This window comes from Pezoporus occidentalis, unplaced genomic scaffold (assembly GCF_034315485.1).
Source record: "Pezoporus occidentalis ecotype Australia unplaced genomic scaffold, CSIRO_AGI_Poc_V1 ctg130, whole genome shotgun sequence".
Lineage (NCBI taxonomy): Eukaryota > Metazoa > Chordata > Aves > Psittaciformes > Psittacidae > Pezoporus > Pezoporus occidentalis.
In genome coordinates this window covers 2,154,939-2,289,122 of record NW_026913104.1, presented here as the reverse complement: position 1 = coordinate 2,289,122, position 134,184 = coordinate 2,154,939, and the positions used below count along the sequence as shown (strand labels likewise).

The window sequence follows — 134,184 nt, the reverse complement described above, 5'->3', positions numbered from 1 at the left end:
CTTGAGCAAGGTCTCTCTGTGAGGGTGGTGAGACACTGGAAAACCCAGAGAAGCTGTGGCTGCCCCATCCCTGGCTGTGTTCAAGTCCGGGTTGGACACCGGGGCTTGGAGCAAGCTGCTCTAGTGGAAGGTGTCCCAATCTCTGGCAGGGGTTGGAACCGGATGAGCTTTAAGGTCCCTTCCATCTCATGTCTTGTTGTCCTGAGGATGCAAGTGCATTGCCTCCGGAGCAGGGATGTTGCTCACGCCTGCATGGTCAACATGCCCTGAGGTTTTCATGGCAAGTCCCAACAGGCCATGTCAAAAGGAAAGCTGCAACCCGCAGACTTTCCCAATATGCCTCCTCTCTCTTTTTTCTCCAGTTATTTGTTGTTGGTTTTGCTTTATTGGTCTGAACAGATGTTCTAAACATCTGGCAATGGCATGTTTAGTTTTTAGGCTCTTCTGTGTTATGTTAGTGACATAGCAGCAAAGAAAGGAGCAGGAATGTCTCCATCACATCTTTTGCCAGGCAACACAGATGTTTTGGCATCTTTACAGCTGGTCTTCTAGCGCCCGGTGACACCATGTGGCTGGAGTGTGCCGTGACCCCATTTACACTGGGCAACCTCCAGTGTTTCCCAGTGCCAGGAAGCCTAGTTTTGAGGCGTGGTACAGTACAGAAGGAGATGAATATCCACCGGGGTTAGGTCCGAGGTTTGGCTTTGGTAGGGCTCTTCGTGACCTGGGGAAAGCGCCTCTCCAGCATGCTTTAAGTGCCACGTAGTAAGTCACACACAAAGCTCTGGCTGGAAGTTCTCCCTGAGGAAAGGTAATGATAAAGTGCTTTCTAAGTGAAAAGACTTCACAGACTTGCCTCAGCCGTAGAATGGAAATGTTATTTGGAAACAACAAATCTGTGCTTTTTAAAGTTATTCAAAGCAAAGAGATAATCTCTTCTTTAACAGAACTGAATTCAGGGGCATAAGGTAAACCATTTGTTTTTCCACTTTTGAGCAGGGAAGCCCATCTGAGACGTGTGTGGGGAAACAAGCCGTGCACACGTTCTGGCCGAGCTCCATTTATGAGCATCCTCTGTCTGTCGCAAGAGAGCTCCCACTGTCAGCTCTCCAGCTGTGGTTTTGAACCGCCGGCCCGTGGCGAGCAGGAAAGCAATTACAGCACCGTTTTCACAGCTCTCTCTCTCATGGAGACAGCGCTGTCTGGAAGCTGCGTCTGCCTCCCTAAACATTCCCTGATAAAGCCGCGGCTCCCTGCTCCAGAAGTGAAACAGGAAATTTATCCAACACCAGCGTGCCGGGAGACTGCAAAGCGTAAAAGCTATTTCAAGGTACAAGAAGTCCTTGGCCTGGGCTGAGGGTTGTGAAAGTTGAGGTTGCTCTGTTGACATCCGTACAGAGCTGCTGCAGCGAGGTGAGGCATTTGATGCTCATCTTCCCAAGCAAAATTGTCCTCGTTGCGGTCTTAATAATCAAGCTCCAAACCAGCTGCCTGCTCTGCCTTACCTCAAACCAAAGGAGGATTTGTGCTTGTACCAGATTACCCATCAACTTCAATTATTTTCTGCTTGGGAAAGGAGATCCATGTAACGAGTGAGAAGGAACAGAAATAATGTCTAGAGAACTAATGTGTCAATTGTCCCATCTCCCCCTCTCCAGGGGAGTGGTTGGAGAAGGAGGGCTGTGAATCAGCGCTTATTTTAGAGATGGTTTTTGAGGGATGCTAAGGGGATGCCTTGCAGCTTATCACCTGCTCTAGATGGTGCTTTTAAGGCGATACAGAAGTAACTGGTGAGGGCTGCAGCTGCCATTGCAGGTTGCTGTGTCCCATCTCTCAGGTGCTTCATCTCTGTGCAGAAGGGATGGACGATGTTAGTGCCTGTCTGGGGATGGGGATGTACTGAGGATTAGAGAAATTACCGAAGGCTTGCAGGGGACTGCTAGCAAGCTAACAGCAGGTCAGAAGGTTATCAGCGCAATAGGGAAGCTATATTTCTTGTACCTCTTTCCACAAGAGCTCAACTGAGCTGGAAAAGCCCCATCAAGTGCTCCTTCTCAGTGGCACCATCAGCTAAGATTTAAGGGACATTAAAGTAGCTCCGTGCGCCTCCTGAAGGAGGACTGCATCCACAGAGTAGTTCTACTGGCACTGGGACCCGACAGCAGGCACAAGGTGGAGTGTGGTCAGTTCAATGGGGCACAAACCGAACTGAATGAGAGCTGTGAGCTCCCCAGGGCTGGCCTGGGGAACGTGCCCTGGCAGTAGCGATGAGGGGTACAAGGAAATGGAAAACTGCCTCATCTGTTTCTGTCTCAGCCTGGGGAAGTGAGAGGGGAATCTCTCCTGCAGCATGCCTGCAGATGCTGGTGAAGACGACCAACATTTGCACAGCCCCGGAAAAGGATGATGTTTCCTTTGAGCATGGAAAGAGGCATCCCTCAGCCCAGCCAGAGAAGCACTGTGGTCCCCACGGACACAGAGTGCCCTTCCTTGCATCAATGAACACCAGGATGTGACTCGTAACAGGGCAGCGGTGGGTTCATCACCACAATGCAGCCCCAAAGCTGGGGAACCAGCTGTTGTCTGCAGGAGGTGGATGATTCCCAAGATGTTTTCATCCACCTCTCCCATCTTTTCCTGCTAAACGTAACCCATGGAGAAGGTAGAGGGGCTCCATTGCAGCCTGCGCAGGGCTGCTGGAGCAGAGGCAGGGGCTCAAGCCAGGCTGCAGGTCCTCCCTCAGCGGAGCCCCCTTCGAGCCCGGCTCCAGCACTGAAATGCTGTCACCTTGTGGCAGCTTGGGAAAACAGCATTTATACTGAGGCCAAACCTGCTCTTGGGAACCCCAGACCTTGGAAATCCCTTGCTATCCCAGATCCGGCTGGATCGGGAGGTCATTCTGGTCAGCAGGGACGGAAATTAGGCACATTGGTCTGGAAGGAAGGCATAAGGTTGCAAGAAGGGATGTGGAAGCCCTGTTCCCCCCTCTGTGCTATTTTGCAGCAGCCCAATCCTGACTGCATGAGCTCTTCCTTTATAGGATGTGATCTTTCAAACAACGAATTTCCCAGATGGATTTTGTTCCCCATTCTTTCTTCTTGCCATATTTTGCCCTTGCTTTGGTATCTGGGCTGTGAGTCTGTGCCAGACAGCTGAGGCACTGAGACCACATGAGACATTTCCCCTCATCCTGGCGATCTCTCTCATCTGATTTGGGAAGATCCAAGAGACCTGAGGTTTGCTGGGAGCTCTGTCCATACTGTAGGAGTGAAAAACAGCTGTGGGCTCAGCTCAGATCTTGTCCATCTCTTTTGGCTGGATGGACTATCAGTGAGCTCAGCTGCAGTGCTGGGAATCCCCCATCCAGCAAACAAAGGGTTATTTAAGCCATATGAACAAATGAGTTCCCACAGTCAGTTTAAGGGTGATTCAATGGTCCCCAAACAGTCATGTTCTAATTGCACTTCTTTCCACACAGAGTTCAAGATGACTGCTACTTATTTGTTTTCCAAATGGCATCATCTTGTTCTGTCAGAATCACTTGGTATTTCATCACTGTGCTGGGGGATAACCAGTGACCCCCTTTCTGTTCCAAGGCAGTCATTACCATGTGTGGTACATACACTGGTATTGTTCTGAGTCAGCACCCGAGTGCAAGATGTTTTCTTTCATGACAAAATAACTGAAAGTCTTAGGTTAGGTCAGGAAGTCCCGATGCTGGTGCAGTCATTAAACCCTGTTTTAAGTCCAGAGAGGCCTTTTGCTGTTCCAGGGCCCCCACAAACCGTACTTTTTGGGCTTCCTATAGCGGCTTTGCTATGGGACCGTAATTCGTTATCCAGTGACGACACCATGCGGCCATTCCCAGAAACGCTCTCCATTCACGAGCATACCTAGGATCGGGAATACCGCAGATTGCCTCTCCACGGTCTGCTCCCAGTTGTCGTCATCCCTTCGAAATCTCAAAGCCCCGATAGATCACAGTTTGGCTTGCTATCTGAGCCTTAGTTCTAGACCTTTGTACCCGGCTCGTCCAAGGGAGTTTAAAAGGTCTATTGTTAGCTCAAAACAGGTCAGTCTGTCTCCAGTTGCAGTTGAGATGTCATCCATGTGTTGTAGAAGCAGATGCCCAGGTTTAGGTGCTGTATCACTTTGCTTTCCACCATTCCAGCTCTTTTGCCAACTGGTTACTGAAGATCATTGGACTACTTTTGAATCCTTGTGGCACCTACGCATGGAGTTTTCCATAATGGGTGGCACCAACATGGCAATCCACCCTCACTTTGCCACCTAAAACTCCATCTGCTTAATACCCTTCCATGGAGGGCTCTCAGGTGTCCCTAATCATGATGCATAGAGTTCAAACATCCAGTCCCTACTCCCACATCCAAAGCACCAGGAGAGAAAGGTGGTGCTGGGCATCACCCACGCATGGAGAACTCTAGACTGATGCCACCAACACAGCAATCCACTCTTGTTTGTCACCTAAAACACAGTCTCATATTGCCCCTCTACTCAGAATACTTGGTTGTTCTGGAGCACAGCTTATAAATGCCCAGCCCCTACTCCCATAGCCAAGTTGCTGGGACAGAATGCTTGTTCTGGGTATCACCTACATAGGATGAGCTCCAGAACCACTCCACCACCATTGCCATCCAGCCTGACTTTGCCACCTAAAAACCCATCTGTTTGTGCCTTTGTGGCAGTGCTCTGGGGCCTCCCAGCAATCAGCTCCTAAATCACACACCTCCAGCCCCTCTCACCCTCCTTACCCAAACAATGTTAAAGTGCAAACTTGAAATAAAGAAGCTTCATCAAAAGATACTTACTGAGGCGGGTGCTGCATAAAAACCTCCTCTGGAGAAATCTCAGCTACTGAAGATGCAAAAATTGAAACCAAAAAGCTCAGAGAGCTCCAAGCCACCAAAAGAAGCAGGAGAGACTTGACCCCGGCAGCACCCAAGAACTTAATGAGCTTTCTAATTACTAACTGTGCCTAACCCCCACCACCCTCCTAAAATACCCAAGGAAAGGGGAGGGGAAAACCATCACCTGGTATAAAAGCAGCCAGGACACCCATTCCATCTTTTCTTGCCTGCAGGATGGTTGTGGCTGGTGAAGGGGGAAGCCATGTAAGCAGCTTGTCTTCAAAGGAGTAACATCCAGCTTATTTCTGTGTGTATGTATCTGTTAATGGAGAGTTCCAGAGCGGTGCTGCCAATGTGGTCCTCCACAAATGAACCTGCCCTGAGCACAGCATGGTCTATAGCCAGCTCCTTGGTATTCTAGACCCCTTGAAGGCATGGGGTGGGGGTGCAGCTTCGCAGTATACTGAGCTCTGCCATGTTCATGATGCCAGTTTGCAGCATTTAGGGTGCACCTTTGCAGTATTTTCAGCAGGAGGATGCAGCTTTGCAATAGTTTGGGCCTACCCTTAGAGTATTTTTAGTAGTAGGGTGCAGTTTTGCAGTGTTTAGGGTGCTGCTTTGTAGCATTTACTATATCAAGGTGTAATTATGTAGTATTGGGCATGCAAATTTTCATCCGGTTTGTAACCTCGGAGCCCAACTTTGCCGTATTTATTACATTTGGGATGCAACTTTGCATTATGTATATGCGATACAGGTGCAACTGCGCAGTGTTTATGCCATTAGAAAGCAGCTTTACGGCGCTGGGATGCAGCTTCGCAGGGTTCGTAACGTTTGGGGCGCTGGTTAGCATCCTGAGCGATGCATCTCGCAGCCTTTGCCATCAGGGGGTGCAGCTTTCCAGGGTTTATCCTCAGGATTACTGCAGCCTGGTGGGATTTCTGACCTTGCCCATGGGTTTGGGGCCCGTAGAGCCCGAGGCATCTTCTTCCTCTTCCTCCTGTGGGGGCACCCGACCGACTGCGCACTTCAGGCTTTAAAGGTTCCCTAGAGCCCTTGGGGAGACATGAAGCGATGCCACTTACTGCAAGGGAGGGAGGCTGCAATGGGTCAGTGGGTCCCATCCTGACACGGCCACTGGAGGGTGCTGTGAGGGACTGAGGAGGGGGGTGCTGCAAAGTGGGGAGCTTGGGGTGCTCCAGTAATTAGAAAAAGCATCGAATCAAGCAATAGGCAATTAGGGATTAATTCCACAGTGCTACCCCCCTGATTTTAACCCCCAAAAGGGGCAACATTTGGCCTCATTAACCCAGTTATTCCATATTAACTAATTATTCCATATTAACTCATCTTATTCCATATTTTAAGAGGTATTTTGGATGTAATACAGCATTCTTTAAACTCGGGGGGGGGGGGGGGGGCGGATTCTCAATAAGCATGGGGCTCATTTACTCTGGAACCTAGTGATGGAGCAGCATTGCTCAGCCCACTCTGTGAGCTCCGTTGAGCTGGGCAGACCCTAAACCAGCCCCTTTCATCCCTCAACAAGGTTTAGGGGCTGCCCCCCCACCTTCCTGCCCTGTCTGAGGGCAGCAGCTGCCCTCATTTCCCAACCTCTCTAATTGGTTTTGGGAAGGACTAACGAGCTAGGAGCTGCCAGGGGCTGTTAGCACTGGAGCGAGAGGAATGATGGGGATTAACTTCTTCCCCCACCCCAGGAAAAGGAGCATCCCCCCCCAAATCCCACCCTAGGGTGCAAACCCTGAGACATCCCCACGATTCCACCCCAAAGCTGCATCAGCGTTTCATTTTTGGGGTAGAAAACACTCTTTTTGACTTGTTTTTTCCCTTTCTGTTTTTGTTTTTGTTTTTTTTTTTAGTGGTTTTAATATCCTTTTCCCAGCTTTTGTTTTTGTTTTTTTTTTTTTTTCTCAGTGGGCTCCCCCCCTTGGGCTTCCAAGCAATTAGTGGTGATTTTTTAATTGCATATTTATATTGCAGCTGGGGAGCGGGACCCCGGCAGCGGGCAAGGGGGAAGCAGGAAGACGCCGCCTCCGACCTTGTTTGCTTTTCAACTGGGATTAAGCCCTTTTAATTATCCCAGGGATCCCAGATTGCGGCCGGGGGGGATGATTAGGCTGAATACAGGGTTTTCTGGTTCATTCCCCCAGGAATTTATATTTCTAAGGGGGGAAAAAGTAATGTAAAGTCTTTGGGAATGCCTTGGGAATGGAAGCTTTCGGAGGGGTGCGAGGCTGGACACAACTCGTTGCGGGAGTGGGACTCATTTCAAGGGGGAAAGCTCCCTTTTAACAGCAGATCACTTGATTTTCACCTATTTCCTGCTGCAGATAGGTTATTTTGGGGGGATCGCAGGGTATGCTTTCCCTTGGGATGCTTTGGAAAAGGCCACACGTTGCTCTCGTGCATTAACCAGGCTTGGTGATCCCTTGGGAATGATGAGGGTGATGGGTTTGGGGGGGGGGTTAGCTCCGGAGGGGGGATTATTTTCCACTTGTCAGGGCTGAAGGGGGAATTTTAGGGGGTAAAAGGTAATGGAATGGACCTGGGTAAAATGGGGCCTGGAAGCGCCTTTGTGCCTCAGGGAGGCACTGGAGCGTGCGAAATTCCCTAAACCAACAGCAGTGTAGTCGGGAACAGCTTCTCCCCTGGGCTCATCACAAATTCATGGTGTTCCAAAGGGTGCCGGGTATTTTCCTGTCCCGCAGCCTCCTCATGGCATCCTGGAGTGGGATTTGGGATGCGGAGTTGGGGAGGAGATGGGGGGATGCAGGGTGAAGGATTCAAGGTGTGGAGGTGGGATGGAGGATTTAGAATGTGGATGAAAGACATGGGATGGAGGATTCAGGATCTAGATGGGGATGTGGGATTTAGGATGTAGATGCAGGATTCAGGATCTAGATGGGGTTGTAGGATTTAGGATGTAGATGCAGGATGGAGAACTAAGGATGTAGGTGTGGGACACAGGATTTGGGATGCAGAGGTGGAATAGAGGATTTAGGATGTAGATGCAGGATGTGGGACAGATCTTAGGATGCAGATGTGGGATGGAGGATTTAGAATATAGGTGGAGGATGTGGGATGCAGGGTTCAGGATGTAGATGCAGGATATGGGACAGAGAACTTGGGATGCAGATGCAGGATAGAGGATTTAGGAGGTAGATTGAGGATGTGGGATGGAGGATTTGAGGTACAGATGGGGATGGAGGATTTAGGATGTAGGTACAGGCCACAGGATGAAGGATTCAGGAGGAAGATATGGGACATAGGATTTAGTATGTAGATGAAGGATTTCAGGAGTAGATGCAGGGCACAGGAGAGGGGCTGCAGAAGCAGGATTTTGAGTGTAAGTATGGGATTCAGGACATGGGGCACGGGATGAAAGGGATGACTTGGGATGCAGATACATGACATGGGATACAGAGGCAGAATTTAGGATGCAGCAGTGGGCTAAAAGACAGGTGATGTGGGAAATGGGTTTTAAGATGTAGATGGATGCTAGGTATAGGACACAGGATGCAGAAGTGGGATTTGGGATATAGGATGAAGGATTTAGGATACAGATGCATGTGGGATATAGGACGTGGGGTGGGAAATGCAGGACAAGGGATGCAGAAGCAGGATTTAGGGTGCAGATGAGAATGAGGGATGTTCAGCCCCAGGGCATTATGGCACAGGCCCAGCCATCTGCAGCGATCTTACTGCTCCCCCCAGAGATGGGAAGTGCATGCAATGAGTTGGGAAATGCAGATTTCCAAGGAAAAATTGCAGATTTCCAAGGAAAAATTACAGCTTTCCAATCCCATGCAACGATTTCTCCACTCATCCCCCATCTGTGAGGCAGAGCCCAGCCGCAGGGCCACATCTGCCTGCCAGATGTGTCGGGGCAGTGATCCAGTGAGGGGAACGGAGATGGGGAAACCTCCATGCTCCCCTCTGCACAGGTCAGTTTGGGAATGCCGCTCTCCCATGTCACACCTGCTCCAAAGACATGCCTGGATGGCATGGTGGGGATGAGGCACAGGCAGGATGCATCTAGAGGGTTCCTGGCCCAGCAAGGGCTCTGGGCTGAGCTTGTGGAGGGTCCCCAGTGAGGTGAGTTGGACCAACAGGGTCCTGGCAGCAGGATGGGGCTGTGGATGCAGATGCAGGAGGTGGAATAGGGCTGCAGGATGCAGATGAAGTTTGGAGTTCAGGATGTGGGATGAAGAGTGCAGGACATGGGACACGGATGCAGGATTTGGAATGCAAGAATTGGGATGCAGGATGCAAGAAGTGGGATGCATGGTACAAGATGGAGGTTTCAAAATGCAGGGCTCAGGGTGCAGATGGGGATTTGGGATGCAGGATGCAAGTTGTAGATGTGGGCTGTGGGATGCAGGTTCAGGATGCAGATGTGGGATGCAAAAGCAGGATGCAGCTCCGGGAGGAAAGGAGTGGGGTGCTGGAGCAAGGTGGAGATGCAGGGTGCAGATGTGGGATGCAGGGTGGGGCTCTGGGATGGTGATAAATTACCTTAAGCAGAGAAAAGTGGCAGAAACACTTCCCCATCTGTTTTTTAGGGGCAAATTTGGAATTTTCCCACTACCATCAGTCCTTTGGGAACTGGCAACCCAACAGGTTGGCTTCTTGCAGGAATATTTCTATCCTCTAAACCGCCTCCATCAGCTCAGCATCTCCAGGAGAGCAAATATTAAGGAAAGAAACCCAGAAGCCAGAGCTATTCCATCTGAAAACATCCAAATCCAGCATTTCCCTTTCTAAATCAGCATCTCCCTCCTTTCTCCTCAGTGTTTCTCATTGTGGAGGTGTGGGAGGGGCTGGGTTTTTAACTCGGGAGATGTTTTAGCTCTTGCAAAACCCATCGCAGCAGCCTCGGGAATGCAGCCACATTAATAACAGCAAAAATGCAGAGGAGTCTGTAAGGGAACTCCTGCAAAACACCCTTAAGAGAACATCACAGCTTTTAGTTTTGCCTGTATTTTCCCTCTTCTTTCACAGGGGACATGAGTTTTGCAGGTCACTGAGTGCCTAGAGGATGGTGCAAGATGGGGTTTAGCAGCAGGTTTAACCCCTGGATCCTCCTGTTCACAGCAGGGATGGGGCTTGCAGGGGGAACTGCAAGTTAAAACTGGGATTTCCAGCTTAAAGCCTCCAAATAGCCCCAAAATGGGGGTGGATACAGGCTGGGAGTGATGCTGGGGCTGGGCTGAGGGGCCCCATCGGTGCCTCTCGCCTGGCAGGCACGAGAGGGAGAAAAATGCTTTAAAAAGGTACAGAAAAGGCTCCAAAGCAGGGAGGCTGAGGTCATTTTTTTGGCGAGGAAGTCAGCTCCTTCCAAATGCCTCCGGGTCGGGTTTAATATCAGCAGAAACATTCTTGGGCAGGGTGGGGAGAAAACGCAGCTCCTGACAGTGAGAGCAGACCCCCAAAACCCTCCAAATGCCCTAAGAAAAGCCCCACAGCACCCCCCAGAAAATGAATACCTTCTGCTTTGCAACCCCCAGGCATGGAGCAAACTAAGAATCAGAGTGGGAGAGGAGTGAAATGAACCCATGAAGGGGAAAAAACACCCCCTGGGAGCAGGGAATGGAACCTTTAAGTTGGTTTTGAGCAGCTTTTGGCCACTGATGGGATTTGGGGGATGCAGAAAGGAGGAAAATGAGGGGTTACGGCAGGAAAATGTGATTATTCGCATCGTCCTGGAAGGTTTTATCATTCCCTCCTGATTTAGCATCGTCTCACCAGGCTCAGCATCCATCAACACAACACTCCCCCTTGGGCAAAGGGACTGGGGTGCAAGGACCATGGAAAATAGATCTAAAAGGAGGGGAAAGCTAAATGGATTTTGTCTGCCGTGCTCTGCTTGGAGGGATGAGCAGCTCAGGGGGGTTTTGGTGCCTGGGTGCAAGCCCTCAGCTTCCCAGTGAAGCTGTTCCAGCTTTTCCAGCCTTTTAGTGCACGCGGAGGGTTCTGGTTTGGCCATGTTTATTTTGCTTAAACCTCACAAACCCATAATAGAGCTTAGGGGGAGGAGAGATGCACTGAGAGGTTATTAGAAATGGAAAAGCAGGGAAAAGGAATAACAACACAGCAGCTGAAAAGGGAAAATGATTTTGGGACTGAAGTGGGGGCTGCAGCTGCAGAGCAGCTGTGGGCAGGGGTGGGATGGGTACCAGGGACACAGTGAGTACCAGGGCTGCAGTGGGAAGCAGGGATGCAGCAGGTACCAGGGCTGCTGTGGGTAGCAGAGATGCAGAAGGTAGCAGGGCCCAGGGATGCTATGTGTAGTAGGGATGCTGTGGGAAGCAGGAATGCTGCACCTTGTTGTGGATGTGCACCCCACTGAAATAAAGGTGGAACAAGATAGCACAGGAAAATTGGAGGTTATAAAGAAGCCTCTGGATGGGTTCTGATAGCCACTGTGAGGGAGGCAGTGAGAAGATGCTCTGCCTGGGGTAGGGGGTTTCTCCTCTGCACTTGCATATTCCTCCAATCAGCATATTTACGTTGACAGTATCAGAAGAAAATCCCAGGTGACCTGGGCTACTTCTCACCAGTTATTACCCTGGTACCATGGGCTTCATCCTTGTTTTTCCTCCCTGATCCCCTCATTTGGGTCCTATCCACACCCCACAGTTGGGCAAGTCCAGAGGAGGCCATGGAGATGCTGCGAGGGCTGGAGCAGCTCTGCTCTGGAGCCAGGCTGAGAGAGCTGGGCTGGGTCAGCCTGGAGAAGAGAAGGCTCCTGAAGGGGAGACCTTAGAGCAGCTCCAGTGCCTGAAGGGGCTGCAGGAAACCTGGAGAGGGGCCTGGGACAAGGGATGTAGGGACAGGCCAAGGGGAATGGCTTTAACCTGCCAGAGGGGAGACTGAGATGAGCTCTTAGGCAGAAGCTCTTCCCTGTGAGGGTGCTGAGGCACTGGCACAGGGTGCCCAGAGAAGCTGTGGCTGCCCCATCCCTGGCAGTGTTCAAGGCCAGGTTGGACACAGGGGCTTGGAGCAAGCTGCTCTAGTGGAAGGTGTCCCTGCCCGTGGCAGGGGTTGGAACTGGACAAGCTTTAAGGCCCCTTAAACACAAACCAATCTGTGATGATTCTATGAATCCTTCCCATGAACAAGTTCTGCTCAGGATCTCCCAGAGCGCTCTCTCAGGCTGGCTCCAGGGCAGAGCTGCTCCAGCCCTCACAGCATCTCTGTATCCTCCTCTGGACTCACTCCAGCAGCTCCACATCCCTGCAGAGCACGAGATCCCATCATTTGCTGGGGGAACCTGGCTGCGCCGCAGCAGCTTGGCCGGTGTCTGCGTTCAGTGCTTGGAGGGCAGCCAGGGGAGGCTGGGGCCGCTGCTCGCCAGATGTGATAAGGAAAAGGTTCGGCTGAGGCTGGAGAAAGAAAGGGAAAAGACAAGGGAGGGGGAAGAAAAGGCAAAGCAAAGCAAATTCCTTGGCAAACCAAAGTGAAATGTGCTTGGCCTTGGAGCCATCCATCTTGATAAGGGATCCGGGGAGGAGGAGAGATGATGCCCAGGACCTGCCAGTGATTGTGCTTCACTGCAGCAATTCCCATAGAGGGGACATGGAGCTGCCGTGCCTCAGTTTCCCCACCCTTTGCACACACCGAGGCAGGGAAAGGGGTTGAACTGCCCTGGAGGGCTTAAACGGGGCGATTTTCTGCCAGGTTTTATCCAAAACACATGTTTTCACCACTATTCCAGTTATCTGGAATATTTCCTGCGTGTTTGCTCCTATGGCAACCGGCCCAGCATGAAAGACCCATTTACTGGGCCCGGGGATAAGGAGCAACCATATGGTGTCAATTTTGAAGGCGTTCCATCCCCTCTGCCTGGCTCCGGTTCTCCCTCCACCTTGAGGTCTTGGCTTCTTGAGGAGCGTCCACTGTGCTCCAGGTACAGCCAGGGTTGGGATGGGCACTGTTGGCAAGGTGGTGTGGTGGGTTGGGGTTGGGGAGCTCAGAGAAGGTGATGATGGGCTGTAGCAGTGGACTGAAGTCCTCCAGAAGGATGGGGATGGAGAGAAGGTATCTGCAACATCAGTCTGAGATCCTTCAGAGAGGTAGAGTTGAAGAAATGGTATCCACAACATTGGTCTGAAGTCTATCGGGGATGTAAGGATGGAGAGAAGGTACCTGCAGCATCAGCCTGAGGTCCATTAGGGAGCTAGGGATGGAGACAAGGTGCCTTCAGCATTGGCCTGAAGTCCTTCAAGGGAGATAAAGATGGCGACATGGAACCTACAACGTGGGCTTGAGGTCTAGCCAAGACACTGGGCAGGAGATGGGGCTGGGAACAGGTCTGAGGTGCAACCAGGAGACAAGGCTAGAAGCAGGGTTGGAGACAACCTGAAACACAGGTTGAGGGTCAATCCGGAAGACAGGGCTATAGACAGGACTGGAGACGAGCAACATGTAGTGTTGATCTGAGGTCCACACAAGGAGATGGGGCTGGAAACAGCAGGCTGAAGCTACCTACGGTGGTCAATCTCATGTCCACCCTGGAGATAAGGCTTGGAATAGGAATAGATACAAGCATGTGCAACACCCATCAGAGATTCATTCAGATTAAGAGACTGGAGACATGACCCACAGGGACAAGCTATGTGCAGCATCACCCTGCAGTCCATCCATCCAGGAGACATGGCTGAAGACAAGCTACCTGCAACATCAGCCCAGGGTCCATCTAAGGAGACAGGGTTGGAGACAACCTACAGCGAGGCTCAGATGAGGGTCCAGGGGTATAAATGACCAAAACAGAGGAAAATCTGGCAAAAATGTAAAAAACTGAAGGAATAAGGAGTGTTTTCTACTGGTTCTGGTTTTGTTGTGGTCGTCGCTGGGTTTTTGCTGCAGGGAGGGGTGATAAAGCCGGGCAGGACCAGGCACGGAGCAGGACAGGGGATTTTGGGAATGATTCACTCCCAGAGCTGCCCTCAGAGGTATTCCAGATGTCAAAAAGCCAAAACAGCTTATTTGTAAAGGAAAACAGAGGTCTGCAGAAATGCCCCTTCCCCCAGCCCTGGGATTTGGCTTCTGAATGGGAAGAAAAAGGCTCTTGGCCAAATGAACCCTTTGCTCTGAAAACGAGTGTTTGGGTCAAAAAGCCACTTTTCACCAGGGGGAAATAAACTGACAAAAACCCATCCAAGGCCTGAAGTGGTGGCTTGGCAAAGCTCACCAGAGATGTGTCTTCTCTGGAGCCAGCTCTCCTTCTCCTCCTCCTTCTCCTCCTCTCCTCCCACTCCTCTCCTCCCCCTCTGCTTCTCCCTCTCCTTCTTCTCCTCCTCCTCTACTCCTTGTTCTTTTTCTTGTCCTCTTTCTCCTTCTCCTTGTCTTCCCCCTCCTTCTCTTCCTCTCCTCTTTTCCTCTCCTCCATTGTCTCATCTTTTCTCTCTTCATCTTCTCTCTTTTCATCATCTTCTTATCTTGTCTCCTTCCACCTCTTCATGTTCTCTTCACCTTCATCTTCTCAGGTGATGTCCAAGTCTCCAGCCTCTCACCCCTCCAGCCTCTGCACCCATACCATTTGCCACCTTCTCCCCATCTGTTCCTCCTCTGTGATGGGGATTGGGTTGGGATGATGGAGACAAGGACAATATACCTGCTGGGGATAGAGTGATGGGGATTGTGATGAAGAATCTTCTGGAGGTGGGATGAGAGGATCCAGGGCAACATAATTGCTGGACATGGGGAAGTGGAAACTGGGGCAAGGTACCTTCTTGGTACAGAGCAATGGGATGAGAACAGGGATCCCACCAGAGCCCAGCATGGGGTGACATAGTGATGGAGAACATCTCCCATCCTCAGCCACCCCACAGTGGAGGAGGACAGGGCCGGGGTCCCCACCTCGCTCATCCCCAAGGACAGTGCCGGACGGCTCCTGCGGTGTTGGGAATGCCGAGGGCCGGAGAGCCGGGAGCGGCTGGGGCCTCGCTCCCACGAGTGGATGAAAGGCTCCCTGTCCAAGCAGCATTAGACGCGCTGCGAAGGCTCATTCCCGATCGGTCACGCTCCGAGGCGCAGCTGCAAAACCCCCTCTGGGAGCCCGGGATGCTCCGGGGGCTTTGTTTGGAGCAGCCCCGCTTCCAGAGGAACCGTGACAGAACGATGGGATTACGGGGAAGGAGAAATGAATAAAATATATATAAATATAATAATAAATAATAATAAATATAATAAAATAATAAATAAATAAATAAAATAAATAATAATAATAAATATAAAAATAATAATAGTAATAAATATAATAAAAATAATAATAATTAAAAAAAAATATATATATAAAAATCACCCTCACTGCGGCCGGGTGGGAAAACAAAAGGGATGCTGGAATCCCGGTGTTCCCACACGGAGAATGATGGCTTTGTTTGCTGCGGAGAGTCACCAGCCTGGAGGTGTCTGGGGAGGTGTTTGGGAAGGAAGGAAGGAAGGAGGAAATAGAAATGATGCTTGCCCTCCTATTTCTGCTTCCAAATCCAGGAGGGAAATGTTGATGGAGGAAAAAGCTTGAAGGAGGAAAACTGTGAAGGAAGAAAACCTGGAAAGAAAAAATTCCTTGAAGGAGGAAAAACCTGGAAAGAGGCAAATCCTGGAAGGAGGAAAAACCTTGGAAGGAAGAAAACCTCACAAGGAGGAAATCCCACCATCACTGTGCCAAAATGCAGGAGATGGATGCGACAAGGCCTGTCATTGAGCACACTGAAGCGAGCAGCTTGAAATGAGCATGTTCCATGCCTGCCCTTTGGGAGCAGACAGGATTCCTCCCGGCAGGAAGCCCGGCGCTATCCCAAAAATCCCACGTGGTGGTTTTGCTTGGCGGAGGTTAATGGGGTTAGTGCACGGGTAAAGAGCATCCCTTGTCTGGGCGCCTGCTCCCTAATGAGCATCTCATTTGAATCTATGCAAAATAGCAGACATGCTAATTAAAGGGATTGCTGTTCTCTAATTAAGCAGCAATTCCCCTCCCCAAGAGGGGATTCTCATGCAAATAGGGCCTGAGGAAGGGAAAAAAACACCCGGAATGTTGTAGGCAGCATCACACAGGGAAGGATTCTGTTTGAACCCTGGTTTGGATTGTTTTGATCCCAAAATTCGAGGCCTGGCATCTCATTGAGGGCAATCCTCAGGTCCTCAGCTCTTCTGGTAGCTCCCACCAGTCCCATGATTGAAGTCATCTGTTTAGTTTTGGGGTGTTTTCTTTGGATTATGGGATTTTTAATCTTCTGAGGATTTTTCTACTCTTCCTTTCCTATTTGTGTTTTTTCCCCCTTTTTACTTGTGGAAATGATGACATCCTGCAGAAAACTCCTGAGGGATAAAATTAGGGCTGGTAAACACAGGGTTGGTCTCGCAGGTTTGCCCCAAAACCAAGAAACTTTGTTCCAAGTTATCTTTTTATATCAAAAAGCTGATTTCCCTTTAATTTTAAGCACAGAGGACATGCTTCTTGCTGTCTAAAGCCTTTCCATGCAAAACCTTCCTCAGGATAAATCCCTTTGCAGCTCAGCCCCCATCCACTGAGTGCAATGATACCAAAGTTTAGAGTATTCCCACCAAAAGAAGAGGCATTTTGGGTGTGTTTTGGAAAAGGCCATGGGATTGGGTGCAGGAGGAGGCCCGGTTCTCTGGGTGTAATCCCGAGGATCAGGTCTAATGCAAGCTGTTAATATTAAATTACGCTGCAAATGACAGGAGCTTCCCGGGCGCTTACCAGGATCTCACTGCGGTTGTGGCTGGATTCAAGCCAAGCCTCCATGAACCCAGGGTTTGGTGGTTCCCAGCCTGGTTTTGCTGGCGTTGAGGTGACACAGGGGAATGTTTCCAGTCACTCCCAACTGCACAACCAGCTGCAGGAGGGCCGGGAGCCCCTCGGTGGGAGCGAACAGGGTTTACAACAGGCGACCTTTGCACCTTTGCACGGGTGTGTGAGGAGTGCATGGAGCATGATGTGTGGTGCTCGGGAGTGTGTGCCCCACTGCATGCAGAGATACATGGGTACATGGTTGCATGCAACACAGTTGCAAGGGTGAACAGCTGCACACGTGCATGGGTGAAAGAGTGCACAGGTACATGGATGCATGGGTACACAGTCACAAGGGGTACACGGGTGCATGGCTGCAAGTGTGCATGGATGCATGGGTACATCGCTGTCAGTTACACGTGCACAGGGGTACACAGTTGCATGGCTGCACGGGTACATGGTTTCACGGTATGCATGGCTACATGAGTACAGGGTTGCACGCCTGCATGTGTGCATGGGTGAAAGAGTGCACAGTTGCACATGTGCATGAGTGCACGGGTACACATTACACGGGCACGTGTTGCACGGACGCACAGGTACACGTTTACATGGGTACACGGGTACACATTACACGGGTACTCATTACACGGGTACGTTGTCGGGCGGGTGCAAGCGCCGTCCCTTGCGGTGCTGAGCCCGCCCGTTCCCCTCCAGCCCCGCGGTGATGCCGAGCCTGGCCGCGCACCCTTTCCCCTGCCTCCGCCGCCGCTTCCACGGTGCCGTCCCCGGTGCTCCCCTCCGCCAGCCCTTGGTACGTTCCGCGGAGGCGGAGCTGCGAAGGGAGAGGCGTGGAGGAGGCGCGGCCGCTACCACCGCCCGCTGCGGCGCGGGGTGCCGGCGGGAGCGGGGCGGGGGGGGGTGGGTGGGTGGGATAGAGATAAGCGGCGCGGCCGGGCGGCGCTGGATGGAGGTTTCCGTCCGCCGGGTCGCCTGCTTCAGCCTGGAATGTCCTGGGGAGCCGCCGCCGAGCGGGACCGGCACCGAGACCCGCATCGGGGAGGGGGCGCGGCGGCCGCACGGAGGTAACGCGACTGCTTCCCGCCCGGCGGGCGCCGTAAGGGGGCTCGGTGGGAACGCTGCGGGGGGATCGGCGGCTCCTTTCAGCCCCGGAGCCGGCTGCCCCGGGCGGGATGGAGCGGTAGAACCGGCACCTGAGGGGGTCTCTACCCCGTGTGTCCCTTGCCCGGGGAGCCGAAGGGGTTTATCTGGCTGCGTTTGAAGCCGGGGCTCAGGCGCGGGGTTTATTCAAACCATCTGAGGTTATTATTCTTACTTTATTGTGTGTGTGCTCGGTCTGTGGGGTTGAGCGGAGGAAAGGCTCAAAGCGAGCTGATGTGTAGAGAGCGCTTTGGTGAGCTGGGTTAAAATCACCCTCAGAGCGCAATTTCGCCGCTCTGCCTCAGCCTGTTGCTGATTTACGGTCTTATTTCGCAGTGAAAGTTGCTGAGGGCTGTATTTGCCATTAAAACGCTGTTCTGAAGTGGTCGCAGCAGGGGATGGACGCGGGGCTGGTCTCGCTTCTTGCCCGTTTTAAAATCCATAATCCCAGATCTTGTTTTTAATCCGTAAAGTCACTTTTGCAGTGATTTGAGCAGTTGAAAGTCAGCCCCTAAAGCTGAGGTTGCGTGATGCCCGAGGACTGCGGCCGCACAGCGCGGTGACACCTTATCTCTATTATTACCACTTTATTCCTATTAATCACCTTCATCCTTAAAGCCATCCGATTCCCAGACTTGAAATGGCTTTTGCTTGCGTTGTCTCTCTGCCAGAAAACCAGCAATAATTACACAGTCACCGACTTTATAATGAAAGAACTTTCCAGTCGCCTGTTGCCTGTTTTCAGTGTTGGTGTTTTTAAGCCGAAAGGTGCCACACAGCTCAAGGGGTGATGTTTATTTTGCCCCTGCCTCGTAACTTTTTAAAGGACTGGTAAATGGGATGGCTTTATGTAGCTGCTTATGTTTAATTATTTAGTATGTTTTACTGCTTTTCCCCACATGATTTGCTGCCTCTCTGCACAGCGAGGTTTCGGGGCAGGAGTAGCCGCGCCAAGCCTGCGGCTGTAAAGCTGTCAGCTCTGAAGGGGTGTTTACTCAGTGAGTTGTATCTTTCACACATGCCCCAGAAATACAATTTACTAACCCAAACACCCGGGTTGTCACTCCACAGCCGCTGGGCACTGGGGTTACCGGCTGCACATAAACTCTTATTCTCTGGGGGGGTTTTGCCGCTCCTAGCCCGGTTTTCTTTGACCAAAGCAGGTAAATCCGCTTGTGCCAGTGCTTAAATCCAAGCTGCATGGAGCCCCTTGGCTTTTCTGCTCATCTCCCACCACCCTGGTGTTTTGACAGTTGCGATTTATGGGATGTACTGCCCGCCCGTACTTCTTGAAGAGGAAAAAGTGCTTTTGTACGAGCGGTTGCCGAGGGCAACGGCTGCTCCTTTGCGTCGCTCTATCCCAAAAATTCCCGGCTCGGGGAGCAGGGAACATGATTTCTCAGCGCTGTGCTGTTAAACTTGATGTTACAACCAGTGTGCTTTTGTTCCCTCAAACTGAACCAGGCGGTGAGCACGATTCAAACGCCTCAAAACCAAGCCCTACTTTTAAAGCAGTTACAAGCCCATCCTATGCGGAGGGCTTGATAATGGAGCACTGCTCTGGTAAAAGGGAATAAACATTTTTTCCCCCTGTAATCCCCTCTCCAAACCAAGAGGCAAGCCTCCGACTGGCTCTGCATCCCAGAAAATTCCATAGATTTGTGAAGCAGCCTTAGAAACCCATCTCTGTTGCTCAAAACTGTTTGGTTATTGAACGCTGGGCTCGCAGATAGAAATACCAAGATGGGATCCACTGGGTTACCTGCCAGCTCTCTACTAAAAGGTAGGGTTTTTACTCCTCTGAGTTAAGATGGGAGCAGCTCGAGTGGCGAGGGATTAGTAATTCACCCAAGGAGGAGCTCAGCAGTTTTGTCACTTGGATTAATGCGATTTACACCCTTAAGCTGCCCCAAGCACTTGTAAACAGCCGTGTCCCAGCAAGGTGAAGTGCACAGGAGCCCCGGTACCCCGTGGAAAACAGCTCGAGGGGCTTTTTTTGCCATCCCTTAAGGAATTTTGGTGATTTTTCCCTCCTTTTGCAAGCACTTGGTGGGACACCAGCTCTGCCTGGTGCTTTTGGTTCTCTGCCTGCCGGTCCTTTTTGGTGTTTGGGCCAGGTCCCCTGTGCACTCCCTCTGCTGGGCAGCCTGGCTGGGCTCCGCTGGTGCTAAACTTTGGGTTTCTTACCCCAAAAGCGAGGAGGAAGAAAAACCACACATAAGGAGAGGCCGGGTGGGGGGGCAGATCCCACCATCAATTTCATTATCTCAAGGTGTGCCGCAAGCCCATAAACCGACGCTTGTGCTTACTTTGGCTGGCTGGCGTGCCAGAGGAATAAGGCAGCTGTGCTCTGACTTCAGGTGATGTCACTGGAGGATTTTAACTGTCACGGCTTAAAAATACACTGGCTCGGTTTAAAGGCTGCTTCTGCAGATGTGGAAATTGTGAAGCAGCACCATTGACTCACTTGTGCGGCCGTGCTGGAGCTCAGCATCTCGTAAATCCTCCTCAGCCATCCCCCAGCAGTTCAGTTTTGCCGTGGTCAGACCAAGAACACACAGTTAATGTGGTGGTTGCTTCAGATAAGACCTAGTGCCAAAAAGATGGACAGGGAAGCATGGGCCGGTGAAATGATTTGGGGGATGAAGCTGTTTTCTAAAGTGGTGCTTGATGCAAATGTGGATTGCAGGGTGTAGCTGAGCATCACTTTCTGCTGCTCCTCCTCACGTGGAAAAAACTTCTACTTCACATCTTCCCTCCTGCACTGGGCTCTGGTGAGGCTGCACCTCAAATCCTGAGCTCAGTTCTGGGCCCCTAACTACAGGACAGACATTGAGGTGCTGGAAGTGGGGCCAGAGAGGGCAATGGAGCTGGTGCAGGCCCTGGAGCACAAGTGTGATGGGGAACGGTTGAGGGACCTGGGGGGTTCAGTCTGGAGAAGAGAGGGCTCAGGGGGGACCTGATCACTCCCTACAACTGCCTGAGAGGAGGATGGAGCCAGGAGGGGCTGGGCTCTGCTCCCAAGGAACAAGGGATGGTGTAAGAGGAAACGGGCTAAAACTATTAGTGAATGTAAAACCCCATGCAAAGGTAGTGAATCTGGTAGTGAACGTGGCACCAGTGAGGCTCGGAAACCTTTGGTTTGGTACCAGAAGCCCTGAGACCCACAGACCTGTTGAGATGTGGTATTCCAGGTAATGTCTTATATGGAATCGCTCTACCGGGCTGCTGGGAAACCTGCTGAACACCTTCTGTTAGGCAGTGCCTCATTTGTATGAATTAACTGATACTGTAAACTTGACCTCTGTGTGTAGAGTCAGGGTTTCTCTGCTGCCTTGCTTACGCTCTGTGGCTCCCTCAGCTGAGTCACGTTGCTTTCCACGTCTGCAGTGGCTTTTCCCTCTGTTTTCTGGTTTTCCTCAGTGTTTCAGTGGGCTGGGAAGCTTCTGAGCTGATTCCTGCCTGGAATGGGGGTGAGACTGATCCAAAACACTGGCTTATGGAGCTTAAAGTCTTGTTAAAGGCTTTAAATGTTGTATCAAATGGAATTGGTCAAACTTCCCCTGCAAACGAGGATTTCCAGCTTGTCTTGCAATCCGGATTCCTAAAGCTGGGACATGGAGACCAAATTGTGTTCTCTGTCCATGTTTTTTGCTGGCTTTACGCAGTTTGTTAGCAGATGAGCTGCTGCTAGGCCTGTTCCCCAAGCATATTCCCCTTCCTACCAGCTTCACCACTGTCCTGGTGGCGAGCCCTGGTGTTGTGTGTCCCTTTTCCCCACGTCATTAGCTCCGGGACAATGTTTGTCCTTGGCAAATACAGCATAAACCTCTTTGCTGTGTTCCTTTAGCTACTCCGTCCCAGGAATTCTGAGACTGGATCATCTCCTCTATGTGTATGTATATATCTTCTTTGCAGTTGAGTATTCACCCAGTCAGCGCCTTGGTAGATGGCTCAGCACAGCTTCCAGGGCTGAGTGCGTTGTAGTTTTCCACTTCTTGCTTCTCCCTCTCTGGTGTGGATGAGGATTCTCCAGTGACAGTTATCACTGTAGGGTAAACTGCTTGTTCAGCCCTACTCAGGACTGAGCCCTGTGCATCCAGACCACCTGCCTTTCCCATTAAGGCCCTGCTCAATGCGAGAAATGCTGTCTGTCTTTCAACAGGAGGGAAAATAATCACACAAGGTGGGTTGTTCTCCCATTTCCCATGCCTAGGAGATGTCTCGGAGCTCTTCCAGCCAGGTGGGACTCGAAGTTTCCCCTTCTTTCCCCCCTCCACAGCTCCTTGGGCACAGTTTCACGTTACATCTCCGCTGCAGGACTCGCTGCTGCAGGAGGTGGCAGGTACATTCCTGCCTCTTCCCCGCTGTGGGAATCCAGCGAGCCCCACACTTTGGGCTGGATCTTGCCCTGCAGTCCCAGAGCTGCTAAATCTTCCACCCTGATGAGTGGGGAGGCCTCGGGGGGCTGGAGGGGTGCGGGGGGGATGTGGGGCTGGCCCCTTTGGGCAGCAGCCAGCTCTTAAATTGGCTTTGCTGTCTCCTAAACCCGTGCTCTGGATGCTGCTGCTGAGCCAAGAGCCACTTGCCTTGGGGAGTTGGGGGGCTGGCTGGGCCCCCTTCATCCCCAAAATGCCCGATGCAACCAGTGCAGCTCACTCAAGCACTGCAGGGGGGGTGTGTGTAGAAATAATCCCCTGATGGATGGGCCGGCTGGGTTTGGAATACTTTTGGAGCTGGGGGAAGGAGCCCATCACTCCGTGGCTTTGCTGTAAGGTGAAACCGCGCCCTCGGCCTCACCTGTCTGCCTGATCCTGCCTTTGATTTATACCCTGCCTTTTGCTGTTTAGTTCTCCCCGCAGACTTTCAACCATTGTATCTGATAATGAACCGAGTGGTTGAGCCTTATTTGTTTAATTCAGAGCCGGGTTTACTATTTCCTACCTCGCAGTCATGCAGAGCCTGTATTAACTGCATGGTATTCCTTGTAGTGAACTGTAGAACACCAAAGGACACAAGCAAGTGGGGAAAGGGTTGTGCCATGAGCAGCCCCTTGTTGGGAAAGGGGCTGTGCACCACTGGTGTGCGTTTCGGGGGTGTTTTGCTGTGGGCTGTGTAGAGACCTTGTGTCTGCTCTAGCAAGGGAATGTACTGCGGGCTCCTTTCCTGGTCCTCCCTGAGTAAAACAAACCATTTATCTCGCTGTAAGGCCTCACTCTAAAGAAGCTTAAGAGAAATTCTGTTGTTTTTACATGGCGGAACCCCCAGTGTCTTTTCCTCTCCTGCCTGGAAGAGCAGAGGATGGGTAACGTGGCCCCCTCTGAAGCAAACCAAGGATGCTTCTTCCCGGCTGACATCCCCCGCTTGTTTCCAGGTTGATCCAGTCTCAGTGTTCCCAAGCCAAATCACTGCACTCAGGGGGTATTTTTCCAGTTTTTAATTTCCCTTTTTTTGCCCCTTGTTTGTGGATTGCTGATAGATCGGCCCAAATAAGGGTATGAGAGAGGCCGGCAATTTCCAGGAGGATCCACAGAGTCAGTGCACGACTTGCTGCCTTTATCTCTGAGATCAGGAGATTCCTTTGCAGTGATGGATTAATCCACTCTTGAGTGAATAATATAACCAAGAGCAAGTAGGAGCCGGGGCTCCAAGTGAATGATTTGTTTAATACGTGGATGCCTCTCCTGAAAGCGTCTGTCTTCACCATTTCATTCAGCCCGCATCCGCGCCAGCTCCCCGCACCACAGCAGGGATGGGGATGGGGATGGGGCTGTGCCAGAGGCTCTGCTCCCAGGATGAGCAGATGAACTGCAGCCCCCCCCCCCCAAGCCAGGGGGAGGTTTGGCTTGGAGAGAACGTGCTTATGGGCTCTGGACATGACATCGGCCACATGGCCGTGACATCACTGTCTGCACGTACGCCTTACCCTAGCTATAGAAGTGTTGGCACTGCCGAGGGGCTGAGATTGCACTGCTCTGGTCTTTAGTGGTGATGACTGTCCCCAGACACAAGGCAGCATGCTCTGTGTCCAGGGAAAACATCTGTGGAAGCTTGGAAATGGAAAATGTGGGAGTGAAGTTGTTTGGGACAAGGAGATGGCAGTGGGCAGCTCAGGAGTAGAAACAGGATGTTTAAGGAGATGTTTCACTTGTGCTGGAGCAGATCTGTCCATTTGCCTATCCAGTACCCATCCCTGGCAGTGCTCAAGGCCAGGTTGGACACAGGGGCTTGGAGTAAGCTGCTCTAGTGGAAGGGGTCCCTGCCTGTGGCAGGGTTTGGAGCTGGCTGAGCTTTAAGGTCCCTTCCAACCCAAACTGTTCTATGGATGGATCCACAACCTTTTGAGCTGGTTGGAGCTGTTCTGGAGCCACACAGCAAAGATCTTCCCCACCAACACATGTGTAGTCCTCGACAGTGCACATCCAACAGGATGCGAGGCTGGGGAGGGAGTTGCACAACTTTAGCAATGGAATTCATGGAGCTAAATCTGTTATCATCCCTATGGATATGCTGGAATAACTCTTTGGCAGCTCTTAAGCATTTCGCGTAGCTTTAGCATCTTGGAACCCATCGAGGGTAGGTCCTGTTGACAGGCTCAAGGAGGCTGTGAGCTGCGATGGCGTTGGCTGCCTGGGTGGCTCTTCCCTCTGCTTAGGACCCTGATCCTGTTGCAGCCTCACTGGGAAAAGCTGATAGCTCAAGGTCAAGTTGCTGAAGCCAATCAGCTTTGGCTTTCCTTGTTTTGTGAGAACTGGTGTCCTCACACTGATCCGATGCTCTTGGGATGGGATTTGGAAGTGTGAGGGACAGCTTTCAGCTGTGCTGGAGAATTCCCATGCAGTGTGGGGCAATGATAGGGCATTCCTAATGGCATTTCCCTCTTTAGGAATGGGTTTTACTGGTACTGCCTGTGTGTGACTTCTAGTAGCTGAAGAGTTTTGCTGCGTAATGTTCCAGCTCCATGTAGATGAAGTGTATTGTGGAGTCAAACTCAACAATAGCATGTGGTTTTCCTTTGTTCCCCCATTCCCCACGGTAAGAGTTCACAGCCGTTCCCAGATTACGGCTACACTCCAGCGTAGGTTTGGATTTTCATAAAGCTTGCTGAGGGCTGTGACTTCTGAGGAGCTGTTTCACGTCCACAATAGCTTCAGGAAGTATCTTTGTTTCTCAAGAGCCCTTTCAGAAGGTGCCTTTTGGTGTTGCCTAAATACTCCGCAGTGACAGTGTATCAGAGCTTGATGGGGAGCTGAGTCTCCTCTAATAAAGCACAAGCTAAGGAGGAAAACCCTGAGGGGGTTTGGAACAGGAGATGTTTTCTGTTCCTGCCACTAATCTTGGTTGCAGAATGAAATAGGAATGTACACTTTAAATCTTTGTCAGGGTGTAGAAGGAAGCTGGCAACGGATGTAATCAAAAAAGTTGTTATCAAAACTCCCTGAAATATGTTGAAATATCAAGTTTAATGAGAGCATTTTAATCCAGCTACCCAGACTGAGGCGTTTTCATGGGTGCAGGTTGCTGCGTGAGTCGGGATCAACCAGGGAGGAGTCTGAGCCGGGTCATGGATCCTCAAGTTAGTGCAGTTTGTGTGGCTTGAGTCTCTTAAGCGCTGTGAATCATTGTCAGAGCAGATCCCAGATGGGGTGTAGCATTAAATCGAGGGCTTAAAAATGGGTCTGGTTTTCAAGTCAGTGCATTTGCCATTGCTGATACGTATCCAGACGTGTTATGGACACATATATCCAAGCCAGCTCTTACCGGTTATGGTAAAACACACTGGCAACACCAGATCCAATGGGCTCTAGTGAAGATCCTAATCCACCCACCCAGTGTAATGGGAGCCTGAAAGTTTCCAGCTTTGTCCTTTAGGCTGGAATAAGGGAACTGCAAGTAACCTTCACCCTCCTGACCCCTCTTCCTCAAGTGGAGAGGCTGCAGGTTGAGGACTTCAGAGAAGCTGAGGTCCTTCTCCGAGCCAGAGGTGTGAAGCTGTTTATTTTCCCCTTGGAAGTGTGTATGTTGTGGGAGGCAGATGCTGGCCTGCTCAGCCCCAGCATTCCCGACTTATCTGGGGCCTGGCAAGCAGACAAGTGTTGTCCCTTCTGATCCCCTGATATTAAAAAGTCCAGGCACCTTTCTCTGGCTAAGTCTGGGATTGCTTTAAAAAACACAAAGAGAAGCCAGCAAAGAAAAGAAACATGTGCTTTCTTTGCCAAGTTTAAATGAAGACTAATGCTGTGGTGCTGCTTCATCTTGTTTTTCTTCCTATCTGATGGATGCTAACGTGGGATGGAATCAATCCCGGTTATCTCTGCAGGGCCCCTGCGTGTTGCTGAGCTCGGCATTAACGTCTTGCAGGGGAGCTGTTGTGCTGTAAGGAGTCTCGAAGCTTCTCTCTGCAGCCTGAAGCCACAGCAGTGGTGTCCCTGTTCCCTTTGGGAAGGGGTTTCCTGGGATCACCAGTCTGCTGTTGGCCATTGGAACAGCGATCCCATTCAGCAGAGCGGGATGTGTCTGTGCGAGTGAGAGCAGGTCGCGGGCAGGTTATCCTGGTGGAAAAGTCTCTCCGGTGCCCGTAATGAAACTTGACTGCTTTCCTATCAGTCACTCGTGTTTGAACTGGTTCTGCTGGTAGCAGCTGCCATTCCCCCCATTCCCAGCAGGAGATTTAGGGCTCTGACTCACAAACTCCTGCTGTTTGACATCGCCGGTCCTGGTACAGCCCATCCACTCTGGGCTGGGGTCCGTGCAGCAGGCAGAGCTGGAGATCCCAAACCTTGAGGTGACAGCTCCATCATCACTGCTGCCTCCTTCCCCTGGATCCGTGCTCTGCTCGCATGAGGAAGGAGGTGGGATGGGGCTTGGCTGTGCACCACCCCTGAGCAAACCCAGCCCAAGCTCCCCTCTCCTCGCATGGGAGCCTGGTTGGTTTGCTGGAGCAAACCTGGCCCGACCAACGCATTATTTGTTGATAAAAGCTGTGTTGAGGCAGCTTTATCTGGGCCTGAGGCTAAGGAGGAGGTTTTCCTGGAGGAATATTCCCCTCTGTGTCAGGATTCCTTTCCTTGAGGTCTGCCCTGGAGACCGGGTTCAGCAGCAGCGTGTGTTGGCATTGTGTGTTGCAGCTGACGGGCTGCTGTAAAGGGAATGGGAAGCAGCAATCCCAAGTGGAGGACAGCACTTCTATTTAGGAACCAGAGTCAAAATGGAGCTGCTGCTCGGTTTTGTGTGGGTTTCAGCCTTCCACAGGCACGGAGAATTCCAAAGGGTGACTAACAACTGTGCTGTAACACAGGCTCTGCTCTCTGGTTCCAGCGTGCCTCCCATATCCTGCAGCCATGAGTTCACAGGCTCCTAATTGCCCATGATGTAAGACAGCAGTAGATGAGGTTGCTATAAATTCTGGCTGCAGGTGTGGGTTTAATAGTTGTGCTTCCCTTTAAGGGATTGCAGTCAGCATGGATCCTGCAAGTTGCAACAGACTGAGTTGGACTCAGGGGGGGAGGCAGCTCAAAGAACCCATTTCCCTGCATTTTTTAGGGATGTTGCTTGCTGCAGGCTCCCAAGGGACAAGGTGTTAGTGTTCATCTGGAATCACCTTGGGAATGAGCTTGCTGTCCTCTCGCAGAGCCCAGCCATGCTTTCTGTTCTTGTCAGCAACTGTTTCTCACCTCAAAACCTAGCAGGCATGTTAGACTGGCTCCAGAGCAGGGCTGCTCCAGCCCTTGCAGCATCTCCGTGGCCTCCTCTGGACCCAGTCCCACAGCTCCACATCCTTCTTAATGGTCCTTTCTATACTCGTGCTCGATTCAGGCTGTAGCACCCATAGGAGGGTTGCAATCACAGGTTATAATCACGGGAGATCATCCTTGACGTGCAGAATGCAAACTTTTTGGAGGGGAAAAGACACCCCTGAGGCATTACTGAAGCTTGCCATGGCCTGTGCACCTGCAGCGTGGTTAGTGAGCACAGCGTGTCCCCCTCTCACTGGAGACTGGAGCACGTCTCACCTGCGGATGGGCTTTGCCTGGTTTTAACTCATTTCTGCCCTTGCTCTTGCAGTCCAGGGTTTATTCACAGCACTGGGGTGATGCTCCATAGGTTGACCTGATGCCTCGTGCTGTTAGGGTGCAATGTTCCTTTGCATGGGTGTCCATTCCTCACCCTTCTCTGAGGCTGCGCTGCTCCCTCATCCAGGTGAAAACTCAACCTCATTTTTCCTTGGCTGTGCTTCCAGTGGGATCTGCCAGCAGATCTGACTCACTCGGTGGCTGCAGGATCCTTGGTGCAGATAGGAGGATGCAAGCCAGGTCCTGAAGGAAGGTGTTGCTGCCCTCGTCGGCAGCAGCCTGTCTTTAAATTGCCTTAAACTGGTTGTGAAACCTCAGTTCTTGGTAGGAATCACTCGGTTGGAAAGCAGAACCCAACGGCCTCGCGCCGAGGATCAGCCAGCCCTGCAGGAAGGAGCTGAAAGGGGGTGTTTGGACCCTTGGAGACGCGGTTGAAGGTGAGCAGAGCTGTCACTGGTGTGCGTGTTGAGCTCAAGATGAGGACAAGAATGGGAATATTAAGGTAAAGTAGTGCCTTGCAGGAGGGGGTGAGGGCTGGAGGGGGCTGGAAGAGCCCAGGCTGGTGATTTCTGCTGTATTTGGTCTGTAGTTGCTGTGATGGAACTGATGGACTAATGATACCTTCAGCTCCCTTGGGGTCTAAAAGCCCTCATTTTGGTATTTAAGCATAATTGCAGCCCAGCAGAAGTGTGTCTTAGGCTAATGCTCTGTTCTTGTTCTTCCCCCGAGGCTAGAGGAGTCAGAAAGCAAACCCTCTTCATTAGCCTGGCAGCAGGGGGACTGTCTCAGCTTTTTTTTTTCCCCAAGTTAATAATAAAATTAACCTAATTGTGCTGCCTGTTTGTGGGTGAGAAAGTGGCTTCTGGGATGATTTATTTTCTCCCTGATGCCTGTCTCTGGTAGAGCAGGATGGAAAGCCCAGGTCTCTGGGACTTGGGAATGTTTTCAGCTGTGTGCTGCAGCGGCGCAGTGCACAAACTGTTAAATTCCCTTCCCTCAGCTCACAAATCCAGTTTTCCTTGCCAAAGCATACGCTCCTCTATCAAGACCATATGTACGCCAGGACCGAGGTTTTAAAGTCAAGGTATTTGTGAAATATTGGAGTGCAAATGAAGTATCTGAGTAATCTTAACTGTCTCCTGAAAAAAAGAGTTCCCTGTCAGCTTCACTTATAACTCAAAGGATTAATGGAAAGCTAAACTTTGATCAGAGGCCAACAGCTGATACCAGCCATGAGGCTTTCCAGGCCTGACAGCAAGAGAGAAAGATCCAGGGACCGGCTCAGCACCAGATCTGCTGCTCCATCCTGAGGCAGGCCAACTTCTGCTCATGTCTTTAGGCCAATATTCTCTTTTTCCCCTCGGTTCCTTAACGTTGTCTTGTGTCACCTTACTCCTGTGAGGCTGGCCCTTACCTGTGAGGGAGTTGGAGTAAATACTGATGTTATTTAGGATGCTTCATAGGTTTGGAAAAAGATGTGTGATATTTTCACAAAAGGCATCAGGACTTAAGGTCCCCCATCCTTGGAGGAGCTTGGTCACTGTCTCCTTTGGTTTTCCTGCCATCTGCCATCCCAACTGAATAGTCTGTATTTTGGCAGCAATACCGTGCCATTCCAAACCACTGTGCCGTCAATAAGGTGGTTTAGCCTCCCAAAATCACTCTTGGGATTCCTCACTTATTCATGGGATGGAGGAAGCATGAAGCTTCATGGATGCTCGTGCAAGGCTGCTTCTAAAAATGCATGCTACCTAAAAAGGGTAAAAATACCCATTGAATCAAGTGGGAATATCCATAGGAAACCCTTGGATGCTGGCTTGGCGCTGAGGGATTTGGGGGACAGGCGAGGGACTGGCAGGGGCTTGGAGGTGTTAATGAAATCCCAGTTGAGCAGCTGATTTCTGTCCTTCCAGTTGTTAGGATAAGGATCTAGAGAGTGTCCTTTCATTTGAAATGCAATAAATAAATAGGAACATAACATCAAAGGTGCCTTTTCTTGGAAACGCATTTAACAGCTACATTTGGGGTGTTTCTGTGGATGCCTTTGAGAAGGTTTCACTGCACCCTGACCTGTTTATGTCTTTCACACTTGGTTTATAGGGTCACTGTCAGCACACTGGGTTTTGTGGGGTTTTTCCCTTTTGGATTATTTTAGGATGGAGAAAATAAGTCTTGCAGGACTGCTAGGCCTGTTCTCTAAAAGCATCCACAAAATCCCTTTGAAGTACATAACTTTATTACTTGCACTCACACAACCCTGCCTTTTGTGATGCCATAACTCCAATCCAAGTGCCTCATGATGGTGTTTAATAGAAAGAAAAGGCAACAAGCCCAAAACTCCTTATCTCCATCGCTGGCTTCCTGTCATTTAGTAACACAGCGACTGCAGTCCCAGAGCTCGGGAAGAGTAAACCAGGAGCACTTGAATGCTTTTCCCCTTTCCTTTGCCCAAGCTGTGGTTGCAGCCGGGCTTTTCTCGTGCTCCAGCCCTCTCTTGGCAGCGTAATTAGGAACACATTGATTCTTATTGCAGCTGGCAGCTGCTCGCTATTGCCTTTTCCAGCTTCTGACCCCCATAGTCCCGCTGACCTTTCCTGGGGTTAGTCGTAGGCCCTTTTCATTGTGATGGGCTAGAAGTGGCTCATGTGGAGTTGATTATTTCCTTGCTTGTCTGGCCTTTTTGGTGCCATAACTCCAAGTCACTTCCATTTTCTTCCCCTGCTTTTGGCTGACCACAGTGAAAGGAAATGCTTTTGCTGGCGACAGGATCGGTTTGCACGCTTGACTGGCTCGATTGAGCCCCTGAAAAGAGGGGAGGGGGAGGGTAATGAACACTGTAGGTGCTGCATTTGCTTCTTAAAGCTTGATGTTAATGATTGAGTGGTCATTAGGCATTCATAAAAATGAGGCTTCGGCAGCCCCGTTGCCTTTTGCCATCTCAGACCTGCTGCTGGCACTCAAACTCCATCCTTGGTGTATTTCAGCACATCTTGAGGAGCGGTAGGTACAAGTTCGGTGTGGTTCTGTTTGGTTTTCATTGCTCAGGATGGCTTCAGGGCTTTCCCAGCTCCCAGAAAAGCCAGGAATAACCCTGGGAGGCTGTCAGCACAGCAAGCTAATGAAGTCTATATGCCAGCTGTTACACTCATTTTGCCAGACCCCAGGAGGACAGCATGAAGACAGTCAGTGATCAAAGGCTTCGGAGATCACTGAGGAGCCGAGCTGCAGGAATGTCTGATTGCTTTCTCTTGGAATGCCACAGGCTTCAATACCTTTTTTTTTCTGAAGGTGTCTCGGTGTGAGATTTAATGATCTAACTCTGCTTGCTCCCACTGAGGGGGTTAGTTAATTCGGGGGGGGGGGGGGGGGTTCTCTGGGTTTGAAAATCAGGGATTTTTGTTGTCCTGACAGAAACGCTCTTGGGGAGCAAGTTAAAATGAGATTTTCTTGGGGATTCTGTAGTAAACAACCCAACTTGTTGTGCTTTGGTGTTAAATCACATACAGGGTTATAAAGTGAGGTTGGATTCGTTGATTCCGAGTTGCTGCCCTTGGGGGAAACTGATACCTTCAGTGTCCAGAGTGGTTTTACTCCAAGTGAGAGCTGCAGCCGGTGAGCAGTGCTACCCATGAAGCCGCAGCACTCCCCCTCTTTCCTAGGGCTTCTTGGAGAAGGCTGTCAGCTCCTGGAGGTGGAGTGGGGAACCTGAATAACTCCCTCTGTTCCCAAGCAGGCCATTTCCTTCCTCTTCCTCCTCCACTTGCTCCAGCATTTATAGGACCTGGTGCATTTGAAACCTTTCCCTCCTTTAGCTGCAGCTTGCTGGAGGGCAGATGGGGTCTGGAGGGGGGCGATGGAGCAGGGGTTAGGTTGTGGTGGGGAGTGGTTGAATAGCTCTGGTGGTTGCTCTCACGTTGTCCTGCTGCTGGTCTGAGGTGGCAGGAGGATGATTCATGGAGCTAAAGCAGAGGGAACGGAAAGTACCAGGAAAAGGAGGAAAACCAACCAAAACCCAGGGTATGACATAATGTTCTTTTTAGTAGTGACTCTGCCCTCAAGGGTGGAGATGAGAAGTTCATGGTCTGGTAAATAAGCAGGGCAGGGACTAACTAAACCATACCCTTCCCCTCCATGTGGAGTTAGTGCTGTGGTTTATTTGGGATGGCATCCCAAAGGTTGCAGGGCTGAAATTGTGACCTGATGGCCATGTCCTCATGGCTGTTTGGGTCCCTTTTAAAAAGGGCCTGTGACAAATGAGGTGCAAAACCAGAATTGTGTGATCTTCAGAAGTACTCCATCTTCCCAATGATCTCCAGAAGTACCATGTACATGTTTCTGGAGTGCTTCCAAGGGGTGGACATCCATTGGAACGGTTGGGATGACTCCTTCTCTGGGCACAAGTCAGTTACCTTCCTCATTTCCCTTGATCCATGAGCAACAAGTGGCTTTAGAGCTGACAGTGAGGCCAAATGCTGGGTGAAATTAATGGAAGGTGACTTTAGATGAAGTTGTCCTGGTGGAAGTAGGAGAAATACAGCCTCTGCCATGCCTGTGGCACTGTGGTCTGGAGACTCTTTCCTCAGTCCCCAAAACCTGTGTCAATCTCTGTTCAACCTTGAATATTATTCATATGTATATGAGTAACTCCTGGTACTACTGGTTTATTTTAAAAGGCTCAGAAATAGCCCCTCTCCTCAGTGATGCTTCAAAACAGCTTTGCCTGTTTGACCCACCAGTGATAGAGATCAATCCTCTCAAGAGAGGAAGAGTGGGCAGAGCTCTGCCTGGGTGAGCTCATCTTGGAGGTTGAGACTTCATAGAGCCACAACGAATCAAAATGCTTCTCTTTCCATTCCTAGTAGGTCCCCAGTGACTAGGACTTGGTATCAAGATGGGAATTTCATAGAATCTCAGACTTGCTTGGGTTGGAAGGGACCTTAAAGCTCATCTAGTTCTAATCCCCTGCCATGGGGTTATTGAAATGATGGCCAAGGGGAAAGTCCTCATTTTCCATCCTTGAGGCCTTTTAACCCTTGGATGTGTGTTAACATACTATTAAAGAGGCAAAGTTTCTCCACTGGGTTTCTGAGGACCCCAAAACCATGAGCTCTTGTACCTACCAAGGGGTTTATAATGACACCATCTGCAGAAGAAGAAGAGAGCATCAAATGCTTTTGGCTTGTGTCGCGTGTTGGGTCTCATCTACCCCCTGTGTTCCTGTATCTACCAGTGATGATACAGTGATTCTGTGGTCCCTTCAGAAGGGGGTTGGAGGAACTTTCTTTGGCAGCCTGAGTGGTGTCACTGAACAATGTGACTCCAATCCAGGGGAATATCTTCCCTTCCTTTCCCTCCAGTCAAAGAACTTTGCTCTCTGTGGCTTGCTTTGTGTGCTCACTGCTCTCCAGCTGATCTTCCCGCCCCACAAGCCAGCAAAAGCCAAGCTGGTAGGTCAAAAGAGGAGTAGCTGTTGACACTGGCAGCCAGGAACATGTAAAGAGAAAGATAAACAGAGGGAAATCAGAGACTGGATAAAGGAGATCTCCAAAGATAAAGTTTAGTTAAAGATAATGAGCTGGCCTTGTTTAAAAGACAGCTGCAAAGGAACCCGGTAGCTCCATGTGCCGGGGTTAAAGTTGACCTCGAATATACGTTTCATTGCTTTTCATAAATAAATAGTGGAGGGAAGATTTGGCAAAAAGCAACATTGCCCCCACCCCTCTTGAGCAAAGTGTTTGATGTTAACAACTTCTCCTGGTGTTTACTCTGTCCCCCGCGCTCGCCGGTGGAGCGGCTCCGCTGGCCTTGAACCGAGCGAGAACTCAAATAAACCAAAGCCTGTTCTGCACAGCTGAGCCCTTCTGCCATCTGCCTCTGACCACAAGACAGCTCGGCAGTGGCTCTTGCAGCCTCCTTGAGCTGTCATTGTGAGCAGGGAGAAGCAGCAGTGAGCAAATAGCTCTCTGAAAGCTGGAGTGATGGGGATGAGCTCTTAGGTAGAAGCTCTTTCCTGTGAGGGTGCTGAGGCACTGGCACAGGGTGCCCAGAGAAGCTGTGGCTGCCCCATCCCTGTTCAAGGCCAGGTTGGACACAGGGGCTTGGAGCAAGCTGCTCTAGTGGAAGGTGTCCCTGCCTGTGGCAGGGGTTGGAACTGGATGAACTTTAAAGTCCCTTCCAACCCAAACCATTCCTTCATTCCTTGATTCTTACTGGAGTCTTTTCCCAATGCTTATATTGCATATTTTACAGTGATGTCCTGATGATAGAATACTGTGATTTTTAAATAAACCTTAGGAATAACTTTGCAGTTGGTATCCTCTGGATCCAGCTTCTTGGAAAACAAATGGCTCTGCCATTCCCATAAACCAGGAATTGTTTCTCTCAAGCATGTGTGTTGTTGCACTTGTTTCTGCACGCTGCCAGTGAGCTCCATAGGTCTTGTATGTGTGTTGGATCCGTGTTTATGTGCGTGTCTGATAGGTGAGATGTTTAAAATACATGTTGAGTGTTATCAGCAGTGGAATTGCGTGGTTGTAATGATAAATGAAGTAACTGTGCTAAATGGACCCAAATCTTATCCATCACTGCATTGCGCAAGGAAATAGAAAATCTCAGCGAACAACAGCCCCAGATTAATTGTTTTTCTTGGAGGAGAGAGCGTTTGATGGAGACTCTGAGTGTCAGAGACACGCTTTGAGACTCACCCTGCGCAAGTTAGGGGGCTGGTTTCAGGATTTACTTTGTATTTTCAGGACTCATAGAATCATTGACTCAAACTCATTGAATGGTTTGGGTTGGAAGGGACCATAAAGCTCATCCAGTCCCAACCCCCTGCCCATAGTCAGGGACACCTTCCACTAGAGCAGGTTGCTCCAAGCCCTGTTCAACCTGGCCAGGAATGGGGCAGCCACAGCTTCTTGGGTTTCATGATCTAGTTTGTCCTTTTTAATGATGAAAGTGAGATCTTATGTTCAGGGTGTGATATGACCAAGGGAAAGACTGTCCTCTTGTCTGGGCAGCCATGGAGATGCCCAGCATTACTGCTTGGGGGTGTAACTGTGGGTGGCAGGGGTTGGAACTGGATGATCCGGGCCTTTCCAACCCTAATCATTCTGTGATTCTATGACTGGTGATCTTTGTGGCTCTTGTTGGCCACGGTGTGACTGTCAGGCACCCTGGAAGCAGCAGGCAGGTGACCTGTCTCAGAAGGCAGGTTTAGAGCCATTAGGAGTCAATTCATAAGCCCTTGCTAACCAGACTGGTGATAGATGACCCTATGGGTATTGTTTGCAAACAATATTATCTGCAATAGATAAGCTGTTTACTTTGGGCTTCAGCTCCTCTGCATGGAAAGTAGTGTTAATTTATCAAGGCACTATGCTTGGAGTGGATGCCTCATACCCAGCTGTAGAGAAACCCCTTTATATTAAGAATAGCACTTGGAAACCTCATGAAGTTCAACTCCTGGCTCATTTTTACAGATGGTTTCTATATTGCAAAGAATATTGGCTGTTTCCTGGTTGGGCTTTTTTTTGAAACCCCAAACACTTTGTTGTAAGAAAGTTAAAAGACTCAACTCCTGCAACTTACAGTAGACATCTGTTTGTTTTGTAGCTGTTTCGGTGCCTCGTCTTAATCTGGAGCTTCCTGCTTTCAACTCCCGTAATCTGGCGCTATGCATCCGGATCCTGGGCTCTTCCTGGCACTGCTCTTCATCACTGCCATGGGCATCATCCCTGCAGCGAGCTCAGGTAAGGTCTCCTCACCCCAGCTTGGGGGTTTTGGAGGTTGAGCCTATACTTTTGAATAAGCAACAACTTGGAGTGTGATTCAACGTGGCCAGCTTCAATGTGCGTTATTGATAATCTGCTTTTAAGAAGCATAGAATGGGTTGGAAGGGACCTTAAAGCTCATGCAGGGACACCTTCCACTAGAGCGAGCAGGTTGCTCCAAGCCCCATCCAGCCTGGCCTTGAGCACTACCAAGGATGGGGCAGTCACAGTGTCTTTGGGCAACCAAAGAAGTTTAAGCACTTAAACACAGTCTTAGGCTCAATGTATGAGCTTGCTTTTGAAAACTTGGCTCCAAACAAGTGTGGGAGACTCCCAGTTGCGTAGGTTTGTTCTTTGGGATCTCTATGGACTTAGCTGAACACCGATTCTGCTGCGTACAGCACATCTCGTGGTCCCATGGGGCTGGGAGAGGCTGGAAACGTGCAGGGGGAAAGGGGGAATGAGATCTTTGAAACAGGAACGCTGATGCGTGGCTGCAGTTGGAACAGCTCGTGGGTTAAAAAAAGAAGAGGAATGGTTTTAATTGACACATCTGCTCTGTGTAGTCAGCTTGTCTTAACCTAACCACACAAAAAAGAAGCTTTTACTACTTTTAGCACTTCATAGCCAATCGTTAGGAGCAAATGGGATAAATTTGAGTTTTCCAGCAGTCGGGGCAGATAAATTCCAGCTGCAGGGTCACTGCTACCAGCTTTGACACCGACCACAAAGCCTTGCTGTCACAAGCAAGGACAAGGCCGGAGGTGAAGGTAACGCTGCAGTTTCATAGCAGTTGCACACTGCAAAGGTCACTGCCTTCCTCATCCCTGGAAATTCAAATTGAACTGAGAGGAAAACCAGTTTTCTAATTACAAGCTAAAAATGGACATCTGGAGCCCCGTGAATGGCTTGGATGCCATTTGCGTGGATTTCATCTTTTCTGTTAAGTGAAGCCACACTTCCATTTCCAGTTTTACTTCATGGCTTTGCAGATAGTTTATGGCTCTGTTAAAAATGCTGTTTCTCATCTGAAACTCATAACCAGAGCTGGGGTGGACTGACTTGAGAAGAAAAGCATGAGCTGAGGGCCCCACCTAGGAGAGGACTGTTTCTTCCTTGGATGTCAGTTAATATCCTCTTGACCTGCACTATCTGAAATTCCACAGCTCCTTTACAAACCAGGAATCCTTTTCCTCCTGTATTTCTACCCAACTAGAAGTTACTGGTGTTAATCCCCTTTGCTCCCTTTGTACAAAATCTGTAGCTGAGAATTCCATAGAAAACAAATGGAAATGATTCCCAGTGTTTCGTTGGCCAGGAGAGGGAAAAAATTTCCTCCAACAAGCAGGAATTTTCTTCTGGCAAATGAATGGATTCTTAGGACCAAGTTTTGTGGGGCCGAACCTTTTATTTATTAGTAGCTTTTTCCTGTTTCTCTTCGTCTTTACTCTGTAAAGATCATGCTGCCCAATTCATCATTGTCCTCCTGATGAAGTCCATGTATCTGGAATTAACAAGAGTCTTTGCTGCTCATCCAGGTTTTTTTTTTTTTTTGCATCCTGCTATTTTTAATTGGCTCTGCAGACTGGGAGACGGGGCTGCAGAAATACCTGGCAGGCTGCTGCCATTCCTGGGATCAGATGAGTCACATCCAGGCCTGCTCCACATGGGACCGATCAGCTCCAGCTGCATGTCCCTGCGCATCGCTTCAGGTGATAGGTGCTGTGTCACTCCATATAAATCCCATGGGATTGTAGGCTGTGCGCTAGCATTGCTGTAATACACATCATGGTCTTTCCTACCAGTCAATGCATCACTAATGTTATGTCCATGCAAAATGCTCTTCGCTAACTGGATTTTTCTATGTATATTTTGTTCCCATGTAGATTTAACTCCACGTTTCATTTCCGAGCCCTCATCCACTGTCCAGAAGTCCGGTGCTCAAGTCCAACTCCACTGCTCTGCCAAGCCCTCCTCGGCTCTCCTTTCTTGGCTCTTCAATGGGGAGCCTCTGGACAGGGAGGGGGGAGAAGTGGAAATCCAGTCAGGATCTTTGACAATCATCTCCCTCAGCCTGGCAACGTCTGGTCTTTATCAGTGCATTGCCAACAGCAGTGTGGGTGCTGTTGTGAGCCGGCCTGCCACGGTATCCATGGCCAGTAAGTTCATTTTCCTTTGCATTCCTCACTCCTTGCTGATTATACAGACCTCAGCTGGTTTGTATGGTTTGAGTTTCCAATGGAAGCTTCCAAATGAAGTACAAGGCTCCCAAAAGCACCTTGAAAGAGCAGCTGAGCTTCCATGCAGTGTGTGAGAGGTTGGGAGAGATGAGTGGGAATTGTTGCTTGGGAAACAAGTGGGAGCTGCAAGCTTTCCTGTTCCCTTGTAGCATTTTATTTGGTCAAAACTCTCTGGATGTCCCTAGGTGGGGACAGCCTTGTGTCCTGCTAGGGACAACTTCCCTCAGTTCCACCCCTTCTTCTAACCAGTCTTTGGTGCTTAATCTGTAAATTAGTTGATCTTAAAGGACTTCAGAAGAGGAAGGGCACAGTTCTCCACGTGGAAAAGAGGATGTGGTGCTGAGAATGGGAATGTAATGCTCCTCCCTGAGCATGATCTGTCTGCTTGGGATCACGGGGCTGCTGAATCGGGCCTTTGTCGAGCAGGATTTGAGTGATTCCTCTGTGGGGGTACCTCATCTATGGAGCATGTCCAGAATCCCCTGGGGAGGAAGATTTCTTATAAGTGAGAGAAGTGAGTGTTTTGGTAAAGTGCTGACCCATAGCAAGACCCTCTCGAGAGAGCTGTAAGGGTGGCTAACATAGAATAACTTCACAACCTGGAAGATGCTTTGAACCTGAAGGGAGTGGAAGAGCAGCTTTCATGCTGTTCTCCTCCTTTAGAGATGTGAGCAGCAAATGAGAAGGTGCTGTTAAGTGCTGAGGCTTCTTACTGGACTCAGGGTTGTGTTAATTATAATCACAGAAAGACACTTCCATGCTTCTTACATGCTTCCTCCTCTTAAACTGTGCTTTTGGAGCCCAGGAGTAGCACTGCAAGCTTTCCAATATCCCTGCTTGCTTTCCCTGGAGCAGTTGAGGGACCTCAGGAACTATCTTTTCCTCTCACTATTCCCATGCAAGAGCTGGCCCTGCCTGTAGTAAGGAAGCCTGTTTCCAGCCCCTGCTGCACTCATGGATTGGGTTTACCCAGGAGGATGACCTTCCACTTGTCCTTGTTGAATTCCATCATGTCCTTCTCAGCCTTCTCTTCCAGCTTATCCAGGTCTTCCGTCAGGGTGGCTCTCCCTTCCAAAGTGTCCACTGCCCCTCTCAGTGTGGGATCATTGGCTCCACCATTGATGACCAGCTTGAAAACAGCTGTATTTTACACACGAACCCCAGCTCGCTGCTCTTCCCCTTCCCAAGCCGTGGCTGCTCACAACCTTCTACCAATTCCCTCCTAGGTTTAGGTGACTTTGATGGGTCAGTGAAGCCCGTTGTGGTGGCAGAGGAAGGAGGCACAGCTTTCATCGGGTGCAAGCTCCCAGAAAGCCACCCTAAAGCCCAGGTTCGCTTTCAAGTGCGAGGGAAATGGCTGGAGAAATCCAGAGGTGAGATGCTTTGTGGGAAGAGAATCATGCCTTGATTTCTGTGTGATCCTGCATTTAGAATAGATTGATGTGTCTGACGAGTCATTTAAAAAATAAATAAAAGGGTTTTTAGACACTAATTTAAATGTGATCTTCTTTTCCCCCTCCCCACTTGTTTAGACAACTACCTTATCCTTCCATCTGGAAACCTGCAGATTCTGAACGTATCTTTAGAAGACAAAGGATCCTATAAATGTGCAGTGTACAACCCAGTGACTCATGAGCTCAGAACAGAACTCACTGGACGTAAACTCGTAGTCACCCGTGAGTATTCAGTTCAGCTTTCAGGATTGATACATCTCCAACTGGGTAAATCCCATCCCTGAGGTTTTTTATGGGGGTCTATCAGCCTAAATACCCACTGGTCTCAGCCACCATGTCATGTAAAACCTGTGCTGTGCTATTTCCATGTTCAATTCTTACTTCCCCCTACTGTGAGGTAGCAGCACGACTGCTTTTCCAATCCCAAGGAGCACTTAGCCATTGTAAAGGGATGTTGCTACTGCTTCAGTTACCAAATTGATTTTGGAGCAAGACTTTGGAAGAGAGCATTGTGGCATCATGCTGTGCCACAAGGATAAGCAGCCACATGGGCATACTGGAGAATGGGATGGAGAGTGGGTGCTAACCCTCATCTCCTTTGTTCCAGGCTCTTCCTCAGGTGCCTTCCATGTACTTCACCCCCTGGCACCCCAGCGCCTGGCAGTGCCCCAGCACAGCGCTCTGACTCTGGAATGTGTCGTCAGTGGATCCCCTCCAGCCTCCATCCGCTGGGTTAAAGAGGGCCAGGATGTGCTGGGTAAAGGCAGGTGGAAGCTGCTGCACTCACATCTGGTGACAGACAGGCTGGAGGCATCTGACTCTGGAAATTACTCCTGCGTGGTGGGAAATGAATTTGGAGCAGTGAAATACATGAACTACTCGCTTACTATACTTGGTAAGAACTAAAGTACAATCTGTGTCCAGGCAGTGGACGTTTTCTTTGTCTCCTTGCTGGCTTTGGCACCTGGTTGCAAACAGCCCAAAGTTCTTTGTCAACCTAAGCACATCAAAATAAAGAGTAAAGATAGGTTCACAATGACCAGATCTCACCATGTCTCCCAAGCTAAGATCCATAACTATTTATCTCTTGGAATCATTCACAGTCTGAAATACTTAACAGTGAGGGATAACAAACTCTGCTGCTCGATTTATTTTCCTGCAGAGTGCCAAGTGTAGATGGGATTCAGTGTCCATAACATGCCAGAGATCAGCTGTTTCTCTTTTGAGCTGGTGTGTAAGCAAGAAGCTGGCGAGATGGTAGGTTTGGATGAGGACAAAACCGAAAAGGAAAGAAATCCATTTGGCTGCAAGTCATTTGTGATCTCCCTTCTCCTTTGTAGCAAGTTTTCCTGCTGTTTGAGGGTTTGCATCCATGACTGTAAATACTCGTTTTTGAAGTGTATAAACTCAGCAAGCAGGTTGGTGACACGCAAAAAACCTTTTGTTAGGGGGATGTCATGAAAGAATTGCTTTGAAAATACAGGTGGTTTGTTTGCAGTATTAAGCCAAACATGGGACTGGTTGGGACAGAAGGGAGAGACCATTAAAGGAAGCAAGTATGTGGGGAAAACCAGCTTTAGGCTGGGTACGGCTAGAAGCACATGGGGCTTGCTTGGCCTTTGTATGTGCTTTGTACAAAGGCAGGACTCTTTTGTAAGGACTTAGGCTAAGATCAACATGTGGTGGTTTATTGCCCTTTCTAGAACCTGCTTCCATCTCCAAGGGACTGCAAGAGGAAACGGTGGCTGCTGGAGCCACTGTGCACTTCTGGTGTGATGTTGATGGAAGCCCTGCTCCAACCCTCACCTGGTTCCACAATGCAGCTCCCATCCATCCCTCTCCACGACATCTGCCCATGGGAAGCAGCCTGCGGATCCATGGTGTCACCCAGGAGGACTCTGGCTTGTACCAGTGTGTAGCAGACAATGGGGTTGGATTTGCACAGTCCACCGGCAGGCTCCATGTCCAGCCAGGTAGGAGCACTTGCAGCCTTTGAGAACTCGCACTAAGCATTTGTGCTTCAAGATTTATTCTCCTTTATTCCCCTTCCCCTGCCCGATCCTGTATTGAATTGTTCCTGACCACTGTTAACAGCAGATCTTACACAGAAAGTGCTTTCAGTTGGGTTTTAAGAGATGTGGGTATTTCTGGGGTAAAGCTCATGCAGCTCCAACCCCTTGCCATGGGCAGGGACACCTTCCACTAGAGCAGCTTGCTCCAAGCCCCTGTGTCCAACCTAGCCTTGAACACTGCCAGGGATGGGGCAGCCACAGCTTCTCAGACATTGAGAGGTTTAATGAAGAACTGGTGCCAGGAAACACTTCTGAAGCCCCTGAGTGACTTAAGCAGTGCAGTTTTTAGTGGTAGGATCAACTGGAGCAGCTCAGCCTCACAGCTCATTCGCTGCTGCAAGCACAGAGTCAGAGAGTTTCTTTGGCTGAAAAGATGTCTTTTTTTTCCCCCCTTTCCTGCTGGATCTATTCCACAACGTGATTCACTGCACACTCCTCAAAGCGGGCAGGGCAACTTCAGCTGCCATCATAGTGAGAAACCACCAAAATGCAAAATGATAGCCTAAGGATCCTCTACCCACAGCCCTTATTTTAAGTCTTTTTTAGACAGCTGGAGTGGCTGCATCCATGGCCATAGCTGCGTTCGGAGAAGCCAGGAAGCAGCTCCTGGGAATGTGATCTGTTTGCGCAATGTAGACGAAAGACAATGTGAACCTGGGACATGACAGTGGGTTAAAAGCTGCTGGTGTGTTTGCACCCAGGGTCGAGAAGTGTGTAGAAGAACAGGCAGAGAGGCTGTAGAATGTGGCAGATGGGGTTATAGGGCTGGGAGTAGTTTCTGTGGGAGGAGAGCTTGGAAAGGTGAGGGCTCAAAATGAGGGAAGGACATGATAGTGAGCTATGAAATACTGCATGTTACAGAGAAGACAAGAGTGACGTGAGGGTTTTAACCTGCCAGAGGGGAGATTGAGATGAGCTCTTAGGCAGAAGCTCTTCCCTGTGAGGGTGCTGAGGCGCTGGCACAGGGTGCCCAGAGAAGCTGTGGCTGCCCCATCCCTGGCAGTGTTCAAGGCCAGGTTGGACACACGGGCTTGGAGCAAGCTGCTCTAGTGGAAGGGGTCCCTGCCCATGGGTTGGAACTGGATGAGCTTTAAGGTCCCTTCAACCCAAACCAGTCTGGGGCATTGTGGAAAGCTATGAATACATTTTTTTAACACCTAAATTTGGGACGTTCAGTCCTCTGGTTCCTGCTGGAGGCAGGACTTTGGGTGCCTTTGGCCTGAGCCAGCATGGTGCCGCTCATGTTCCACTGCGGGGCCGAGAAGGAAGAGTCCCAGTGGCAAGGGGGAAAGGGACGGCACAAAAAGCCACTAAAGGCCAAAAAAAGTTGTGTAATGACAAAGCATCAAGAGGAGCCTCATGTGCTGGCTTCTGTGGGTAGCAGTTATGCCAGAACTCAGCATCCGCGTTGCTCCATGGCAATTGTTACCCAGGGCTTGTTTTCCAAAGCAAAGCGACAACCTCCTTCCCGGTTGCTGACGACTCCCCCCTGGCAGCAATAAACACAGCCTTGACTGCAGGTCTCCTGTCACCAGCTGAAACCACAACTCATTCTCCACGCTCAAGAGCCCGTTTCCCCCACGCTGGCGGGTGTCAAACCACACTGCGCCCACCCTCAAACCCTCCGGGTCCACCACAGCCCTTCTGCCTCCGCGACCGGCTCCGGCATTTGGTTCCAATATTAACACCCTTTCCCACTGCTTCACTGACAGTCGTGGATACCCTTTCCCTGGGAGCTGGTTCTGAGGGTGTCTGATGTCTTAAGCAAACTCCGTCTGGCTTTAGGGATGTCCTCCCTGCCGTTGTTCCCTCCTTCCTGGCTCTGCCTTTGGTGGCGTTGCTGGATAAATGGGAAGGAACAAACAAGGAATGCTCCCTGTGAGCGTGGCTTCAATTTGAAAAGAGAACTTTCCTCCCCAGCTTTCTTCAAAAGTGGCCAAAAATAGCAGCCACACTTGCTGCTGGTATTTTAATGGAGGTTGGGAGGAATCCGAGTCAGGCAGGCAAACGCTGCCGCCGAGGCTTTACATTACCAAGGAATCTGTTTGTTTTGTAAACCAAGTTCCCTTCATTCCCTTCCCCATCCAGACCCCGGCACGTAACATAAACCTACACAAATCTGAAAGGCCGGGAAGGGAGAAGAACATCTGGCAGGCCCAGAGCTGCACCGCTTCCCAGCCCCTTCTGCTTTAAACACTGACATCTACTCGTCCTGGATAATCTCAGATGTCCAACCTGCCACCCCTTTCCTGCCTGGAATGCTGACAACCCGTGTGTCGGCGCAACAGTGCTTTTGGACTCACAAACCCATCATATTATATATGTAATTAGTTTTTCATACCAGGGAAAGTAAATAGGATGGAGGAAGCAGGAGCAGGATTTCTAGGAATGCCATGGTATTAAATTCCAGGTTAGATCTGCCTGTAAACTGAGTTTAGTCCCAAACGAAGCAGGCGAGTCGTGCAGCTTTCAAAGCTGATGGAAATTACAGCTGAAACCTCAGAAACGGAGGCAGGAGAATGTCCTCTTGTGTGCACGCCAGCTCGGGCCATGAAGAGTTCCTTGTACAACTGCAGGCATTTAAAATTGCTCTGTTTGTGTCACGAGTTTAGGTGTATATTTATTATTTCTTGGCTCTTAACATGCATTGCCCCTCATTGCTCAGAGATGGGAGTCAAGCCGGGCCTGCAGACGTTGTGTTTCAGGATTTGTCTCTCTGCTCCTCTGAAAACCAAACCCAAACCAAAAAGTAAACTTTAAAACCACTGTTCTGCCCTGAAAACACAGCCTGGCGGGGTCAGGGCTGCACAGGCACCTCCTGGAGTGGCTCTTTACAGCAGTGCTTGTTTGGAAATGACACATGTGGAATCATAGAATCAACACTGGTTTGGGTGGAAGGGACATTAAAGCTCATCCAGTTCCAACCCCTGCCACGGGCAGGGACACCTTCCACTAGAGCAGCTTGCTCCAAGTCCCTGTGTCCAACCTGGCCTTGAACACTGCCAGGGATGGGGCAGCCACAGCTTCTCTGGGCACCCTGTGCCAGCGCCTCAGCACCCTCACAGGGAAGAGCTTCTGCCTAAGATCCAACCTAAATCCCCCCTGTTTAAGTGTGAAATGATTTAGTGTCCCCTCGCTGTGGGGTGAACATACAGCATCATGAAGATGTAACCGGGCTCCTCCCTTTGCAGCCCCTTCAGAAACTGCCATGGAAGCAGAAGGACCATCTCCTGTGGATATTGCTCAGCGCGATGGTGACCTTGGTGCAGCAGCAGCATTCCCGAGCTCGCCTCCAACCAAACTCCCTTTGGATGCAGCTGCCACGGATAAAGGCTGGAGTGGGGCTGCTGCCCCCGAGGCCCCCATCATCCTCAGCCCCCCGCAGACACCGAAGCCGGACACCTACACCCTGGTGTGGCGTGCGGGACGCGACGGGGGCCTGCCCATCAATGCCTACTTTGTCAAGTACCGCAAGGTAACACCTCCCTGCTGTGCTGTCCTCCTGGGTGTAGGGTGCTCGAGAGCCGGTTGTTGCTGCAGTGTTGGGGTTAACAGTGTCAGGGACACGGGGTATGGTTGAAGCACATAGGCGGCCACACAGGCAGCTCCTGTTGGGGTGACTGAAGTCACAGGGACACTGTTCTAACAGTTGTAAGTGAGGTTTGTACAGCAGAGCCCTGGGTTTCAGTCCCTTTTTGTGTAATTATGGTCTATGGGGAATGGGGCTGTGGGGCGAGATTCAAAATGCATTTGTGTGAGGGAGCAAGCTTGAATCTTTCAAGGAAGGCTGAGGTGGGAAGGGAAGCTGTTAGTCTGACATGTCACAGTTTGCAGTTCTACCTCCTGAACTCTGTTAGAACTTACCATACCTGAAAGTGAGCTAAAACTTCAGAAGCAGGTACCCCTCATGTCCTTGTATTGACAGTAACATCAGTAGCAAGCAATGCCTGTGCCCCTTCTCCCAGGCGAACAGCTCCCTGCATGGCAAAGCTGTTTGGTTTATTTTTCATAAGCTGTTTAATCCTCCACATCCTGATCTTGTCTTAGCCTGGAGGGAACGCTTAGGTTTTTGACCTGTTAGTTCCTGAAACCCCAGTGCCAAAGGGTGTTGCTACAATTTCTCATTCAGAGGTGCTTGGTGTGCGTGAGCACTGAAAGCTTAGAATGCTTCTTTGACCTTTTTGATGCTTACCATTCACTCATACCGATCCTTTCCACACTAAATGTGCTCACTCATGCGTTGCTCAGTAGGGAGTTTGCTGTGGGCTTTTTAGGGTGGTGTTTTCTTTGTGCCATCAAATTATTTTATGGATTTCCCTCTTTTACATATCAAAAATAAGGGAATAAAAGCCTTAAGAGTTGTTGCTTCAGAAGAAAATGCTTGAACAAAGCCCTCTGCCATAACCTTTGATAATCCCCAGCGTTCAGATCTGCCTTCGATGTTTTATTAAGGCCTTACATTGTTTAGGAGTTTATTTTTGGTAGAATCTTTGCTTTTTCCATTGGGATTTGGGGTAATGTTCTCTTGCAAAGGTCAAGCATTAAGATACTACCCTGAATCTCTCGTCTTTCTTCAGTGGAGCTTGTGGTTTTGCTGGTAAATGAAAAAGTGGGGTTTTACTGAAAAGAAAAGGGAAACATGCGTTAATAGAACCCAATTCTTGGTCTCCCTGGTGGCTTCCTCTTTTCCAGCCTCCAAAACTAACAGAGACACACTTTTCATTGGCCATTTTAGCCAGTAAATGCCTCAGAGCAGGAAAAGCTGGGATAGTTCAGGGAACATCTCCTTCTCATTAGAGTGCTGGGTCCAGCCCTTGGATGTCACACACACAGCTGAAGGCTCTTGGAGTCTTTAAACATCACTTGGTCTCTTGCTGGTTTTTAGCCATGAGTGAAAATGATCATTTTTTCCCTCAAAACAAGTGCGTGAGTATGTGTGGAGAGGGAAAATCAATGGAGTTCAGTGAAGGCGCATGAGGGAAGTGGTTGTGAAAGTGCAGATTCATGGCAAGAAACACTTGGAGACAAACTCAGTAGAGGAAAACCTGAGCAGTTTTGCCAAGGGGCTCTGGGTGTGTGAAAGCTTTGAGGGATCTGAGCGTTCCATTGGGATCCGCGCCCCTCCTGGCTGATACTGAGCTTTCTCTCCCTGCCCCATGCAGCTGGATGACAGCGCTGGCGTGGTGGGGAGCTGGCACACGGTGCGGGTCCCGGGCAGCGAGAACGAGCTGCGGCTCACGGAGCTGGAGCCCTCCAGCCTCTACGAGGTGCTGATGGTGGCGAGGAGCGCGGCGGGTGAGGGCCAGCCTGCCATGCTGACCTTCCGCACCAGCAAAGGTGGGTGCAGCACCGCCTCCCTGGGTCCTGGGCCTCCCAGGAGCCATTCATTCCAATTACATCAACTGTGTGTTGTCTGCTAAGCCATGGGCAGTGTTCTGCGATTTAATTGCTAAAAGACAGCTAATATAGCTGTATGGCAAACTTACAACATGACTAGTGCTGTTGGTAAGTAGAAGCTACTAAAAGCTTGATAATATTATTTTGTGGATGCTTATTCAGATTTCTCCACCTCTTGCTTCCAGGAGCTCAGTCAGGGAGCAGCCAGCCCTCGTTCTGCTTTAATCAGAGTTTTCACCGAGCAGCAAACCTCTTCTGGTTTGCTCTGCAGACACTGCAGTGAAATCTCTCTGCAGAGCAGAACCCAGCTAGTTTGATAGTTGCGTGAAGACAGCAAGAAGCTGAAGAGCCTTTCTAATCAAAGCAGCCTTTTTCCTTTCTAGCGTGGATGCTGGTGGCTGTGCTCTGAAGCATGCAAACTGTATTACTGGATACCAGTTTACAAGAACAGGATAACTTCACATTTTTATTAAGAATGTTATGTCTTAGGGAATTCATGATACTGCTGCAAGCCAAAAGTCCATCTGCCCAGTGTCCTCGGCAAAGCTGTGGCCAAACGCAGCTTCCATTATGTTTTATTGAGCCTCTTCCTCTAGATGTGGATTTCAGTTTGCAGTGTTGGAATCATGGAATGGTTTGTGTTGGAAGGGACCTTAAAGCTCCTGCAGTCCCAATCCCCTGCCATGGGCAGAGACACCTTCCACTAGAGCAGGTTACTCTAAACCCATCCTTCTATTCCCCAAGCTGAATAATCCCAACTCTCAGCCTGCCTGGTTTCACCACCTGCTGGTGGTGATGAGAGTGGGCTTTGAAGCCTGGGCAGGAGCTGCTGGCATCACCACAAAGTGGTGATGTGCTGTCAGATGAGTGCAGATGAGCAGTCACTTACCCAGAGCACAAGAGGCCCTGGGCTAACAGGGGAAGTCTCCTTTTGCTCCCTTGACTGTTTAGCTTGTGATTTGAATCCAGGGCTTTAGTCCTGTGAGTGATCTCATGGAATGAGCATATTGTGAGAGGCAGTGAGCAGCGTTTTTTGATCCAGTGCCTGAGCTGACACACTCTGTATCGAATCTTTCTTAGAAAGAACATCGTCCTCAAAAAACACGCAGGCTCCATCCCCTCCCGTGGGCATTCCCAAACACCCCATTGTTCATGAGGGCACAAACACTTTTGGTGTCATCCTGCCAGACCTCTCTCGACACAGTGGGGGTAAGTGAATGGATGGTTTGCAATCTATGTGCTAGAAGTTGTGTTTATTACAGCTCTAGGTGCTTGCATGTCCTCTTCTAGCTCCTGTTTATTCCATAAGGCTCCTGCCTGGCCTTCTAGGAGAGAGGTCACATGCCTGCTAGGTTTTGTGGTGGTCTGTGTGTCTCCAGAGTAAAATGGGACTAAGTAAAAGTTGCCTGATTCCAGGCAGCATTCTAAGTACTTGATACCTCAGGTTTCCACAGCACCATGAAGTCACCAAGAAGTGTCTGTGGTGGGGTATTTGAAGCTGTGAGTTCAGCAAATGCATGCCCTTATCTAGAAAGCATACAATATTTCCAAGGATGCTGTTACCCGTCTGTGTGGCTCTCAAAAACCAAGCGTTTCATGGATAACCCATGTTCTTGCTGCTCACTGACATTGCTTTTTGCTAAATACCCTGGTTTCCTCTTCCACTGTGAAAGAAAGAGGAGAAGGGGAAACAGAGAATGGTTGTGTCAGGCTTTTAAGTTCTCAAAGTGGATTATATCTGCTCTGAATGTTTTTCTGGAGCTTCCCAGGGATGGGCTTGTTTCTGATGGCAGGAAGATAGAACTGCTTGTGATCTTTAGCCTGGTTTCCAGTAAAAACAGCATGTTTATAGTCCTTTTTCTGACACCGCAGCCTTTGAACTCACTGAGCTGATTGAGGCAGATTTACTCGGGAGCTGAGATCTCCGAGGTGACTTGGTATCTAAAATTAAGGGTAAACCCAAAGGTGAATGGAGAGGTTCAAGGAGCTGAGCATCACATGCTCGGGACAGTGCTGAATAGCAGTGGAGCCACAGAAGAGGGCACCTTTCATGTGCCTGGCTGCCAATGCTCAGCCTGTTCCCAAAGCTCTGCTTGCTGTTCCTTGCTCCCTTCCTCCTCTCATCAGTGACCAGCTCCCTAGTGATGAATACAAGCTGTTTTAGTAAAGCCTTATGGCTCTCATTGGTCATCAGAGTGGTTGTAAACAGATGCACTAACACCACCTCTCTCCCTTCTCTCTGTTTCACTGCTGTCTGTAACTTCAAGTGAGTTCAGTAAGTATATGGCTCGTCGCATGCTTTCTTTGCTTTCCCTTCTCATTTCCCCTCCATACAGCTTGCCCTAGTGTGGGTGGGTTGAAGCCATATTGGGGGCTGGGGGAGTTCTGATAGAGATAACCATGGTTTTCCTCTTCACTTAGCCTTATGTTTCCACTTCATGTAGAGATGGGTTATGCAAGTGCAACACCATAGACTGGTTTGGGTTGGGAGGGACCTTAAAGATGTCTAGTTCTAACCATCTCATTTTTGATGATTATGTGGATAAGCTGGTGCATGTTTTCTGCTCTTTAGCAGTCTGTTCCAGAAAGAGCAAGGGAAGTAGTTGCTACAGGAGGATTTATATGTATTATATATTATTATTTGTTATACCTTAACCATTAGCAATGAGCTTAAATGGCAGCTGCAGAAAATGAAGGTGGAGGTGACTCCAATCCTCTGGTAACTGAGTTTCTCATTTCAGTTCCCGAAGCTCCTGACAGACCCACGATCTCCACAGCATCAGAGTCATCCGTCTATGTGACGTGGATCCCACGAGCAAACGGGGGCTCCCCCATCACTGCCTTCAAGGTGGAGTACAAGCGCCTGGGCCGGAGCAGCGACTGGCTCGTGGCAGCTGACAACATTTCTCCTTCCAAGCTCTCTGTGGAAGTTCGGAACTTGGAGCCAGGTCTTGCAAATGATCCTTCCTTCACCTCAGCTGATGTTGTTGTTGTGTTTGTTCGGGTGGCTGCAACTGTTTGGTTGTTTCCTTTTAACTTCTGCTTGGATTATCCTGTTTCTGGTAGTTAGCTGGGGTTTTTAATGTGGAATTAGGAGCTCATTGCAGGAATTCAAGTTGATTTCTGGCTTTTCAAGTGGAAAAACCCCACCAATATAATTTAATACTTGTTCATGTGGGGAAGAGGGTTGTGTATTTTTGCTATTTTTAACTTAATTGTCCGTCTAGTAAATACTCAGAACGCAGAGAGAAATGCACTAATGGAAAAACATCTGTCCTGACTTCTGGTGTCCAGCCCTGAAAGCCCAGGGAGAGGATGCAGGAATAGAGGGAATAGATGATGATGATGATGATGATGATGATGGGTATCCTTTGAAGCCTCTGCTTGATGCCCACCAGTTTTCAGTTTAAGACTTATGGATACATGATCATCTAAAAAGCCTTGGATTTTTCTTGAGTGCCTTTCCCTGATTGCTTTTAGAGGCTGTTTATCTTTCTGATGACCACATTAGTCTGTGGCAACAAGTCCAATGTTCTTTTCTAACTGGCCGTTGTACAGAAAGACTTCCTAATCTGTTTAGTCTCTCCTTGAAGACTCTTTCTAGTGCTTGTTTTGCTACTACATCATCTTTCTTCCACTTTTTCCCTTAAAAGGAGAGATGTACAGGTTCCGTGTGATTGCAGTGAACAACTATGGGGAGAGCCCACGCAGCGCAGCATCCCGCCCCTACCAAGTAGCTGGGTTTACCAGCCGCTTCTCCAACCGGCCCATCACAGGACCTCACATTGCTTACACCGAAGCCATCAGTGACACTCAGATCATGTTGAAGTGGACGGTAGGTATCACTGCCTCCTGTTCTCACAGTTGTAGGCCAGTTTTTACTGCTGTGGATCTTAAGATTCAAGGACTGGAGCAGATTGCAGAGCAGCAAGAGGTGGTTTTCCACCCTGAGACTCCTAGAAGGGCTAAGGCACTTCATCCTTGTGTGGGGGGATTGAGTTATAGAATCCAAGACTGGTTTGTGTTGGAAGGGACCTTAAAGCTCCTCCAGCTCCAGCCCCTGCCACAGGCAGGGACACCTTCCACTAGAGCAGCTTGCTCCAAGCCCTGTCCAACCTGGCCTTGAGCACTGCCAGGGATGGAGCAGCCACAGCTTCTCTGGGCACCCTGTGCCAGCGCCTCAGCACCCTCACAGGGAAGAGCTTCTGCCTAAGAGTTCATCTCAGCCTCCCCTGTGGCAGGCTAAAGCCGTTCTCCTTGGCCTGTCCCTACATCCCTTGTCCTAAGCCCCTCTCCAGGTTTCCTGCAGCCCCTTTAGGCACTGGAGCTGCTCTCAGGTCTCCCCTTCAGGAGCCTTCTCTTCTCCAGGCTGACCCAGCCCAGCTCTCTCAGCCTGGCGTCATAGGAAATAATCAAGTCCTGTTGAGCTGTCATCTCCGAGTATCTTATCACCTTGAAATATGTGGGGTTTTGAGTAGGGTTGTGCAGGGGGAGGTTTGTGCAGATGCTACAACAGGAAAGAGGAATATCCACAGCACAGATAAGCTGAGCCCAATGGCAGGCGGCTGCCGGAGGGTGCTCTGCCACCCAGCTCCTTGGATCAGCTGAAAACGGAGGGGATGAGAGGCTGAACTGGGGCTGACACTTTCCTCCCACACCCCTGTCCAAACCCTCCATTAGGGTTTGACCATGAAGGGCCTGCAAATCTGCGTGATTAATGGGAATGGAAAAGTTAAGACTGTTTTTACTTCAGCAAGAGTGAAGGTCACTCTCCAATTCAGCTTGAGAATATTTCACTTCGAGCTCTGCAGCCTCCTGAAGAACGAGAGGTTATTTGAAGTTTATTATCCTTAACATCTCTTCAGGCTGAGCGAGCAGAGCAAACTAACACTGGGAACTCGACACATTAAATCCTCCAAAGTATACTGGGGGTTAGATTTCAAAACAAGAGCAAAGGATTTCTGTGGGTTTCAATAAGGACTTTAAAGTACTTGTTTACAGAAGACGAGGTAAGAAGGGAAAGGCAAACGCTTCTCTCACATGAAACCTCTATAGGGTGCAGGCTTTCAGCTCAACTCCAGTTTCCACCACAGCCTGGATTGACAAAAGCAGCAGGAACAGCGGGAAACGAAGCCAACTTGTGCACAACTCTGGCATCAGCAGGGCTTTGGACAGAGTTAAGCCCACTGGTGCCTCTTGGTATGTCTGTGCCAAAGCAGGTGGACTGAGGCGGCTGGAGGCTCTCACTGGAGCTGCACTTGGGCTCACATCTGGTGTAACTGGAGGAGGTGCCTGCAGCATCCCTGGGGAGCTGGAAGGGGAAGGCGAGGGGGGAAGCTGGGAGACGGCACAAAGGGCAGTGATCAACCAACAGGCTGGCTCTAAAGGGTCATAAATGGGGGCAAGGAGCTGCAGAGGCATATTGCCCATTGAGTTATCCAGTTCATTGAGAGCAACCCTGAGGAGAGGGACCTGGGGGTGTTGGGTGAGAAGCAGCTCCCCGTGACCCGGCTTCAGTGTGCACCTGAGCCCAGAAAGCCCTGTGTGCTGGACTGCACTCCCAGAGCGTGAGCAGCAGCTCAGGGAGGGGATCCTGGCCCTCTGCTGTAGTGGGCTGGTTCAGCCTGGAGAAGAGAAGGCTCCTGAAGGGGAGACCAGGAAAGCTGGAGAGGGGTTTTGGACAAGGGCCTGTAGGGACAGGCAAAGGGGAATGGCTTTAACCTGCCAGAGGGGAGACTGAGATGAGCTCTGAGGCAGAAGCTCTTCCCTGTGAGGGTACTGAGGCGCTGGCACAGGGTGCCCAGAGAAGCTGTGGCTGCCCCATCCCTGGCAGTGTTCAAGGCCAGGTTGGACACAGGGGCTTGGAGCAAGCTGCTCTAGTGGAAGGTGTCCCTGCCCGTGGCAGGGAGTTGGAGCTGGATGATCTTTAAGGTCCCTTCCAAACTATTGTGTGCTTCTGTTTCTCTTCTCTAACCCAGTCTCTATAACTCTCTTTCAGTACATAACATCGAGCAACAACAACACACCCATCCAAGGGTTTTATATCTACTATCGCCCTACAGACAGCGACAACGACAGTGACTACAAGAGGGATGTTGTGGAAGGTACTGTGCAATGTACACATGCTGCAGAGCACTCCATGGGGAAGAACATCCTGTAGCCATGTTGGCTGTGTTTATATGAAATCTAAACTGCTTTTCCCAAATGAAGTCCAGTCCCAAATGAATTACAGTATATTTCACCCAAGTAGCTGTTTTGACTCCATCACATCAAGTTCTGCCCACACATGAGCTTGTTTCTTCCTTCTGAAGCCTCTTCTGCAGGGAAACTTGAGCACTAAATGCTGAGTTTTGGTTTATCTTGTTATGCTGCTGCAAATCCTCACTGCAGATCTATTTAAACTGGTTTAGCTTCAAGTAGTTGAGTAGAGGGAGAGTACATGAGATTTAACCCAGGGTAAGACTGTCCCAATAACTACCTGGCTCTTAAAATGATTTACTCCAGCACAGATTTCCTACACTGGGTAGTAGCATTGTGTGTAATTGCCCTCCCCTTACCTTGCTTAACTGCTTACCCTGCTACCAACCTGCAACCAAGGTGCTTTTCACCTCCAGTGCTGTGGTAGCTGCAAGCACAGGTATGTTTGTGCTTCGTATTGCCTTTTAATTGGGTTATTTTTTCCCCTTGTGCACATGAGATCATCATTTTCCTGGAAGAACTTATTAATGTCTCTGTTAGCCCAGAAATGGAAAACCCTGTTAAAAATACTTTACTTCACGTCCTTATTGCCCGGGCTGAGTAAACTCGGTGATCTCATTCCGTCCCTGTGACGTTCATTATTTCCCCCCCTCATTTATTTCAGTTACAAGAGGAATGAGCCTCAATTTTGACCATTTTCCCCTGCTAGACAATACCCCACATAGTCCTTTGATGCATGACATAACTTTTTGCACACTATAAAGCCATTCAAGAGCCGGGGTCTCAGCTTTAAAGCAGCTCCTGCAGTCTGCACCTTCATCTGCAAATGTATTTGAGCCCGTGCTCCACAGAGCTTGTGTGTTTATAAATGTGCTGCACTGAGCAGTGAGTTGTTTAAGTGGGCTCCACTGTGCTGTGAAATGAGCTTGTTTCTGCTGGCTTTTTTTCTTTCTCCAAGAGCATGTGCCTGTATTGAACTCTTTGTGGCAGTCTGAAACCATTAGCAGCTGCCAGAGCCTGCAACAGAAACTCAGCCGTGGAAATATCTCAACTCATTTCGTTACTCTGCTCCCCTAAATTAAGTGTTCAGGAGGGGAAAAAAAGGAGCTATTTCCAATTAAAGTGCGTTGGGAAGCATTTGATGTTGAAATATGTGGAGAAACACATGACTTCAGGTATTTTTGCCATAAATCACTTGTTCTTAATATTCCCCCCCCTTCATCCCCTGTTACCTTTGAATTAATCTGTCTGTTTTTTGACAGGGAATTTTATCTTGAAATGGCTGTGTGAGTTGTGGAAGAAGTGTTGTGATGCCTGTATGAGCTAAGTGCTTGCCTCAGGCTTTCCTCACTGTTTCCTGTTAAGTCTTGTCTTTCGAGACATTCAAGACTCCGCACAAACCCTTTCTTTCTCCCCCCTTATAAATGCTGCTACAGGCAAAAGCATCTTGCACTTAAAGAAAAACCCAAGCAAAAAGCTCGACTCGGATGCCTCTTTAAGCAGAATCAGCCTCATCCTGCACCGATGGCCTGAATTTGGAGGGTCCTGGATATTGAATTTTGAATGGAAATGCAGTCTGATGTCAGTTGTTTAAATGTTTTTCCTTGCTAATGGTGCACGGAGAGGACAGTTAAAGTGCCTGTCCTGATTCCAGCTCCGCTAATGGCTTCAAGCGGAAACCTAAAACCTGGTGCAGTAATTACCGAAAGGAATGCTTGGGGGTGGGGGCGACGGGAAAACCAAGAGGAACCTTGGGAAAACGGGGGATTTAGGGAAAGGCCGGTTCCAGCTTCAGCCAGGGCTTGTCCATCTGCACTTGGGGCGCTTGGCATGGAGCTTGGACCCTTCTCAAACCCCCAAACTGAGTTGGGGTCCTCCCGGGCACCCTTTTTGTCTGTGGCTCGGGTCCTAGAATCATGGAATGGTTTGGGCTGGAAGGATCGTCCAAGCTACTGATAGTTTTTAATGTTAAAGCTCTAAAGCCAGGTTCAGAGTTGGGCTTGTCAGGCTGGTGGGGCTCAGCCTGCAGAGGAGAAGGATCCAGGGAGACCTTGGAGCAGCTCCAGTGCCTAAAGGGGCTCCAGGAAACCTGGAGAGGGGCTTTGGACAAGGGCCTGTAGGGACAGGACAAGGGGGAATGGCTTTAACCTGCCAGAGGGGAGACTGAGATGAGCTCTTAGGCAGAAGCTCTTCCCTGTGAGGGTGCTGAGGCGCTGGCACAGGGTGCCCAGAGAAGCTGTGGCTGCCCCATCCCTGGCAGTGCTCAAGGCCAGGTTGGACACAGGGGCTTGGAGCAAGCTGCTCCAGTGGAAGGGGTTGGAGCTGAGAAGCTTTAATGTCCCTTCCAGCACAAATCATTCCATGGTTCTTACAGATAAGCCCATAAACTGCTAACAAAGACTTTTATGCCAGCAGGAAAAGCTGCAGTGCCCCATTTTCCAGAGAAGGACGCTGGGTTGTTCTGGCTCCTGCATGTGAACAAATGCAGTTGCTTTATTTTTCTCTCCCCCTCTAGGTACAAAGCAATGGCACTTGATAAATCACCTGCAGCCAGAAACATCCTACGACATCAAGATGCAGTGCTACAACGAGGGCGGCGAGAGCGAGTACAGCAACGTGATGATCTGCGAAACCAAAGGTGAGCACCCAGGTAGCAGCAGTGGCTGCTTGTGGCATGAGATAGCTGCTGTGCTCGAGGGGGGGTTATTGCAGTGCAGAAGTCAGCTGCGAGGGAGACTGGAATGCTTTGGAGGATTGTTTTGTCTTCCGAGGCTGGGATTGCTTGGAGCATATGGAAACTGATACGCTGTGCTCCCAGGAGAGGCTCTTAGCAGAGCTCTGCAGCTTTCCCTGGCCTCAGAGATAGTCTTGTTGTTCTGGGCCGTGGGTTTTTCCCTTCTGCTGTGCTGATAGCCTCTTCTTAGGAGACAACCATGCTCTTGAAGATGACAGAATTGATTTGTATGTCTGCTTTATGTCTTGGGGGCTCTGTGACACGTTGTATAAGTGCAGACCGCAGCAGTTGATGGCTCTGTTGGCTGCCTCCATTGCTAATCCTGCGTGCCTCTGGCACAGAGTGTGTACTGTTCTCTGGAAGTGTCAGATATGGCAGTCACATTTATTTTGCAAAGAATTCCTGTCTCCTTTAATCTCTAACCCCAAGTAAGGCTGTAAAGGGAAAATGCAGACAGTAAACTTCAAATGCAGGGCTATGAAAAAGTGTTTGAAAAAGGCACCAAAAAGCCCTCCAGGAGCGGAAGCATCAACACAGAGTGAGGTTTGCAGTGAAGCCCTTGAAAGGAGGGCTGGAGCTGCAGGGCTGAGGCTGCATGCACAGTCAGTCTTCCTTCTGCAAGGAGCAGCACTTTCTCTCTTCATTTTAAAACCAGGAAGGTGAAATGTGTTGAGTTTACTGAGTCTTCCTTAAAATGCATCTCCCACAGGCTTGTGGGGGTGATCCAGCTTGTCTGCATGGAGCTGTCTTTGACCAGCTTCACCCCCAAGCCAGGCACCTCTTTTTAGGAGTTCAGTGTCAGTTGCAATGAATCAGAGCTGTGGTGTGCCGAGAATGAACCTGCATTTAATTCCTGGGTTAAAGTCAGGTCTTGGGTTTGGTGCTTTTCTGCTCAGCTCGTGCTACCTTCCATAGGATGGGGTTGAGAAAGGGGCTGGCAGGGTTCAGCTCAGATAAAAGCAGGTCGCCTGGCAGCAGTTAGGTGATAGAAATGTGTGTTGTGGTTTTTCCTGACCTCAGAAGTGGAAAGATTTGCTCTCCTTCGAGCTGGAAGCAGCTCTAGCCCTGCGTAGGTCGAGGTGCTCATTAAGGTTCCAAGTGACCTCAATGTGAGCTGGATAACAACTGTATTCCAAAGCAAACAGTTATTACCCAATAGTAGTTGGCCTTCTCCTCACAGGTTTTAATATTGACTTGGAAGCTTGCTTTAGCAGCATTAGGATTCAAACTCTGCAGTAATGAATTTCATGATTAAAAACCTCATTCAGTGAACGTACCCATGTCTCTTACTTCACCCAGTGAAACGCACCCCGGGAGCATCCGAATATCCCATGAAAGACCTGAGCACGCCACCAAATCCCCCTGACAGGGTTGGAAGTGGAGCAGGACCTTCCAACGGCCCTGTTCGAAGCAGTGACATGCTCTACTTGATCGTGGGCTGTGTCCTGGGGGTGATGGTGCTTATCCTCATTGTTTTCATTGCCATGTGCCTGTGGAAGAACCGCCAGCAGAACGCCATGCAGAGTGAGTGCTTCTTGCTTTCCTTTCGTAAGGAACATATCAGTGTTAAATGGGTAACTTCCATGTTTTATGAATGGGAAGCGTTTTCCTCTTGGAAGCCAACTGGCATTTCTTTAGGGACTTGTACTCTCTAGGTGTGCCTTAGGTGAAGATGTGGGGTTTAAGAGCAGCAGTGTCTCTTTCTTTGCCCTGCAGCATTACTGTACAGTTGCGCTGCAGCTTCACCCAGAGAGTGGTGTGTGAAATGCTTGGGCAAAGTTTCTTCAGCTTGTCATAGAGCCCCAGCCTGTTTGGGTTGAAGGGACCTTAAATCTCATCCAGTTCCAACCCCTGCCACGGGCAGGGACACCTCCCACTGGAGCAGGTTGCTCCAAGCCCCTGTGTCCAACCTGGCCTTGAGCACTGCCAGGGATGGGGCAGCCACAGCTTCTCTGGGCACCCTGTGCCAACGCCTCAGCACCCTCCCAGGGAAGAGCTTCTGCCTAAGAGCTCATCTCGGTCTCCCCTCTGGCAGGTTAAAATCATTCCCCCTTGTCCTGTCCCTACAGGCCCTTGTCCAAAGCCCCTCTCCAGCTTTTCTGTAGCCCCTTTAGGCACTGGAGCTGCTCTAAGGCCTCCCCAGAGCCTTCTCTTCAATCAGCTTGTCCCCATAGCAGAGGTGCTCCAGTCCTTCAAGAGCCTGCATGGGTCCCTGCTGATTGCAGTGGCAGAACTTGTGTTTAATCATAAAACGTGGAGTCTAAAACTCCAGATCTTTCCTTCTCTCCTGTATATCTGGAAAGAAAAAGAACTTGCAGCGCTTGGAGGATGAGTCCCTTGTTACCTCTTAGTCCCTTGGCAGTAAAATGGAGCTCAATGTCCAGGTCTTTTGGAGAGGTGTTAATAAGGAAAACCTGTCTGTTGGCAAGTGGAAGCCTGGAGCAGATGTGCTGGAGCTTTGTGAGGTGCTCAGTACCCTCCGAGCCATCCTGTGCTAGCACAACCTCTTCACCAGTCTTCTCTGTAGCACATAACTCAGCCCCACTCTGTCCACAGCCTGTGGTTATTTTTACTCTCTGACCAAGAGAAGTGAAACAAAGCTGCTTGCGCCATAAGACAGTGTCTTCAGTGGGCCCAGGGGTATTTTCTGCAAGTCAAAAGGTACCAGAGACTCAGTTACACAGATCAGTCTTAGGATGCTCCTCATAGAGACTGACATCAGCCGAGTCCTTTCAGACCAGCATTCCTGGTCTGTTCTCCAGGATGTGGCTGTTTTCCATTTCCACGTTTGGATGCTAAGCACTTGGATATTAGAGCTAATCTGCAAAAGCTGTAGAAAGAGAAAATCAGTTTCTTTTGTTTTAGAAGCATTCGTCTAAGCTCTCATTTGGCAATCAACATGCTTTTGGTGATGATGTCTCCTGCAGAGTATGACCCTCCTGGCTACCTCTATCAAGGGACAGATATCAACGGGCAGATGATTGAGTACACAACTTTACCTGGGACAAGCAGAGTCAACGGCAGCATCCATGGAAACTTCATCAGCAATGGTGGCCTCAGCAATGGCTGCCCTCATGTCCACCATAAAGTTGCTAATGGAGTTAATGGGATCATGAATGGAGGAGCTGGACTGTACCCAGGGCACAGCAACTCCCTGTCCAGGACGCACATGGACTATGAGCATCCCCACCATCTTGTGAACGTAAGCTGTTACACCAGGTTTAAAGCTTGCCATTTACTCAGAGCTTGTAGGAGCAGGCTTAATTTAAGTTGGGGAAGTACTCATCCATTGATAACAGCCAGTTCCACTAAATGACTTATCCCAGAGGAAGCAACTGGGCTGATATTCCTGATACAAACATCATGGTTTTCATTTGAGAATATCAGATGACAGCAAGAATTCCACTTACTCTGGGAAATCTGCCTCTGCCCTCCTCCTAACAGCATGTAAGCTCTGAGAATGCCTCAGTCCTGGGCTGGGCTGAGATACTTTGCTTGTACATATGGTATTTCTCAAGCTTCAAGTTAAATAGATTTAATTAGAGCTGCTCATTCTGCAGCTTTATGGCTCACCCGTGCTTTTCCCCCACCTGTTTCAGATCTGTAACTCTCAGCCATGCTATTAATTATGGCAAAGCATGAATGGAGCAGGAGGCTTCAGCAAATCGAATGCCCCATCCATCTTGAAATGCCTTTAATTCCCCCCCCCTTCAGACCCTTATTTGTGCCTGGGACAGGCTCAGTTTTGGAGTTTGAAATTCAAACTAAAATTCAAACCTAATTTAAGCCTCTGATCCAGCCCTTTGTATGCTGTGGAAAAATACTTCATTTGCTGAAATGCGTCCCATTTCCAAGAGAGAATAATGATTTCATTATTGTCTATGGAAACAGATGGCTTGCATTCAGGCTTACTAAACTGACTCAAAACTGTGAACATTGCCCAGGAAAACTGAAAGAAAAAGTTCAAAAGTCTGAATAACCCATGCTGTTTCTGGAGGGGAAAAAAAAAGGGGCTATTGTTTGTGTTAGTAATTGAACACAAGCACTTCATTTTATTGAACAACAAATTAGCACTTGCACAGTAGTTGCCACTTCAGTTAACTCCAGCTTCCAGTCCAGACCAGTTGGTTCTTCACCTGATCCTGGCTTTGCTCTGCTGGTGCAGCAAAAAGTGCTGCTTTTGGGTTGCTTTCAACACCAAACTGGAGGTTTTCAGACCTGTCCAAAAGGACTCCAGAAGTCCCCAACGCCCCGAGCCCTCAGGAAGGGAGGAAAGCTCCTCCGTGAGAGCGCTCCGGGGCTTGCGCTGGTGTTTTGTCCCTCCTATTCTCCGGGTGTTTTGTGGAGGGGAAGGAAGGAAACAGGCATGTGGTAACACAGGTCTCGGTGCCACGAGATGGGACACGCAACGTCTCGTTGACGACCGGGTTGAGTTTTTCTTTCCCCTCCTCCCCGTTGTACAGAGTCGGAGTCACGCAATCTCTTCCCACGTAGAAGGACCCGGCCTGGCACACGGGGTGAGGCAGCGCAGGAACAGGATGTTCTCATCCTCATTAGGACTCGTTATTGTTCCATTGATTGGGCTAAATGAGGAAGAGAGAAACGGGCCAGGATGGCAATCAAGGCTGATTAGGCATTTCCTCAGTGCTCCCTATTGCCCTCAGCGGCCCCAAACCTGAAGGAATAGCCCTGGTTTTGCAGGAATAGGGATTGTTAGGAGTTACCTTCCACTTGAAGCCTCCAAAGCCAGGTGAGCTCTCCCAGCCCAGCTCCTCTCCCAAAACACAGCCAGTATCCCGGCTCCGCAACGTCCTTAACAATGAGGTATGTGTTAATTTGGGCATTTCGTCTCGCTTGTAATGGCCCCTTCAGCCAAAACCAACACCACAAAATCCCTCTCACCCCGAGTCATTGCTGGCGAAGGCATTACCCCATCTGTGCAAATATTCCATGTTTCAAGAAACTCCGTGTCGCGGAGGCAACTGATCTAATCGGAGTAATTGCAGGCAAGTGGGATGGGTTTGGGGTGTGACATCAGCCCTGCACATTTCATCCCCTGTCTCACCAAATGAGCCCGGCTTGATAATGAACAGCAAGTTGCTTTCATGTCTGTCAGTGGTAAAAATGAACGTATTTACAGTGGGTTGATTCAATCAAACCTGAGCGTATTAAGCTGAAAACAGACCAGGGAAATTACCACATACTTGTCCAAGCTGCAGTTATTTACTTTTCCCTGACACACACGCTGGCAAAACCCCTCCACTTGGCTTGGTACAATAGCTCAGTGTTGCTGTGCCACCTTACCAGCCCCACATCAGAAGATTGATAAGGTGATTAGGGTTTGGAACCCCAGGCTCGCTGGAGCTGAACTGTGTGTGCACGCAGAGATTGATTTCTGGTTCTTCTCCCTCGCTCCCTCCCTGCAGGGCGGTGGGATGTACACAGCAGTGCCGCAGGCCGACCCCTCCGAGTGCATCAGCTGCAGGAACTGTCGGAACAATAACAGGTAATGTAAAACTGCCCCAAAAGCAGGATCTGCACAGACAGAAGTCCTTGTGTTGAAGCCAGGGCAGAGAGCTCCGGGCCTGGCTAAGGGCATGGAGGAGCTCAGTGTCACCGTGTCACTTGGAGAGCAGCTGGTGACTGTGGGATGGACTAAAGCAAGTTATTAAACCCGCAGAGCTCATTTTGCTGGCTGGGATGCAAGGCAGGTTGGGCTTAGACCCTGTTTCCTGTGTTTTCTTCAGTTTTGAGATAACAAAATCATTCCATATGGAGTTTGTCAGACAGGATTTAATTGGGCTTTGGTATTTTACGTTTCCTGCTGTTCTCTTCAATGCCAACCAACAAAACAGAGTTGCAGCTTCGCTTTCACAAGGCTCATCTTGGTAAAACATGGGATCTGAGGTCCTTCCTGCCTCGAGGAGCAGTTTGCCCGGGTGGGATACGCTTCTTGTGTGAGGAAAAACAAATTCTTGTAGAGAGTAAAGGAAAATCCCATTGTACGTTGAGGCTGGAGCCTGGGTTTTTATTGGGTTTTTCAATCTTGAAAGTTTTACAGAATATCCTTCCAGGCTTCTGACTAAACCTCTGGTTCTTTTAATGGCTAAAAATAGGCCTGAGATCAGATGTGCTGGGCTGCTCCGGCTGGTAAAGCATGGCTTGTTTTTCAATCCTACTTGGAATTTTCTGTCTCACTCAAGTCATCAGCTGCCTCTAGGTGTCCACTGGGAGAAGCTGACTTGAAGCTGTTGCTGAAGGCAGAAACCACGGTTGCTTTATTTTTATGGGTCTCTTTTAAATGGAACTTACAATAGGCTTTAAATTCTTCCTCCTTCCGTAAGTATAGGGGTGATGGTGAGATGGAGACAGGCTGCTACTTGCAGGTAGAGCTGGGCAAAGCAAGCTGCTATTCCTTTACAAGCCAACTGTTTTCGAGGCAGGCTGTGGACCAGAAGTCAGCAAGATACATCATGGCCATCATTTGGAACATGCTATGTGTGTTAAGAGCTTACTTTCCGTTCTGAAACCTATTTAAACCTTTAATTGCCCTTTCTTTCCCTTCAGAAAGCAGGGATTGTGCTTTCCATCCCCTGCAAACCGCACTGCTCCTCCCAGGCGGGTCATCAGCAGGAGCTGCGCTTTGAATTTTCACATCCCTGTTCTATATTTGACTGCTGAGAGGGAAACAAGTTGTCCTTTACAGCTGTCTTGCCCCAGAGGGGACCATTAACCTCCCTTCGGCAGCCGGGACCGCTCCGTTCCCTTTGTGCTGGGGGAATGGAAGGAGGACATGGGAGAGGGGAATAGGGAGGACCAGAAACGTGCCTCAGCATTACACCAGGGAGCGGGATTCATGGCCAGGAGGAGGAGGAGGAGAAAGGCCTAGTGGGTTAGTGCAGTCAAGTCAGTCAGTGGGAATTTGGGGCTGGAATCTTTCCCCATCTTTGTTCAGGTAAGGGCTGTCCCCTCTATCCAGCTCCTGTACAGAGAGGACTTGTGCCCTGTCCCACATGGGAATTACTGCCCCTTTTTCCCTAAATCCAAGAAATTCCCTCTGCAGAACACCAGTGTGGTACCAGAGGAAGGCAGGTCCGAGTGAGAACAGCCCTGGGAGGGTGAAAGTCACCAGTTTGTGAGCATTTTGGGTTAGGCATTCCACCTTGGTGCTGCTCCTTCCTCAATGAGCCTGTTTCCACTGGAGTCGTGCCTGGTTTGGGTTGAATTTAGCAGGCGTTTGAATTGTGACCACGTGCAAATGAATCCTGAAGGCTTGGAGTATTTGATACCTGCCTGTTTCCAGCAGCAGCCATCTCCCAGCAGCAGGTTTTATTATTGCAGTGGTGAAATCCCTCGGTCTTTGCTTTGAATTAGCACTTTATGCTCTTGTAACTGCTTAGTGGAGGTTTGCCAGGGGTAGAAGTTGCTGAAACGTGGGTACCTGCTTTGATGTTGTGGACAGAGCTGGTGAGAAGGGGTGGGAGTGTGGTTTACACTTGTTGCATTCAGATTGAGAGCTGATTCTTTCATTTCTCTGGTGCTTTTGTGCTCACACTTCCTGGATACCTGGTGGCTGTAGCGGAGTTTGTGCTTTTGCAGGTGCCTCCATGCACATTTGCTGTATTTGAGCAGAGAGCTGAAATGCACATTGGAAATACAGCAGAATCAGCCTGGTTTAAACCCAAAGTATGCTGGGGTGGGGGGATTGAGCTCTACATTGGTGAGATTTCAGCGCTGAGAACTGATAGAAAGCGTGTTTTCTGCAGCAGGGGTTTTTATCACTGCTCATGTGTGCTCTGCTCTGCATATAGCGATGGCTGCTTTCCATCCAGATGTGGTTCTTGCAGCTTAAAAAGCCAAACTGCTGTCTCAAAACATCATTCCAGCCTGGGCAGTCATACAAAGAGCTGCCCCAACCTCTGTGTCTTTAAAAAGAAACCCCCATAAACACACAAACCCAAACACTTCAAATGTTTTTTTTTTTTCCTTTAAATAATAAGTGAGCGCAGTCGAAACCTCTGCGGAAAGAAATGCAAACTAATAAATGGATTTGTTTGAAGACCAGATGTGTTTCATGTGGATTCTGCAGTGGCTTCTGTGGTATTTTGGTACTTGGAATAATGATTTTGGAGGGGGATATGGGAGTGGAAGGACAAAATAGGAGAGTGAAGGTTGAAAATGAAGCTTTGGTGCTGCAGCATTTGGGAGGGAAGCAGCTCCCGGTGGCTCTCCCCCTTGTCCCGTGTTTTGGCTTTGCCTCTACCAGAGGGAAGTTGGTTTGTGGATGTTTTGTTGCTCTTTCAGCTCTGGCGATACTGGTCATGGTTTTCAGGTGAAAGGATAAACTGAGGCTTGTAGGACAGTCCCTTGAGCATGATGGTTTTATGGATTGACGTGGCTCTAATGGGATAAAAGTGGTTTCTGGAGCTGGGGCAGGACCTTACTGTGATTGCCAAGTTTGATATCCCCTGGTTTTAAATCCGTCTGAGCTCAGTGCTTGGCACTGAGTTGTATCCATAGCAGCATATCAAACACTTGAATCCCATTCGGCCTTTGCAGGAGCATGTTGGAGGAGCAGTGAGTTTGAGCACTCTCCCTCTGTGTTTATCCATGAATCCATCTCTGTTCTGCAGAGCATTCTGGGGGTGAATTCCCATAGCTCATGGTCAAATGAACCTTTTGCTTCTGTGATAATGATGGGTTAGTATAAAACCACACTGATGTGTGATTCTGGGGGTCTCTCTCATGGGGGAATTGCTGATACAAATGTTTGCTGAGGCCACATTGCTCACGAGGGGCCGAACACTGGAGGCAGAGGAAAACCCTGCTTGGTGCAGTGGAATGTGGTATCTCAAGGTCCACCTCCTTTTTGTTTAAAGGTTAAATAGTTTGTCTCTAACAATTGATTTAACAGTTCAACTCCATTTTCACAGCTTTATGCACCTATTGCAGGACCAAGATCTCAGTTACACATGGGGGGGGGGGAGGCTATATTTGTAATACCACACCTATTTTTCTAATGTGCATTCACTCTGATAACACTTGGTATTTATTTTCCAAGGTACTTCAGTTTGTTGGTTGGGTTTCAACCTGAGCTTTTTCTCTTGGCAGTGAAACCCTGTTTTATGGGGCTGCCTAAAGGGGCTCCAGGAAACCTGGAGAGGGGCTTTGGACAAGGGCCTGTAGGGACAGGTCAAGGGGAATGGCTTTAACCTGCCAAAGGGGAGACTGAGATGAGCTCTTAGGCAGAAGCTCTTCCCTGTGAGAGTGCTGAGGCGCTGGCACAGGGTGCCCAGAGAAGCTGTGACTGCCCCATCCCTGGCAGTGTTCAAGGCCAGGTTGGACACAGAGGCTTGGAGCAAGCTGCTCTAGTGGAAGGTGTCCCTGCCTGTGGCAGGGGTTGGAGCTGATGAGCTTTAAGGTCCCTTCCAACCCAAACCATTTTGATTCTATTCAAGCAGCAGCACCGATAACCCTGGTTTTCTTCTGCCCCACCTGCAGGTGCTTCACCAAAGCCAACGGCACTTTCAGCAGCAGCGCGCTCCCCGTCGTGCCCATCGTAGCACCTTACCAGCAGGATGGTTTGGAGATGAAACCTCTCAATCACCATGTCATGGTGGCCATGTGCTTGGCCTCCACCCTCCCCGAGTGCAGTGCCCGGCTGGAGGAGGACAGCAAGGAGAGAGCAGAACAGCCCTCCCCTCAGCATCCCTGCTGCAGAGACAGCAGCAGCCACCTCTCCGTGGATTGCACGGATGGTAAGGCATTCCCAGGGGGATAGTGCCAGGCTTTGAAGTGGGAATATGCTGTAGGAGAGCTATAGGGAGCCTAATTTAGTGCAGAGAAGCTGGTAATTAAGCTCTTTTGGAGAAAGATTAAGTGTTCCACCTTTCCCATCGTGGAAAATGGGAGCAGTGATGCTCAGGTGCCTGTGGCTGGGGTTGATGCATCTCAATGGAACTGACATGCTCTGAATAATGAGGCTGCGACTGATTGATGGGAGGATTGAGATGAGCTCTTAGGCAGAAGCTCTTCCCTGTGAGGGTGCTGAGGCACTGGCACAGGGTGCCCAGAGAAGCTGTGGCTGCCCCATCCCTGGCAGTGCTCAAGGCCAGGTTGGACACAGGGGCTTGGAGCAAGCTGCTCTAGTGGAAGATGTCCCTGCCCGTGGCAGGGGTTGGAGCTGGAGGAGCTTTAAGGTTCCTTCCAACCCAAACCATTCCATGATTTTATAATGGAGTTTTCCCCAGTGAGCAGACATCTGTGACAGCCCAGAGCCACCCCAACCCACCCTCTTCTTGCTTCACAGGTGACAACTGCGTGCACTCAGAAACATCGAACCACGTTCTGAGCTGGAGTCCCCTTATCCTGCAGCCTCTTTCCAAGGACTGTAAGGAGAAACCAGGATGGAGTTCATCTGGAGTCACCTTAAACAGTTCTGGGGACCTCCGGCAGCTCCAGCTGCAGGAAACCTGAGGAAGTGACCACCGCTGTCCCCATTAAGGCCAGGAACTGCAGAGCAGCATCGCTGAAAGGGAGTGATGGGGGATGTTAATGATAACAGAGAGAGTCACTATTTATTTTTTGTAGTAGTGCCATATGAATGTATCTTGGTTTTACAAAATGGGTGCCTTTTTACCTTATTTATGCCTTGAAATCCCTGTTTTCGGGGGGATTTTTGACACTAGCCTGGGTCTGTGTATAAAGAAAGGAGTTGTAATAATATAAAGAACAACGATGGGAAATCCAGATCGTGGCTTCCAGGGAGTGTTCCCAGCATGAGAAGTGATCCTAAGGAGGCTGACACGGGGATTTAGCCAAGTGGGTCTAAGGCTTCCTCCCTGTGCTCAAACCCTCCTTTCCATGAACTCCTCATGTGCTCCTTTGGGAAGAATCCAGTGGATCAGGAAGAAGATAAATAGGAAAAGTGACCCTTGGCTGCGTCCGTGGAGGCAGAGCTCACTCTGGTGACCGCTTGTGCCTTTTGGAGCTTGGTAACCCTGCTGTGTGCAGGAGTGCGGATGAAACCCAGCCCGTCTCACCTTCCCACTTGCAGAAGACAAAATCCAGCTCGGCTGCACCTTTAACTCCTTGGATTGAGGGAACAGCGACGGCTTGAACAGGCTCTGCCATGAACGGAGTCGTGTCGGAGCAGCTCCCACCGCGCTGCGAGAGCCCTGCCCGCCCCTCGGATCCAGCATGAGGTAGGTGTTGACACGTTAACTGCAGGACTTGGGCTGGGTTCTCTTTCCCTTCCCAAATTGAATGAGGGTAAATAAAGCAAAGCACAGAGCCCTGGGATGAGGGGCATAAATCATGGTTACAGCCGCCCCGAGGCAACACGTGCAGCCGCCTGTTCCCCACCAGTATTCCCAGCCCAGGCTGGGAAGGGAGGAAGTGATGCTGGGCTGGCTGGAGCTGCAGAGCCCTCGGGGAGCCGAGGTACAGGTGCAGAGAGTGGGGTTTGAGGAGCAATTCCTGCTCCAGGAGGACACTTCTCCAGTCTCTCTGGGGGATGTTGGGAGTGTTGAGCTGGGGGTTCTTTTCCTGTTGTTGTAGTATTGTTCTAATTAATGGGATAATATGGCACCGGAGCTGGTGCAGGGCCTGGAGCACAAGTGTGACGGGGAACGGCTGAGGGACCGCGGGGACTCAGTCTGGGCTCAGGGGGGACCTGATTGCTCCCTACAACTGCCTGAGAGGAGGATGGGCCAGGAGGGGCTGGGCTCTGCTCCCAAGGAACAAGGGATGGGATAAGAGGAAAAGGCCTCAAGCTTCACCAGGGCAGGTTTAGATGGAGCTGAGGAACAATTCCTTCCCCAAAGGGTGCTCAGGCATCGGAACAGGCTGCCCAGGGCAGGGCTGCAGCCACCGTTCCTGGAGGTGTTTAGAGGATGTGTAGATGTAGCATGGGGACATGCTTTAGTGGTGGCCTTGGCAGAGCTGGGTTAATGTTGGACTTGATCTTGAACATCGTTCCCAACCTAAACAGTTCCATGATTCTATTTATAAGTGTATTAATCTTCTTGCCTTTAGGGTTGTGCATCCATCCTGATTCCTGCAGGGATGTGGTCCTGTGCCAGCATCCTCAACCTCACACCACAAACCCACAGCCTTTGACTGCCACCTACGCCGGAGCCACCGCAAATCCCTGCTTCTCCCACCTCGTTCATCATCTCCTCTCCTCATCCCAGCCTTCTCCATGTGCTCCTCGCTGGATTTCTCCCTTCACAAGATCCCACTGCGAGGCTTTTCCCTGGCTCCCGACAGAGACTGGCGGGCGAATGGTTGGGATTTAACTTGGGCCACTTTGTTGTCCCCAAACAGTGAGATTTAACCACATTTAAACGACCTCTCTTCAGTCAGACCCTGCACGTGCTCCCCTTTATCACGGTTACATCGCATAAAGACACTATATTTTCCCAAGCAGCTGTAATTTGAACTGGAAATGGGATGTGTTTTGGAATGAGGTTGGTTTTGCAGGAGTTTGGGGTAGGATTTTAAGGGGTTTGGGGTGGTTTGATAAAGGAAGTGGTGCTGCTTTATGGCCAGAGTGGGGATTGATACCCCACAGGCACTGAAGTGAGGTTGGTTCCCATCACTTGATACTTCCCAGTGGGTTATTAACCAAATACAGGAGAAATGGCTGGAGATGCTCTGGTTCCTCACACACACCACAGGATGAGGGGCAAGGAAAGCTGGGGACCGCTCAACCCTTTCCTTGGACCTTGCACCAACATGAGGCACAACCATCATCACTTGCCATCACTCTGTGGTTTGGCCTGAAAAGGGGGAATTTGGGATGAAACAAGGACCCTTCCCCACCCCACCAAAGCTTTGTGGGTGTCTTTGCACCCCATGAATTCAGCCTGATCTCAAAGCAGCACTTACCAACACAAGCCCTTGGGGTGTTTCCCCTCCAGTGGGTAAGAAAGGATTTATTTTAGCTCTAGAAAGATGGAGGCTGAGTGGAGGGGCTTGTGCCCAGTTCTCCTGCTTCCAATCCCACTGCATCCAGGGAACCATCATCCATGTCCCCAAGCACCTTTTAAATGCTCTAAAGCAGCAAAGCCCCTTTGCCAAGACCCCCAAATGTTCTGTGCAGGGGTATTTTTCCAGCTGTGCTGGGGTTTGACTTCAGCAGTGTCACAGGAGCTGAGGCTTGGGAAACATATCCACTCTTCCCGGGATGGAACAGGGCAGGGAATGCTCATGGACTTGCTGTGACGGTGACGTTAACCGGGGGATCATCGCTGCCATCCGCTGGTGTTGAGACTGGCTCTGGAGGTGCTGGGAGAGCCCCCAGTGCCACCAGGTGGGTGCTGGGTCACCAAAGTAGGTGGCTCAGCCTTTGGCTTACCCCATGGGTGCTGTTACCTGCTGCTGCACCCAGGGCTGATGGGTCTGCTGGTGCTGCTCCATCCTCCGTGGCTGTTTCAGCATCCTCCGGTGTGCCTGCGGGCTCCTGGTCACCGGGCCCGGCCCTGGAGTGAGGGACAAGCAAGGGTCTCACAGCGCTGGGTGCAGGAGCAATGGGGCAGCCCCATGGGGTTTGGGCACTCACATGCGGAAGAGCAGGTTGTGCAGCCCTGGGGACAGACAGACAGACAGACATGAGGTGTGTGCGCCACGGTCCCCGTGATCCCCCCCAGCACCCAGCACTCACATGGGAGCGTGTCCCGGTGGCGGGCAATGCAGTGCACGGCCAGGAGCGATGCTGCAGTGGCCACCAGCATCCCCACCACCGCCGCCCCTGTCACTGCCGGGTAGGCCTCAAAGGGAGGCTCAGCTGGAAGAGAGCAGAGGGAGAGAGGGGAGTGTGGCAGGAGCAGCCCGGAAAGGCCGAGGGATGCAGTCACCTGAGCCTGTTCACTCTGAAACCTACTGACAGCCGCTTGCTCTTTGCTCCTCAGCTCCACCAGGCTGCAACCATCGCCCATCTCCAACCCTGCTCTGCCCCATGGAGCAGCACCCCAGCCCCCTTCACCTGGCGTCTGCACCTCGGAGGGGTGCCCGGCCGTGCGGTGGTTGACGGCCAGGATGCGGAAGGCATAGACCACAGCCGGGTCCAGCCCCCCGAGGCGCCGGTCGCGCGAGTGGGGCTCGATGTCACCGGCGGCCGTTTCCCAGGGCCCGGCCGCCCGCCGGGGGGGTCTCTTGGTTTGACGCCGCTGCACCACGAAGCCGGTGAGGTTCCCGGAGCCCTGTGTCCGCCACTCCAGCCGCACCTCGGTGCGCGCCCGCGTGTACCGCAGCCTGCTGATGGTGACGTTGGGGGGGGCCGGGTACCCTGCGGGGACACAGCACCCCTTAGAACGGGGTTGACCCCCCCCCCAAAACCCACCCATTGTGTCCCAGGGCTCACGTTCCACATGGAGGTGCACGGGGAGGCTGGCGGTGCCCACGGCGTTGGCTGCGGTGCAGCGGTAGATCCCGCTGTCCCCCGGCCACTCCACATCGTGGATGGTGAGGTTGAGCCACGCTTCTCCGTGCTCCAAGTGGTACTTGGCCAACCCCGCTGTCACCTCCTGCTCCTTCGGGTCATACCAAGCCATGCTGGCACCCAGGTTGGTGCCAGTGCTGCGTTGCCGGCATGCCAACCGTGCCGCACCGCCCTCCAGCACCACCACCTCGCTCCTTGCCACCTCCAGCTCGGGGACCTCTGCTCGGTGGTAAGATGGGATGGCACCAGCAGGGATGTGGCACCCAGCTGCTGACAGGGGCACCCAGGGATGGCTCTTGGCTTACCAAGGCGCAGGCGGCACTCGGTGCCAGTGGCCTGTAGCGGGTGTGTGGCCACGCAGATGTAATCCTGCCCCCCCAGCCTGCTGCTGGTGCTCAGCACCACAACGGTGGTGGTGGGTGTGGGGTCACCTAGCGCCTGTCCCGCGCCATCCCACCAGCACAGGGTGACAGGGGGTGTCCCCCCCTCCCACTGGCACCGCAGCATCACAAACTCATCCCCCTTGGTGGCTGCTGCCGTGCAGGAGGGGCCGCCAGCCGGGATCCCTGCAAAAGGAAGAGGTGTTGGGATGGGGACTGTGATCTGTGCCCCCCAAAAGAGACCCCCTCCAAAGCTTGGGGGGCTCTGGGCTGTGGGACCTCTATTGTGGAGCAGGAGGTGCCAGCATGGCCTTGGTGTGCCACGTCCCACTATCGCAGGGCTCACCATGGCTTTGTGATGCCGGGGAGGGGGGGGGACAGGAAGGATCTGTGGGGGCACTCACACAGGGTGGTCCCGCAGGCAGCCCCCTGCGGCAGGGCAGGGTGCGAGGCCAGGCAGGAGAAGGAGCTGCCATTCCTGGTGGCCGACCCCGGCTGGATGCTGGTGGCCATGGAAAAGCTGCTCCCCATCACCCCCTGCTCTTCTTCCTCCTCCTCCTCGGGGCCCACCCAGCGCAGCCGTGCCGGGGGGAACCCCCCCAGCCAACGGCACCGCAGTGCCACGTCCTGCACGTCCCCGGTGGCCAGTGCAGAGCAGCTTGGGCTCCCGGCTGGTGGATCTGCGGGAGACCACCGGTGCTGGGGGGAGCCACATCATGTCCCTCCAGCCCCAAATCACCCCTTGCACCCACATCCTCACCAGGGAAGCCGCGTTGGTCCGTCTCTCCCCTCTGGGGGTTACTTACAGTAAACAGTGAGGACGATGGTGGCCTGGGTGCGGGTTTGGAGATGGGTGTTCTCAGCCAGGCAGGTGTAGGTGCCGGCCTGGGTGCGGGTGATGGCAGCAAGGACGTAGGTCTGGCCAACGTGGACCTGGGAGCCGTTGTGGAGCCAGACGTAGCGGCTGGGCGGGTTAGATGGAGCCAGGCAGCTCAGCACCACGTCCTCGCGCTCGCCTGCGGAGAAGCCGCCCTGCTCCGGGCTGAAGGGCTCCACGCTGATGGCCGGCTCGTCGGGGCCGTCTGTGGGGACACGGGTGCTTGAGCAGGGTCACAGCCCACCCCAGGACACCAATGGGACATCCTGAGAGATGGTGAGCACACTGGTGTGTGTGGTGGCCATGGGGCACTATGTGGGCATAGGACACTGTGCTGGCGTGGTGGCCATGGAGGTACCATGGTAGCAAGGTGCATGGTGGCCATAGGCACATCTCGGTGGCGGGGTGGCCATGGATGTGTCATGGTGGCAGCATGCTTGTTGGCCATGGCCATATCGCAGTGGCCACGGAGGCATCCCAGTGGCAGGGTGCTTATGGCCGTGGACATGCCATGGGTGCACCATGGTCATGCCCGTGCCACGCCGCACCACTCACAGACGATGTCCAGGTAGACAGGCTCGCTGGTGCGGTTGTTGACCTCGTTGCGCGCGGTGCAGATGTACCACCCGGCATGGCTGCGGTTGGTGGGTGCCAGGCTCAGCTCTGCCCCAGAGCCCCCCAGCCCCACAGGGGACACAGGAGGCCCCCCCCGTGGCTGCCGGTGCTGCCAGGAGAAGCTGAGCGGCTCCGTCCCCTCCCGCACAGCACACATCAGGGTCACCGGAGTCCCCTCTGCTGCCGCTGCCGCCGTCGGCCGTACAAAGGGCTTGGACACGGGCACTGTGGACACCGAGCAGTGAGTGGCCCCCCTGCACTCCCACATCTCCCCTGTCCCACCCAGAGGTGAGCCTTCCGGGTGGTGAATTGGCTGGTGAGGTGCAGTAGTGGCTACTGGGGAGGCTGGAGATAGCATCCATGGGCTATTGAGATGTGCTGGGAATAGGCATGGCTGGGTGTCCATTTGTGTTCTAATGAGGGCAGTTACAGGTTGGACCAATGATGGGTTGGCCAGGGCAAGGAGGTGGGGATGGCTAGTGGGGGGCTACATTGGCTAGTTGGGTACTTGGCTAGTGGGGTGCTGTGCTGGCTAGTGGGAATCTATATTGGCACGTGGGGCTCTATGCTGGCAGTGGCAGACCCCACTATCCCGTGTGCTCCATCACCCCAAGCACCGTGCTTGTGCTCCATCACCCCAGCCATGCCCCGCGGCACCCGCAGCCCCGTGCCTTACCCAGGACACGCAGCAGGACGGCGCCGTACCCCACACGGAGCCGGCCGTGCTCCGGGAACAGCCCCTGGCACAGGAAGCGGCCACGGGCGCCCGCTCGCAGCTCCCGCAGCTCCAGGGTCCCATTGCGCAGCGACACCCGGCCCAGCGCACCCGTGCCAGGGGCCAGCACCACGTCCTGGCCTGAGCCCACGGCCACGGCCCGCGGCGGCCCCGTGCCCCCCGCCACGAAGCTCCAGAAGACCACGGCTGGCGGTGCCCGTGCTGGGGGCCCACAGCTCAGCTCCACCGCCCGGCCCCGCACCCCCGTCACCATCTGCTCCTCGTAGGCCGCCTCGCCCGCAGACAGCGGCTGCCCTGGGATGCACTCATCAGAGTCAGCCTGGCTCTGCCCCACATGGATATGGGGGGGGATTGGGGAGGGGGGGGGGGGGGGGTTGGCTACTCACCCCCCACCAACGCCGGCAGCAAGCACAGGATCCAGGGACCCATCCATGGTGCATGGTGGCGCTCCATGGCGCCATGTCCGATGCCGAAGCAGGGCTGCGCTCTCCACCCCGACCTCCTCTCCTGTTACTCGGGGGTAATTAGGCCCAGCCCTGATTAACTGTTAATTATTGATACCCAGCCTGGGCACGGGCAGGGGGGGACCCACCGCTGCAATCTCAGGCTGAGGACGGGAGCGCTCGCTGCAGGAATGGCAGCAAAGCCCCTTTCCCCTGCAGGGAAAACTTATCCCTACCCCATCTCCCTAATGTGTTATTGGATAAAGGAGAAGGAAACCCGCTTTTTGCTCCTTCTTGATCAAAACCACGGGGTTTGGAGCTGGGGAAGCCGGCGCCAGGCAGTGAGCAGGGTTTGATATTACATCTCCTGCTGTCCAGCGCGCCCCAGCCCATCAAACATTCATCACTGTAATGCAATGCTGGAGGGCTGGAGCATCCCACGGGAGGATTTTGGGAGACACAGGAACCCGCTACGCCCCATCCCTAACGTTGGTATTCATATATACATTCTGGTGCTGGTGTGGGATGAGGCCTGGGAATTAGATTTAATGGGGATGGCGGCGGCAGATTCCTGCTGCCATCTAGGGGCAAGTGTTGGGCTTGAAGGAATTTCTTCTGGGCTGGTTCACAGAACCATTAAATCGTTCAGGTTGGAACCGACCCCAGCTGAGCCCTGGAGAACACCACGAGTGACTGGCCACCAACCGAAATTAACTCCGTTCACCACCACGCTTTGGGCCCGACCATCCAGCAAAGAGAATCATGGACGGTTTGTGTTGGAAGGGACCTTAAAGCTTGTCCATTTCCAAGCCCCTGTGTCCAACCTGGCCTTGAACACTGCCAGGGATGGGGCAGCCACAGCTTCTCTGGGCACCCTGTGCCAGCGCCTCAGCACCCTCACAGGGAAGAGCTTCTGCCTAAGAGCTCATCTCAGTCTCCCCTCTGGCAGGTTAAAGCCATTCCCCTTGGCCTGTCCCTACATCCCTTGTCCAAACCCCCTCTCCAGGTTTCCTGCAGCCCCTTCAGGCACTGGAGCTGCTCTCAGGTCTCCCCTTCAGGAGCCTTCTCTTCTCCAGGCTGACCCAGCCCAGCTCTCTCAGCCTGGCTCCAGAGCAGAGCTGCTCCAGCCCTCGCAGCATCTCCATGGCCTCCTCTGGCCTCACTCCAACAGCTCATGTCCCTCTCGTGCTGTTGCCCCAGAGCTGGATCAGGACTGAAGGGGTATTCTCCCCAGAGAGCAGCAGAGGGTCAGGATCCCCTCTCTGAGCTGCTGCTCACACTCTGGGGGTGCAACCCAGCATATGGGGGGCTCTGGGCTCAAGCACACACTGAAGCTGGGTCATGGGGAGCTTCTCCTCACCCAACACCCCAAGTCCTTCTCCTCAGGCTGCTCAATCCAGTCTCCCTCAGCCCGTGGGTGTGCTGGGAATTACCCTGCACAGGGACAGGACCTTGCACTTTGCCTTGTTGAACATCATCAGGTTCACACATTCCCACCCCTCTAGCCTGCCCAAGTCCTTCTGCATCCCATCCCTTCCCTCCACTGTGTCAACCACACCACCCACCTTGGTGGAACCCCCTTGCTCCGATGCAGAACGCAGCTTCCAGTGGAAAACTGGAGTTTGCCGCTTCCCTGCCCTCTAAACCCGGTTTTGAGGAGCATCATCCAGTGCTGAGATCCTCAGGGGATCATATCCACCAAGTGCCAGCTGTGAGAACCTCAGAGCTACACCAAGGAACAAAACCAAGGACAACACTGGCTGTAACTGCACTGTCTTCTCAAGCATCACAACAAAATCAAACAACTTCAGGGAGTTCCAAGAGAACTGGGGAACTGTTTTCCCAGCAACTTTGCCTTGTTCGGAACCAAAACTAGGATCTGGCGAGTTTTCCTCACTCAGTTTTCCAGCTTCTCAATCTCATCCATGTCGCCCGGGTCCAGCTGCTTGATCTTGGTCTCTATAGGAAGGGAAAACAGAAACAAAGTGTGTCAGAGCTTGGGAAAACGGGACCCAGCGAGGGCAGGAGCTGGCATTCACACTGCCTGCATGCACCGCGGGCTGGGAAGCTCCCGCCGCTGGGAATTCCATGGTGCAGATCAAGGGTGGCTGCTGCAGAAGCGAGAGGCAGCCCAAGCAAAAGGCAGCAGCTCAGGTGAGGTTTGAGGCTCTGCTCCCACCTCCGAGGCGATGCCGGATGGGAAGAGGGTCGTTGTCCTTGTTTGGCAGCCCCAGCCTCAAGTCACGACGTCAAAAATGCAGGCAGGAGCTCATCCACTTGGATTTCCATCCCCTGCTGGGCTCCTCTGGCCAATTCCATGGTTGGACTAGGCCTCCTCAGTATTCCAGCTGCAGTTATCCAGTGCTTCTGCTGCTTGGAAAAGCCTTTGCCGGAGTATCTGGCTCACGTGTGCCCTGCCAGGCTCTGCCACGGGCTCCTTCGGGGTTTGGATTTAAAGGACAAGCTGCTGGGCAGCACTGAGGAAGGGACGTGGTTTTCCACACACCGAAAGGTTTTGATAACCTGCTTTTCCATAAAAATCACAGGGAAAACACACCAGGACTTGAAAAGCCACCAGTGCAGCCACAGGATTTTGCACATGCCATGAAAAACCCCCTTGATATTCCCAAGTGGAATCTATTTCCACTCAGGAAACACTCAGGCACCATTTCAGCTGCCAGCTTCAATACTGCAGCATGGACACCACATCCCTGGGATGTGGTTTTGCCAGGTAAGGGCAGATAAAATGCCTGAAGGAGGAAAAAGAAGCGATGTGAGGCATCCTGGGTATGTGAAATATCCCTCTCAAGTCACACACACAAGTTCCTTGGCTGGTTGTCTGGAAATGTTGCTGCAAGGGAGGAAAAATCCCAACCCTAGAAGAGTGATGGGCTAAAGGGGCAGCCCAGCAAGGTCCATGTGAGCTGGGAAACAGGCTGGAGGGGGGATCCCAATCCCCAAACCACCCCAGGAGAGGTGGATATGGACGGATACTCACGGAAATGCTTCTCTATCATCTCCACGAGTGCCACGTCCTGGCTCTCCACCATGCTGAAGGCGATGCCGCTCTTCCCGAAGCGCCCCGTGCGCCCGATGCGGTGGAGGTAGGTCTCGAAGTCAGGCTCTCCCTGCAGGTTGGTGGGGAGGCTGAAGTTCACCACAATGGTGACCTGCTGCACGTCGATGCCTGGAAGAGGGAGACAGAAGGAGGGATCACCTCACCCTGTGGGATCAAGAACCAGAGGTGAGGTGAAGGGCGCTGGGATTTGGTGTACCTCTGGCGCAGACATTAGTGGCAATGAGGACCTTCTCCTTCCCGCTGCGGAAGCGCTGGATGACGTTGGCACGATGGGCAACCGTCAGCTCTGCTGTCAGGATGGCAACCTGGTGTCCATCGTGGGTCATGGCCACTGCCAGCCAGTCGGCACTCCTCCGTGTCTGGGAGAGGCAGGATGACGCAGGATGAGGTGCTGCTGTGGCTTTGCCAGCATTCCATCGCTCCCAGAAGACATTCCACTGATATTCCCCTATCCCAAGTCCCCTGCTCCTTCCAGGGAGCTCCTTGTGCTTCCCAACACCTCAAAAAAAACATGATGTGGACAAGCTCAAAGCCTCCGTGAGGACACACTTTGAGGGCAGGGACATGCAGTGTGTTTCCACGTCACACATGGACCTCCCCGTGCTCCAAGGGGCTTTACCTGGCAGAAGATCATGGCCTGTCCGATGGTGATGCTGCCATAGATGTTGCAGAGAGCTTCGTACTTCTCCTCCCTGCTCCTGCACACAAAGAAGTACTGCCGGATGTTGCTGAGGGTGAGCTCGTCCTCCCGCAGCGTTATCATGATGGGGTTGGAGACGATTTTCTCAGCAAACTCCCGCACGGTTGACTTGAAGGTGGCCGAGAACAGCAGCATCTGGCAGCTCTTGGGGAGAACCCTGGGGAGAAGGAGAAGGACTTGTCAGCCTGGCACCTGGATGGGCTCATCAGAAGGAGGGGAAAAGGCAATTTAAGGTGATTTTGTGCTGCTGTAAAGGCTCAAAGCAAAGGGAATTGTGACAAAAGTCTTGCTGGCTGTCCAATGGACACAGATTTACAGAGCCACATCCCTGGACTAAGCAAAGCACATACACAAACACCAATCTCACAGCAGCAAACCCCCTCCGCATCACAGGGACACTCTTCTGTTGCTGCTTCAGCTCATCCTGGGAGATGAATTCTCCCTCACTTCCCTTAAAGAGGGTTAAATCCATCAGGAACACCCACCTCTGGATGCGGATGCTCTGACTGGAGAGGCCCTGCGTGTCGATCATAATGTCAGCTTCATCCAGCACGAAGAGGGTGATCTTCTTCAGGTCCACAACCTTCTGTTTGAAACACCAATCCAGCATCGTTCCCGGTGTCCCGATGATGATCTGCTCCTTTAGCACAGTGCCCTGCAGGACTGCCAGAGAGGAAATGACACCATGTCTCTCTTTCAGCTATCTCGGAGCTCCAGGAGGGGGTCCCAATGCTCCCATGGTGCCGGTGGCTCCAGGCAGGACTCACCTCTGTTCCCCCGGACCGCGTACGCCACGCTGATGTCAGCACAAAACCGCCCGATGCCCTCGATCACGCACCCGATCTGCAGCGCCAGCTCGTAGGTGGGAGCCAAGCAGAGGCACTTGGGGGGAAACAAAGAGCTCTCAGACTAGAAATACTTTGCTTAAAAGCCAAGGATACTCCCAGGATGGGATACAACGGGCAGACACGAGGGGAAAACACGAAAATCCCACACTGCAACCCTTGAAAGTGCAGGGGGATTGGGAGTTGATCAGATCTGAGGTCAGGGAGCTGGGAACATGGCCCTGCCACAGGGACACAGACAGAAAGGAATCACTGTAACTCGTTCAGGGGGAGATTCTGCTCTCCTGAAAGGTGGTGCAGCTCATTTCCATGCCCAGCTTTAAAGCAACAGCTTAAATCACCCCATACACTGGAGATGAGTGGTCCCAAATGGCAGCAACCTGCTGGCACAGCAGGTTCTGCACGCAGGGAGGAGATCAGGGATCACGGGGGTGTTTAAACCACCAGAAACCCAGAAGCTTCTCCATTTGCTTTTCCAAGTTTAAATTCCAGGCTATCTAATGCCTGGCAAGAAGTGCCTCCTTTCAGCAGGCACCACACCTTCTGTCCTACCTGCTGCTGCAATGGTACCTGTGGGTTCATCATCCCCTTCCAGCGGATAAAATCACATGGAAGCAGGGACAAACCCCTGGGATCTACCCCCAGGCAGCATTTCAGGGCTTGGGCAAACCCTCCTGCATCAGCTTTCCCTTTCCCTACGTTACCTGCGGGTATTTCTCGGTGGCATTAACTCTGCTCAGCATGGCCAAGACAAAAGCTGCTGTTTTCCCTGTCCCTGACTGGCTCTGGGCAATCAGATTTTGGGGCCTGCAAGGCAAAGATGGCTTAGAGGAGCGCGAGGGTTGGGGTGCCTCGAGGGAGATGGGGTTCACCACAGGGCATTGCTACTCACGGGTACGCCAGCATCATCGGCAGAGCTGTCTCCTGGATTTTGGATGGTCTGTTGAAGCCCATCATGTAAATACCCTGCAAAAGCTCCTTTTTCCTGTGAAAACATCAGAAAACCCATCAGAAACGGTCAGTTTGGGGAGTGCTGGTGACCCTGCTGGGACACACACACACACACACACACACACTCACAGGGGCAGCTCCTCGAAGCTTTTGATGGAGTAGAGTGGGGAGCTGGGGTCCCGCTGCAGGATCTCTACGTTGTGGCAGGACTCCACCAGGGATGTGCGGATCAGCTTGTTCAGCAGCGAGGTTTCGGCTGGCACCACTGGAAAAGGCAGGAATTCATTAAAAGGGCCAGTGTTGTTTAGAGTTATCACTGACTGATGAGGGGATGGAGAGCACCCTCAGTACATCTGCAGATGACACCAAATTGGCTGGGAGCATTGATGTGCTGGAGGGCAGGAGGCTCCGCAGAGGGAGCCGGACAGGCTGGATGGACTGGCTGTGACCGATGGGATGAGGTTCAACAAGGCAAAGCGCCGGGTCCTGCATCTGGGCCACAACCACCCCATGCAAGGCTCCAGGATCCCAAATCACGACTGTTAACACCGAGCTTGTCCCCTTCCCTGCCACACAGGGCTCGGGCTGTCCCCCCCCCCCCGCAAAAGGGGACCCCGACACCGCTGAGGTGGCGGTCTCTGCCCCCCGCTGCAGACATTTACCTCTCTCCTCCTCTTCATCCTCCTCCTCGTCGCCTCGTCCAGCTGTGGGAGGAGAAGCGGGGTTGAGGCGGGCGTGCCGCCCGGGCCCTCCCCGAGGCGGGGCCGGGGCCGGGGCCGGGGCCAGCGCTCACCGCGGCGCCGCAGGAAGGGGTCCCGGCAGCGCTGCGGGGTGCAGGGCGCGGGCAGGTGCCGGGAAGTGGCGGTGGATCCCGGCGGGAAGACGCAGGGAAGCGGCAGCAGCCCCGCGGGACCGGCGCGGCCCAGCCCGGCCTCGCAGCCGCCGCTGTCCCCAGCCTCCGCCATGGCGCCCGCCCGGCACCGCTCCTGAGGCACCGACGCGGGGAGACGCGCCCCCTGGCGGGCGGGAGGAGCGCGGGAGGAACCGGACGGGGCAGGCGCTTCCGGGGCACCGGCACCGCAGGTAGGACCGGGGACGTGGGCCCCGGGCGGATGGGGTTCGGGGCGAGAGGAGCAGGGACCTACCAGGGCATCAGGAGGTCCCTGGGGTGATGGGGGGGCACAGACTGACCCATGGAGGGGGTGGAAATGGGGCACTGGGGACAGGGACCCCTTAAGGTGGTGGCACTGTTCCCCGCAAGGTGTTGCAGGGGTCCCTGGGGTGCTGGGGACAAGGACCCTATAGGGTGCCAGCACTGCTCCCACAGGGGTTTTCTGGGGATCCCTGGGGTGCTGGAGGAGCAGGGACAATGTAGGGTGGTAGCACTGTCCACGGGATTTTGGGGGCGATTCCCTGGGGTGCTGGAGGAGCAGGGACCCCATAGGGTGGGGGACAGGGACCACATGGGGTGCCAGCACTGCTCCCCACAGGGTTTTGGGATGTTCTTAGGGTGCTGGAGGAGCAGGGGCCTTGTGGAGTGGTGTTGCTGTTCCTCATGAGGTTTTGGGTGGGTGCCTGGGGTACCAAAGGAGCAGGGACCCTGTAGGGTGGTTGCAGTGTCCCCCATAGGGCTTTAAGGGGTCCTTGGGTGCTGGGCACAGACATCCCTCCATCAGGGGGTTCCACAGGGCACTGGAGCACGGGGTGCCAGAACTCCTCAGTGTGGGGTGACAGCAGGGTGTCCTTCATCCCCCACCCCAGAGCAGGTTTTAGGGACCCGACATGGGGCTCCCATTGTCACCTGCTTCAAATCCTTCCCATGCCCTCCTCCAGCCGTTCCCCTGAGGTTTTGGGGACCTCTACTGCACAAATCACCAAACTTCTGGAAATATGGGGGGGAAACCAGGAAAATCATGAGGATAATGTTGGGTTTAATTCCCCCTAAAATGTGTTTTAAAAACAAGGTAAAGTGGGGCTAAGTGAGACACAAAGATGAGCCTGGAGTAACAGGTACAGGCTGAGGGGGTGAGGAAGCATCTCTAATTAACCCACAGGACAATAAGGAATCTTTCCACACACTTTATTAGAGATATTGCCATAAATAAAACCTCACATGAGAACCCAGGAGCACTCAAATCCCAAAGATCCTTACATCCTGATTCCTAATGCCCCGAACCTGAACTCAGGAGGAAGCTTTTCCCTCTGCGCCAGGTGAAGTTTTAATACCAGGATTTAACCCTCTAGAAATGCGTAAAAAAAGGGGAGATTTACCTAATTATCAAGGTTTTTGAGGGGAAAAATGCATTCAGTGTGTTGTGGTTCAGAGGTATCTATATGGAGCGGGCCTAGGTGGAGGTGGCTTTCCTGGGCATGAGGCCGTTGGCCAGGTCCCAGCGCACTTCCCAGCGCAGGGCAGCTCTCTTCTTCTCAGTGGGCACCGTGTAGGTGTTGGGGACATAGAAGTGTTGTGGCTTCCCGGGAAGCTCAGCCTTGCAGAGCATCTGCTCCCGGATGCTCCAGCGCAGTTCCTGCCGCTGATCCTCTCCCGGGATCCGGAACTTCTCCCATTCTCGTTTATACTCAAAGTATTTGGCCACTCGGTCGGTTTTCCCCCTATTCCGTCCCAGCAGCTCTAGCCGTGGTGGGATGAAGGATTTGGGTTGTCCCGCTGTGTACTGAGAAACAGGAGAGCTCCTGCTCCCGAAATCCCCAAGGAGAGAGGGGGAGCTGTCCAGAGGGAGCCACTGGCACAGAGATTCATCATGGGAGCTGCTGCTGGTCTCAATCTCCCCCTCAGAGATGCTGTCGTCTGGCTCAGACAATTCCTGCCTGGGGCTCCAAACCTCGGGATCGCTCTCAGGCTCGCCGGGCACTGACTCATCGGACACCTCCATTCCGCCATCAGGTCTGTGCCTCAGCACCTTCCTTTTCATGACCAGCCTCCTGCCTCCTCTCTGCTCCTGTGAACATCGAGGAGAGCCTGGCTGTGTTCCCAAAGTGAGGGAGGCATCGACATAGGGATCATGGTGGGGGTGTGCCCACTGCTTGCTGCCTCCACGCTGGGGGTACCGCACTGCAGCTGGCGGCTCCTCAGCATCCAGAGTGGTCCAGTCATACCTGTCTGCTCCCATTGTATCCATGATTTTCACCAGATTGGGTGGATTCTGCAAAGAAACAGTAAACCAGAGTTAATTCCTTGCAGCACTTGGAGCTGAAGACATAAAGTGGGCTCTGACACTCAGCTGCTGAATATCCTGCTGCCAGCAGAAGGCTCTTCACCTACAGCAGTGCAGATATAAACCCCTCACATCCACAAGGAAACCCCCAAATTGCAGCTTGGAAATAGCACTGAAATTAATTCAGTGATATATAAGGTACTAACAGGATAATGGACAAGCACAGGGTGGATTCAGTTTGCTGTGTAATAGATTTTCCCCTTGTACCTGCTCTTAAAAACATGGAATTGAGTCATGATTTAATCCAGGGATGGCCAAGAGGATTTTACTCCCACAGAAGAAAAGGCTCATTGCAGCCCAAAGGCTGAGTGTGATTATGGTATTCCTCAGGAGCTGTGCTGAAAAGGGATCTGGAGACAGATTCCAGTCGTGACACAGGTTTAGGATGACTGGTTTGGAAAAGAGAGAAGGAAAACTCCAGTTTGAAGCGTGCTGTTATGAAATGCTGGAGCAGATGGTGTGGTGAGATGAGTGGCAGGTGTTAGCGAGCTGTCTGGTGTGGTGGTGCTGGCTCAGCGTGCTGGGGAATGGAAAAGGCTCCACCATGGTGTGGATAGCACAAAGCCAGCTGGGAATGCTGGATCCCACAGAACACAGAGGTTAAAACAATAAATTCCGTGGGCAATGATTATTTCATAGAGCAAAGTTACAGATGTGATAAAGCCACGTAAAAATGTGATTTCCTTCTTTGCAGAACCTGAGGAGTCCCCAGCAGCTACCGAAGGCTCCAGGACTATGGCTGAGGGCAGCACGGCTGCTGATCAGGATCAACTCTTGAGAAGGGTGCAGGAGCTGGAAGAGGAGGTGAGGAGGCTGCGGGAGAAGCTGCGAGAGGATAAGGAGGGCGCTGGGAAACAAGAGGCTCCATCAGCCCCAGGGAAGAGCAAGAAACGCCAACAACGGCCGTTTGATTTCGGAGCCTATGGCCGCAGACACGTGGCACTGAAGATCTCCTACCTGGGCTGGGGCTACCAGGGCTTTGCCAGCCAGGAGAACACCACCAACACCATCGAGGAGAAGCTCTTTGAAGCCTTGAAGAAGACACGGCTGGTAGATGACAGGCAGACATCCAACTACCACCGCTGCGGGCGGACGGACAAAGGAGTCAGTGCGTTTGGACAGGTCAGTATCCTCCCCTGCTGGGGCTCTTCCTGGGTTTCTGGGCTCCTGTGGGATTAATGTCTTCTGTGATGAGCCAAGACATGGGTTGGATTTATTTTTCTTTAAAGCCAGAAGCTTTAAAAGTGAGCCTGGTGCTGGCTTCCTGCATACAGGATGGTGATTTTTGACCCTCAGAATGTTTATTAGCATTATTTTTTCCAGGGGGCTGTTTTAAGAGGATGAAACATGGTTTTCAGGCTGCAGCTTCCCAACAGCCAAGAAAGAGAAGATGCCCCTTCCTTGCAGAGCCCTGGCAGCTGATTTAACTGGCTCACCCTAACAAAAAATGAAATCGAATCCAAGAATTGGATCTCTTCCTGTGGAGCCAGGCAGCCCAATTCCTGCGCAGAAGGGTCTGGGGGTAGCTGGAGCGGAAGGGAGCGTGGGAGAGGGAGGGAGTGAAGCGATGGCTTCGCCGCCAGGCCAGTCTCTCCTTCCCTCCTGGCTTGGGAATTGGAGCCAGCTCAGCTTTTGCTTCAGATGGGCTGTCTGCTCTCCTTCATGGGATGAGCCACATGGAATAGGGCAGGGGCCGGCTTTCCTTGTGCTGTTTGAAGCATGCAAGCACCTGCAGTGTTCATTAACTTGCTCCCACAGCAGGTTTCCCAGGCAGCCAGGCTGTTACTGCCTTAAACCATCACCTCCAGACAAAAAAAAAAATAAGTGAAATAATAAAAAAGCACATTATATCCAAAAACCAGGGCCTAAAGTTGAAGCAGATTTGAGCTACGTAGGCAGCCTGCAAGTTTCTGTGTTATTAAAGGAATCTGTAGCATCTGCTGGGAACCTGAGCAGAGGCAGCTCTTCCCGCAGGAAGGAGTGGGGAGATGGCCCCATTTGAGACACCTTCCTCTGGAGGAGATCCTGAATTTATTTCACAGTGGTGTAGGAAGACTTGGCTCCCCAGAATACACCCATCTGCCATTTCATCCTGGCATTCCTCGTTTTGCAGGTGATCTCCCTCGATCTCCGCTCCAACCTGCTGGAGGGGCAGAAGCTCAACGGCCACAGGGGTGCCTCAGAAGGGAAAAGCGAGGAGGAGCTCCGCTACACCCATATTCTGAACAGGGTGCTCCCACCTGACATCAGGGTGCTGGCCTGGGCCCCCGTGGAGCCTGAATTCAGTGCCAGGTTCAGCTGCCTCAAGAGGACCTACCGGTACTTCTTCCCCTGCGCCAACCTGGACGTGGGGCTCATGCACGCCGCGGCCCAGAGGTATGTGGGGACGCATGACTTCCGTAATCTCTGCAAAATGGACGTTGCCAACGGGGTGGTGAACTTCCAGAGGACGATCCTGAGTGCTGGAGTGACATGGGTTGAAGGAGGAGGAGGAACAGGCCCGCAGGATCCCTTCCATCTGTGCCAGTTTGAGGTGACAGGCCAAGCGTTCCTCTATCACCAAGTGCGCTGCATGATGGCCGTCCTCTTCCTCATCGGCCAGGGGATGGAGAGCCCAGAGGTCATTGACGAGCTGCTGGATGTGGAGAAGAACCCTCAAAAGCCACAGTACAGGTATGGGAAGCTTGGGAAAACTTGCTGGGCTGCTTCTTGAGGCGATGGCTGTGTGTGAAGTGCTGCTGGCAAGGCAATTCTCTGCCAGCCTGCAAAGCAGTCTCTCACAATATGGAAGCAAGCTGCCAGCGGCCTCTCCGGGAGGTATCCATAAGGATCTCAGTTTTGTTGCTCTCAGACAAACTTTATGGCTTTAGTCCACGGTATTTGCTAAAAGCTAATTCAGTTTCTAAAGGCAAAGGGAGTTCTGTAAAAGACATGGCTGCTTTTGGCAGAGGGCAGGGTGTTGTGTGAGCCTTTTCTGTCACAGATCCCTCCAGACAGTGACAGCTAACACTTCCCTCCTCTTCCCCAGCATGGCAGTAGAGTTCCCTCTCGTCCTGTATGACTGTGAGTTTGAGAACATTCAGTGGCTCTACGACCAGGAGGTACAGGAGTTCAATGTCACACACCTGCAGCAGCTCTGGGCCAGCCATGCCGTCAAAACCCAAGTGCTGCGCAGCATGTTGCAGGGGTTAGATGCTGCTCCCGTGGCTACAGGCAAAGGTAAGGGATGGGTTTGTGGCAATATCTTGGTCAGGGCAATCCCAGGCACAGTTTTGATGGAGAAGTGGTTCAGAGCAGCCCTGAGAAGCACTTTTGGGTGTTGGTGGAGGAGAAGCTCCCCATGACGCAGCTTCAGTGGTAGTTTGAGTCCAGAATGCCCCACCTGCTGGGCTGCACCCCCAGCACATGAGCAGCTCAGGGAGGGGATGCTGCCCCTCTGCTGCGCTCTGGGGAGACCCCCCCTGCAGTCCTGATCCAGCTCTGGGGCAGCAGCACAAGAGGGACGTGGAACTGTTGGAGTGAGGCCAGAGGAGGCCATGGAGATGCTGCGAGGGCTGGAGCAGCTCTGCTCTGGAGCCAGGCTGAGAGAGCTGGGCTGGGTCAGCCTGGAGAAGGCTTCTTAAGGGGAAACCTTAGAGCAGCTCCAGTGCCTAAAGGGGCTCCAGGAAACCTGGAGAGGGGCCTTGGACAAGGGCCTGTAGGGACAGGCCAAGGGGAATGGCTTTAACCTGCCCGAGGGGAGACTGAGATGAGCTCTTAGGCAGAAGCTCTTCCCTGTGAGGGTGCTGAGGCGCTGGCACAGGGTGCCCAGAGAAGCTGTGGCTGCCCATCCCTGGCAGTGTTCAAGGCCAGGTTGGACACAGGGGCTTGGAGCAACCTGCTCTAGTGGAAGGTGTCCCTGCCTGTGCCAGGGGGTTGGAGCTGGATGATCTTTAAGGTCCCTTCCAACACAAACCATTCCATGATTCTATGAATATCATGGAATTACAGAGGGATGGGTTTTGAAGGAGAGAGGAGGGAATTAAGTAGATTGTTCAAACCACGGGTGTTGTTTTCATTGCATCACAGGTGAGGAGAGCAGCAGCACCATCCTCTGGGCAGCCCGGCAGCCCCCTCTCTGCCGCCAGGCCAGTGGCTTTGTGGAAGGTGTCCGAGCCCGCACGTACAAGCCTTTGCTGTCCCGTCCCAAGTGCGAGGGGCTGGAGGCCCGTATCCAGCACTTTGTGCAGAGGGGCCGCATCCAGTCCCCCCTCGGGCTGGAGCTGGAGGGGGACAGGGACCAGCAGCCCCCTGAGAGCAAGAGGAGCCACAGCAGGGATGTCCAAGAGCAGCCTCCCAAGCGGGTCTGCGTGGATATGGAGTGATGGTGACGGGTCACCTCAGCAAGAGAGCATCTCAACCCTTTGCCTTTTCATATAATTGGTAAAAATATGCCATTTTCTAGTGCTATTTTTATAAATATCAAGTAAAGCCACATTTGTGTGTGTCTGGTTCTGGGCTCCTCAGTGCAAGAAAGACAAGGAGCTGCTGGAGAGGCTCCAGTGGAGGCCACAGGGATGCTCAGGGGTCTGGAGCATCTCTCTGATGAGGAGAGATTGCGGGAGCTCCTGGAGAAGAGCAGCCTGAGAGGGGATCTCATCAATGCAGATCAAGAGCTCCATGGTGGGTGCCAGCAGGATGGTGCCAGACTGTTTTCAGTGGTGCCCAGTGACAGGACAAGGAGCAACGGCCATAAACTAAAACCAAGTTTCACCTCAACGTGAGGAAGTACTTCTTCCCGTTGAGGGTGTCAGAGCACTGAACAGGCTGCCCAGGGCGGGTGTGAAGTCTCTCTCTATAGAGACATCCAAATCCCACCAAGGGATTTGTGACCTGCTCTGCCTGGCCTTGGGCTGGGTGATCTCCACGGGGTTCTTCAAGCCTAATGGTTCTGTGGAACGCCAAGGAACGCGGCTGTGCCCCCTGGGGGCAATGGTGGTGCCTCAGCCCCCTCACAACACCTCACACCACCGAGGCGACCCCAGCCCGGCCCCCCCCTCCCCGCGGTACCTGTGAGGGCCCGGCCGCTCCCGTGCTCCCTTCGCGACGGTTACCGGCAGCAACCGCCGCCGCGCTTCAAACCGCCGCAGCTGAGGCGGACCCGTCCGCTGAGGCCGCCCTGCGCAGCGACACCATTGGGCGGCACAGCTCTCGCTCAGCTCGATGGCCCCTTCCGATTGGGCAAGCGGGCTGAAGGACCGCCCCCGCGCTACTGCCATTGGCAGGTAAAAAGGCGAAGGGAAGGAAGAAGGAGGAAGAAAGATGGCGGCGGCCAGCGGCTGGGCGCTGCGGCGGAGCGTGGCGGGCCTGGCCCGGGAGGTGCGCACCTTTTGCGGTGGCGGCAGCAGGCGGGCAGCAGCGGCGGCGGAGGAGGAGGAGAAGAAGAAGGGGCCGGTGCGAGCTGAGCATCTGGCGGAGCGGCTGCGAGAGCGGAAGAGGGAGGAAAAGCAGCGAGAGGTGAGCGGGGCGGGGCCCTGAGGAGCGGGACTCTAGCTGCTAGCGTGTACCGCGGTCACACGTGCGGTGCAGGCCGGCGCTGTGGGAGCCCGGAGCCCGTTTATCCCTCAGCGCTCTCGGTTCCTTGTCTCCTCAGGTCCCTAGAGACCCCGCGCAGAGGCGGGTGCGGGAGCTGGCCATGCTGAGCGCGGGGCTGCAGCACGTTCACCCCAACGTCCTGGCCAAAATGCTGAAGCAGGCAACAGTGTACCAAAACGAGGAGATCGTGGTGATCAACAAACCCTACGGGCTGCCTGTGCACGGTGAGGGGCAGCTGGCCATGTCTGCAGCGGTGCCGTGGGGTGGCAGTGGCCTCTATGGCATTGGCAGCGGAGCCCCTGTCTCAATCATAGAATCACAGATTGGTTTGATTTGAAGGGACCTTGAAGCTCACCCAGTTCCAACCCCCTGCCACAGGCAGGGACCCCTTCCACTAGAGCAGCTTGCTCCAACCCCTGTGTCCAGCCTGGCTTTGAGCACTGCCAGGGTTGGGGCAGCCACAGCTTCTCTGGGCACCCTGTGCCAGCGCCTCAGCACCCTCACAGGGAAGAGCTTCTGCCTAAGAGTTCATCTCAGTCTCCCTTGTTTCAGTTTGAACCCATCACCCCTTGTCCTATTGCTACAGTCTCAGCATCCTTATAGCCCTCTTCAGACTCTGGAAGCTGATCTGAGGTCTCCAAGCAGCTTCTTTTCTCCAAGCTGAACAGCCCCAACTTTCTCAGCCTGGCTCCAGAGCAGAGCTGTTCCAGCCCCCTTATCATCCCCATGGCCTCCCTGCACTGGGAGGGATGTCACCTTTAGATCCCAGCCTCCATCTCACGTTCTGGGAGTAACTTAGAGTACATGGGAGGTGAACATTCCCCCTGACTGCTTTGCCCATGGGTTGTGCAGGTGGCCCTGGGATCAAGAATTGTATCACTGATGTGCTGCCAATTTTGGCCAAGATGCTGGAGAACATGAAGGCTGAACCCCTCCACCTCTGCCACCGGCTGGACAAGGAGACCACGGGTGTGATGGTGCTGGCGCGGAGCAAAGAGGCAGCAGACAGGATCCGGCTTCTCTTCAAGACTCGTCAGGTGGAGAAGATTTACTGGTAGGAAACGTTTGGGTGGACAAGTGGCTCTGAAGGGCCCGTAGGGTTTGAAAAAGAGGTGAAGGGATCGTCCCCAGGGTGTGTTGTTGAAGTGGTGGCTTGTCTTCTTTACCCACCTCTTTAGGGAGAAGGGATGAGGGGAGGGATCCCTTCATGCTAGAGCAACACCCACAGACCTCTGCTTTCCCTCCCCAGGGCAATCAGCCTGGGGGAGCCAGACCCCACTGAGGGCATCGTGGACATCCCCATCTTGGAGAAGGAGGTGCAGAGCCACCAGTCGCACTACAAGGTGAGCCATACATCCCCTCAGCCTCACACTCCCCGTCCCCAGCTCTTTCCTTTGCCTCCCCATGGGCTCACCCTGTTGTCACTGCTCAGAGGACACTGGCCCCCAGCTACCGCATTTCTCCAGAGGATGGGAAGGTGGTGAGAACCCGGAGGAACCGGAGCGCCGAGAGCGCCGTGACACGGTACCGGCTCCTGGCCAGCTCTGCTGCCTGCTCGCTGCTGGAGCTCCAGCCCATCACTGGTGAGACCTGGATGGGTGGCCCCACATCGTGTGAGCTGCTTTCTGTGTGGCTGCGCAGCCAAGAACAGTGCTGGAAGTGGGAACTTGTTGTTACATAGTGAGAATCCTGTTTGGGAAGGGTCTGGGAATAATCACATGAGCAGCAGTAAAAGGAGGGGATTCTCCCCCTCTGCTGCACTCTGGGGAGGCCCCCCTCCCCCTGCAGCCCTTATCCAGCTCTGGGGCAACAGTGTTCAAGGCCAGGTTGGATGGGGCTTGGAGCAGCCTGCTGTAGTGGAAGGTGTCCCTGCCTGTGGCAGGGGTTGGAGCTGGATGAGTTTTAAGGTCCCTTCAACAGAAACCATTACACAACTTTAATAAGCCATCCCTGGGCATTGGTTTGCTGCTGGGTCACTCTGGGTTGTGGATGGGAGCTGAGGCCTGGCACAGCTGGTTGTCATGTTTCTCCTCTCTCGCTTTCCTCCTCAGGGGTGAAGCACCAGATCCGGGTTCACCTGGCCTATGGCTTGGGCTGCCCTATCCTGGGGGATCACAAATACTCCCACTGGAGCAAGTTGGCACCTCAGGTAAGGCAGGTCCAGTGCTGGGTGGGCAGCCAGAGCCAGATCCACTTGCAGCAGCCCGTGTGTTTCCCAGCTCCCTGTGGGCTGGGGTTTCGAAGAGCTGGGGTTATAGAAAGGACCTTTTCTATCCTCACCACAGAAGCTTCCTAAAATCACCTTGAAGAGGCTGAAGCTGGAGCAGAGCAAGGCTCGCCACCTCCCGCTCCACCTGCATGCCCACCGGCTCTCCCTGCCCCTGGGCGAGCGGCTGGACCTCGTCTGCAAACCACCCCCCTTCTTCCACAAGACTCTGAGGAACCTGGAGCTGGACTTTGCCAAAGATTAACAGGGCAGGAAGGGAGAGGTGACATGGATCTCCACATCCCTGGCATGTATAGTGCTGCGTCCTGCTGCTTGGCAGCAGAGTCCACCTTGGAGACAGCGGTGAGATGAAGTCCACAGTCCCTGCTGCTTACCAGGTACCTGTGGGTGCTTCTTGCCCTGACTTGGTGCAGGAAAGCAGCTGGGCACACTGAAGAGACACTAGTTTGGTCAAATGAGGCTGTGTAGAAACTGGGCTTTGCCCTGTCATGGTTGGAACTTGTCTCTGAGCAATAAATGGTCCTGTTGGTGCCAAGGTGAAGGGCTTTGTGTCTCTGTGCTTGGTCCCTGGCAGGTTTGATTGGTGCAGTCCCATTTGAGGACTGTCACTCAGCCTTCCAGAGCCATTTAGAGTTTCTCCTTCCTATCCTGGCACTCTGTGCTCCAATTTGGAGAGTCCCTTCCTTGGAAAATCCATGGAAAGCGCAATTTGGCAGCGGCTGGGCTGGGAATTCCTCTGCTTGGCTTGGCTGCACAGCTCCTGGACTCCCTTTGCAGTGTCAGTGCTGGTTTTTGGGCACAGAATATGCTGCTGGGAGAGACTTTCCTGTCCCTCTGCGCCTTCCAATTCCCCTGTTGATTCTAGATCCCGTTATCAGCATCCTTCTCCCTCGGGAGCTGCCTCAAAGCCAGATTCCTTCCCCTGTGCCCCAAGATTGAAAAGCTGAGGAATGGCAGCACCAGCATTTGGTGTCTCTTGGCCTGTCCCCAAAGCACAAGTTGGTTTAGGTGCTGGAAAAGGCTCTTTGTCGCCTGTGGGGCTACCGCATACCTTGTTGGGGTGTCTCAGTAGGGTAACACCTTGTGCCCTGCAACCCTGTGCTTCAAGTGGGAAAAAATAGCTGAGGACCCCCCACCCTCCTCAAAAGCACCCAGAAATACATCTGCTTATGAGAGAGGGATGCAAAACCACAAAAAGCTGGGCTGGAATTCCGCCTTCCCAGCCTGCTGCCACGGCTGCCTGGGGGTTTTGTTTTCTATTTCAGGATGTGCTGTTTGGGAAAAGGCTTCCCCCTGTAATTACCAGTGGATTCAAGGCGGTGTCTGAGCTCTCATCCCAGCTGCCTGGTAGGGATGGCTTGGCAAGAGATGCCTCCAGCCCTACAAAGCCACTCCTTGAGCTGGGCACACCTCGAACGACACCAGAGCCCCCAGGCAGCAGCAGCAGCAGCAGCACCATCGTCTCCTCTTCCTCCATACAAAGATGTCCCTCTCACACACAGCCGCTGAGTACATGCTCTCCGATGCTCTCCTCCCAGATCCCGGTGGATCCCGATCCAAGGGCCTGCGGCTGGAGCTGCCCAGCGATCGCCTCCTGAAGTTCATCACTGTGGGGCTGCCCCTCTTCCTCGTCTCCCTCGCTTTCGCCCAGGAGTTCTCTGCTGGTGAGTCCTGGTTTTTGAATGGGAATCTTCAGGATACGGTTTGGTTGTCGCTGGGAAACGCTTGTGGTCTCAGCGATGTGGCTGTGGTCCGAGGTGGGGCAGCCTGGAAATGCTGGTTTAGGAATCATTCTGCCTCAGGGATGTGTATTGATTGGTTTTAATGCATTATTGGTTGCTGGGGAAGCTGGGAACAGCCGTGCTAAACCCCAGCACCAGTGGTAGATCAATGCCCCACCTCAGCTGCTTGCCCCCAGCACCTTTGGGTGTTGCTGGTGAGGAGGAGGAGGGTGGTGGCAGGGCAGCTCAGAGAATACATCCCACAGGAATCATAGGATGAATCACAGACTGGTGTGGGTTGGAAGGGACCTTAAAGCTCATCCACAGGCAGGGACACCTTCCACTAGACCAGGTTGCTCCAAGCCCTGTCCAACCTGGCTTTGAACACTGAAGGACAGCACAAAGGGTTTCATTGATGGAGCGTTGTGACCTCAGGCTAAATCTGGCCTTGGCCAATGTCCTGCTGCTGCCTGTGAGGGTTTGGTTTGACTTTGGTTTCTGGCTGCTTTCTAACTGCCCCACAGTGCTCAAAGAGTCTGTGTTTGGGAAGTGATGAAAAATGCAGCAGTGGGGAAGGACAGCTACAGAATGACTCGGAAAAAGGGGGTTTTGTAATTCCAAGTAATGCCTGAGATGTAATCACCCTCCCTGGACCCCCATGGCTGAGGTTCACTCTTCTGCTCACCCCAGGCTCACAGATCAGCTGCTTCTCCCCCACCAACTTCACTGGGAAGCAGTCAGCCTATGTCGACACGGCTTGCTGGGACTCCCTTGTCCACCATGGCTTGGACACCGAGGGACACGCTGTCACCAAATCCCTGTGGGCTCTCAAGGTACATGTCCAGCTCACATCTGGGTGCCCTCAGGTCCCACCTGGGTGTGCAGCAGAGCTGAAGCAACTGCTCTGCTTATCTCCTTTCCCCCAGGTCTTCCCCTACTCGCTGCTGGTGGTGGCGGTGCTCATGTACCTGCCGTACCTGCTGTGGCGTTACACAGCCGCCCCTGCCCTCCACTCCGACCTCGTCTTCATCATTGATGAGCTGGACAAGTCCTACAACCGCTCCGTGCGCCTGGTGCAGCACATGAGGAAGGTGCAGCAGGACAGCGCCGAGCCCGAGCGCTTCTGGGAGGAGTACGAGAGGTGAGGCCCTGGGGAAGCCTGCACATCCCACTGATGTTTGTCCACATGGTGTTGTGGCTGTGGCCACATTCAGGATGGGCTTTGGTGAAGGGATTTGGTTGGGGAATGGCTCTAACTCCCCTCTGTGTCCCCAGGGCCCGCCAGGAGAGGTATTTTGAGTTCCCGTTGCTGGAGCGCTACCTGACCTGCAAGCAGCGCGCTCACTCCCTGGTGTTCATCTACATCCTGAGGAACCTGCTGCTGCTCGTGTTCTTGGCTGCCACCTGCCTCTACCTGGTCTTCCTCCACCTCAACATCTTCTTTCAGGATGAGTTCAACTGCTCCATCAAAACAGGACTGCTCCAGGTGGAGCCCCACATCCCGCCACTCATCCCCTGCAAGCTGGTCTTCTTCTCCATCTTCCAGCTCATCAGCCTCTCAGTTGGTGGTGTCTATGTCCTCCTCATACCTGTGGTCATCTACAACGCCCTGCAGCTCTGCCAGTGGGACAAGGGGCTGCTCTCTGTCTATGAGATGCTGCCAGCCTTCGACCTGCTCAGCCGCAAGATGCTCACCTGCCCCGTCAACGACCTCAATGTCATCCTCCTCTTCCTCCGTGCCAACATCTCCAAGCTGACGTCCTTCAGCCGCCTCAATGCTGTCAGCGCCCTGAGGGAAGCCACCACCAACAAGGAGGACATCGACACTGTCATCGACTTCATGACGCTGCTGGCAGGGCTGGAGACCACCAAGCCCAAACACCACGCTTGTGCCCCTGATGGCAGCACACCACAGTCCAACGGCAGGGCCCCAGGTAGGATTTGGTGGTAGATGACTTCTTCACTTTCCTCTTGGCTCCCACATGCAAGATCCTGCCCTGGGGATGAGGCTGGATCCATCCACCACTAAGGCCCTAAACCCTTTGGCCAAGCCCTTCAGGTTTTGGGAGGGATTTGTGGGGCTGAGAACTCCGTTTCCAGCCAGGAATGGGCTCTGGCAGCCGGGATGTGATGCTACTGCGAGCCCACGCGTGGGCAGGAGTTGCTATAGGAACAGAAAGCGGAGAGTTTGGCACTTCAATCCAAGCTCCGGGCAAAACCTGACCCCCCCCAGCAGTGGTTTCTAGGCTCTGGGAGACAGATCATCCTGTCTCATCCCGGCAGGATGGGAGCCAGGAGGCCTGGGCTCCTTTCCTGGCCCTGGGCGTTTTGGTTTCCAAAGAGAAAACCACCAAAACCCCCCAGATTGCTGTATTTAGCATCCTCGTTGGCGTGGCAACCATGCGGCTAGTACAACTGGCTCTTGGGCTACTGGCACACTGGTGGTGGAAGCCCAAGACCCCAGTTTGTGATCACCCCAATAACTAACTTCCTCCTCTTTGTCTAGAAATGAAGCCTGGAGTGGAAGCAATGGGAAAAGCCTCCCGGGATTCACTCGGCTCTGCCTGACCCCAAGAGCAGGCTGCAGGCAGAGCAGCTGGGATCCAGGTGGATTCAGTTCCTTATTGCCAGCATTCCTCGAGCACATTAAACTCTGGTTTGAAGACAGCCTGGTGAGGTGATGTCTGTAACGTGACAGCAGCGGCGGGGCTGAGCTCCCCCGCGTTATTCCTGTGTTTGGGATCCCCCTTACGGTTTTCCAGCAAAAAAGGGTTAAGGGAAGATTTAGATTGAGCTACTGGGAGGAAGTTCTTCCCTGTGAGGGTAAAGAGCCACTCTCAGATGTCTTAATCCAAGTGCTGGGTGCCACATTTTCCTGGTAATGCAGCAGGAGGGTGGGAATGGAGCACTTAAAGGATGCTCCTCTGAAGGAAAAGAAGGATCCAGGAATAACTCGAGCTGGTTTATTAACTCTTTATTAACAGCAGGAGGTAGAAGGCACCTCTGCAGCTCGATGTCCCAGCCCCAGTCTGACCCTTTGGTTGTGGTCCCACCACAGGCTCATCCAAGACCCTGTGAGCACCCTCCTATGGGGGTCAGCACCCCATGTCCCTGGCAGGGGGACCAGGACCAGCTCCATGGCAGGGAGGGGTTCAGCTCCCATCCTGCTGCTTGTCTTAACATAATTCTTCATTAATTTCCTTTTAAATTGCCTGTATTTCCCCCCTGCAGCCTTGACTTCAGGCCAAAGAGGAGCTGGAGATGTTTAATTAGGGAGGCTGTAATCAAGCCAGCTGCCTCACTGAATCGGGAAGGCACTGTGCCAGCAGCCTGGAGCCACTCGGAGAGGCCTGAGCTCCCTCCACCAGCCCCTAAATCCTTTGGGAGAGCCCCTAAATCCCCCAGGACAGCAAGGAGCTTGGGTGGAGGAGCAGCAGCTCCATCTCTCCAGCTCTGCTGGAGCTCCTCAGGGTCTCCAGGAGGAACGGGGGTGCAGGCAGGCCCTGGGTGTTGTAGAGGGCACAGGACTGGTACTCACAGGGCCACTCAGCCCAGGCATAGCGAAGGGCCAGCACCAGTGTCCCGCAGCCACCCAGGGCCAGTGTCACCGTGTGGGACCCCACTGCCACCATGGGAGCTGGCAGCCACCTGCACAGGGACACGGGGCTGGAGCAGCATACCTAGAGAGGGGGGAAACCTCCCTGAGCATGGGCTTCACCTTGCAGCCATGGGGAGAAGCTTCTCTCCCCTCCTCACCTCGAATGCTGGCATGTCCCTCCGGCGCCAGACCAGCCGCTGGCTGTAAGTGACGTTCAGCAGAGCCCTGGTGACCTCCAGGACAGCCCGGGTTGGGAATGGCCCCTGGAAAACCAGGTTTTTCTCCCCGTATGCCACAGCCCTAGCGCCCAGCTGCAGGCGATGCGCCACATTATGCTTGTCCCGGGGGTGGATGCTGCCAAGGAAAAGGAGGGAGGTGGGGTTGGTGTCCTACAGCTTCAGCTGCATCCGACAGCTGCTGTCCTACAGCTTCATCTCAGCCTCACAGGCTGAGAGCTGGGCTGGTTCAGCCTGGAGAAGAGAAGGCTCCTGAAGCGGGGGACCTTAGAGCAGCTCCAGTGCCTAAAGGGGCTGCAGGAAAGCTGGAGAGGGGCTTGGGACAAGGGATGTAGGGACAGACCAAGGGGAATGGCTTTAACCTGCCAGAGGGGAGATTGAGATGAGCTCTTAGGCAAAAGCTCTCCCCTGTGAGGGTGCTGAGGCGCTGGCACAGGGTGCCCAGAGAAGCTGTGGCTGCCCCATCCCTGGCAGTGTTCAAGGCCAGGTTGGACACAGGGGCTTGGAGCAACCTGCTCTAGTGGAAGGTGTCCCTGCCTGTGGCAGGGGTTGGAACTGGGTGAGCTTAAGTTCCCTTCCAAACCATTCCACAGCTCTATCTGTTCACCCTCATCCCCCCAGAACTCACCTGCCATAGGGTGAGTGCTCATCGCAGAGATCCATTGCCACGGCCATGAAGGTTCTGGGCATCCTGGCGTTGGGAACGACCCCCACATCAGCTGTCTGGTGCCAGCGGAGCCGGGCAAAGCTGTCCTGGGGGCTCTGCCGGCGGTAGGTGGACAACTGCAAGGCAGAGAGGGTGTGGAGCTTGGGAAGTGTCTCTTCCATCGCTCCCAACACCATCCACTGGGATGCAGCACCGCCGGCAGGACCTCTTCATGTGTTCACAGCATCCTCCTGCACCTTGGAAGTGGCTCCAGGATGCTAAAGGATGGGTAAGCCCCCTCCTCACCCCCACTTCACCTGCACAAAGCCAAAGGGGAGGAGCGGCTCTGTCTGCCCAGCTGATCCCACATGGAATGCCTGCCGCCAGTCGGCAATGAGCGCGGGGAAGGTGCAGTTGTACTGGTCTGTGTGCAGGAAGGCATTGGCCTCAACTGTATCAGACAGAGAGGGGCTGGAGTGATCCCAGTGGGATAGTGGAGGCTGCTCCGCCCCATGGTGAGGATAACAGGGCCTCACCCTGGTACCAAGCGATCCCCCGCAGTGTCATGTTGAGCAGTGGGTGGATCATAGCATTCCAGAGCACGGAAGGTGTTTGGGGGCCGGAGAAGTGCTGGTGTGGGGAGATGCTGGGAGACAAAGCTGGGCTAAAGGGGTAGAAAACACAAGGCCAGACCTGAATCCCTTTAACCCTGCACAGTTAAAGCAAACACCGTGCAAAAGGGGAGCCCTGGGGTCCCCCTCTTCCCTCTTTTCCCACTGAGATGTGCCTTACACTCTCAGCACAGTAGAGGCTTTACCCAGAGGGAGAAAAACGATGCATGGAGAGGGAAGACCATTCCCAGATTCTATGATTCTACTTGGACATCCCCCTCCTTAGTGGCAGGAGGTGTCCTTCAGCTTCACATCTTAGTGTTCAAGGCCAGGTTGGATGGGGCTTGGAGCAGCCTGCTCTAGGGGAAGGTGTCCCTGCCTGTGGCCGTGGAACTGGATGAGCTTTAAGGTCCCTTCCAACCCAAACCAGTCGGTGTGATTCTGTGTGACAGGAGCACTCTGGGGATGCTTTAGGAGAGGAGGTGGGATGGGAATGGATGGAGGATCTCCCCCAAAGCATCATGGTGTGGGGCAGGAGCTGTTTTACTGCATCTTCTCTCACCTCCTCATGTCCTCCAGGAGCCCACATGCCTGCAGAGCCCTTGGGGAGGACCAGGCCTCTATGGGGGTCCCCCCCCAGGCCGCTTCCACCAGCCCCACAGGGTACCTCAGAGCATCATAGAGGTAACGTCCCAGCAGCCAGCAGACAGCCGAGAAATAGGTGAAATTCCCATGGCCGAGGTTCTCTGTCCAGGAAACATCAGGCTGCAATGGGAAAAAGGGGGGAAAAGCCCACTTCCAGGCTTTCTGGGGAAGGAACAGTGTCCTCACCAGCTGTTGGGATGGACCAGGGCAAGTCAATGTGCTCCAGGTCCTCCAGCTCCACATCAGAGCGGGACGGAGCCGCAGTGAAGACACGGACGTAGGGATAGCGAGTGGCGGCGGTGAGTTCCTGGCTGGCATTGGTGATCTAGGGAAGGGTTGGGAGCAGGTGGGGTGCTTCCCTGCCTGCTCCCTGCCTGTGCTGGCAGCATCATGCCATGCCACGGGTCTTACCTGCAGGACTGTCATGACCATGTTGCTCTGCCCGCTGCAAAGCCACACATCCCCAAAGTAGATGTCCCTCACCGTCACGTTCTCCGAGCCCTGCCTGGCTGTCAGTGTGTAGGGACCACCCTGATCCATAGGGTCCAGGATGGTCATCCATGTCCCAGAAGGTTCTGGAAGAAGAGGATGGTGCTTATCTTTCCTGTTCCTTATGAAGACACCAAGACCTTCACAAAGAGGTTGGATGGGCAGCCAACAACCCATGGGGTTGGACAGGCAACAAGGGAAAGCTGCCCCATTGCAGGGCTGGGTGGGGAAGTGGGGTTTGGATGCTCTCCACCATCAGAGGGTCCTTCCTCCTGCAGGAATGGAGGGGTTAACCAGAAAAATCTCCAAGACAAATGTGTGTCAGAGCAGAAGCTGCTGGGAGGAACCAGGATTACAGGAGCAGCTTGGTGTGTGTGACACTGAGATGTCTCCAGCTAATTTTAGAGGCGCCGAATCGAGGCGTAAAGATATTCTGCTGGAGCTTAGCATGGATTTTCTGGCCTGATTCAGGCTGGATCCTGCAGATCTCCGGTAGCAGCCGATCGCTGCTCTATCACAAGACACCTCCAGGCTCCTCAGCTTGTGGAGCAGCCATTTAGGCAGTGATTTCACCCCCTGCCCCCCAAAAAGGTGAGGAGCAGCCCCCCAGCTCCCTGTGCAGGGAAGAAAACTACCAACTGAGATCTAAGATGCTTCTGAGCCCTCACAGCCTTGAGGAAAGCTCACCCAAAGGTGATGGAGCCCCACCAGCAGCTCCAATGTGGGCTTCGAATGTGCTTCTTGGCTCCAAACTCACCAACCCCAGCTGCCCGTGAGGGTCCAGCACTGACCTTTAATTTGTGCCATCTTCTTCATGAGGACAAGGCCACCATCGCCAGAGAGAGCCACGGTCACCGCAGCCCCCGGCTCCCCATAGCCCCACACCACGGCCCCCGCCGGCTCCTTCTGCAGCACCATGTGGTCGCCATAGTAGGATGCAAAGCTGAGGATTGCCCCTGGAACCAGCAGACAGCACCAACCATCAGCTCCAGGAGGGAAAAGCAAAGGTAAAAATCCCCTGCAAGGCCTCCAAGTCCTTCTGAAATACAGATTATTTGAGATCCAGCTTAATTTAGAATTTCCTTTGGTTCTGGTCAACCTTCAGGTGGTTGAAATCCCCAAGGAGATGAGGAAGTGGCTGAGTTTGAATCTCCAGGAGAGCCCAAGTCACGTCCCAAAGCCCAGGAGCTTGTGTTATACATAGTTTGGATACAGACTGCGGTAAGAACTCTTCTAATAACAGCATTTCTGCCAGCCCAGCCTTGCTAATAACTATGTTTTGACATACTTTCCCCTTGCTTAAGAAGGCTTGGCACATGGTGGGGTGGGAAGCACCAGGAATGCGGCACTGGCAAAAGCAAGGAGGGAACAGCGGTCTCAGCTCTGGCACCCCCAAAAGCCCCATTCTGAGGGTGTGAACAGAAACCCACACTCGAACTGGGTCAGGGCAGCGCATGCAGGGCTTGGACGCGATGTCCTCAGCCTCTGTGGAAGCAGCCGGTCCCAAAGCCCCTTCCCGAGGCTCCGGGAAGGACGAGTTACATAAAGACATGAGTTGGAGGAGGGAGAGAAGTACAAAGTGAGGCGCCGGGGAAGAGGCTGGAGCTATAAAAAGCGGCTGGGAGGAGGGAAGGGAGCAGAGCCCACGGGACGCGCCGAGGAGCCGCATGCAGCTCCCGCCTTACGTAAAGCATCATCCCACGGGGCAGCGGCATGCCAAGGGCGGCGGAGCGGGGTTTAGGGCATGCCAAGAGCCCCAAAATGGGCTCAAAGAGGGGCTGGGGGGTTCCAAGGGCATCGAAGTGGGGTTGAGGGTGGTACCAAAGGTATCGAAGTGAGGTTCTGAGGAGGTCAAGAGACGTGAAGTGGGGTTCTGGGTATGCAAAGGGCGTCAAAGAGGGCTTTGGGGGTGCAAAGGGACCTGAAATGGGGCTGAAGGGACACCGAGGACATCAAAGTGGGGCTCAACGTGGTGCCAAAGGCATTTAAGTGGGTCAAGGGGGATACCATGGGTGTTGAAGCAGGGTTTAGGGGATGCCAAGAGCCCTAAAGTGGGGCTCTGGTTGTGCCAAGGGCATTAAAGCAGGGCTAAGGGTGGTGCCAAAGGCAGTGAAGCGGTCAGGGTGGCTACAAAGGGCACTGAAGCAGGATTTAGGGGATGCAAAGAGCCTCAGAGTGGGCCTCTGGGGGTGCCAAGGGCACCGACATGGGGCTTGGGGTGCAAAGGGTGTTTAAGCAGGCTTGAGGGGAATGCAAAGGGCTCCAAAATGGGGCTGAGGGGAGGCCAAGGACCAAAAAGCGGGGCTAAGGGTGGTGCTAAAGGCATTGAAGCGGGTCTGGGGCGTACCAAGGGCATCGAAGTGAGGTTTAGGCCATGCCAAGGGCTCCCAAACGGCGCTTTCGGGTGCCAAGGGCCCGAAGCGGGGCCCGGTCGGGCTGCGGAGGGTGTCCGGGGGTCCGGACCGGTCCCCCCAGCCCTTTACCTGCCGCCACCGGAGCCAGCGCCAGCAACGCCCACGCCGCCATCCCGGGGGAAGAGGGGGATTGAGGAGCACGGCGCGGGCGGGCACTAGGACCCGGGGCCCGCCCTGACCCCGCCCCTTTGGGGGCGCGGTCAATATTTGGGGGCGTGGCCACGGCGGTTGCCAAGTAACGGCGTCCTCACGGCTGCCTGAGGCGCTGGTGCGGCCTGGCCGTGTCCGAGGGGAGGCCCCGGGGGAAAGGGACGGGGCCGGGCTGTGGGTGCAGGAGGGGAGTGGGGGGGAACCGGGGAGAACAGAGTGGGAACCAAAGGAACCGGAGTCCGGGACCCTCCGTTACCGAAGGCCGCGCAGGCGCGGTTAGAGGCAGCAATGCACAGGCGCGGCTGGTGCCCTCTAACGGCGTCACCGCTCCTCCACCCTCCCGTGTTGGTTGTCCACGGGTTCGAGTCCCGGTGCCGCCAGGTCGGGATAGCGGGGTTGCGGGTGGTTTCTGACCTCGCTTGTGCCGCTGCAGGGAACTGGGAGTGATGAAGATGTCGATCCCGTTCTCCAGCACCACCCTGAGGCTGCCCCCCGGCTTCCGGAACCTGCTGGAGGGGCTGGTAATGGAGGTGCTGCGGGTGCAGCCCCCCGACATAGTGGGTTTTGCTGCTCAGCACTTCCAAACGCTGCTGGAGCAGAGAGAGGGTGAGTGGCACAGCCCAACAGCACCCCTGCCCGCACCTCCAGCCCCTGCTGCCTGCCCACCCTGTGTGGCATCAGCCCTCCCCTTGTGCCTATTGCCTCGGGTGTTGGGGCTGTTCATGTGCCCATCACCCATGGCATCGTGCCTGCCCTGTGTGCCCACTACCCGTGGCCTTGAACCTTCCCCTTAGCGCCCATCACCCAGGGCGTCAGGCCTGTCCATGTGCCCATCCACGTGGCATCAGGCTTTCTCCATCCGCAGCCACCTCGGCTGACCCGGTGGTGTGGGGAGCCCAGCTGGAGGAGCTTCAATCCCAGCCCTCTTCCCAGGTACGCCGCCCTCCCTTGTCCCTCAATCGCTTGAGAATTTGGGGTCTCCCCTGCTCCTGAGCTTTAGGTTTTCCTGCTTTTCCTCCAGGAGCCAGAGAAGGACAAGGACAAGGAGAAGGGCAAGGAGGAGGCTGGCGGTGCTGCACCCACGGTAAGTGACACAGCGCCGCACCCAAACTAGCACTATTCAAACCCGAAACAGCAATGAGGAGTAGCTCAAGTACTCAGCAGTACCCACACACTGGGATCCATCCCAAAACCCCTCACTGGGATGCAACCCTCAGCTGGAGGGGAGCATGTCCCCTCTTTAGAAGGGACACCTCCCTGGGGCCACCACTCCAAACTGTCCCCAAAACCCTCTTTTTTTCCCACTGGGAATTGCTCCCATCCCACCCCCCTGGTGCTTCCTTAATGAGGGTTTCTCCTAATGAGGTCCCACCATAATTAGTGGCTCCCACCCGGGATTTTTCCCAGTTCTAGGATCTGGGCTGAGCTCAGGATGATATTTTAAGACTCTATATTTAGGCCCCTGCATCTCTGGAGGTTGTCAGACATCTAATAGCAGCCCCACATGAAGAAGGGAGGTGACATTGCTCCTCTTCCAACCCCCATTCCAAGAGCTGAGATGCCCCCACGGCATTTTGGGGAGCGAAACTCTAAAACCTCATCCCACAAAAGGTGATGGGGTTGTGTCAAAGCTGGGTCCTGGTTTTAAGAGGGATGAACTCTCTGCTCATTCTCCCCTCATTTTTCCCCCCTTTTTCCTGTTTTTCCCAGCCATATGCGGTGTGGGCATGGCACGGGGCACAGCATCCCTGGGAAAAACAGGAAGGAGGGATGGGGAATAAAAAGAGCTGGAGATGCCAATCGGCTACTGCTCCAGCTGCCCACCCAGGGCACCTTTCCAGCATCAAATTCCCAATTTATTGATTCCTTAAGGGATATTTGAACACCTCAGTGCCACCACCTCAAACCATGACGGTGGGATGCTTCCAGCAGGATGTGCCCCTTTCCAAAGCACAGGTTATTTTATCTGGATCCAGATTTAATCAGTGCTGGAGCACTTGGAAAAGCATCATCCCAATATTCCACACCCCCCCCCCCGCCCCGCTCCACGTTGCGCCCTGGGGTGGGTTGTTTTCTTGGATGAAGGGAAAACGCAGGAGTCTGGAACAGGCTCAAAATCCACCGTTAATGATTAGAAATGTTCTGGCATTTTGCATCCCTCCTCCGCAGCCGCAGCCGGGAGACGCCGGCGCCTTTGCCAGGACCGGCCAGAGCACACTTGGGAGACGGGAGGGGGGGCTGCATCCCACAGGAAAACCTGGGGTGACTTCCACTGTCACATTACAAGTGCTCCTGAGCTCTCTGGGTTTGTGCTTTTGGGGGTTTACTGGTACCAGGCTGATCCTCCAGCATTTGGAATCCTAGTTTTAGCAATGGTTTTCCCAGCTTTTTGATGAGCGAATCATCCCAAACGCTTTTCCACTCTGCTCCCCTCAAACCACCTTACATTCCCTCACCAGAACAGGATAAGATGGATCTGGAGGGTCTATAAAAAGGGAAGGGGGTCATTTTTCCATCTACAGATCCCCGTGGAGCAGCCAATGCTTCTCCTAGAAGCTGGAGCAGAGCTATTCCCACCCCCTGCTGCGCTGGTGGGAAGAGATGGTGGTGGAAAAGTGTCTCCAGTGGGAATTGCCAGGAGCCGATGGCTGGCATGGGGATTGAGGGATGCTCCGGGAGCATCCATCACCCTGGGTGTGGGGTTTGGGTGCCAGGGTGCTGCTGGGGGGGTAGGGACAGAAATGGAGATGGGGATGGGAACAGGGATGGTGATAGAGACAGGGATGAGGGTGATGACTGGAATGATGACAGGGATGGTGATAGTGACAGGGATGATGGGACAGGGACAAGAGTGATAATGGGATGGTGACGGGTGGGACAAAGAGAATGATGAAGTTGGGGATAAAGACAGGGAAAGGGTTAGGGATAGGGATGGGGGTAACAATGGGAAAGGGGGTATTGATAGGTACAGGACCATGGTGGGGTCAGGACAGGGATTGTGGCGGAAGTGATTGGTATGAGGACAGTGCCAGTGCCAGGGATGAGATGGTGATGTCAGTGAGGCAGGGATGCTGATGGTGACAGTGGTGCTGGTGATGGCAGAGAGGAAGGTCGGTGCCACCATGCCCGGAGCTGGGCTGGGGACAGTTGTGGCCTGGCTGTGCTGGGGGTGCTGGTGCCATCCTGGGGTCCACGCTGCATCCCCAGGATCTGGGAGCTGGCCAGAGCCGGCATCGGCAACTTCTGTGGTTGCTTAGCAACTCCCAAACCCGGATTAGCGGCGCGGGGTGGGAGATGCGGGGGGATGCGGGATACAGCCCCCCTCACCCTCCAGGGGTCCCTCTGCCTTCCTGTGGTCCCCCTGTTGTGTCCCAGCACCTTGGTATGGTCCAGGGCAAAAGTGGGGTCTGTGGGTAGCACCAAGGGTGGAAAAATGGTTGGAATTGCAGGTGTTGCTGGAAAACACCCCAAATTTGGGGGGTAGGATGCTCCTGCGAGCAGGAAAGGGACCCCCAATTCCCAAAATGTCTGTGTTTGGGCACAGCACCCCTTGGGCTTCAGTGGACACTCGGTGGGATGTGGTGTCCTGCCATTCCCACACTTCCTTGCCATCCTCGCCCTCACCATCCTCACCCTCACCCTCACCATCCTCACCCTCCTTCAGAGCCAAGCCCTAAGTAGGTTGGGAATGTTTTGCTCCCCATGGAAACACACCCGGGGGGCATGCCTCCAGCATGCCTGCAGGCCAAGCATCCCCTTTCCCACCCCAAACTAAGCCATCACCTCCATTTGCCGTGGCAAACACCTCCCCAGATCCCTCCGGATCCCATCCCTGTTAACCCTGCCACGCATCCTCCGCGTGTCATCTTTCCATGACACGAAGCTCCCGGCCGAGCTGCCGGCTCCTTTAAGGCAGTCGGAGGCTGCGGAATCAAATTGGAGGAGGCTCTAAAAAAAAGAGGAGAAAGGGGGAAAAAAAAATAGGAAGAAACACACACACCCCCCCTCGCTCCTAAAACCTGGAAGGGTGTCGGGCTGATAGGCTCGCCCGGAGGGAAGCGCATTACGTAGGCAAGCGGCTCCGCTCAACTTGCCACCGGGATTGCTGCCGGGAAGCGAGACCTTGCCGGAGCCCCTCGCCCATCGCTGGCCGCCCACCCCTGCTTCACCATGGACTGCTGCAATGTAGGTTCATCCCGATCCTTCCCTTTCCCCATCCCCATCTCCCCATCCTAACATCTCGCCTTTTTGCATTTCCTTTAGGATTAGGGTTATTGTTGCTCCTGTGCTGGGGGCGGCGGAGGGGATCTGGGGGGCTGCTGGAGGTGTTATGGAGGGGGGGAATTTGGGAGGGATGGGGGGATTTTTGGGGGGGGGATTTTGGCGGTGTTATGGGGTGCTGCAACCAACTTGGCGTGGACCCCCCACCCAGGCCCATATGCCACCCCCCTCCCCAAAATTCCATACCCTCCTTTCATACCAGTTCAGGATCCATGCAGCATCCCGCATCCTGCTCAAGGAAGTGCCCCCCATCCCCGAATCCCACAGCCAAACCAGGGGTTCTGCTTTTATCCAGCTTTTTATTCCCCCACAAATGACTTTCCAGGTGGGATCAGGGGTTCTTTATGGATAAAGGGATAAACTGGGGAGAGCAGGGGATTGCACCCCTCCATCCTCACCTGGGGTGAGCATCCGCTCACTGCCCGGTCACCAGCCAGCTCAGGGAGTTGATCCACCAAAAATCCACATAATTTTTCCCTCTTTCTCCCCTTTTCCCCCTGCTTTTCCCCTTTTCCCCCCTCTTTTTTTCCCCTTTTCCCCCCTTTTCCCCTCCTGCTCAACCAGCAGCACAGAGAGAAAGCCCCATCTCCCCTCCTGGATACCTCCAGAGAGGCAAAGCCCACCCTGGATATAAGATCTATCCCCCCTGGATACAGGATTTCTCCCCTGCATATAAGATTCCCTCCCCCCCCCCATATAGGATTTCTCTCTCTCAATATAGGATTTTTCCCTGGTTACAGATTTTCCCTCTCTGTATATAGGATTTCTTCTCCTGAATATAGGATTTATCCTCCAGCACAGATGATTTCTCCTTCAGATGTAAGATTCCTCCCCCGGATATAGGATTATACCCCTCTGTATACAGGATTTCTCCCCTGGATATAGGATTTTTCCCTTTGATATAGGATTTTGCCCCTGGATATAGGATTATACCCCTCTGGATATAGGATTTCTCCCCTGGATATAGTTTTTCTTCCTGAAATATAGGATTTTGCCCCTGGACATAGGTTTCCACCACCTGTACATAAGATTTCTCCCCCAGGATGTAGGATTTCTGCCCTGGATATAGGATTATACCCCTCCATATATAGGCTTTCTCCCTGGAATATAGGATTTTGCCCCTGGATATAGGTTCCCCCCACCTGTATATAGGATTTCTCCCCTGAATATTGGATTTCTCCCCTGGATATAGGATTTCCTGCCCCTGGATATAGGATTTCTCCCCTAGATATAGGATTTCCTGCCCCTGGATATTGGATTTCTCCCCTGGATATAGGTGTGTGTCCCTCTTATATAGGATTTCTCCCCTGGCTATAGGATTTCAGGCCCCTGGCTATAACATTTCCACCTGGACATATCATTTCCACCTTGGACCCGTCACTTAAGCCACTACCGCTCTTTTGTTCCCCTCACCTTTCACAACAGTAAACCAACCTGAGCAACTTTCCAGAGCCATGGAATGCTCTGAAGGGAATTGCATCCCCCCCAAAAAAACAACCCACAGCTTCCAAATAACCCCCCCCAAATATTCCCTTAACTCCTTTAAAGCGCTTCCAGGGTGATGCAAAGGATGTGTGTGGACACCGGAGCATCCAGCATTGGCTCGCTCCCATCTCATCTGTTTTTCTTCCCCTCTGGCATCGCTCCCTTCTCAATTTTCCCAGTGCTTTCAGCCAAAGCCCTGAGGAGGGAAGCAGGAGGATGCAACAGGCTGCATGGGGAAGGGGAAACTGAGGCACGACCAGCTCAGCTTGTGCAGCATGAGCCCCCCTGTGCCAAACCTTCCCAAACCCACCCTCTGCTCCCATGGATTCTCCTTAATCTGGATCACAACCCTCAGGAAGCTGGATCCAGCCCCAGCAGGTGGTCCAAGGTGGATTTAGGGATGAGTAGGGGGTGAAGCATCTTCCCCTGCTGCATCTTTGGTCGCAACCCCCCCGAGACACCTCAGGATGTACATCTGGGATATAACTGGGATGTCAGTGACCCTGTTTTTTAACAAAGATCCCTAATTTTTAGCAGAAGACCCTTATTTTGAGTAAAAAAACTGACTTTTATCCAAAAATTTTAGCACCACGGCTAATTAAGGACCTTATTTAATGGATTCAATTGGGGTGGGGAGGAATGATGCTGGTTTTGGTACCCCACCACCCCTAACCCTCCTGTTGCTGCCACCAGGAGGGAGCCTGCACGAAGCTGGACGAGGACATCCTGGATATCCCCTTGGACGATCCCGACGCCAACGCGGCGGCCGCCAAGATCCAGGCCAGTTTCCGTGGCCATATGACCCGTAAGAAGATCAAAGGGGGCGAGATCGATCGGAAAACCAAGGACGCCGAGTGCGCCAACAGCACCCGCGGCGGCGACCTCCGCAACGGCGACTAGGTACATCCCAAACTTCCCTGGTCCCTCCGATAGGGCTGGTTTCACACAGGTGCCGCTCCGAGCATCCTTCCCGGTGCTGATCCGGGATGGAAAATGGGGTTTGCGTCCCAGGAGGTGCCGGCACGCCGCAGGCAGCCCCTGCCTGCCCTAATTTTGGGAGCGTGCCGTAGTAGTTAGGATGGGAATGCGAAGGCCTGGATTGGAATTGGATTTCTCCCTTAGCAACACCGCCCCGGCCGCCTCGCCTCAGCACATGCTATTTTTAAAAGCCTGTGTCACAGTCTCCTGGCAGGAAAAGGTAAATTTAAAGAGCGCCCACAGTGCTGAGGCCGCGTGGCATCGGAGCCCGGGAATGCTGGAGCCCATGTGGGGAGCAGGGAATGGCCCCCGAGTCCTGGGAGTGATGGTTTGGGGTGAGCGTCAAGGAGGTCTCAGTGCTGGCTCGGCCATGTGTGTGTGGCGGGGCTGGTGTGGAGGCAAGTGGGATGCAACAGGGATGTGGTGGGAATGGAGTGGGGAGGAATTGAGGATGCAGTGGGGATGCAATAGGGGTGCAGTGGGGTTTCAGCAAGAATCCAATGGGAATGTGCTGAGGATGTAGTGGGGATGTAAAGGGGATTCAGTGGGAATGAACTGAGGATGCAATGGGGATGCGGGAGGGGAGTAAGGGGGAAGGAATTGAAGATGCAGTGGGAACGAGCTGAGGAAGCAACGGGGATTCAACAAGGATGCAGTGGAGATGCAGTGGGGATTCAGCGGGTATGCAATGGGACCAAAGTGGGAATTCAGTGCGAATGCAGTGGGAATGAACTGCGGATGTAGCGGAGATGCAGAAGGGATTCGGTGGGAATGAAATAGAGACGCAGTGGGGATTCAGCAGGTATGAACTGAAGGTACAGTAGGGATGCAGTGGGAATGAGCTGCAGATGCAGTGGGGAAGCATTGGGATATCAAAGAGGATGCAGTGGGGGTGCAGTGAGGAGGCAATGGGAATGAACTGGGAAATCACTGGGGATGCAATGGGAACGAACTGAGCATGCAGTGGGGACACTGGGGATTCAGAGGGAATGCAGTGTCAATGAACTGAAGATGCAGTGGGGATTCAGGGCGAATGCAGTGGGAATGAACTGAGCATGCAGTGGAGATACAATGGAGATTCAGTGAGGATGCAACAGGGATGCAATGGGAATGCATTGAGGATGCATGGAGATGCACTGAGGATGCAAGTGGGATGCAATGGGGATGCAGCAAGGGTGCTGTGGGGCTGCCATGGGGAAGCAGCTCAGGCCCACAGAGCTCATTAGGCTGCCTCGCTAGGCGCAGGCAGGGCAGGGGTGGGTGAGCTGCAAGTAGGGCAGGGGAAGGGTGCGAGCAGCAGGAGCAGAGCGTGGGTAGGGTGCAAAGAGAGCAGGGGCAGGGAGGGGACCGGGCATGGAGAGGGTGCGGGCTGCAGCAGCAGGGTGCAAGGAGGGCAGAGGCTGCAGGAGCCGGGCACAGGGCGCAGGCAGGAGGCAGGAGCCGGGCACGGGATGCAGGGCTCAGGGCGCTGGGCTCCGGCCGTTCTCTGACCCGTGTCTCTCTTCCAGGCTCCTCCCGCCGCCCCCGGACCCCCCCCTCCTCCGCCGCCGTCGCCCGCCGAGGCCTCGGAGCCGCTTCTCGCCCCGTCCCCCGCATGCGCCCGCCGGGGCCCCCCCGCAGCCCGGCCCCGCCCCCCCGGAGCCCCAGACCCCAATAAAGGTTCCTGCGGAGCGCCCTGTCCCTGCGCCTTATGACGTCACCGGCCCAGCGGTGAGGTCACAGCGCGGAGCTGGGGGTGGGGGGATGCCCGGCGGTGATGTCATACGTGCCGCTGTGATGTCACACAGGCGCACATGGCTCACGTGACAGGGTAGGGTGATGTTGCAGCTGTGACGTCGTGCAGCTGCGTGCCATACGTGGGTGTGATGCCAGAAAGGCTGTGATGTTACAGGTGGCTGTGATGTCATAGAGGTGTGTTGCCGTATGTGCCTGTGACGCCATACAGGTGTGTCACATGCGGCTGTGACATCACACAGTCAAGTGTTGCACATGGTGTGACGTCACACAGGCCCGTGGCATGTCACCGTGACATCACATGGTCACGCACGGTACCACCAAAGCTGTGACATCATAAAGGCCACATCACCCTGTCTGATGCGCGGTGTGACATCACGGTGACAGACAGGCCACCCTTGTGACATCACACAGCCCCTGTGACGTCACTCAGGTCCCCAAGGCCCCACAGAGTCACCCCACAGCAGGCGCCTGGCCGTGTTTAATCACAAAACCCCTACAAAAGGCACGTCCCCCCTCTTTGCCCCCGCCAATTCCCTCCCCCCCTTTAATCCTCTTATGCAAAATCCCCAATTTTAACCAATCTAAGGATATATATATAAAAAATGAGGCCTCCCCCCCTCCCCCCAAGAGGGTATTTTGGGGTGTTCTAGGTATGGGAGGCCTCAGCCCCCTAAAACCCCAGGAGCCTCCCGCACCCATTAACACCCCCCCCCCCCCCCACGGCCAGTCCAGCTGCTCGAGGTGTCTTAAAAAGAGAAAAAAGACTCCAGAAAGGGAGAAAACACCCCAAAAAATGGGGGTGGGGGTGCTGGCTGGACACCCCATTTTATGGGGTGGGGGGGGTCAGACCAAGGAGCCAGCTCGGCTCTGCGCTGGCACCATGACGGGCACAGCGCCCGCCCGTGTCAAGCTGGAAGTGGGCAGCGATCCCGAGGGAATGGGGGTGGGATCCTGGCGGTGCTGGGGAGCCCCGTTCAGGGCGTGGGGTGAAAGGCCCGGGGGGCGCGCCCCTGCCCGCGCCGGGGGGCCCCGGTAGCTGCCAGTGGCTGTGAGGATGGAGGCGGTGTCCGAAGGGGGGTTCGCTCCATAGGGTCTGTCCCAGCGCCCAGCGATGGAGGACAAGGTGCTGGCTTTGGAGAGGGTGTCCGGGGCTGGCCTCCGCGCCCATGATGGGGTCTTGGGGGCCACCGCGTCTTCCCTGGCAAGAGAGGACAGGGTTTGTGGGAGCAGAGGCAGGAAATGCTGATATTCCCATCCCTGGCACCCCCCACTAAAGCAATGGGGTTGTGGGAGCTCCTGGACCCCAAAACAGGGGAACAAGAGGGAAAGGGGGGGGAAGTGAGGTGGGAAATGCCCCGGTTAACTCTGAAACCTGCTGGGGGCTGTGGAGAAATTGAAACCTCCTCTCAGCCTCCTGTTAACTCTGAAACCTAATGATGACTGGGCAGAGATGGAAACCTTCTGCTCCACACCCCCATTAGGGATAGCTAGAGGCAGAAACCTCCTCCCACATCCTGTTCACTCTGAAACCTAATGATGACTGTGTAGAGATGGAAACCTGCCCCTGCCCGTTAACTCTGGAACCTCACGCTGACATCTGAACCTCCTCCATGGGAGGGCCGCCTCACTTGATCTCATTGGCTGCCTCCTCCTGCCCATCCCGTTTCTTCCTGCGGTATCCCACGACCCGCCGGGCGAAGAAGACGACGGTGGCGAGCGCACCCAGGGAGCCCAGCACAGCGCCGGCGATGACGGCCTTGGTGCTAGCTGGGAGACAGAGTGGCATGGAGGCGGGGGGTTGCTTCCCTCCTCATTCCCATGGGGACTCCATAGGGACAATATCCCCCCCGGCCCTGCGGACACGTACTCACTTGAGTGCACCTCCAGGACGATGCGGCACTCAGCCGAACCCGCTTGGTTTTCGGCCGCGCAGACGTAGAGCCCCGACATGTCCAGGGAGAGGTTGGTCAGCTTGAGGGTGCCCCTGTGCCAGTCTGAGGGTGAAGAAATACGGGTGCTGCCCTTGGCCATGCCCCTGGCCCCCATGCTGTTAACTCTGAAACCTAATGAGGACTGGCCTGAGGTTGAAACCTCCTCCCCATTGTTAACTACCTGCAGGGAATGGGCAGAGGGGAGGGAATATTCCCCTAGCGTAGGGAATGGGCAGGGTTAAGGGGATGCTCTACTCCCTGCTCCCACAGCAAGACCAGGCATTACATGGACAATGCTGAAGCTTCCTGGGATTTTCCAGCCCCCAGTTCCCCCCCCCCTCCCCCAGTTGCCCCTTACCCTGTGCCGGGGGGAAGAAGACCTGCAGGGTGGGTGCCGTGCGCTGCCACTGGTACACGGGCGAGGGCTTCCCCTTCCTGGAGCTGCAGCTCAGCGTCACGTTGGCTCCCACCGTGGGCTCCCCGTGCAGTTGGCAGGACGGGGTGGCCGGCGGCACTGCGGACATGGACGTGAATCCCAAGGGACAGCGTGGCAGGGGACAGAGGGAGTTGGGGATGGACCAGGAGGGCCTTACCGAGCACGGTGAGGTTGATGACGCCGATGTTCTTGCCCATGCTGGAGGCCTCATCCACCACGTTGACCGTGCACATGTACTGGCCCGAGTCGCGCTCCTGGGTGGCGTTGATGAACACCGAGATGTTGTGGCTGAGGACGGGGTACAGGAACCCCACGCGGGGCTTCAGCTCCGTCTCCTCCACCTTCACCACCCCGTCCAGGTAGGTCAGGATCTGCGTGGGGGATAACACACGCTTGGTCTCCTCCAGATGGGGTTGTAGGAGAGGAACCCCCCCCAAATCCCAACTTTTGTGAGTAGCATCAGCCCCCTCCACCCTCACCTGCCCTGAGCATCCACAGCCTGAGAAACGTGGGCATCTCCCCACCATGGGCACCACAAGTACACCCTGTCTTGGGCACCATGAGCCTTCCAAAACATGGGAACTACCTCATCATAGACACTATAGGCTTCCCCCCAGCCATGGTCACCTCCCCTTCATGGACACCACGAGCCCCCCCCCCCCCCCTCCCCTCCTGTCTCACCTGGAAGGGGTCAGCATGTTCCTTATCCAGCAGCCAGGTGACATAGGGCTTCCTCTGGGAATGGCTGGTGTACCAGGCAGGCAGCACTACCTGCTGCCCTTCCACGGAGAACACCGAGCCCATTCCCACGTGCACCTCCAGCACAGCCGAGGAGACACCTGAGAGGGGAAGAACATAGGATGTGACTCATCCCAGCTGCTCTTTTCCCATAGAGACCTCCCCGTTCCAAAGGGAAAACCCAACAATCCCTGGCATTGCCAGGAAGCTGGGCAAGGAGGACATTTTAATTCCTTCCCTGCCACAGGAAGGGCTTTCCTGCTGCTCTGAAGGATGCAGGACAATGCCATTCCCTCCCACCCCCATTTCCCACCCACCTGGGATGGGAAAACCTCTGGTTGAAGATCTCCCTTTCCATGGGAATGCTGCTGCTCCCAAGGGGCTACAGTGGCCAGACATCCCCTTTAGATCAGTATTGAGGTACTCTCAACCTCCCTCATGATGCTGCACCAGATTCTCCATCCCGTGGGATTTATCTGGGGGGACACATCCATGTGCACCCCTCAAGCTCTCCAGCATCCCCTCTTTTGGCTGCCAGTGCTAAACTGGGATTATTCATGGGTGGTTTCCCTTGATCCCCCAAGCCTCTCTCATCCCAAATACCCCATCCCTGCATCCTCTGCATCCCAGCATCCCCAAAACCCACTGGGAAGAAGCAATGGGATACAAGAGGGTACCACGGGCTGGAGAAGGATGCTTGGCTCTCGCAGGAAGATTATTCCCTGGCTTTGCCTGTAAAGCTCAGCTGGAAAATTAATCTGCTCAAGCAGGTTTGTGCTGTGGTTTAGTTGGGTTTATATTCCCAGGGGAATGCCACCGACGACCTGCATCCTGGTGGCTCCATCCCTGCATCCCATTGATCCGTGTCCCTGGTTGGCCCCCCTCCTGCCAGAGCCCCAGGGATGCTCTGGATCAGGATGCAGGGGAGGTAGGGGAAAGGATGATGCTAACCCATGATCCCAAATCCTTGCTGCCACCTGGGATTTGGGGGAAAATCCCTGGTTCTGGAGGATTTAGGGAGCTTCCCTATGGACTATAAGGGCTTAATGGGATTTTTCCAGAGGAAAACAAGGCGCTGGGCGGGGGGGCGGTATTTTTAGCCTCCTCCCTGCATCCGTTCGTCCCCCTCCTGACAAGGCATCGGAGCGGTTTCCGGACAGAGCCTTCCAGCTCCAGGCAGGAAACTCTGCTCCGGCCGATAAAGTCTTCCCAGGAATTGAGAAAAAATGAATTAATTAAATCAAATTTCCCTTCTCCGGAGGAAAAGCGGGAGGAGGAAGATGCTTAAAAATAGAACCAAGAACATAAACCCTTAAATCCTGGTGAGGGAAACGCTGCCGGGTGATGGAGACAGCATCAGGGAGCAGAAATCATGGCTATTAATCTTAATATTCGTTTTATGAAACTATGGGATAGAAGGAAATATGTGATACGGGAAAACAACAGCAATTCCATTGGAATTAGTTACCCTGGGGAAGATACTTGTATTAAATGAGGGTTAGTGGGTAAGAAAATATGGGATTTCTAATAACTCTCTTGTGTTTTAATAATGGACAATTGATAATAGGAATTCTCTAATAATGATAGAGGTATGTTTTGATAAGAATATATATATATATTTATATATATATAAAAGCATATTCCAAGAATAGTGATAATAGTGAGGATGGGAGAGTGCTAATAGTGGTCACGATAATGACAGTGATAATAACAGTGATAACAATGCTAATAATATTGATAATAATGCTAATAATTATCGTATCACTACCAAATATGATCATAATTAGGATAATAATAATAATGTTAATTAATAATGCAAAGGCATCACTTAATGATGCTGCAACTCCTAAACATTCCCAGCAGCTGGGAAAATCCTGGTTTTTAAGCCTTCATCCTTACAAATATATTGGATTAAACGTAGGTAATCAAGAGGAAAATATGTGATAATTAATGATTATCTAGAATAAAAGAGATCATTTGTAATAGATATTGTATAATGACTGGATATAATTATGTTTTCTAGGAATTATAATACTAGTTATAAGGATAATATAATAATATGGATAATTTAATAGTATGGATAATCTAATAATAGAGTAATACTATTACTATTAAGAATAATGGTTCATTAATGATGCAAATGCCATCACTAAATGATGCCACAGCTCCTAAACAGCCACGCATCCCCAAAAGCTGGGAAAATCCATGTTTTCATCCTGTCTCCTCCATCACCACCACCAAAAAAGGAACAGAGGCCAAAGGGTACTTCAGGTCCCTTGGAAAATCCAGGCTACAGAGCAGGAAAAGCAGCTCCAGCACTGGTGGGATGTTCCTGGTTGTATCCCAAGTTCCATGTATCCCAAAGCCCCCAGCATGGGTGCTGGCCGGGTTCCTCGTGCTCTCACCAGGATGTGTTAACTCTGAAACCTAATGATGACTGTTACTAGTGCTCTGAGACCGCATCCTTAAATCCCAGCGATCAGAGATCGCAGCTCCATTATTCCCACTCCTGCACATCGGGAAGAGGAAGATGGCTCCACACTTCACCCCTCAAATCCCCTTTTTCTGCCAGAATTCTACCTAAATTCCTCCTCCAGGACAAACGTCACCCTAAAACAGGCCAGGAGAGCCTGTGCTGGAGCTGTGGGAGTGGATCCCTTTGGCATCAGCTCCAGCTTTGGCCACCTCGACGTTCCAAATCCTCTAATGCTTTAACCAGATAGAAAAATTAAGCCGCTCCCGGCGCTCAGTCATGGAGCAGGGGGGGAAAGGGGGGAATCTCGGGACCTCCTGCCTGCTCTTTGGGCTGAAAAACCAGGATTTGCATCCAGCAGCCCTGAGCTAAGCACCTGTCCCAGCGGTTTCCCTCTGCTCCAGCCCATCTGCTGGGAGTTTGTTTTCCACATGGAAAAAAACCCCACCGTTAAATTTACCTTTCAAAATCCCATTATTTTCCCTATGGAATAAATATCTTGAAATTCACCTCTCAAAACACCTTTAATTTTTTTCCATATGGAAAAAAAAACCTTTTACATTTACCTTTGAATTTCTTTCCCTAAGGAAATATCCACCTTTAAATCCCTGCTCACCTACAGCATCCTCAATATACCTCTATTAAACACCCCAATCCTCATCTAAAATCATGGAATCACCCCCCAAAAGCTCCTTCCTACCCCAAACCCCAGCATTCCCCAAAAATTCCCCCCCACCCCACCCTATAAGCTATTAGGAATTAAAGCCTGGGGGCGCTTGGGGTTTGATGACCCCGTTCGATAGGATTAAGGCGCTGGAGTCATGTGAAACCGGGACCCAAATTAAATCCCAAGAGCCCAAGCTTTGGGATTTAAAATCCACAGCGGGAATCGGGCCGGGAAAATGACTCCCAGAAAAAAAGGTCAGGGAGCAGCTCGGCACCCAGCTTCTCCTGTTCCATTCTTTTGGGGGGGGGATTTATTCATCTTCCCTTAACTCCGACTATTTATAACTGGGAGATAGGAGATGCCGGGCTGCAGAGCAACGTCCGTTGGGAAAATCCATGGTGGCTTTTCTCACGACCCCGGGGGCGGAATGTTGGGGGGGCCGGGGGGGGGGCAGGAATGGCCGTATCCTCCGGCGAGGCCAAATTTGGGGAAAATAAATAATTAACTAAAATAATACCAACACTAATACGTGACTTTGCCATAGATAGACATGGGCTTTAACCTCTGCCGGGGGTGGGATGGGAAGAGATGGGATGGGATTGGGGAATGGATCGGGGACAGAGATAGGGACGGGATTCAGGACAGGACTGAGGATAGGGACAAGGATGTGGAACAGATTGGTGATGGGGAGAGATGGGATTGTGATGAGACTGGGGATGGGGATGGGGACGGGGACAAGGATGGGATGTGTAGGGGACTGGGGATGGGGACAGAGACGGGATGGGGTTGGGACTGGGGAACAGATTGTGGATAAGATTGAGGAGAGACAGGGATGGGTGGGTATGGGACTGGGGACAGAGATGGGATGGAGACAGGTCTGGGGATGGGAACAGAGATCCACCACAACCCGGTGCAAATCAACACCATCAGGATGCAGCAAAGGAGCGTCCTGGTGGGATTTAAGGACCAAGCGACCCCTGTGCCTCTTCCTTCCATTAACTTCTATCGTGGAAAACAACCTTCAAGGAGGGAAAATGGCTCCAGGAGCAAGGACCCCCACCCTGTGTCCCGCCAGGAGGAAACGCCACTGCCATTGTTTTTGGGGCCGTTTCCTTTCCCCAAAGGCCTCTCCTTCACTGGGAATGCCAAGGGATGTTTCCCTTTGGAGTTCCAAAAAACCTCTGAAAAGGCTGGGAATTAAGGGGGAGAAATATGGGAAAACCCGGTGGATGGAAAGCGGTCCAAAACCAAGTCACCCCAAAACCAAGTGGGGCAGATTTGAGCGCCAATAAACAAGGGAAGCAGCGGGATTTTATCATAGGAGAAAGGAAAACCACGGATTTTTTTCCCCTGCCCGATGCTGTGCAGAGGGTGAATTATCGCCTCCGGCACATCGGGGTGCCCCTACGGTGGGCTTTGGTTTGGGGGTGCTGGAAGGCACTGCTCGGCAGCTTCAAGGAACAAAGCGCCTTTTCCCAGGGGACCCAGATTTCCCCTCTCAGGGCACCCCTAGGCGGGGACGGGCTGGATGGGACCCCAAGTACCCACCTGCCTGCTGGGGTGGGGACACGGAGAGGGGCCCGTGGGTGCTGAGACCCCCCCCCCCGGTATCTCCGCGTCCTGCCGGTGCCCCCCGGGACCTGTCCGGTGGCTCCCCTGTATCCGCGCATCCCGCCCGGTGCCGCTGCATCTCTCCCGTGTCCCGCCCGGTGCGCTCCGGTCCCCCCCCCCCCCCCGTGTCCCGCCCGGTGCCCCCCCCGCGGGTCTCACCGAGCAGCGCCGCCAGCGCCAGCGCGGACCGCGGGAGCGCGCCCATGGCCGGAGCCGCCGCAGCAGCAGGTGCCGGGGCCGCGCCTGGGGCGGGGGGGGGAGGAACCGGGATGGGGGGGGGAACCTCTGAGGGGGCGGGGCATAACAAAGGGGCGGGGCCTCTTCTAGCCCCACCCTCAGGCAGTGCCCCCCCCCCCCCAATCTGCGATGATTAATTCATTATTTGGCTTATTATTAGTGATGGATTAAGTCTATCATGTGTCACACACAGCGGCGGCGGGGCACAGGGACCCCTAAAGCATCCCCAGCCACATCCCATCCCATTCCCAATGGAGCATCCCAATGCAGACAGGAGCCTTTGGCTAAACATGTTAATCCTTAAAAACAAATGAAGAAATACCCCCAAACCGAGGTTTTTTGACTCTCTGGATCGAGCTCCCACATTTTAGGGAGCTTCAGGATGAATCCGGCTCAGCTGAGGTTATCCCGGTCCTTGATCCAAGCAGGGTCAGACCTCGAAGATGAGCGGGATTAGATACTGGAGGGAGGGGGGAGGAATTAATCCCTCCTCGCCCTCATCTCCCCCTGTAAATCCAGTCTGGCTGCCGGGATCACAGGATCCAGCCTCAGGGAGTGACAGTGAGGGATCAACCGGACAGATCCCACCAGCATCCCACCCGTGCGCAGGGGCAATCTCACCTCCTGGTCCATCCAATCCATCCCTCGGCTCCACGCACAGGTTCTTTGGGAAAACTCACCCTGTTTTGGGGGGATTTGTCCTATTGAGCACTGGGAGCAGGAAGGGTGACTTGTCCTCCTCTTCCTCCCTCCACCATCCTGGGCCTCAACAGCATCCAACCTTCAGCGGTCCAAGACTCTGGCATCTCCATAGGAAAGGAAACGAGCCTCATAAAAGAAATCAATTGAACATCTCCCGCAACAGCAACTTCTGGAATGAAGCCACAGTGGAAAAATCCCAGAAGAACCTCCCTATCCCTCCAGAATTCCCTCGCTTTAAGGAGGAGAAAGAGATTTTCTGAAGCCCATCCATATTTGCTTGATTTTATTAGGATTGCCACATTCATCATGTCACAACGTCACTGATTGATGAGCTTTAGAACAGGAAGCGCCAGCGCCAGCCGGCGGTGATGGGGCTTTGATAGGAACATGTGTCCTTCCCTCCTTATCCCTCCCTATCCCAATCCCCGATTCTCACAGCTTTGATTGTATCCATAAAACATGGTTTGACAGAACAACAAGGTGGTTTTCCCAGCTGCCAGGTTTCTTCTCCCCCGAGAAGTTGAGAACTCAAAAACCCAACCCCAAAATCAAACCCAGTGCTCCAAAAGGAAAATAAAAAAGGCCAGGAATTCTTTTAATGGTATAAAATAAGAGTGGATATGGCAACGCTACGAGGAAAAGTGGGATACATCACGGAAACCAAAGTCTTTTTGCAGGCAACACTGTTTGGAGAGAGGAGAACACTTGATGGTGACAAAAGTGAAGTTCTAAATTATATACAACAGGATCTAAGGGTGGATTTGAGGAACAGTCTCCACAGAGGTGAGTCAAGGTTCAACTTGCCCTTGTCTATTGCTTCGTTATCCAGATCCATAATAACACTTAATAAGGAGACGGATGCGTAAAAATGGGACACGTGGAATAAAGAACCCCCCCAAAACTCAGTTTTCCATATGAAAACGCCACGTTTACGTGCTTGTCCCATGTGGAATGTACCTACAGTCGTTTCACAGGCCGAGGGCTTCTCCTCCGGGAGGAAAAGCATCCGGAGAGCCGGGATACGCTTGCTTGCTGGGAGGGAGCTGATGGGAAGCACCCTCCCTCCCGCAAGCCTCTGGTCATCCCAAAACTCGTTTCCAGGCGGAAAAGTCCCGATTTGCCCGGGAGCTGGAAGCGTCTGGTAGTGGGATGGAAAACAGGGGCAGAAAGCCCGAATCCTTATGAAGGATGAGAGTCAGTTGTTAAATTTTAAGGGATATCCGATGGCTTTTTCCAGGCACTCTACCAACGAGCCGGCGGAAAGAAAATCCCTCTCCACTTCCACAAATTTGATGTAGATGGATTTGGGGGAGACGCCGGGCTCAACGAGGCAGTTCTGAGATAAAAAGGCGTTGATCCCGACCCAATCTTTGCTGAAGGTTTTGGTATTTGCCTGGAAGTGTAAAAACAGGCACTGCTGGAGAGTCCGGACCTCGGCGATGCCGAGATAACAGTAGATAATCCGGGCGGATTCCATGTCCACCCGGAGCGAGGCTTGTGGAGAAGGAACCTCCAGCTCACCTTGAGTCTCAGTGCCGGGATCAGGTGCCCTGTGCTCGGTGGGAGAGGAGGGAGGTTTCTCATGGCACTCTTCATATCCAATAGCGTACAATCCAGGGCTTTTGGGAATTCCTCCCGGTAATAAATACTGGACGACGTTCCCTCCGGTGGGTTTGGAGTGAGCGATGGGGATCCAGTCGATCTCCATGTGGAGCTCCAGGCACCTGGCTTCGCTGATGGTGATCTCCAGGAACTTGTAATAGACGTTTTTCCAGTTCATTTTCTGCACTCTGGTCATGATCACTCGACCCTCCGGTTTTTCCGAGTTGAAGTATTCCCGGAGCCGCTTCCCAAGGGGTACCTGGGAGCTGATCTCCGCATAGTGGTAGCGGATGTCCTCCTTCCAGCGGGTGTTGTACCCGATGCCAAAAATGGCCAGTTTGTTGGAAAGGTGGAGCCTGGAGAAGTCCGTCCAGCTCTGAAACAGCTCCCACTTCAACTGGACCGACTCCAAGATTTGCATAATGTTCTGCATGACGTCGCGCTTCCTGGGAATTACAAAACATGGAGAGAAGGAGAAAGGCATCAGTAAACCAGAGCAGCAAAACCATCCTGGCCAATGCACCAACCTTTGGGAATGTTAATCACTTTTTTCACGGCCACGATGGATTGGGATTGGGACAACCTGGTCTAAGTTGGCTTGGAAGAGACAATTCAACTTTGGAATGAAGACTTCAGAATCCTTCCTAAAATCCCAGCCTGGTTTGGGTTGGAAGGGACCTTAAAACTCATCCAGCTCCAACCCCCTGCCGTGGGCAGGGACACCTTCCACTAGAGCAGGGTGCTCTAAGTCCCATCCAACCAGGCCTTGAACACCGCCAGGGATGGAACAGCCACAGCTTCTCTGGTTCTGCAGGTTTGGGGTCAGTTGACAGCAACAGCAGCATCACACGTGTGTGTGTGATCAGTAAAAGAAGAGCCAAGATAAATTCCAGCACCCAGAGCACTCAGTGATGTGTTTCCTACAGCAAATACCTTGGTGATGCTCTCCCATCCTCTCTGCTAGGAAAAGAACCTGGTGCACATCAGCAGCTGTAGATTTCTGCCTTTGCAAGCACAAGTTCACCTTCTGAGGAGAAGACAGACAAGGGGACAAGGCAGAGAAGGGAACAGGTAGCACATGGTGTGTGTTTTGCTGCCATTCTACACTCATCTGACTCAAGACAGACAGCTGAACTGAATTGAAAGCAAGCAGTCCCATCCAAAGCCAGCGACAGGAGAAAGCAGCGTGGGTAGATTTTCAGTCAACAGCGGAGGAACGGAGCTAAAAACCCAAAAGAAAAGCTCCCACCTTTATTAATGACACCAGAAATACCCTGGCTAAGTTTAGCTCAGCACAAAATAGAGCTGCTGGGGGAATAAAAACGATTAGTCACTCATCCAAGTACTGAGAAGAGGAAGGATTTCACTAGAGGTGATCTCCAGCAGCACGGTGCAGGAGGAAAGGGCTTTCCACAGAGGGAATCATCACTTGGAGTACAGAGGAACAGGGAAAAGACATTTGAAAACACTCGGCTTTTTGGGTTTGGAGTCTCCTCTTCCCACTCACATCAGGACTCCACTTGGTGGCTGCCCTGCTGAGCAGGAGGATCTACCTCCACGCTGTGGCCAAGCAGAGGTATTGGAAGCATTAACAGTCAAATCCTTGCCATTATTCATTTTTCAGTAGGAAACTGCCCTGGAGCTGGATTTCCACCATCAACCATCGACCTCCCTTGCTGGCCACTGGCCATCTGCATGGCTTTCTCCTCAGAAGCATTTGGAATTCAAATGCGGAAAGGAAGACACCAGAGACAAGACATGGTGTAAATTTGTTCTAAAGGCTGTTTCCAAACAAAAGCAGACATCAAAGCAGCTGGAACAGCTGGTTTCAGTGAAGGATCCAGCTCCCCATGCTTCTAGTTCATCTTCACAAAGCCCACAGTGAATAAAAAACCTCTTCAAATCAATCTGAAATAGCAGAACAGAGCTGGAAGCAGCATTTCACTTTGCAGCTTATTTGGAGGCAGCAGCATGCCAAGAAGAGGCAACAACAGAGCTGCTGTGGGGAATGAACACCCAGCTGATGGAGCACGGGACCTGGACACAGCTTTCCTATTGCTATTTGCTTCCTACACTGCTGAAAATCAGGGAACCCAGGAAATATGGGAAGTTTTATAAGTCTGGAGGCCAGTTATTTACTACCTGAAGCTAAGAGAAGTAGTGCTGTCCTTGGAGATCGACTGCGTTAGGTTTGTAGGTGCAGGATCAGGTCCTGGTGCTCGCCAAGCTGGGGGGGGAGCAGCTGAACCCCAGGGGGAAAGGGAGCTCCCTCTGCTTCTGCAGGTCTGGGGTCAGTTGACAGCAACAGCAGCATCACACGTGTGTGTTTGATCGGGAAAAGAAGAACCAGGATAAATTCCAGCATCCACAGTGCTCAGTGATGTGTTTCCCACAGCAAATACCTTGGTGATGCTCTCCCATCCTCTCTGCTAGGAAAAGAACCTGGTGCACATGAGCAGCTGTGGATTCCTGCAGGCTGCTTAGCTCCAAAAGCTTCTAAACCCCTTCCAAACGCCCAGGGGAAGGGAAAGAAGGAAGCAAAGTCAAGATCTACAACTGCCTGACAGGTGGATGGAGCCAGGAGGGGGCTGGGCTCTTCTCCCAAGGAACAAGGGATGGGACAAGAGGAAACGGCCTCAAGCTGCACCAGGGCAGACTGAGATGGAGCTGAGGAACAATTCCTTCCCCAAAGGGTGCTCAGGCATTGGAAGAGGCTGCCCAGGGCAGGGCTGGAGCCACCATCCCTGCAAGTGTTCACATACAGTGTAGACAAGGTCTTCAGTGCCATGGGTTAGTGGTGGCCTTGGCAGTTCTGCGGCAACAGTTGGACTTGATGAGCTTAAAAGTCTTTTCCAGTCTGGTTAACTGTACGAATCCCTGATTCTGGTAAAACACATGCTTGAGGTTCAGCACCACCATGTCAGAAAGGCTCAGCAGGGAACCTGAACTCACCTCCATTCCCTCCACTGAAAACCTGCCCTTGACCAAGAGTGCAGATGAAATTCTACTTCCTTTGAAATCAGTTTCATGTATTTTAAACCACCAACCAAAGAGGTGAAGAACTCTGAGATCTGTTTATCTCTTGTGGCTTTTAAGAGCTGATGCTCAAGATAACAAATAAATATCCTGCTTATCTTCCTATCAGCCCCGGTGCCCCTGACTGCCTTCAATCTACTGAATCAGGGTTGAAAAGTTCCTTGGCCTCACAGAAGGGGGAAAACAAGTTTTGAGTAAATCTGTGTTGGAAGATGCTCTCTGCTTCCAGTGAGCACAAGTGATGGGCTTATCACCTGCCAGCTGCACGAGATGCCCAGGAGTTCAGACATTCCTGTGCATTTTAGAGGGAACTTGGAGTGGGAAATGACCAGAGAACTCTGAAAGGCCTCATCTACCAAACCTGATCCAGCCAGCACCTCCACATCAGTCCCTGAAGGAGAAGGTTCACACACCTGAGCTTCCACCTCCAAAAATTCAGGATTATTGCCTCTGCAGCTCCCTAAAGCACACCTTGAAAGGCAAAATTATCCCTGAGTAATCCCAAGGAATGGTTCAAAGAGGCAATAATAACGTTTAGATTGGAAAAAGTTACTTTTCTCCAGGTCTCCGAGTTGCTCAACTGAATTTGCTCCATGTTGAGCTAAAGAAGTCACCTTTGAGTACTGTGAAAACCCATCTGACGTGAGGAGGTTGGAGGCCACTGCAGTGAAAGCTTCTTTTCTGTTATTATTTTAACTTTTTTAGGTTTTAGAGGATTTTTGTCATTTAATTACAACAAAAAGCCTCTGTTCTCTTACCACTCAGGGACATGGTGTTAACGCACCCAGTGCTGATGACTTCCCACCCTACAGAAGCTCATCTTCCAGCACAGGAAACACCACACTGATTTCAGATGACACTACAAACTACTCATGGGGACCTCAGAGCCCACCCAGGAGGGTCTGCAAGGCAATCTGTGATGGTTGCAGATATATCTACCACCACCTCGGGGGTTTTACAACCCTGAAGGTCAGAAGAAAGTACAGTCTGAGTAAATACAGCCCAATTCCTTTCATTTTTGAGAGGCTCTGCGTTATTGTTGGCGAGGCGAGGGAGATTCGCATGCTCCAAGCATTCCAAATGCTCCAGATTAAACTGATCCAACAAGGTTAAAAGTCAGCTCTGGAAAGTTATAAAAATAAATTAAAAGTATATATATAAACCCCAAGTTTTGGCATGCCTTCCCACTGAGGGGAAGCAGGAACTCTTCTCGCAAGCATTACTCACACCAAGCCATCAGCACACAACTGCAGGGGTGCTGTGTCCCTGTTCTCTCTCTTCCTTTATTTTGTGCTATGTCCAAAGGGGCAAACTTAAGGAAAATGGGAAAAAGAACAAACCCCAAACACCAAGATTACAAATTGATCTGAGAATGAAGCCTTGTGTCATGCAATAAGCCTGCCTACACACATCTCTAATGAACCTGACATGGATTTAATGCCCGTTTGAAGCCCTCTGCATTCATGTAGTAAGTCTTGATTCAGCCTCTGAGTGACCAAGCCAAGAAGAAAGAAGAGCTGTGAAGCTTTTCAGATGTTCTGAGGTAACTGGCATCATGCAGCAAGCAGCTTTGACTGTATGAACAGTCTTGCACAATGGATTTATAATTATAATCAGAAGGTTCCATTCTCCTCCCCTCCTGCACAACATCCCCACGGAAACACATTCCAGGGTAAAACATTCAGAAGTTACTTACTGTGCGTCTTCAGAAGATTCCTGCTTTATCTTTAATGTTCTTTTGGTGGTAGGGATTTCATCTGAAAGGTAAAATTCCAACAGATAATTACATTTTAGATCATATTCCTAAAGCTTTTCTAAAAAAAGGAGGTTGAAATGAAATAGTAAGTACTAAATAAATCCAGAGTTGCTTCCCGAGCCCGGCAGTCCACTAGAGCTCTGCATGAGACAACTCCAGCCCCTAAATCCTCCAAATCAATGGGATCTTTTATTTCCTTTGGAATGGATGTGGTCAATTAAGATCTGAATCTACCTCCACAAGTGCAAAACCTCTCAAGGACAAGATTACAATTCCTACTATTAAATCAACAGAATTGCAAACTCCATTGTTAAAAAGGAGGGGGAAAAAAGAAGAAGGCTGTTCTGCTTCCCAAATGCATCTGTATTCCATTTAGATGTTGTGTGCTATGTGCTTTTCTCACAACTGCTCTGAACATTCCTTCAAAGCTTCCCAATCCATCACTACCCTGACCATGGATGGGTCCGGATATGCGACTGCATCTCCTCTCCCTCTTTCATCCTACAAATCACCAGGAGAAGAAGCCAAGCAATTCATGGCACCATCAGTTTTTATCCAACTCATCTTCTAACTGCTGCTTCGCTTGGATCCCCACTGAATTTACTGAGTTAAAGTTTCTGCCATGAAAATAACTCCTGTTAAAACAGTCCCATAAGATCAGTGGGTCAAGGGATAGAAACAGACTTAAAGAAAGCCACTTCTTCAAACTGCTCGGATCAGTATGGTTTGTATCAACAACGTGGCACCTCACTCTGTTTAACCATGTTCAGTAAACAACAAGCAACGAGCAAATGCCCAGATTCATCAATATATTGATTCTTATGCAGAAACAGCAAGAATTCAGGCAAGGAAAGCATGTGGAGGGGTTCAAATCCTGCAGTTTGAGTTTGCCTGCTCCCTTTTTAATGTAAAAAAAAAAAAAATGGCCTTACATGTGGATATAGGCAATTTACATGTTTAAAACATCACATACACCTTAGTTAGGGTATATAAGAAGAAGGAGCAACATGTTTTTATAAGCAGTTGAAGTCCTGTTCTGAATGTAAGTGAAGAGTGTTTGAAGGTAACAGTTTCAGCTGGGTATCAATGAAAGGGAAAATATCTCCCTATATCCCACGAGCGGGAGCAAAACCAAGCAGGGGAAGGAGAGAGGGAATGTGTTGCCTCCTCCTGCACCATTTCTGGCCACACAGCCCTCCTTTCCCTCTGCTAGACTCTTTAAACTCAAATCCCAGTCATAAAATACTTCAGGAACCACGGTTTGCTTTTAACTGGGCAATTTCTTTCCCTTTTCTCCCCAAGGACATCGTGTGTTTTGCATCTTCAGTGTGTGATGCCCAAAACATGGAAGCTGGTATTGAGACAGGTAAGTGAGAGATCAGCATGAGCACAGAGCACAAGTAAAACCTAGAGGACGGAGATGCACCAGGATGGGATTTCTTACCCAATTCCTGTTCACCAGTCTGGTAACAATGAAGATCCTGACTGTGGTTTCCCCAATCCTCCTGTGAAAACTCCTCCATCGTGCTGCTGTCTGACTCCAGCTCCTGGTACAAGCCGCTGCTGTTGATGAGGACAGGCTGGCAGGGCTGGGAATCCCATCCTCCTTGCCCAAAGACCTGCTCCAGCTGTTCAAACGTGTAGCTGCTTTTCCTCTTCCCGACGCCGTGCTCCTTCACGCGGCTGTAGCACCTACGCAGGGTCTAAGACGGAAGAAGGCAGGTTAATCACACAGCAGTGGGCTGGGAAAGCACACTTACAGACAGCTAAACAGCTGCTATAGGCAGAGATTTGGGTTGGTTTGGGGGATTTCTATTACTGCTGCTGATCAGCATTTGCCCTAAATGCAATGCTCCCAAATTAATCTACACCCATCGCATGTATTCGACATTCCCACCGCAGCGATTTAGCATTAATATCTATGACACAGGACAAAGTTGCATAGCAGCTACAGGCTCATCAGATTTAACTCAAGTGATTTAACTTCTTCCCCGCTTCAAAAACAAAGAAAAGAATTCCCAGATCTGCCGTGAAACGTAGGGAAAACACTACAAATACCAAGAGACCCCCAGTCAGAGACACCAACCAGCCAGGAAAACACACACCTACTATGAGGAGGAGAAAGCAGAGCTGGTGTCGTGCCCCCAGCGTGGAGAAGGTGCAGCAGGGAGAAGAGAGGAAGGGCAAGAGAAAGAAGAGTCCCCCAAAGCAAAGATGGTCCAACCTTCCTCACTCTGGTAAGAAGACACAAGGTACGAAATGTATATGCCTAAGCTATTCAGCTAGGAAAATGTTTATTACTTACATATTCTGCATTCCTTACTAACTCACTCTGCCTCTTGTGAAGCTGCTGAAATTTAAAAGAGGTCAAATCAATAATGCTTCACATGGCCAGACTTTGATAGCAAGCATTAAGCATGAAACAATGCTAACGTGGCTCTAAGAAGACTTTAAAACCAGCACTGAGGCCAAAACCTCCCACATGGACTGATGCAAAATCATCTACTTTTGGTGTTCCCTTCAGCATTACAATGGCTGGACTGGTGTTTGAGTGCCAGCAAGGCAAAGCTGTAGAACTCTACCACATTTACCCCTTAATCCAGAGCAACACACAACTATCTGGGGACTAAAAGAAGATAAAATCATCTTAATGGGCATTGATTGCGGTTTTGATTCTGCCACCGCTGTACGTTTGAAAGGTCATGATGTGTGCCAGGTCTGCTGGATCGTGATGGTCTTTGGATTGGTGGAGTGCTAGAAAACCTATTTTTTAACACAGAATTTGGGGCTTGGAGCAACCCGCTCAGTGGAAGGTGTCCCTGCCTGTGGCAGGCAGTTGGAACTGGATGAGCTTTAAGGTCCCTTCCCACCCAAACCAGTCTATGATTCCATGACAGCAGATTGCTCAGGTTCTAGCTTGAACGGCAAACCACCTCTGGAGTTGAAGAGAGACATTAACTTGGGAAGAGCTACTCCTGTCTGCTTGTGTTGTGGAAGAACACTGTAATGGACTATCAAGCACATGTCACTGCAAAAACCACTTGGGTTTTCCCCCCACAAAGGAACCTTTACATCTCCAGAAAGCTCAAACCTACCTAATGCTCCTCATACACTGGTTTAACAGCATCAGCAGCAAAGAAAGACATTCCTAACCAACTTCCTGGTGATATTCAGAGACCTGGGAGCAGAAGCAAAACTGCTGAAGCAGCAAGTCAGTTTTACCCTGCTGATGAACATCTAAGTGATGTTCACCTAAAATCACATGGGTCAGCCCGTTTCATCGATGCACCACAGGGGTGAGGTGGACCAGATCCCCCTGCAGCTACCTCCACTTCCCAGTATTTTCTTCAGAGACCCTGATAAGACCTAAATAACTGCCTGCACCTCAGGAAACCACCCTTGGGACACTTTCTAGCATTCAATGAGTCAGACACCTTTCTCCCAACAGCTTATTCTGATCACCAAGATCTAAGATCCAGGTTTCAGTTACGCACCTCCTCTATTCCTCCTGGTGTCCGGCCCACCTCCTGCTCTGTGGTTCCTGAAGTGCACAATCATATATTGGTACAGATAGACAAGAAACCAGTAAATTTAGGAGAAGTAATGGAAAACAGACCTGATAACTGCCCAGTGACTGTTCAGACTGGAAGAGACCGAGGCTTTTGCTTACTGCTCTGCCACACTGCCTGCAATACGAAGACAGATTAGCCCCACTTAATTTCTATTATGAAACCCAAAGGAGAGGACAGTCAAAAAGCTCAGTGTGGGTTTTCTCACTTAGGAGCCCTCGTCTCCTCTCCAAGTGAAGCCACGGGAGAACTGATCACTCTGCAGGAACTGCAGCAGGACCAACCAGAAACAGTGGTCAGAAAAGCCTGAGGAAAGGACCTTGAGGAAGGCTGTGAGCCTCATATAGTAAATGCAAGACAAAAATATAACTCATTTAAAAGGAATAGAAAGCAAAGCTGATCTAAAGTGGGCAGTTGGCTGGTTGCTATGGAATGTACCAGTGGCTCAGCATTTGACCTCTTCAAATTGAAAGGCAGCTGCTTCCCAATGTAAGAAGAATATGGAGCTGCTGAAGCAAGTCCAGAGGAGGCCATGAGGATGATCAGGGGCTGCAGCACCTCCTGTATGGAGACAGGCTGAGAACACTGGGGCTGCTCAGCCTGGAGAAGCTGCATGGAGACCTCATAGCAGCTGCCAGTGTCTGAAGGGGGCTACAAGGATGATGGAGATGGACTCTTCATCAAGGAAGGCACTGATAGGACAAGGGCTGATGGGTTCAAACTGAAACAGGGGAGAATTAGGTTGGATCTTAGGCAGAAGTTCTTCCCTGTGAGGGTGCTGAGGCACTGGCACAGGGTGCCCAGAGAAGCTGTGGCTGCCCCATCCCTGGCAGTGTTCAAGGCCAGGTTGGACACAGAGGCTTGGAGCAACTTGCTCTAGTGGAAGGTGTCCCTGCCCATGGCAGGGGTTTGGAGCTGGATGAGCTTTCAGGTCTTTTCTAACCCAAACCAGCCTGGGATTCTATGATTCTATGCTCTGCTCCACGTTATTGGACCCAATGATGAAATTCAGGGTGAAATCCAACCTGCCTCATCACAGAGAGGGTCAAACCAGATGACAGCAACATCAAGTTTAAGAAGAGATTATTTACATCACAAAGCTGCTAAAACTACAGCCCCATTACAAAGAAACCCATCATTGGAAGCAGCAACACACCAAGGGCTGACATTCCTTCCCCTTTCATGTGGGTTCCTGGCATTCCCTTCTCCCCTTTGCACTTCAAGAGTGCTTAACCAGCATCCTCAAGGGATTTCTTTTTTCCTCTAAAACAGGAATTACACACTCAGCAGGCAACCCCAACCCAGCAGAACCCCCAAGTTCCCATGCAGGGTGAGGAGGAGGAATCCAGCTCCAAGGGAGTGGGTCTGTGGTGGGCAGCGAGACCCAAAACCCCCAAACAACTGCAGCACATTATTCCTTTATACTAAAGGAATAATTCCATCACTCCTTTAAACTAAACCAAGACTTTTCTGCCCGAAAATTCCTCCTGATTCACACAGCTCTGCACAGTCAGTGGCAACAGTAAAAGCTCACCCGCACTGCCCCTGAGCATCCACCACAGCCACGCATGACAAGGGAAGAAGTGATGATGTCCCAGTGTAAAAGATCAAGGAATACACACTGGATACGTTGGCTTTGGGATTTCAGGATGGCAACATCACAGCATGAGGCCACAACTTGTTTTCCTGTAGATAAGAGCAGCGCAAGAGTTCACCTCCTGCTGCCCAGCTGTGAAGGGCATGGAACCAGCACATGAGTCTGGAAAGGGTTTGGCCAAATATTCCATTCCCTGCCTTGAAACACCAGGAAAATTAAAACTTAAAGGCTTCCTATGCACTGCTGCAGAGAGGGAATGAGTTTCTGGATGCATCAACCAGGCTTTGCCATGAAGACACTTAGGAAAGAGGAGGAGGGCTGGATGAGAAGCATGTGTGCTCTAGTAAATGACTTGGGATATATTACTAAACAAGCAAGAATTAAGGATACAACTTGATGCACCCGGATAAGGAAGCCACAGAGCACAGGACAGCTTTTCTGGGAAGCCACCAGGCAAGAAGTGAGATGTTCCAATCCTCAGCTCCCAGCTGCTGAACTCACCAATCACTGTCCTTGGAGCCACAGCACCAGATTCAAGGCTCCTTTCTGAGGGAAGAAACCAGGAAAAGCTGCTGGAATGGTTATGTGTGAATCCCTAAATTTAAAACAGACACTTCCAGAGTGGCTCAAACCCAAGCAGGGTCTTATTCCCAGCTTGCAGGCCAGCACTGCAGCAAAGCACATGCAGATGTTGAGGAAAATCTGGGACCTTCCTTTGCATCCTGTTCGAATTAGGAGGGAATGCAGCTATGCCATGCAAGTGGAAAACTTTCTCCTTCGGAGCTGACTTTTCCCCTTCCAGGTCATTTTAAACTCGCTCCTCAAGACTTGGCAGATTCTAGGGAAGGCAGGAGCCCTGAAGACAAAATAAGTGGAATCCGATATGGTTTTAAGCATGATTTACTTCTCTAATACATCAGCAAATCCTCACACTACAGGCCATTGAGGGAAATATGGGATATGATGCATAACACATGGAATGATGCAGACATGTGCTCCTTCCTCACCACCTTCCCAGCTCCGTTTTCAGCTCAGAGAGCCGACAGTGAAGGACTATGAAGTGCCAACAGCATATTCAAGTCACCCTCCTCTGTCTCCAAGATGATCCAGGCATTGAGCCCTCCACATCTAGAAGTGATTTTCATTCTTGGTTGAGCATCAAGAGTCAAACAGCTGATTCTGCCTGGAATCCGACAAAACCTGGGATTTTAGGGATGGCAGCAGCTACCACAGCTATCTCAATAATCCCTATAACAAGGTCAACTCTTGGTTCTTGTGAGAACCCCCAGCTCTCCATGAGTGCTTATTTCAAACCTACTGCAAACCCCAAGCCTTTGGAAAAGCCTTTTCTTTTTTGTGCCTCCGAATGATTGCACTGATGGACATCCTCATGCTGGGGATCTGGGACATGTAACAGCACAATGGGCACAGGGTGATGGACACAACTGACATCCAGCAGCTGTTCTTCACCCAGCAAAGTCAACCTGTGAATGACTACAGGCACAGGACAGTGCATGGGTGGCAAGAGGACAACTCCCTTCCAGCAGGACACTATAGCACTGAAGATCCATGCCAACATATAGTGTGTTGATATAGAAACACCTACCCGGTCTGTCAAGAGCTACTCTTGGAGGTGATAAAGACAAGCCCTGTGCTCTGTTATTGCCTCCAGGCTGGTTGATTGGTGCCTGATGTGTGGTTTCTTCCAAGTGTAACCTTTTTATGGGCAAAGATGTGGTCAAGCATCACTCCTTAAGGGAAAGGGGGAGAATCCTCCTCTGTGAGAAGCTCACAAACCACTGGGAGCATAGGATCTTCCAGCAGTCAATGAAACTCTTGCTCTGGACCCAAAGCAGCTACAACTTGCAACCAGCTCCATCCAAAAGCATCATCCAAAGCCAAACAGCCAATTCTGGGCTCATTTAATGTGAGACTTCTCCCAGCCTGCTCAGCATCACCTGAAGCATCAATAGCTGCAGAGCCTGTGGCCAGAATTGGGGTAGGGGTCCTCTACAGTTGCTGCATAAGCTCCTACCACAACCCAAACCCATCAGGGTCCTGTTGCCAAAACCAAACCACCTCAAGTAACGTTTCCATCAGGCATCAGCCTCTGGCAAAGCCCAAAGCTCTGCAGAAGAACCAGTTTAAGCAACGAGCACCTTGAAAGCTGCTGAGAAAACAAGGGACTCAAAGAGGCTTCAGGCTGCAGCCCAAAAACTCTTTGGATGTGCTCAAGGGAAATAAATCCCTGAGCAGCAAATACTTGGAATCAACAGGATGACAAGAGGAAAACACACTGAGAGACCAGAACTTGTAAAGCTGGAGGGAGCTGGGAATGTTGAATCCACCCTTCCAAGCTTCATTCCAGCCCAATCTACTCAATGAGACCCCACAGCGATTCCCACAAGGGTTCTGCCAAACAGCTCCTCTTTGTAGGAATGGGATGCTCCCAAGCCGGACACCAAACCCAGCCTTTCCCTCTTCCCCGGGGAATGATGCAACTGGAATGACCCCTCTTTAAAACCTGCCTCCACAGGACACACATCCCTGGGGCTGCTGGAGGACAGGTTTCATTATTAAAGAGGTTTCAGAGCCCATAGCACATCCTGGTGTGGGCCAGTGGAAGATGCTGTATTCTGTAAGGGACTTCCAAAGCTAAGGAAGGAGCCACAAAAACAAGAGGGCAATCAGAGTCCAAACCAGCCCTCATTACTGGGGTAAGTGGGAGTCCCCTTTACCCATTGGAGGCAGCTGCCACCCTCTCATGAACCTGAGACACTCAGGACAACCATGGTGGTGCCCCAAAATCCCAGGGGAAAGGATGCTGCTAGGGGCTGTCCAGGGGGATGGAAACGGCTGGGACACCATCCTCTTCCCAACTCTGGATGAAAGGATGCTGCCACAGACAATCCATGTGGGAAGAAACCCAAAGGATGCAGCACCCAGGTCCAAAAGATGCTGCTGAGTGCAAGGGCTGAACCCTCAGGACATGGCTCCAGGCCAGGAGATGCCAACTGGGTACTACAGAGAGCCAGTGAGCTGATTCCAGGGGACACAGTGCCCCCATCCCTGGGCCAGAGGCTGGACTAAACCCATGGGATGCCAACAGCCAGGCTCACAGGATGCTCTGGAAAACTGCCTGAGTGAGGAGACCCTGATGGGGTGATCCCAAGGGATGGGGCGATCCCCACCCAGGGATGCTCAGGAAAGCTGCCAGCACAGAGAGCACAAAAGGCTGATCCCAGGAGACACCATGTCCCCATTCCTGGTCCAGAGGGTGGCCCGAAGCCCCAGCCAGGACCACAGGATGCTTCAGCGTCGATTCCGAAGGGACTGAGCCTTGGGGCCACAGCTTCCCAAAGGAAGCCCAAACCGGCTCACACGGGGACCACGAGGGGCCACCCCAGAGCTAAAAGCCGCCGCGGGACATGGGGACATCACCTCCCTTCCCTCCCTCCGTGCTCCCTTCCCCGGCCGCGGTACCTTGATGCGCTCCCGGCACTGGGACGGGGTGCGCTCGTATCCTAGCTCGGCCAGGGCGCGGGAGACGCGCTCGTACATGGCGGGCCCGGGGGCCTTGCTGCCGAACACGGTCCCGGCGCCCTCCAGCTGCTGGTACCGCGCCTCCACCAGCCGCTCGTTACCCCAGACGGCGATCAGCGCGTTGGTCTCCGCCGGCGTCCAGGACATCCCTCGGCAAGCGGCGGCGGCGGCAGCGGCAGCGCCCGGCGAGAAGGAGACGGAGGGCGAGGCCCCGCCGCGGCCGGCCCCGCCAGCCGGCGGCCCGGTGCCGAGCGGGGAGGCGCCGCTGGGAGTGGAGGGGTCGGAGAGACTGGGGTTGCCGTCGCTCAGCGCGCTGGGAGAGCCCGGCGACAGCACCTCCATCTTGGGCACCTTCAGCGGCGGCTCGGCCGGGAGCTGTGAGGAGCCGCAGGGCGCCGCCATCTTGGAGGTGCCGCACCGAGCGGGCGGAACTGACGCGCGGCTTCCGCCGGCGGCAGGGCGGTGGGAGGTGTGGAGGCGTGGCCTCGGGTGAAGGAGGCGTGGCCATCCAGGGGGGTTGATTATGCCAAACTTTGGGGCTAAACCAACCCAAATCTGGGCTAAGCATCCTTTTCCTTGCACCTGGGCACCCCTCAAATTGGTGTTGAGCATCCTTGATTGAGGTTGAGCACCCCAAGGTCCGGGCTGGAACTGCGGGGGGGGCCTTGATCAGTGACTTCGGGGGGCAGATAACGGGGGGCCCTCACTGCACCACAAACTATTCGTTAAACCGAGACTAACGAGCTTCCCCATCCGAGTGGGGTGGTACAGGAGGAGCCCTATGGGTTAATTAATCGCTTTAATTAGGGCTGTGTTGGTTAAACAAATGGAGAGGGGGGGCAGAAAGGGCCGGATTGGGGGTGTTGGGCGGGCTGCAGCACATCTGGCAGGAGAGAGGCCGGGAGCAATCAGGGGCCGTAATTATTCCCCTCTAATTAGGGGGATTAGGGGCTTCGAGGCGGCAGGGGGAGGGTCTGGGGACACATTAACTCCCCCCTTACCGGGGATGGCAGCGTCTTTGTCACCGACTGCCTGTCCCCAAAGAGATATCCCCACTGCTAGCTCTGCAGTGTGTTCCCCCAAAAGGATGTCCCCAATGCCACCATGTCCCTAAAAGGATGTCCCCAAAGGGGTGCACCAGGGGTGCACCCACTGCCACCCTTGCAGCATGTCCCCAAAGGGTCCAGAGCTGATCTGTCCTCACAGGGGTGTCCCTCCTGCCATCACATGCCCAAAGGGGTGTCCCCAATGCCCGCCCTAGTGTCCCCAAAGGGATGTACCCACTGCCACCCCTGTGGCATGTCCCCAAAGGGCCCAATGCTAGTCTGTCCCCAAAGGGGTGTTCTTGCTGCCATCACATCCCCAAAGGGATGTCCCTATTGCCAGCCCTGTGGTGTGTCCTCAGGGAGATGCACCCACTGCTGGTGTGTCCCCTAAGGGGTGTCCG

The 134,184-nt window shown here is 52.5% G+C and overlaps 11 protein-coding genes across 30 annotated transcripts; 5 read left to right on the top strand and 6 right to left on the bottom strand.

Moving 5' to 3' along the window:
• Positions 1–17,544: 17,544 nt before the first annotated feature.
• CDON (cell adhesion associated, oncogene regulated) lies at positions 17,545–68,393 on the top strand. 2 transcript variants are annotated; one of them, XM_062608752.1, is made up of 20 exons: positions 17,545–17,726; positions 35,490–35,626; positions 37,534–37,806; positions 39,114–39,260; positions 39,420–39,563; positions 39,949–40,236; positions 41,045–41,314; positions 44,605–44,888; positions 46,576–46,750; positions 47,891–48,019; positions 49,552–49,758; positions 50,464–50,645; positions 52,809–52,914; positions 55,524–55,646; positions 57,042–57,266; positions 58,670–58,944; positions 61,169–61,248; positions 65,244–65,500; positions 66,052–66,946; positions 67,779–68,393. In XM_062608752.1, exons 2-19 carry the CDS (start codon positions 35,551–35,553, stop codon positions 66,216–66,218), a joined length of 3,408 nt encoding a protein of 1,135 aa, XP_062464736.1. In that variant the 5' UTR covers positions 17,545–17,726; positions 35,490–35,550; the 3' UTR covers positions 66,219–66,946; positions 67,779–68,393. The 2 variants fall into 2 exon arrangements, with proteins under 2 accessions (XP_062464736.1, XP_062464737.1); XM_062608753.1 differs by lacking the exon at positions 17,545–17,726 and adding an exon at positions 28,288–28,312.
• Positions 68,394–68,851: 458 nt separating this feature from the next.
• VSIG10L2 (V-set and immunoglobulin domain containing 10 like 2) lies at positions 68,852–73,945 on the bottom strand. Of its 5 annotated transcripts, XM_062608755.1 has the most exons (12): positions 73,180–73,945; positions 72,734–73,087; positions 71,998–72,282; positions 71,372–71,647; positions 70,970–71,245; positions 70,491–70,751; positions 70,108–70,404; positions 69,730–70,032; positions 69,409–69,531; positions 69,307–69,331; positions 69,120–69,226; positions 68,852–69,023 (listed from the first exon to the last, which is right to left on the bottom strand). In XM_062608755.1, the coding sequence occupies exons 1-12, from the start codon at positions 73,244–73,246 to the stop codon at positions 68,953–68,955; spliced, it is 2,445 nt and encodes an 814-aa protein (XP_062464739.1). In that variant the 5' UTR covers positions 73,247–73,945; the 3' UTR covers positions 68,852–68,952. The 5 variants fall into 5 exon arrangements, 3 of the variants coding, with proteins under 3 accessions (XP_062464739.1, XP_062464738.1, XP_062464740.1); XM_062608754.1 differs by having other exon boundaries at positions 69,409–70,032; XR_009962837.1 differs by having other exon boundaries at positions 68,984–69,023; positions 69,120–69,331; positions 69,730–69,998.
• A 1,048-nt stretch (positions 73,946–74,993) lies between these two features.
• Positions 74,994–79,098, bottom strand: DDX25 (DEAD-box helicase 25). 2 transcript variants are annotated; one of them, XR_009962839.1, is made up of 9 exons: positions 78,941–79,098; positions 78,753–78,845; positions 78,565–78,667; positions 77,783–77,897; positions 77,501–77,678; positions 76,935–77,172; positions 76,512–76,674; positions 75,416–76,423; positions 74,994–75,195 (listed from the first exon to the last, which is right to left on the bottom strand). XR_009962839.1 is itself a non-coding variant. In XM_062608778.1 (9 exons), the coding sequence occupies exons 2-9, from the start codon at positions 78,815–78,817 to the stop codon at positions 75,134–75,136; spliced, it is 1,113 nt and encodes a 370-aa protein (XP_062464762.1). In that variant the 5' UTR covers positions 78,818–78,845; positions 78,941–79,097; the 3' UTR covers positions 74,994–75,133. The 2 variants fall into 2 exon arrangements, 1 of the variants encoding a protein (XP_062464762.1); XM_062608778.1 differs by having other exon boundaries at positions 76,235–76,423; positions 78,941–79,097.
• A 674-nt stretch (positions 79,099–79,772) lies between these two features.
• Positions 79,773–86,518, top strand: PUS3 (pseudouridine synthase 3). Its single transcript, XM_062608776.1, has 5 exons — positions 79,773–79,894; positions 82,742–83,169; positions 84,161–84,720; positions 85,076–85,266; positions 86,116–86,518. Exons 2-5 carry the CDS (start codon positions 82,783–82,785, stop codon positions 86,409–86,411), a joined length of 1,434 nt encoding a protein of 477 aa, XP_062464760.1. The 5' UTR covers positions 79,773–79,894; positions 82,742–82,782; the 3' UTR covers positions 86,412–86,518.
• HYLS1 (HYLS1 centriolar and ciliogenesis associated) lies at positions 80,876–87,228 on the bottom strand. Of its 2 annotated transcripts, none has more exons than XM_062608779.1 (2): positions 87,097–87,228; positions 80,876–81,975 (listed from the first exon to the last, which is right to left on the bottom strand). In XM_062608779.1, exon 2 carries the CDS (start codon positions 81,949–81,951, stop codon positions 81,157–81,159), a length of 795 nt encoding a protein of 264 aa, XP_062464763.1. In that variant the 5' UTR covers positions 81,952–81,975; positions 87,097–87,228; the 3' UTR covers positions 80,876–81,156. The 2 variants fall into 2 exon arrangements, with proteins under 2 accessions (XP_062464763.1, XP_062464764.1); XM_062608780.1 differs by lacking the exon at positions 87,097–87,228 and adding an exon at positions 82,255–82,656.
• A 96-nt stretch (positions 87,229–87,324) lies between these two features.
• Positions 87,325–90,225, top strand: RPUSD4 (RNA pseudouridine synthase D4). Its single transcript, XM_062608777.1, has 7 exons — positions 87,325–87,543; positions 87,680–87,845; positions 88,474–88,675; positions 88,871–88,964; positions 89,054–89,204; positions 89,673–89,770; positions 89,907–90,225. Exons 1-7 carry the CDS (start codon positions 87,349–87,351, stop codon positions 90,090–90,092), a joined length of 1,092 nt encoding a protein of 363 aa, XP_062464761.1. The 5' UTR covers positions 87,325–87,348; the 3' UTR covers positions 90,093–90,225.
• Positions 90,220–94,236, top strand: PANX3 (pannexin 3). Its single transcript, XM_062608760.1, has 5 exons — positions 90,220–91,512; positions 92,260–92,402; positions 92,496–92,710; positions 92,845–93,503; positions 94,076–94,236. Exons 1-5 carry the CDS (start codon positions 91,332–91,334, stop codon positions 94,135–94,137), a joined length of 1,260 nt encoding a protein of 419 aa, XP_062464744.1. The 5' UTR covers positions 90,220–91,331; the 3' UTR covers positions 94,138–94,236.
• A 282-nt stretch (positions 94,237–94,518) lies between these two features.
• On the bottom strand, positions 94,519–100,419 carry SIAE (sialic acid acetylesterase). 3 transcript variants are annotated; one of them, XM_062608757.1, is made up of 10 exons: positions 100,278–100,419; positions 98,586–98,750; positions 97,717–97,880; positions 97,492–97,630; positions 97,223–97,406; positions 96,586–96,713; positions 96,367–96,500; positions 96,032–96,186; positions 95,326–95,521; positions 94,519–95,249 (listed from the first exon to the last, which is right to left on the bottom strand). In XM_062608757.1, the coding sequence occupies exons 1-10, from the start codon at positions 100,318–100,320 to the stop codon at positions 94,962–94,964; spliced, it is 1,596 nt and encodes a 531-aa protein (XP_062464741.1). In that variant the 5' UTR covers positions 100,321–100,419; the 3' UTR covers positions 94,519–94,961. The 3 variants fall into 3 exon arrangements, with proteins under 3 accessions (XP_062464741.1, XP_062464742.1, XP_062464743.1); XM_062608758.1 differs by having other exon boundaries at positions 96,586–96,695; XM_062608759.1 differs by lacking the exon at positions 97,492–97,630 and having other exon boundaries at positions 97,223–97,467.
• Positions 100,420–100,757: 338 nt separating this feature from the next.
• LOC134158642 (neurogranin) lies at positions 100,758–108,772 on the top strand. Of its 2 annotated transcripts, XM_062608781.1 has the most exons (5): positions 100,758–100,964; positions 101,224–101,291; positions 101,380–101,442; positions 106,818–107,024; positions 108,611–108,772. In XM_062608781.1, the coding sequence occupies exons 1-4, from the start codon at positions 100,805–100,807 to the stop codon at positions 107,022–107,024; spliced, it is 498 nt and encodes a 165-aa protein (XP_062464765.1). In that variant the 5' UTR covers positions 100,758–100,804; the 3' UTR covers positions 108,611–108,772. The 2 variants fall into 2 exon arrangements, with proteins under 2 accessions (XP_062464765.1, XP_062464766.1); XM_062608782.1 differs by lacking the exons at positions 100,758–100,964; positions 101,224–101,291; positions 101,380–101,442 and adding an exon at positions 104,303–104,543.
• Positions 108,773–109,610: 838 nt separating this feature from the next.
• On the bottom strand, positions 109,611–116,948 carry ESAM (endothelial cell adhesion molecule). 2 transcript variants are annotated; one of them, XM_062608774.1, is made up of 7 exons: positions 116,855–116,948; positions 111,888–112,045; positions 111,364–111,577; positions 111,129–111,284; positions 110,711–110,833; positions 110,468–110,606; positions 109,611–110,037 (listed from the first exon to the last, which is right to left on the bottom strand). In XM_062608774.1, the coding sequence occupies exons 1-7, from the start codon at positions 116,898–116,900 to the stop codon at positions 109,683–109,685; spliced, it is 1,191 nt and encodes a 396-aa protein (XP_062464758.1). In that variant the 5' UTR covers positions 116,901–116,948; the 3' UTR covers positions 109,611–109,682. The 2 variants fall into 2 exon arrangements, with proteins under 2 accessions (XP_062464758.1, XP_062464759.1); XM_062608775.1 differs by lacking the exon at positions 110,468–110,606 and having other exon boundaries at positions 110,707–110,833.
• Positions 116,949–117,902: 954 nt separating this feature from the next.
• Positions 117,903–133,194, bottom strand: MSANTD2 (Myb/SANT DNA binding domain containing 2). Of its 9 annotated transcripts, XR_009962833.1 has the most exons (6): positions 132,678–133,192; positions 126,334–126,378; positions 125,473–125,731; positions 124,595–124,663; positions 123,969–124,031; positions 119,605–119,682 (listed from the first exon to the last, which is right to left on the bottom strand). XR_009962833.1 is itself a non-coding variant. In XM_062608743.1 (5 exons), the coding sequence occupies exons 1-5, from the start codon at positions 133,137–133,139 to the stop codon at positions 118,830–118,832; spliced, it is 1,680 nt and encodes a 559-aa protein (XP_062464727.1). In that variant the 5' UTR covers positions 133,140–133,187; the 3' UTR covers positions 117,903–118,829. The 9 variants fall into 9 exon arrangements, 6 of the variants coding, with proteins under 6 accessions (XP_062464727.1, XP_062464728.1, XP_062464730.1 ...); XM_062608743.1 differs by lacking the exon at positions 124,595–124,663 and having other exon boundaries at positions 117,903–119,682; positions 123,969–124,029; positions 132,678–133,187; XM_062608744.1 differs by lacking the exon at positions 124,595–124,663 and having other exon boundaries at positions 117,903–119,682; positions 123,969–124,029; positions 126,334–126,375; positions 132,678–133,187.
• Positions 133,195–134,184: the final 990 nt, after the last annotated feature.

Bases quoted from the DNA above. Each gene is read 5' to 3' on its own strand.
- CDON (XM_062608752.1), top strand. From the start codon at position 35,551: ATGCATCCGGATCCTGGGCTCTTCCTGGCACTGCTCTTCATCACTGCC. The intron at 35,627-37,533 runs GTAAGGTCTCCT...GTTCCCATGTAG, and splicing joins CATCCCTGCAGCGAGCTCAG to ATTTAACTCCACGTTTCATT. The intron at 40,237-41,044 runs GTAAGAACTAAA...TGCCCTTTCTAG, and splicing joins CTACTCGCTTACTATACTTG to AACCTGCTTCCATCTCCAAG.
- VSIG10L2 (XM_062608754.1), bottom strand. From the start codon at position 73,246: ATGGAGCGCCACCATGCACCATGGATGGGTCCCTGGATCCTGTGCTTG. The intron at 71,648-71,997 runs GTGAGTGGTGCG...GTGTCCCCACAG, and splicing joins TGTCTACCTGGACATCGTCT to ACGGCCCCGACGAGCCGGCC. The intron at 69,227-69,306 runs GTGAGTGCCCAA...CCCTCACTCCAG, and splicing joins CACAACCTGCTCTTCCGCAT to GGCCGGGCCCGGTGACCAGG.
- DDX25 (XM_062608778.1), bottom strand. From the start codon at position 78,817: ATGATGGGCTTCAACAGACCATCCAAAATCCAGGAGACAGCTCTGCCG. The intron at 77,173-77,500 runs GTGGGTGTTCCT...CCTTCTCCCCAG, and splicing joins CAGAGCATCCGCATCCAGAG to GGTTCTCCCCAAGAGCTGCC. The intron at 75,196-76,234 runs GTGAGTATCCGT...CCCTTCCTATAG, and splicing joins GATGATAGAGAAGCATTTCC to AGACCAAGATCAAGCAGCTG.
- HYLS1 (XM_062608779.1), bottom strand. From the start codon at position 81,951: ATGGATACAATGGGAGCAGACAGGTATGACTGGACCACTCTGGATGCT.
- PUS3 (XM_062608776.1), top strand. From the start codon at position 82,783: ATGGCTGAGGGCAGCACGGCTGCTGATCAGGATCAACTCTTGAGAAGG. The intron at 83,170-84,160 runs GTCAGTATCCTC...CTCGTTTTGCAG, and splicing joins GAGTCAGTGCGTTTGGACAG to GTGATCTCCCTCGATCTCCG. The intron at 85,267-86,115 runs GTAAGGGATGGG...ATTGCATCACAG, and splicing joins TCCCGTGGCTACAGGCAAAG to GTGAGGAGAGCAGCAGCACC.
- RPUSD4 (XM_062608777.1), top strand. From the start codon at position 87,349: ATGGCGGCGGCCAGCGGCTGGGCGCTGCGGCGGAGCGTGGCGGGCCTG. The intron at 87,846-88,473 runs GTGAGGGGCAGC...TGGGTTGTGCAG, and splicing joins CTACGGGCTGCCTGTGCACG to GTGGCCCTGGGATCAAGAAT. The intron at 88,676-88,870 runs GTAGGAAACGTT...TTCCCTCCCCAG, and splicing joins CAGGTGGAGAAGATTTACTG to GGCAATCAGCCTGGGGGAGC.
- PANX3 (XM_062608760.1), top strand. From the start codon at position 91,332: ATGTCCCTCTCACACACAGCCGCTGAGTACATGCTCTCCGATGCTCTC. The intron at 91,513-92,259 runs GTGAGTCCTGGT...TGCTCACCCCAG, and splicing joins CGCCCAGGAGTTCTCTGCTG to GCTCACAGATCAGCTGCTTC. The intron at 92,711-92,844 runs GTGAGGCCCTGG...CTGTGTCCCCAG, and splicing joins TTCTGGGAGGAGTACGAGAG to GGCCCGCCAGGAGAGGTATT.
- SIAE (XM_062608757.1), bottom strand. From the start codon at position 100,320: ATGGCGGCGTGGGCGTTGCTGGCGCTGGCTCCGGTGGCGGCAG. The intron at 98,751-100,277 runs GTAAAGGGCTGG...TGCTGGTTCCAG, and splicing joins GCTGGCTCCGGTGGCGGCAG to GGGCAATCCTCAGCTTTGCA. The intron at 95,522-96,031 runs GTGAGTTCTGGG...TTTCCTTGGCAG, and splicing joins GAGCACTCACCCTATGGCAG to CATCCACCCCCGGGACAAGC.
- LOC134158642 (XM_062608781.1), top strand. From the start codon at position 100,805: ATGAAGATGTCGATCCCGTTCTCCAGCACCACCCTGAGGCTGCCCCCC. The intron at 101,292-101,379 runs GTACGCCGCCCT...CTTTTCCTCCAG, and splicing joins AATCCCAGCCCTCTTCCCAG to GAGCCAGAGAAGGACAAGGA. The intron at 101,443-106,817 runs GTAAGTGACACA...TGCTGCCACCAG, and splicing joins CTGGCGGTGCTGCACCCACG to GAGGGAGCCTGCACGAAGCT.
- ESAM (XM_062608774.1), bottom strand. From the start codon at position 116,900: ATGGGCGCGCTCCCGCGGTCCGCGCTGGCGCTGGCGGCGCTGCTCG. The intron at 112,046-116,854 runs GTGAGACCCGCG...TTCCCCTCTCAG, and splicing joins GGCGCTGGCGGCGCTGCTCG to GTGTCTCCTCGGCTGTGCTG. The intron at 111,578-111,887 runs GTGAGACAGGAG...TCCCCCACGCAG, and splicing joins AACATGCTGACCCCTTCCAG to ATCCTGACCTACCTGGACGG.
- MSANTD2 (XM_062608743.1), bottom strand. From the start codon at position 133,139: ATGGCGGCGCCCTGCGGCTCCTCACAGCTCCCGGCCGAGCCGCCGCTG. The intron at 126,379-132,677 runs GTACCGCGGCCG...TTTAAATTTCAG, and splicing joins AGTGCCGGGAGCGCATCAAG to CAGCTTCACAAGAGGCAGAG. The intron at 124,030-125,472 runs GTAAGAAATCCC...TTTACCTTTCAG, and splicing joins GACTGGTGAACAGGAATTGG to ATGAAATCCCTACCACCAAA.